The 131,852-nt window shown below is 45.2% G+C and overlaps 1 protein-coding gene across 2 annotated transcripts; it reads left to right on the forward strand.

The window, feature by feature from the left end:
• The first annotated feature begins 43,703 nt into the window (after positions 1–43,703).
• LOC122943334 (dimethylaniline monooxygenase [N-oxide-forming] 2-like) lies at positions 43,704–121,334 on the forward strand. Of its 2 annotated transcripts, XM_044300995.1 has the most exons (10): positions 43,704–43,856; positions 51,979–52,118; positions 72,065–72,253; positions 81,470–81,632; positions 88,783–88,925; positions 93,864–94,066; positions 97,609–97,964; positions 100,876–100,948; positions 102,198–102,286; positions 119,625–119,856. In XM_044300995.1, the coding sequence occupies exons 2-10, from the start codon at positions 51,993–51,995 to the stop codon at positions 119,702–119,704; spliced, it is 1,422 nt and encodes a 473-aa protein (XP_044156930.1). In that variant the 5' UTR covers positions 43,704–43,856; positions 51,979–51,992; the 3' UTR covers positions 119,705–119,856. The 2 variants fall into 2 exon arrangements, with proteins under 2 accessions (XP_044156930.1, XP_044156929.1); XM_044300994.1 differs by lacking the exon at positions 102,198–102,286 and having other exon boundaries at positions 119,625–121,334.
• The last annotated feature ends 10,518 nt before the right edge of the window (positions 121,335–131,852 follow it).

Here is a 131,852-nt window from a genome sequence, read left to right on the forward strand (position 1 = left end):
GAGTTTTGCGTCTGCTCCCATCTTGGTGCATCCCGATGTTTCCTTACCTTTTATTGTTGAGGTGGATGCTTCCGAGGTGGGTGTGGGTGCAGTTTTGTCCCAGGGCCCTTCTCCTGCCAAATGGCGACCCTGTGCCTTTTTCTCTAAAAAACTCTCCCCGGCAGAGAGAAACTATGATGTGGGAGATAGGGAGTTGTTGGCCATCAAGTTGGCTTTCGAGGAATGGCGTCATTGGTTGGAGGGGGCCAGGCACCCTGTCACCGTTTTTACCGACCATAAGAATCTGGCATACTTGGAGTCGGCCAGGCGTATGAATCCGAGACAGGCCAGATGGTCTCTGTTCTTCTCCAGATTCAATTTTGTCGTTACATTCCGCCCTGGGATCAAAAATGTGAAGGCTGATGCTCTCTCTCGCTGTTTTCCGGGAGGAGGAAACTCCGAGGACCCGGGTCCCATTTTGGCGGAGGGGGTAGTTGTTTCTGCTCTTTATTCCGATTTGGAGGCCGAGGTCCAGGCTGCCCAGACTGAGGCACCTGCCCGTTGTCCTTCCGGGAAGTTGTTTGTGCCTCCTGAGCTACGTCACAAACTCTTTAAGGAGCATCATGATACGGTTCTTGCTGGTCACCCCGGGAGTAGAGCCACGGTTGATCTCATTGCTCGGAGATTTTGGTGGCCGGCTCTTCGTAAGTCGGTGGAGGGTTTTGTGGCTGCTTGTGAGACGTGCGCTCGCGCTAAGGTCCCTCGTTCACGACCTTCAGGTTCCCTTCTCCCGTTACCCATACCTTCCCGTCCTTGGACACACCTGTCCATGGACTTTATCACGGATCTTCCTCGTTCCTCGGGGAAGTCGGTGATCCTGGTGGTCGTGGACCGTTTTAGCAAGATGGCTCATTTCGTTCCTTTCCCTGGTTTACCCAATGCTAAAACGTTGGCGCAAGCTTTTATCGACCATATTGTTAAATTGCATGGCATTCCCTCTGATATTGTTTCCGATAGAGGCTCGCAGTTTGTGTCCAGGTTCTGGAAGGCTTTCTGTTCTCGCCTGGGGGTTCGGCTGTCCTTCTCTTCTGCTTTTCACCCGCAGTCGAATGGTCAGACTGAGCGCCTCAATCAGAATCTGGAGACATATTTGCGCTGTTTTGTGGCAGAGAACCAGGAGGATTGGTGTTCTTTTCTCCCTCTTGCTGAGTTTGCTTTGAACAACCGTCGTCAGGAATCTTCTGATAAGTCACCATTCTTTGGTGCATATGGGTTCCATCCGCAGTTTGGGACATTCTCGGGAGGGGCTCTTTCGGGTTTACCTGAGGAGGAGAGATTTTCCTCGTCTTTGTCTACCATTTGGCAAAAGATTCAGAGTAATCTTAGAAAGATGAGTGAGAAGTATAAGCGTGTGGCTGATAAGAGACGTGTGCCTGGTCCGGACCTGAATGTGGGTGATCTGGTGTGGTTGTCTACTAAAAATATTAAACTGAAGGTTCCCTCCTGGAAATTGGGTCCCAAGTTTATTGGGCCTTATAAAATTTTGTCAGTCATCAATCCGGTTGCCTTCCGTCTTGATCTTCCACGGGTTTGGAAGATACATAATGTATTTCACAGATCTCTCTTAAAACCATATGTCCAGCCCCCGGTACCCTCCTCTTTGCCTCCTCCTCCGATTTTGGTTGATGGCAATCTGGAGTTTGAGGTTTCCAGAATTGTGGACTCTCGCATTGTCCGCGGTTCTCTTCAGTACCTCGTTCATTGGAAGGGTTATGGTCCTGAGGAGAGGATGTGGGTTCCGGTGTCGGACATTAAAGCCACTCGCCTCATCAGGGCATTTCATAGGGCTCATCCTGGGAAGGTGAGTCCTGGGTGTCCGGAGTCCACCCGTAGAGGGGGGGGTACTGTCACTACCAGAGCTTTGAGAAGTTCTCACAGCTCTGTGTCTCCACCCCTGCGATGATGTCACTTAGAGCTTGGAGGTGTTCTCACTGTTCTGTTTCTCCGCCCCTGTGATGAGGTCTTTACTCTCAGCTGTTTCTCCTGCAGTTGATTTTCCTGCCTTTAAATCACCCCTCCTCCTGTTGCAGGGCGTGGATTATATTTCTCATTTCAGTTGTAGCTCTGGCTTGAGTAACTTCACTTGTAAGCTATCAGTTCACTGGACCTGGTTTCTGCTGCAGCAAGCACTCCGGATATTGCCAGCTGTCCTTGGATCCGTCTTCTCTGCGGCTGCATCTCCTTCAGCTAAGTGTGCAGATATTGTTGTTTACCTGATTATTTTCTGACTGGATCTGAGGTGGCCACGGTTCCCTCCATATACTGAGTAGGGCACCGGTGGCCGTGCCCCTTCCACTATTGTAGGGGTTACAGTGGCCATCAGTCTGAGGTACGCGGGCATGCCTCCTTCCACCATTTGGATCCAGGCATGTGCTTTAGCAGCATAGGGAGAGCTTTGAGGGTCTGACAGGGGTCACCCCTTATCTTCCCTAGTTTGGGTCCGGTCAGTAGCTCTTTTCACTGTGTTTGCTCTTGTTACCCTCAAACAGCCGTGACACATGTAGGTAAATCCCCTGCAAACAAATGTGGATAGGGAAATGAATTAAAATAAAAATTAAATAAATAAAAATTAACCAAAATCAATTGGAGAGAGGTCCCATAGCAGAGAATCTGGCTTCCCGTCACCCACCACTGGAACAGTCCATTCTCAGATATTTAGGCCCCGGCACCCAGGCAGAGGAGAGAGGTCCCGTAACAGACAATCTGGCTTCATGTCAGCAGATAATCAGTCTTCATGTCATAGCAGAGAATCAGGCTTCACGTCACCCACCACTGCAACAGTCCATTTTCATAAATTTATGCCCAGCACCCAGGCAGAGGAGAGAGGTCCCGTAACAGACAATCTGGCTTCATGTCAGCAGAGAATTAGTCTGAATGTCATAGCAGAGAATCAGGCTTCACGTCAGCCACCAATGCAACAGTCCATTGTCAGATATTTAGGCCCAGCACCCAGGCAGAGGAGAGAGGTCCCGTAACAGAGGATCTGGCTTCATGTCAGCAGAGAATCAGTCTTCATATCATAGCAGAGAATCAGGCTTCACGTCACCCACCACTGCAACAGTCCATTTTCATAAATTTAGGCCCAGCACCCAGGCAGAGGAGAGAGGTCCCGTAACAGACAATCTGGCTTCATGTCAGCAGAGAATTAGTCTGCATGTCATAGCAGAGAATGAGGCTTCATATCAGCCACCACTGCAACAGTCCATTGGCATATATTTAGACCCAGCACACAGGTAGAGGAGAGAGGTCCCGTAACAGAGGATCTGGCTTCATGTCAGCAGAGAATTAGTCTGCATGTCATAGCAGAGAATCAGGCTTCACGTCACCCAGCACTGTAAGAGTCCATTTTCATAAATTTAAGCCCAGCACCCAGGCAGAGGAGAGAGGTCCCGTAACAGACGATCTGGCTTCATGTCAGCAGAGAATTAGTCTGCATGTCATAGCAGAGAATCAGGCTTCACGTCAGCCACCACTGCAACAGTCCATTGGCATATATTTAGGCCCAGCACACAGGCAGAGGAGAGAGGTCCCGTAACAGAGGATCTGGCTTCATGTCAGCAGAGAATTAGTCTGCATGTCATAGCAGAGAATCAGGCTTCACGTCACCCAGCACTGTAAGAGTCCATTTTCATAAATTTAGGCCCAGCACCCAGGCAGAGGAGAGAGGTCCCGTAACAGACAATCTGGCTTCATGTCAGCAGAGAATTAGTCTGCATGTCATAGCAGAGAATGAGGCTTCACGTCAGCCACCACTGCAACAGTCCATTGGCATATATTTAGGCCCAGCACCCAGGCAGAGGAGAGAGGTCCCGTAACAGAGGATCTGGCTTCATGTCAGCAGAGAATCAGTCTGCATGTCATAGCAGAAAATCAGGCTTCACGTCACCCAGCACTGTAAGAGTCCATTTTCATAAATTTAGGCCCAGCACCCAGGCAGAGGAGAGAGGTCCCGTAACAGACAATCTGGCTTCATGTCAGCAGAGAATTAGTCTCCATGTCATAGCAGAGAATGAGGCTTCACGTCAGCCACCACTGCAACAGTCCATTGGCATATATTTAGGCCCAGCACACAGGCAGAGGAGAGAGGTCCCGTAACAGAGGATCTGGCTTCATGTCAGCAGAGAATCAGTCTGCATGTCATAGCAGAGAATCAGGCTTCACGTCACCCAACATTGGAACAGTCCATTGGCATATATTTAGGCCCCGGCACCCAGACAGAGGAGAGGTTCATTCAACTTTGGGTAGCCTCGCAATATAATGGTAAAATGAAAATAAAAATAGGATTGAATGAGGAAGTGCCCTGGAGTACAATAATATATGGTTAAAGGGAGGTAGTTAATGTCTAATCTGGACAAGGGACGGACAGGTCCTGTGGGATCCATGCCTGGTTCATTTTTATGAACGTCAGCTTGTCCACATTGGCTGTAGACAGGCGGCTGCGTTTGTCTGTAATGACGCCCCCTGCCGTGCTGAATACACGTTCAGACAAAACGCTGGCCGCCGGGCAGGCCAGCACCTCCAAGGCATAAAAGGCTAGCTCTGGCCACGTGGACAATTTAGAGACCCAGAAGTTGAATGGGGCCGAACCATCAGTCAGTACGTGGAGGGGTGTGCACACGTACTGTTCCACCATGTTAGTGAAATGTTGCCTCCTGCTAACACGTTGCGTATCAGGTGGTGGTGCAGTTAGCTGTGGCGTGTTGACAAAAGTTTTCCACATCTCTGCCATGCTAACCCTGCCCTCAGAGGAGCTGGCCGTGACACAGCTGCCTTGGCGACCTCTTGCTCCTCCTCTGCCTTGGCCTTGGGCTTCCACTTCTTCCCCTGTGACATTTGGGAATGCTCTCAGTAGCGCGTCTACCAACGTGCGCTTGTACTCGCGCATCTTCCTATCACGCTCCAGTGCAGGAAGTAAGGTGGGCACATTGTCTTTGTAGCGTGGATCCAGCAGGGTGGCAACCCAGTAGTCCGCACAGGTTAAAATGTGGGCAACTCTGCTGTCGTTGCGCAGGCACTGCAGCATGTAGTCGCTCATGTGTGCCAGGCTGCCCAGGGGTAAGGACAAGCTGTCCTCTGTGGGAGGCGTATCGTCATCGTCCTGCCTTTCCCCCCAGCCACGCACCAGTGATGGACCCGAGCTGCGTTGGGTGCCACCCTGCTGTGACCATGCTTCATCCTCATCCTCCTCCACCTCCTCCTCATCCTCGTCCTCCAGTAGTGGGCCCTGTCTGGCCACATTTGTACCTGGCCTCTGCTGTTGCCAAAAACCTCCCTCTGAGTCACTTCGAAGAGACTGGCCTGAAAGTGCTAAAAATGACCCCTCTTCCTCCTCCTCCTCCTCCTGGGCCACCTCCTCTTGCATCATCGCCCTAAGTGTTTTCTCAAGGAGACATAGAAGTGGTATTGTAACGCTGATAACGGCGTCATCGCCACTGGCCATGTTGGTGGAGTACTCGAAACAGCGCAACAGGGCACACAGGTCTCGCATGGAGGCCCAGTCATTGGTGGTGAAGTGGTGCTGTTCTGTAGTGCGACTGACCCGTGCGTGCTGCATCTGAAACTCCACTATGGCCTGCTGCTGCTCGCACAGTCTGTCCAGCATGTGCAAGGTGGAGTTCCACCTGGTGGGCACGTCGCATATGAGGCGGTGAGCGGGAAGGCCGAAGTTACGCTGTAGCGCAGACAGGCGAGCAGCAGCAGGATGTGAACGCCGGAAGCGCGAACAGACGGCCCGCACTTTATGCAGCAGCTCTGACATGTCGGGGTAGTTGTGAATGAACTTCTGCACCACCAAATTCAGCACATGCGCCAAGCAAGGGATGTGCGTCAAATTGGCTAGTCCCAGAGCTGCAACGAGATTTCGCCCATTATCACACACCACCAGGCCGGGCTTGAGGCTCACCGGCAGCAACCACTCGTCGGTCTGTTGTTCTATACCCCGCCACAACTCCTGTGCGGTGTGGGGCCTGTCCCCCAAACATATGAGTTTCAGAATGGCCTGCTGACGTTTACCCCGGGCTGTGCTGAAGTTCGTGGTGAAGGTGTGTGGCTGACTGGATGAGCAGGTGGAAGAAGAGGAGGAGGAAGCCGAGAAGGAGGAGGTGGCAACAGGAGGCAAAGAATGTTGCCCTGCGATCCTTGGCGGCGGAAGGACATGCGCTAAACAGCTCTCCGCCTGGGGCCCAGCTGCCACTACATTTACCCAGTGTGCAGTTAGGGAGATATAGCGTCCCTGGCCGTGCTTACTGGTCCACGTATCTGTGGTTAGGTGGACCTTGCTACAGATGGCGTTGCGCAGTGCACACTTGATTTTATCGGATACTTGGTTGTGCAGGGAAGGCACGGCTCTCTTGGAGAAGTAGTGGCGGCTGGGAACAACATACTGTGGGACAGCAAGCGACATGAGCTGTTTGAAGCTGTCTGTGTCCACCAGCCTAAATGACAGCATTTCATAGGCCAGTAGTTTAGAAATGCTGGCATTCAGGGCCAGGGATCGAGGGTGGCTAGGTGGGAATTTACGCTTTCTCTCAAATGTTTGTGAGATGGAGAGCTGAACGCTGCTGTGTGACATGGTTGAGACGCTTGGTGACGGAGGTGGTGGTGGTGTTGGTGGTACATCCCCTGTTTGCTGGGCGACAGGTGCCAACGTTCCTCCAGAGGCAGAGGAAGAGGCCGAGGCGGCAGCAGCAGAAGAGGTAGCAGGAGGAGCCTGAGTGACTTCCTTGGTTTTAAGGTGTTTACTCCACTGCAGTTCATGCTTTGCATGCAGGTGCCTGGTCATGCAGGTTGTGCTCAGGTTCAGAACGTTAATGCCTCGCTTCAGGCTCTGATGGCACAGCGTGCAAACCACTCGGGTCTTGTCGTCAGCACATTGTTTGAAGAAGTGCCATGCCAGGGAACTCCTTGAAGCTGCCTTTGGGGTGCTCGGTCCCAGATGGCGGCGGTCAGTAGCAGGCGGAGTCTCTTGGCGGCGGGTGTTCTGCTTTTGCCCACTGCTCCCTCTTTTGCTACGCTGTTGGCTCGGTCTCACCACTGCCTCTTCCTCCGAACTGTGAAAGTCAGTGGCACGACCTTCATTTCATGTGGGGTCTAGGACCTCATCGTCCCCTGCATCGTCTTCCACCCAGTCTTGATCCCTGACCTCCTGTTCAGTCTGCACACTGCAGAAAGACGCAGCAGTTGGCACCTGTGTTTCGTCATCATCAGAGACATGCTGAGGTGGTATTCCCATGTCCTCATCATCAGGAAACATAAGTGGTTGTGCGTCAGTGCATTCTGTCTTTCACCGCTGGGGAAGGGCTGGGTGGATGCCCTTGGGAAACCCTGCTAGCGGAGTCTTCAAACAGCATAAGAGACTGCTGCATAACTTGAGGCTGAGACAGTTTCCCTGGTATGCATGGGGGTGATGTGACAGACTGATGGGGTTGGTTTTCAGGCGCCATCTGTGCGCTTTCTGCAGAAGACTGGGTGGGAGATAATGTGAACGTTCTGGATCCACTGTCGGCCACCCAATTGACTAATGCCTGTACCTGCTCAGGCCTTACCATCCTTAGAACGGCATTGGGCCCCACCATATATCGCTGTAAATTCTGGCGGCTACTGGGACCTGAGGTAGTTGGTACACTAGGACGTGTGGATGTGGCAGAACCACTAACACCACCACGACCATGTCCACGTCTGCGTCCCTTACTAGATGTTTTCCTCATTGTTATGGTTCACCACAACAACAAAAATATTATTTGGCCCAATGTATTGTATTCAAATTCAGCGGGATATAAATTTGAGGCCTAGTATTTAGGCGCTGGGTGACCGGTATGGATTTAGTGACAGAATTAGACTTGGAAATGCACAGTAGCGTGTGTGAAGTTATTCTGAATGACCCTATGTGCACCTTGAATATTATATACCCTTTTAGGGATAGATTTCAAATAGCTCTGATATAGCAGAAACCACTAAATTATGAAATTGCTAAATTGGGAATTGTATTTCAACCCAGAACAAAAAATGTGCTTTGACGGACACTAAATAACTTGCCCATCCATAACAGGACAGCGGTAACGACAGATTTAGCGGGATATAAATTTGAGGCCTAGTATTTAGGCGCTGGGTGACCGGTATGGATTTAGTGACAGAATTAGACTGGGATATGGCCAAAAAATAACCACACTATTGCTGGTTAAATGCACTTGGTGTGACAGCTTGACCAACCACACTACTGAGGGTTAAATGCACTTGGTGACGGGCGCAGCTTGCCCCTGATGTAGTATATGGCCAAACAATGAACAGACTATTGCTGGTTAAATGCACTTGGTGTGACAGCTTGACCAACCACACTACTGAGGGTTAAATGCACTTGGTGACGGGCGCAGCTTGCCCCTGATGTAGTATATGGCCAAAAAATGAACAGACTATTGCTGGTTAAATGCACTTGGTGACGGGCGCAGCTTGCCCCTGATTTAGTATATGGCCAAAAAATTAACAGACTATTGCTGGTTAAATGCACTTGGTGTGACAGCTTCACCCTGATGTAGGCTTTAGCCAAAAAACAACCACACCATTGAGGTTTAAATGCACTTGGTCGCAGCTTGTGCTGGCGCACCACAAGACACAAAATGGCCGCCGATCACCCCAGAAAAAAGTGACTGACAAACGGTCTGGGCAGCCTAAAAACAGTGAGCAATTGAATTTCAGCAGCTCAATGATGCACAGCTGCAGATTGATCGATTAATCAAGTCCTTTGGAGAAGTTAATCTGCCTAATCTCGCCCTACTGTCGCAGCCGCAACCTCTCCCTACGCTAATCAGAGCAGAGTGACGGGCGGCGCTATGTGACTCCAGCTTAAATAGAGGCTGGGTCACATGGTGCTCTGGCCAATCACAGCCATGCCAATAGTAGGCCTGGCTGTGACGGCCTCTTGGGGCAAGTAGTATGACGCTTGTTGATTGGCTGCTTTGCAGCCTTTCAAAAAGCGCCAAGAAAGCGTCACAAACGCGCTAAGAAAGCGACGAACACCGAACCCGAACTTTTACGAAAATGTCCGGGTTCGGGTCCGTGTCACGGACACCCCAAAATTCGGTACGAACCCGAACTATACAGTTCGAGTTCGCTCATCCCTACTTACTACTGCTGGATGTATCACAAGTTATATTTTGCACTAAGTAAAGAGGGATTTTTATAGCCTTACTTCTGGCCTGATTCCTTGAAGGATAACTGTCGCAATTTAGTATTGGATTGTGGTGATTAATATCACCTTGATGGCCCTATTTCAACTTTTCACTGTGTATTCAATTACCCCTTAATTCCACATTTCTGTTCCCTGTACTGCCTACTTTTACCTGTGCTTAAAATAGGGTTTCCTAGGCATGGTCCGTCTATCTGTTGAAGGATGGAGCACAGCGTGCAAGGTCAGATTACTCCCCAGCAGCTGATAACAGTGCCTGGGCTGTGTGCACTTCTCCCTGTCCCTGCGCTTGGCAGACGCTCCCTCACTCAGCAGACTTGGGGAATGCAGAGTTGGAGCAGCGCAGACCAGGGAAGGGAGATCTGCCATCTGCTCAATGTATAAATGAAAGCAACATGTGGTAAGAGGACCCCTTTGTGCTGCAGGAGATTAACCCTTTAGGGGGATGGCTCTGGTTACTGACACTTTTGGGGGGCTATTGTTACTGGCTAGTGCATGTGAGGAGCTTAATGCATTGTGGGTAGTGAGGGCAGGCGGGATTAGCCTCAGGATGAGGGCAGTGGCGGCCATCTTAACTGAATAGTAAAATTGCAGTTTTATGCAGACTGGTTGCTAAGGGCTGAATCTAACTACATATATGAAAATTGAAATTAGGGTCTAAATGTGACAATTATCCTTTAAACCACCTTTCCACTGCACCAATCTCCAGGGAACAATGGCCTGAGGAAGTACACCGTTACACAACATCTCATCAGGGCCACTACCATTAAGATCCCTTGAACCGGCTACTCAGGGGCTCACTGCATTAGGAATGTGATATTCCAAAGAAAGAAGAGGAATGTCTTGAAGGGATGGTTTAAAAGGTTTCCTGGGATAAAAACTCATTTCCAAATAGAAACCAAAGCTTGAATAAAGGAAAACGTCAAAACATTGGGGACAGGTTTAAGGAAAGGAGCTGGTAAAACTGCCCTTAAAGAACCTCCGCAACTTGGCCAGGTGCACGTTCAGCTTCTGCACTGTTGGATGAGTGCACACATACTGTTGTCTTTTTACAATCACCTCGCAAAATATATTGCTGTTAAAACAATTAATGAGGAGGTATCTTATGGTCTGCTCGTACCATTGTTGGTATTGCAGCACACCAGACCTGCAGGGTATAGCGACAGTGAGGTCACGGTATGGGCAATCGAGGGTTACTCACTTTTTGGAGGACCCTGGGCAGGCATGCAGCAGTGAATGAGAGGCAGACACTAGTTCCTCTGGGGCACACTCTGGGTGTAGAGACCTGGCTTGATGTTGGGTGAGGTGCCCTGGTTGTTGCAGGTGTTTAGAGTGCCTGAGGCAAGGTCCCTTTAAGGATCGTGACGCCAGTGCCTGTAACGGTGGCACACCGGTTGGTAGAAATAGTAATTGAGGTACACAGATGGTATGGTGAACCAAACGTTGCTTTACTTATAACAGTCCAACTTTGTACATCAAGATGGTAATACAGTCCCTTATGTCATATGCTGCACAAACAGGCTTATTTAAATAATGGCAGGTATAATCTTGCAAGATACTCGGAGGGTAATAATAATGCACACACTCAGACCAGGCTGTACCTTCTCCTCAGAAATAGTGTACACTGTTCCTTTTGAACTCCTGGCTGGCTTTCCATCCCAAGGCCCGGACGCCTAAATGCTGGCTTTTATCCTTGGCAAATAATCTTCCTCCCGTATTGACCCTTGCACTGTCTTTATAGGTCCTCTGCCCATCAGCTTACTTATCTTAGCTGGATACTCTGGCTCTGCTTGGCTGGAGGGTACTGCAGGTTTCTCCCAGGAGGCACATCTCTACTACTGGGGTTGATTCTTCTGAGCTAACATAGGCTCTCTTGATCCACAGGCAGGCTAGGGTTCTTCACTAGCCTCCTGGTTGTAGCTAGCAGCCGGGGCTATCAAGCTGCATGTCAGGAGGAGGCCCTCAGCATATCCTGGGCTGGTGCCTTCTCACTTCTGTCTCCACAGACTCCTGACTATGACCTAACCCCTCCCTGTCTGGGCCTGGACATTTATACTAGGGGCTCCCTATCTCCCTCTAGTGTCGGAAATGTTAAATTACACCCCACTAGGCCTGCAAAGCATATAACAGGGGAAATGCACAAATGCAAAAAACATTGAAAATACATTAAATGCATAGATCAATGCAATATCACTGTCCCTTGTGAGCAGAAGTAACACGCTACCCAATTGACCCTTGTGTAGTGCCCACTCCTTACCTAGTGGGACACTACAGTATCTTCTGGTCTCCTGGACCAGCTGCCATTGACTCAGCTTATGTTATGAGGTCGCCCCTGGCAACTACCATGGCTCAAGTCTATCCACACCACCAGAAGTGCTAGTGAAGACCTGGTGTTGCTTAGTTACGCCCCTCCAGAGTATTGCCAGTCAGTGGAACAGTGGGTACACACCCGCTGGTTCGTTACAAGTGACAGCATCCTTCTGCTGACATTTGCGAGCCCTGACTGCTGGAGAGGGGGTGCAGGCTGCAGGAAGATGCAGTGGTTGCTGAATGAGTCTGTAAGACTAAATAAGTGGCATGGGTTTCCCAAGCCACTTTATGGTGACGCTCCATGTGTTAACGCAGGGCCTTTGTGCCAATATTAGCACCCTGGCCGCACATCACCTTCTGCACACACATCCTGCATACCGCCACACTAATGTCTCCCACCGACTTGATGAAAAATTCCTAAACTGATGAGTATGGCATTTTCTCTCCATTACTGTGTAATGGCTGCTGCTGCTTTAATGAGCCCGTGCACTGCTAGTGTGTTTCTCACAGGTAGTCTCTCAGGTAGCAGACATGTACCCCTCCCTTGTTTGGCTGCAGAACTCCTACTGCTTCCACCCTGCTATCTCACGTGCACGCTTCCACCCTGCTATCTCACAGGCACACTTCCACCCTGTTTTCTCACGGGCACGCTGCCACCCTCATTCCCTGATGATGACGATTCTCCCCTTCACCCAGCTCTCACGTGCATTCAGCTACATCATCATCTACATCTGTTTGGTTGTCAAATGTGTCACCCTTTGCCTGTCAGTTATGCATGTCCTGGACCTGTCGCAACATGTGCTTCCACCAAACTGTTTTTTTCGGTAGTGGCACGCCTAGAGGAGTCCGCAGCGGATCTCTCCTCCAAATCTGTGCTGGCCTGTAACAGAAATATGCCTATATTAGGTGTATTTCTGGGCAGATTGCGGCGCAAAGATTTTTTGTGCCGCAATCTGCGATTTTTCCCTGCTCACACCAGGTCTAAAAGAGTGGGCGTGGCATGGGTGGGAAAGGAGGTATGCTGGTAGGCCCATCTTATTTACCATTTTCTACGCTTGTTTTAGGCGTAGAAAATTGTGAAAGCTGGCTGCTTTTTCAAGGCTGCTAATCTAGTGCTGGTCTAATCAAATGCTGATCTGCAAGTGCATTGGAGATATTCAGGAGATACTCAGGAGGTAATCTGGAGGTGGATACAATCTAAACAAGTAAGATTTGTTTGTTTAAATTTTTATTTATTTCAACCCCCCCCCCCCCCTCTTTGCAATGGCAGACCTGGTTCTGTGCAGGAATTCTTGTGCTTTTAGTTCAGGTTCCACTCTTCAGAGGCTTGGATACTGTCTGATCTGTAGACAGCTCTCCATAATGCAACAGGAAATTACCTTTTTGAAATAAGAGATTTGTAAATTAACCATTAAGCAAACTCCTCAGACTGAGAACATTGCAATGCCACTGCCACAGAGGCCCCCTATAAATGGAAGATGGGTTATTGTAGGTTCTGGTAGACTGAGAGTTGTGGATAGAAGACATGTCCCACAGTCTGTGGCTCTCCATAATTCATTTGCAGCACTTTCAGAGTGCAAGAGCAACATGGCGGATGGCTCAAGCACAGTGGGTGAGAAACAATCATCTCCCATGCCTAAAGTATGCAAGACTGCAGCCAAAGACAAAAAGGAGAAGGTGAGGACTGATAGTAAGCAACTGTTGGTAGGCGATTCCATCATAAGAGGTGTGAAGTTTGAGGAGAATGGTGTTGTAAGATGTCTCCCTGGTGCTACCGCTACACAGGGATAGACAACGGATCCTTAATATTGTTAGGCAAGCAAAACAGGAAAGGGAAGTGGATGTTATTGTCCATCTGGGGACAAACGATCTGGCTTGCAATGAGGTTTCAAAGGTGAAAGAAGCTTTTCATACACTTGGAAAGGATATACGGGAGGTTGCATCAACTGTTTCATTCTCTTCAGTTTTGCCTGTGCATAACCTTCAGCATGACAGGAAGATGCGCATTAAGGGATTCAATGTATGGCTTGGTGAATGGTGTCGGAACCAAGGGTTTGGCTTTGTGTCTCATGTTAGCTCTTGTTGGAATGGAAAAGAACTGTACAAGAAAGATGGTTTGCATCTTTCTCTCAAAGGAACGAATGTCCTCGGTGAACAGTTCCAAGTATTTGCTAAGGAGCATTTAAACTAGGAAAGGGGGGCAAAAGAGTGATAGTCCAGCAGTCCGACTGCCCCCCCCCCCCCCGGAACAATGCCAGAAGATGCCAGTAGCACAAAGTTTAAGAAATGACAAGCTCAGATTCTTATCTACAAATGCTCGCAGTTTAGGGAATAAGACTAATGAACTTGAGGCTATAATGGCATCTGAGAATATAGATGTAGTGGCTGTTACTGAGACGTGGTTCAAGGGGAGTAATGACTGGGATATATCAATAGCAGGGTTCTCTCTATACAGGAAAGACAGAGAAGGCAAGAAGGGGGGAGGGGTGGCCCTGTATGTGAAAGACAGCATAAAATCTAATTTGATACAAGTTAGCGAGAACAATTTAGAGTCAGTTTGGGTTACCTTGCAGCTTGATAATCATAAGGTAACTCGTGTAGGTGTGATATATAGACCACCTAGCCAAGTCAAAGAATTAGATGATCTACTAGTTGAGGAAATAGCTAAAATGACATTGAAGTTATCATTATGGGAGACTTCAATCTTCCTGTTGTGAACTGGAAAACCAAAATAGCTAGTTCTGCCAGGAGTACAGATATTCTAAATTCCCTACTGGGATTATCTCTACAACAAGTAGTTGAGGAGCCAACCCGGAAGGAGGCCATTTTAGATTTAGTATTCACAAATGGGAATTTGGTATATGATATTACTGTAGGGGAAAGCTTGGGATCTAGTGATCACCAGTCAGTGTGGTTTACTATAAGTACAGTGACTGAGTCACACCACACAAAAACAAAAGTTTTAGATTTTAGAAAAATTGACTTTTCTAAAATTAGATTAGCGGTATACGAGTCCCTATCAGATTGGAACAGTTTCATTGGAGTCCAGGAGAAATGGGACTACTTAAAAGAGGCACTATTGAAGGCAACAGAAAATTGCATTAGGCTTGTCAGTAAAATCAAAAAAAGGAAAAGACCACTGTGGTACTCAGCAGAAGTGGCCAAAATCATTAAAAACAAAAAGATAGCATTTAGGAATTATAAAAACAAAACAAAATGAGGATGACAGGCTAATTTACAAGATTAGGCAGAGAGAGGCCAAACAAGTTATAAGAGCTTCTAAAGCACAGGCAGAAGAGAAATTAGCTCAGTCAGGGAAAAAAGGCAATAAGGCATTCTTCAGATACGTAAATGAAAAAAGGAAACTAAAACAAGGAATTACAAAATTAAAAACAAAAGAAGGAAGGTATATGGAAGAAGATAAAGAACTAGCTGACTGCCTCAATGAATACTTCTGTTCAGTCTTTACGAAGGAAAATGAAGGAAAAGGACCTCAGTTAGGAAAGAAGACTAATGAATCTTTTGATGCATGTGTCTTTACAGAGGAAGAGGTTCTAAGTCAGCTGTCTAAAATCAATACAAATAAGTCACAGGGGCCTGATGGGATACACCCAAAGCTATTAAAAGAGCTCAGCGGTGAACTAGCAAAACCATTAACAGATTTATTTAACCAATCACTGGCAACAGGAGTCGTCCCAGAAGATTGGAAATTAGCAAATGTTGTTCCGATTCACAAGAAAGGTAGTAGGGAGGAATCGGGCAACTATAGGCTAGTAAGCCTGACATCAATATTGGGGAAATTAATGGAAACCATATTTAAGGAGAGGATTGTGGAACATCTAAAATCCCATGGATTGAAAGATGAAAAACAGCATGGGTTTACTTCAGGGAGATCATGTCAAACTAATCTTATTGATTTTTTTGATTGGGTGACTAAAACAATAGATGGCGGAGGTGCAGTAGACATCGCTTATCTAGACTTCAGTAAGGCTTTCGATACTGTCCCACACAGAAGGCTTATCAATAAATTGCAGTCTTTGGGCTTGGACTCCCATATTGTTGAATGGATTAGGCAGTGGCTGAGGGACAGGCAACAGAGGGTTGTAGTCAATGGAGTATATTCAGACCAAGGTCTTGTTACCAGTGGGGTACCTCAGGGATCTGTTCTGGGACCCATATTGTTTAATATCTTTATCAGCGAAATTGCAGAAGGCCTCGATGGTAAGGTGTGTCTTTTTGCTGATGACACAAAGATTTGTAACAGGGTTGATGTTCCTGGAGGGATACACCAAATGGAAAAGGATTTAGGAAAACTAGAGGAATGGTCAAAAATCTGGCAACTAAAATTTAATGTGGATAAGTGCAAAATAATGCACCTGGGGCGTAAAAACCCAAGAGCAGAATATAAAATCAGTGATACAGTCCTAACCTCAGTATCTGAGGAAAGGGATTTAGGGGTCATTATTTCAGAAGACTTAAAGGTAGGCAGACAATGTCATCGAGCAGCAGGAAATGCTAGCAGAATGCTTGGGTGTATAGGGAGAGGCATTACTAGTAGAAAGAGGGAGGTGCTCATGCCGCTCTACAGAGCACTAGTGAGACCTCATTTGGAGTATTGTGCTCAGTACTGGAGACCATATCTCCAGAAGGATATTGATACTTTGGAGAGAGTTCAGAGAAGAGCTACTAAACTGGTACATGGATTGCAGGATAAAACTTACCAGGAAAGATTAAAGGACCTTAACATGTATAGCTTGGAAGAAAGACGAGACAGAGGGAATATGATAGAAACTTTTAAATACATAAAGGGAATCAACAAGGTAAAAGAGGAAAGAATATTTAAAAGAAGAAAAACTGCTACAAGAGGACATAGTTTTAAATTAGCGGGCAAAGGTTTAAAAGTAATATCAGGAAGTATTACTTTACTGAGAGAGTAGTGGATGCATGGAATAGCCTTCCTGCAGAAGTGGTAGCTGCAAATACAGTGAAGGAGTTTAAGCATGCATGGGATAGGCATAAGGCCATCCTTCATATAAGATAGGGCCAGGGGCTATACATAGTACTTAGTATATTGGGCAGACTAGATGGGCCAAATGGTTCTTATCTGCCGACACATTCTATGTTTCTATGTTTCTATAAGACGGCTAGGAAGCTATCTTACATTTAGAATAGGAAGTGGATCCGCCAAAGTTATGTAGAAGCCACTGCCTCTACATAACTGCGGCAGATCTACCGCCAGAGCAGGGCTTTATGGAGACCAGCAACTAAAATGTAGCAATTAAAATATAGCTGTGGTGACATACTGGATTCTTTTTGACCACAGCAATGACTAGTTGCAATCAAGAAGCTGAATGGTAAGTACTACAGCAAATTGTTCAGCTCTATGCCCTACCCTAGCCCTAATCTATTATCCTGGCCTCACCTTCAAAAATAAATTCTGGTTAAAACCTCAAGACAAATCTGTGTACTCAGCCGCAGTGCCCCATGTTAGTTACACAATACACACCCCTAGCCCTTGTTCTGCTTAGTTGTTCTCACATACAACTGTATCTGTCTTCACTTTAGGGACACAAGAAATATACAGAATGGTCTTACTACACAGGGGTTTTCACAAATCTTGACCAAATCCCCAACTAATTTACCATGTCTAGCTCTTAAAGGGGTTGTCCGGGTTCAGAGCTGAACCTGGACATAACACTTTCTTCCCCCATTCAGCCACTCTGAGTTGAGCATCGGAGCATTTCATGCTCTGATGCTTCCTCTTACTTTGTGCTGCATTATGCGGGGCTAAGGCTGTTCGTTTAAATTTTTACACTGCTAGCAGTGATCCCGATTACGTCATCGGAACTAGTGGGCAGTCTTTAGCGCTACTCTAATCTGTTTTACAGGCTTGGGCAGCGCTAAAGACCGCCCATTAGCAGGGGTGCACCTAGCCTTTCTGCTGTCTGAAGAGAAAACTGAAACCCTCCCAATGCCAATTTCTTAACCTAACCACTTTGCCATGATGAAAGCACTCATTGCCCATGGCCCTTCGGTTGCCCCCTCTTGCCCCTACCTGGTGCTGTCTGAGGCCTGGTCTCATTGGTGGTGCACCCCTGGCTGGGTATTGCAAATCTCCTGCATTGAGACTGCAGGGCTGCAAGCACCAGAGTCTCTGCATGTCTGATCAGTGTAAGAAACTGTATAGGCAACCCTTTTAACCCATGATGAACATTTAATATACCTAAGGCTACATGAACACAACCGTATCTATTTTATGGTTCGCAAACTGCCGATGAGGTTCATGTGTCATCTACAATGTTTGTGGACCCATTCACTTCAATGCACTTTGCAGACAAGTATAGGACACACATGCTCTATCCTTTGCAGCCCAGACATATGGATGTACAAAATGAATTATTTCCATTCTGCACAAAATACAAGTCCTATACTTGTCTTGAAAATAAGGCCATTTAAAGGACACATCCCCATTTCACCCAGGCAGCCCCTCTGAAATGAGCACTGGAGTAATTCATGCTCCGCTTTTTCTGGAGTTCCGGTGACGTACCGGGCTCTCCATCGGTAAAGCAAGGTGGAGGCTTCCGCCCAGCAGTGTTCCTGGTGACATCACCGGCTCTGATGGGTGGGCTTTGGTGCTGCCCTAAGCATTTTACAGGCTAGGGCAGCGCTAAAGCATGTCTATTAGTGCTGGTGACATCACCGGGTTCACTGCTGGGTGGAAGCCTCCGCCTAGCTTTACCCATGGAGAGCCTGGTACGTCAACTCCAGAAAAAGCCTTTGTCCAGGGCAAAGGCGACCATTGGAGCATGAAATGGAGGTTGCCTGGGTGAAAATGGGATATGTCAACCGAACAACCCCATTGGGACCGCAAAACAATGTGGATCAAACAAAGACCGCATCCGTATAGGGTTGCACCGGATATGGAAGTATCGATACCCAATCAATACTTTTAAACCCGGATTGATACGATACCAGGTCTTACTATTTAACGATACTAGGCTGCGCTAGGGATGATGGACAGGATAAAAAGAAGACATACCAGTCAGAGGCAAACTGTTTGTCTGTAGGTTCGGTTGTAGGAGTCTGAGCTGGGACAGTGGGGAGTCAGGCAGCTTGCAGTATGTAGGCCACTTTTTCTCCTAAATGAAAATCCTCCTCTTCATATTATTTGAGCACTCACTCTGAGGTGATGCACACTGCCAGAGAGAAGCCTGAGAAGGAGACGGGGCGGAGCTAGCAGCAGGCATCACGCGCCAGCAGCACTGTCTTCCACACTGTGCAGAGGCTGTCAGATGAGCGCCTCCTGTTAGAAGTCATGTCCTCGGTGAGTGGGCGGCCCTGTGCAGTCTCAGCACAGCCAAGGGGGCACAGAATAGGCAGCTCACTCAGGACAGGTGCCGTCTCGCTTCTCAGAGCAGCGCACCTAGACTGGGCTAGCAGCGGGGCAGACAGCGCAGCCGCGCATCAGTGAGTGACAGAGCGGCAGCAGTGGCGTGCCGCACACCAGTACTGAATGCCGCCCGCCGCTGCTGTGATAAGTCTGGATGTGTGAATCATATGTAAAGTTCCAGAGGCTGCTTTCAATAGGCTGTTACAGCGCATATAGTACTGCGCTGTCAGCCTATCACTATGAAGTACACTGTACTGCTACACAATACACATTGCCGCCCTTCTTTCCCCTAGATGGTGCCGCCTGAGGCGGCCACCTCACTTCGCCTCATTAAAGGTGTGCCATTGCCCATTAGTACCACGTCGCCGGGTATGTCACTGGACCTTAAGAAAAACCTTTACCCGGCGCTGTATAGAAGCATACATGAAATCAGCGGCATTGCTAGGGTTTCAAAAGATCCAGGGCCCAAGCCCATATGAATATGGCCCAGTACTCTAAGTCGCCATCCAACCTCCCCCACACACTGCATTTTGCTATACTTGCGATACAGCATCACATACCTGTCACATCCAGTGCCTCAAGGTGACAGCTCCTCCAATGGAAATTTTCTCTGTCATCATCTTCTCCATTTGGTCCGTACAACTTCTGACAGCCGCCTCGTCTCTGCAGAGTGTGACACACGGACATCTTAGCTTCCTCACTTTTCTATCATCATCTCCCAACCTGGGGTCCCCACAGTGTTAGGGTCCATTCACACGTCAGTATTTTTGTTTTCCAGATTTTCGTTCCGTTTTCTGCGGATCCATGTTTCCGCAAAAAACTTCAGTTTTCACCAATTGTACATCCGCATCCGTTCTGTTTTTCTGTAAAAAAAAAACGGAAGGAGGAATATATGTTGGTAGGGTACAAAAAAAATTATTTCTATTTCCTCGAAATTGATGGATTCCGCATGTCATCCGCATTTTTGTGGACCCATTGACTACAATGGGACCACGGATCGCATTTTGCGGAAAATAGACGGACAAGCAATGGAACAATGGATGCATTTTTTGCGGGGCGATTGAAATGAATGGGTCCGCATTCTGTTCCGCAAATTTGTGAATGAACCCTTATCCTGCTGCTCGCTGTGCTCCCCAATACCCCCAAATACTATCCTGAAGGAAAATGAGTGCCCCCATAGTAATAGTGCTCCTCATAGTCCCACCAATAGTAATTCCCTTCTAGAGTGACCTCATTAGTAATACTGCCCCCTACAGTGCCCCCAACAGTGATAATGCCCCCATAAGTAGAAGAGCCCTCCAGTATTAATAATGTCCTCACAGAGTCCCCGCTACAAATAAGGTCTCCCTTTTGTTTCCCCGGTGGTAATAAAGCTCTCTTAAGACCCCTCAGTAGTAATAAGGCTCCCATAGTGCTCTTAGTAGAAGTAAGGCAGATTTATACAGTCAGGTCCATAAATATTGGGAAATCGACACAATTCTGACATTTTTGGCTCTATACACCCCCACAATGGATTTGAAATGAAACAAACAAGATGTGCTTTAACTGCAGACTGTCAGCTTTAATTTGAGGGTATTTACATCCAAATCAGGTGAACGGTGTAGGAATTACAACAGTCTGCATATGTGCCTCCCACTTGTTAAGGAACCAAAAGTAATGGGACAATTGGCTTCTCCGCTGTTCCATGGCCAGGTGTGTGTTATTCCCTCATTATCCCAATTACAATGAGCAGATAAAAGGTCCAGAGTTCAATTCAAGTGTGCTATTTGCATTTGGAATCTGTTGCTGTCAACTCTCAAGATGAGATCCAAGGAGCTGTCACTATCAGTGAAGCAAGCCATCATTAGGCTGAAAAAACACAACAAACCCATCAGAGAGATAGCAAAAACATTAGGTGTGGCCAAAACAACAGTTTGGAACATTCTTAAAAATAAAAAACGCATTGGTGAGCTCAGCAACACTGAAAGACCCGGAAGACCACGAAAAGCAACTGTGGTGGATGACCAAAGAATTATTTCCCCGGTGAAGAAAACACCCTTCACAACAGTTGGCCAGATCAATAACATTCTCCAGGAGGAAGGTGTGTGTGTGTGTGTGTGTGTCAAAGTCAACAATCAAGAGAAGACTTCACCAGAGTGAATACAGAGGGTTCACCACAAGATGTAAACCATTGGTGAGCCTCAAAAACAGGAACAACAATTACTGTACTTCCCCTTTAAGAGCAGGGATATGGTGTGTTAACCAACATTGTCTACTACTAATGTCCTTTGGGACTAAATTACACCACTTTTCCTGCACCTACCTACTTAGCTAAGACTTAACTTTTATTTCCTATTATTCAATACTTGTGGTGTAAATAACTAGTTTTGTTAAAATTTTCAGTAGTCACTGGCCATTTGTATATCCCTTTAAATCACCCTGTCAGGACTGTCACCTGACTGGGTTTCGATACACACTTTTGCCAACAGGCTGCGCGCTTGCCTGTATTTTATATTTGCTCAGTGCGATTCATTTTATTATACTATTATGGCACAGTGATTTACTGCCATAAAAATCAGAGCCTCACGCTGCCCCCCGACATGTTTCGCCGTATCACGGCGTCTTCAGGGGTTAGGGCAGAGTGTCAAATGGCCAGTGACTACTGAAAATTTTAACAAAACTAGTTATTTACACCACAAGTATTAAATAATAGGAAATAAAAGTTAAGTCTTAGCTAAGTAGGTAGGTGCAGGAAAAGTGGTGTAATTTAGTCCCAAAGGACATTAGTAGTAGTCAAAAACAGGAAGGCCAGATTACATTCTGGAACAACATCCTATGGACAGATGAGACCAAGATCAACTTGTACCAGAGTGATGGGAAGAGAAGAGTATGGAGAAGGAAAGGAACTGCTCATAATACTAAGCATACCACCTCATCATTGAAGCATGGTGGTGGTAGTGTCATGGCGTGGGCATGTATGGCTTCCAATGGAACTGGTTCTCTTGTATTTATTGATGATGTGACTGCTGACAAAAGCAGCAGGATGAATTTTGAAGTATTTCGGGCAATATTATCTGCTCATATTCAGCCAAATGCTTCAGAACTCATTGGACGGCGCTTCACAGTGCAGATGGACAATGACCCAAAGCATACTGCAAAAGTAACCAAATCGTTTTTCTAAGGGAAAGAAGTGGAATGTTATGCAATGGCCAAGTCAATCACCGGACCTGAATCTGATTGAGCATGCATTTCACTTGCTGAAGACAAACTGAACGGAAAATCCAAGAACAAGCAGGAACTGAAGACAGTCGCAGTAGAGGCCTGGCAGAGCATCACCAGGGATGAAACCCAGCGTCTGGTGATGTCTATGCGTTCCAGACTTCAGGCTGTAATTGACTACAAAGGATTTGCAACCAAGTATTAAAAAGTGAAAGTTTGATTTATGATTATTATTCTGTCCCATTACTTTTGGTCAATTAACAAGTGGGAGGCACATATGCAAACTGTTGTCATTCCTACACCGTTCACCTGATTTGGATGTAAATACCCTCAAATTAAAGCTGACAGTCTGCAGTTTCGTTTCAAATCCATTGTGGTGGTGTATAGAGCCAAAAATGTTAGAATTGTGTCGATGTCCCAATATTTATGGACCTGACATGATTTATGGACCTGACTGTATAGTCCCAAATATTAATTTGATTTTGATTTATCTTTTGTTCATTCATTCAGCATTTTGTTAAATTATAAAAATAAACTATTAACACTTTTATTTTTGAAAATATTCTTACGCTGCAGCATTTTTTTTACTACCCTTGCTTGAAATTTTTGGTGTGAATGTATATATATTTGTGTTTGAACTGTTTGAAGAAAAATTTGATTAATGGCTATAGAACAAACAATGGAGCTTCAAACATCATAAATATATTTTATTACATTAATCTATAATAAAGATGAGTGAACCAGTTTGGACCGAACCATGTTTGGTCCGAACTTTGTTATTTTTCGGACTGCAGATGAATCCGAATACTTTCAGGTTTGATTCAGACAAATCCACTAAAATGGCGCTTGGCACCATTTTAGTGAGCATGTTGGCGGGAAGAAAAACACTAGGAGGAAGAAAAATGGGTTTCACATGACCCTGAGAGGAAGTGAGAGGGAAGGCTTGCTCTGATTGACAGACAGACTGGATGGCAGCAGGCAGGGAAGTGCCTAATAAGAACAAGTAGAACTTCATTCTGTGCTGGGCTGTGAATGAGGGTGGTTGGCTCTTACTATGTCTGCCAGAAAAATGATCTTAGTGGCCGGGGAAAGTGAAAAAACAGTCGGTAATCAATCAAGCTTATTGCCAGGGAGAGTGAAGGTAAAGGCTAGAATTACAAAGAAGAAGAATTGTGCGTGTAGAATAAGCACTAGCGTTAGAAGAATCCGGCAGATCCGGATCTGTTAGAAATTTGCATTGAAATACCGGATCCGTTTTTCCAGAATCACCCGGAATAACGGATCTGGTATTTTTTTATTTTCTCCTAGCTTGAAAGAACTGCGCTTGCGCAGCCGGGAGGCCGGATGTGGCAATTTCCGGAACACTTGGTACATTTCAATGAAAATTAATGCCTGATCTGGCAACTGCGGTAGTGTTCCGGGATTTTGGCCAGAAAAAATACCACAGCATGCTGCTGTATTTTGTCCAGTCAAATGCCATACAAGGGACGGAACAGAAGACCTGTCCTGATGCATACTGAACGGATTGCTTTTCATTCAGAATGCAGTAGGACAAAACTGCTGCGTTTTTTTCAGGTATTGAGACCCTTTACTGGATTTCAATACCAGAAAAGAATAACGCTTGTGTGAAAGTACCCTAAGAACAAGCAGGGAAGCTGTCAGCCAGAAAGAAAGGAGTGAATAGCTGTGGCCACTGTGCCTTCTAGCAGAACTGCAGCTGCTACAAACCTCTTAAGCAGCTACCTGCAAGGAAATCCTTTCATTTTCTTTCCTATTTTCACAGAAATCCTTTTTTGGTGGGGGGCGGAATAAGCAAAAACTGTACAACACATGTTTTACCATCAATCTAGCACAGCATATAGAATACTAGTGTGATCTCTGTTAGGTAATCTCTAGGGATGAACGAACTTCAGTTTTTGAAGTTTGGGTTTAAGCTGAATTGTGTTATGGATTTCGTTACCATGGAACATAATGAAATTTAAAGACTGAATTCATAACGGAATGCGTTTAGAGGCATTCTGTTATGCATTCCGTCATAATAAAAGTCTATGGCCAGCATAACGGCTCCGTCCAGTTTCGCGTTTTTGGAGTCCTCTCCTGCATTTCAGCATAAACCCGAACACGAACTTCAAAAACTGAAGTTTGCTCATCCCTAGTCATCTCACATTTAATTTAATATATTATAATATTTATTAATTTTTTACTTTGAAAAAACTTTTCAGTGACTGGGAATGAAATATTAGGGCTGTATCAGTTTATTATCTCCACACACACACAGTTCAGTTCCAATTTTAATTTATTTATTATTATTTTTTATTTTTTATTTAATCAAAACAGCATATAGATGATCAGTACACCAGTAAACACTAGGGTAACAATTTACCTGTAAGTGTTAACATGAATTTGAGCATCAGGTCTCAATCATTCGTTTCCATGAATTTCATTTACACACGGTTGGGGAATTGTTAAACTTAATAAAACCAGCATATACAGGTAAATTTCATTAATGCAGCTTAAAATTAGAATTTTGTGAAAAGGTTCAATATTCTAGGCGCAAAGTGTCACACTCTAGTCAGCTAATTAATCCATACCCCCTGAGCAAAGGGTACCTCAAAATTGTGACTTTGGGGTTTCAGAAGCTGTAGGCCATAATCATCCAAATTCTAAGAAATAAAGGTTAGAAATATCTCGCTTTGCATGTAATGAGTCTATCTCATACATTAGTTTCACCTTTTAATTTGCATTACTGAAATAAATGAGCTTTGCACGATATTCTAATTTTTCGAGTTTCACCTGTATATGTTATTACTACAGCAAAACACAGGGTAGTGCAGTAATCTACCTTTGAGTGTTAAAGTGAATTTGAGCGTGAGACCATGATCATTTGTTTTCATTTATTCTATATCAATGTTAACTGCCCTGTGCCTGCAATTCTGTCCGCTCACACATGCACGAGCGCTGGGCGTGGTCTGTGCTCCTGCTGCCAGCATTTCCCTCCTGGCTCTGAGCGGAGCTTGCTCTCTGGCTCATAGTTCCTTGTGTGCATATAGGGTGTGTGCGAGTGTGTCTCTCCCCATTATGTGAGGACACACACCTCCTTCCTTCCCAAACCTATGGTTGGTGTGTACGATGTACAGATCCAGTGAATTCCAGCAGGTTGTTCTCTGCTGGAACAGCCTGCCAGAATCACTAACGCAGATGTGAAAGTAGCCTAATACAGGGCCACATACCTCTTCCATCCAGTGACGTCTCCTTTGGTGTAGATGTTCTCCGTCCTCATCTTCTCCTTTCAGACCAGACTGCCATGATGATTTCTTTCAGCCATCTCTTCTCTCTGCAGAGTTTGACAGACATCTTAGTTTCCTACTTTTCCATCATCCTCCCACCTTCTGAACACCTCATCCTGCCACCCCCAATACTGTGCCCGCTGTGCTCCCTATACAAGTTACACACAGATAGTTCCCCTTTCAATATTGGCACACAGTGTCCTAAAAAATAACTGTGCCCAGGAAACAGTGTCCCTGACACTAATAGTGTAAACATAATGTTCCCCAAAAATAATTGTGCTAAGCTGATAGCATGCCATGGTGCCCCCCACAGTAATACTGCTCCCCAAAGTCCCACCAATAGAAATAATTATCAACCAGACAACACATAGTAGTAATAGTGCTCATATAGTGCTCATACTAGTATTCATGTTCCTCATAGTCCCTCAACTGTAATAAAGCCCACCATAATGCCCCCGGTAGTAATAATTCTCTTTATAATGTGTTACAGTAAAAATTAAAATGCGCATCCGGATCCGTCTCACAAATACTTTCAGCCAGTGGCGGATCACACAGCCGCAAGGGTGAAAGTATCCTAAACGAAAGGCATACTGATGCAAACTGAACGGATTTCTATCCATTCAGAATGCATAGGGATTTGCCTGATCAGTTCTTTTCCGGCATAAAGCCCTTTTGACGGAACTCTATGCCGGAAAAGAAAAACCCTAGTGTGAATGTACCCTTAGCCCTTCAGACAGAGGACACTCAGGACAGTGGGTGTGTGTGACAAATAGCGCTGACCATGCCCCCGGCCCGGACAGGAGAAGATGGCACAGGACAGGTTGATAATGTAACCTCCCTAGTTAGTTAGTAATAGCGGCCATTCACACGTCCGTGTGTGTTTTACGTATCCGTGGATCCGCAATACATGGACATCGGCGGTGTGCGTTCCGCATTTTGCGGACCGCACATCGCCGGCACTTAATGTAAAATGCCTATTCTTGTCTGCAATTACGGACAAGAATAGGACATGTTCTATTTTTTCGGGATCGGAATTGCGGACCAGGAAAGGCGGATCCGCAATAGAAATGAATGGGTCCGCAATTCCATTCCGCAAAATGAGGAACGAAATTGCGGACGTGTGAATGGACCCTTAAAGGGGTTCTGCACTTTGTTTAAACTGATGATCTATCCTCTGGATAGATCATCAGCATCTGATCAGCGGGGGTCTGACACCCGGGACCCCCGCCGATCAGCTGTTTGAGAAGGCAGCAGCGCTCCAGCAGCGCCGCGGCCTTCTCACTGTTTACCGCTGGCCCAGTGACATCACGACTAGTATCAACTGGCCTGGGCACGGCTATGCTCCGTTCACTTGAATGTTTAGGAAAAGAGACCTATTATGAGGCTGTTGTATTATATCTTTAATGAATACATCTGTGGCAAGCTTTACAGTTCTATTGTAGATGAAAGGTGGCCACTGATTTCTATTTTAATTTTTAGGATAATGTGATGCTAGTGCTACGAATTGTAACTTACACAGACCCACACCAGCATCGTGCAGTGTACTCAGGAGGTAGGTGATGCTTTCTCTGTGTCACTGCTATAAGTCAGTGAGTAAGTTACCCCCGGGCTGGCTTAATTGGAATGTTCTGCTTTTCAGGCTCCTCAGACACTGTGACCTACTTGGAGTAAAAGGAAAAGACATCCTGTATGCCGGGGACCACATCCTTAGAGACATTTCGAAATCCCAAAAAAGGCAGGGCTGGAGAACGTTTTTAGATGTGCCTGAACTGGCCAAAGAGCTCAACGTCTGGACTGAGAAGAGCGGTGAGTACCTTCCTGCCTAGAGAGGCTTTCACAGAATGCGGTTTTACTTTTCTCTAGTGCAGGCATGCCCAACCTGTGGCCCTCCAGCTGCTGCAAAACTACAACTCCTAGCATTCTCAGACTGCCTACAGCTATCAGCCTACAACAGGGCACGGTGGGAGTTGCAGTTTTACAACAGCTGGAGGGCCACAGGTTTGACATCCCTGCTTTAGTGTATTAAACCTAAAGGGGTTTTTACTCCATAGAGTTAGAGCCACTGACTGGCCATAGTCTAAAGCTTCAATTTGCATGTGGTCACGCCATCCATTAGGCCATAGTGACATTATGGCCTAATGGCCGGCTTGACCATATGCAAATTGACTGTCACACTATAAGAGTTCACTAAAATGGCCCTAGCCCAGCCACTTTTGCACAATTCAAGTTGCCTTGCCAGCCTGAGCCTGCTATCAGTGAGTGACAGACTGTGGGGAAGGGGGGTTACCTTAAATTATCAAACCTGGTGTACCTAGACTGACCGATCTATTAAACACAGATGTTAAATGAGCTTTATTTGATATCTGAAGTAGAGTGCAAGCTTTATTGGCAAAATTAATTACATTATAAGGCTAGCTTTATTGTGCTTTAAACAAGGTACTGTAATGCTATTGCACTTATTTATCATGATATAACATAATGGATGTGGGCATGATGTCCTAGCAAGACAATTACAATTATTTTACAAGGTGTGCTCTTTTTTGATTTAATTGTAGAAAGCGCAAAATGAGCCAGAAAAGGATGAATAGCAGGACTATAGATTCCTTCTTCAGTACTAGCGCAAAAAAGTCAACAGGAGCACAGCCTGTACTAGAAAGCACTTCAACTATAGAAACTGACACTAGCCTCCCTTCGTGTTCTGGTACACAGTCACACGTAGAGCCAATACCTTGTCAAACGGATTCTGTGTTGCCACAGTCTGTTGATACCCCACCTCAAACAGGCAGTATCCTAATGAATGACATTGGCACACATCTTGGGAAAACAATTGATGACTTCACCAAATGCTTGTTACTGGAAAATCCATGGCAACCTCCTCCTGGATATGAGCTTCCTTTCTCTGTTCAGAACACGACTTCCAAAAATGGAGAAACTAGGACAATCAAACGATACTTGTCAAAACAACATATTGACAGTTTTGCTTGGCTAGTATATTCAGCTGTTAAGAAGGGTTTGTTCTGCAAGTACTGTGCGTTGTTTGCACAACATCGTTAAGGTGGTCATAACAAAGGCATGGCACTTGGAAAATTGGTAACTGAGCCCCTTACGAAAAGCTTAAGGGTAAGGAAGGAGATTTGGAAGTCCATGCAAGACTAGTTTATCACCAAGAGAGTGTAACCGAAGGAAAAGCATTTTTTAAAACCTACCATTCCCCTGACAATGAAATTGTCAATCAAATAAATTAATATCGTCTTCGGAAGGTGAAGGAGAACCAAGAGCGAATTCGTCCTATCATTGAGTCCATTATATTCTTGGGTAGACAAAATATACCTCTACGTGGCCACCGAGATGATGGTGCATTAATGGATGACTCCACTCCAGACGTGAATGAAGGGAACTTTTGGGAATTGCTGAGATACCGCGTTGCATCTGGAGACAAAATGTTAGAGAAGCACCTCCTTACTGCATCTTCACGTGCTACGTACATTTCAAAATCCACACAAAATGATTTATTCAAGTGTTGTGGTGATGAAATCTGCAATATAATTGTTGGTAGAATTAAAGAGGCTTGCTATTTTAGTGTAATATTTGATGAAACTACAGATATTTCACATAAAGAACAGCTTTCACTTAACTTTAGATATGTCTACAATGGATCTATTCGTGAAGATTTTATAAAATTCATAGATGCCTATGAATTTGCAACTCGGAGTGAGTCCGGATTGGATAGTTCAGATTCAGAACTAAGGCTTACAGGACAGGTTTTAGGCCAGATGGTAATCCAACTTATCAAAGACCTCTCCCTGGATATCACTCATTGTGTTGGCATTGGAACAGACAGTTGCAGTGTTATGTCTTCAGAGGTGGCTGGCACTGTTTCAGAAATTATTAAAGCAGCACCCAACAGTTGCAGATGTCCTTGCTACAACCATTCTCTGAAAATTCCATTTCAAAGTCCTCACAAGTTTCAGCAGTTCCCAATGCAGTAGCAGTGGTCAAACCAACCATTTCATTTTTCAACCAGTCAGCAAAGCGAAATTTTGTTTTAAAGCAGGAGGAGTTAGGCTCTCAACTGACCAGTCTTTGTGAAACTAGATGGGTAGAGCGCCATGATTCTCTTATAAGATTTCGAGATGGACTAGGTAAAGTGGTGAGTGCACTATCAGCAATATCTCAATGGAAATGCTCAAGCTCTAGTTCATCAGCCTCTACTCTCATCCATTCTTTGTGCCGTGCAGAATTAATCTTTTCCTTGATATCACGTATCAATGTTCTGAAAGTAACACTACCTCTGAGTCGTTTTCTTCAATCTCTAACACTTGATTTGACAAGCGCATCTGAATGTCACAATGACAACCCTGGAGAATATGCGATGTAACGCTGATCAGGCTTTTTCCACTTTGCATATGGAGGCTACAGAATTGGCCTCAGAACTTGGAGTGAAACTAAAATAGCCACGTCTTGTAGAAAGACAAGTGCACAGATCAAATTACAATGCAGGATCAACTGAAGAATTCTACAGGAAATCTTTGTATATTCCTTTGCTGGATAACATTATTAACGATTGCAGTATTTCCAGATTCAAATATTGATGCCACCCGTACTTGTAAAAAACAAAATTGAAACCATGGATCCTGTTGCTGTCCACTCTTTATCAAACCGTTTCCACCCTCTTCTTGCTGATGTTGGCCTTAGGATAGTGGAGACATTACTTTAGGGAGAAATTTGTCTCTGGCTCACAAAGTGAAAAAGGGAGTTATCCCAAAACAATGAAATTCCACAAACAGTCCTTGAAGTTTTAGATGTGTGCGACAAGGACCTCTTTCCAACCATCAGAAGTTTACTTCTGATCTTAGAAACTCTACCTGTTAGCGTGGCCTCTGCAGAGAGATCATTCTCAACCCTCCGTCGTGTAAAAACATGGCTTCGGTCACGAATGTCAGAGGAAAGATTAAATGGATTGAGTTTGCTTTACATTCATAGAGATGTTCCTGTGAATACTGACCGAATAATTGAGCTATTTGCAAAGCAAGGAAAACGCAGAATTGAGCTAATTATGTAAATTATTCATGTTATTTAATGTACAAATGTGATGTGTCTGTTGCTTTTAGTGTTTGGAAAGTGACACTGTTATCAGTATATTTCTACCTTTTTACACATAATTGGGCATTGTGTGTTACTGTTTTGTCTGGGAATATTCTGCTCTATAATCAGAATACAAACTCCTGATGAAAATGTCTCCAAAACTGTTAAATAAAGTTACATGTGGTTAAATATCACCTATTTGTTTGTAATTTTTAAAATCCGTAATTTGGAAATCAGGTTAGAGCTGTACGATAGGTTAAATAAAAAAGTGTTCTGTAAGCAACACATTATTTTCTGTCCGCCCCCACAAAACAATCTGGAAGTGCCCCTCCCGAGACCAGGCTCTGGATCCGCCATTGGGTGGCAGGGTGCTATCCAAGTATGCTACCACCTGCTGGTTCAAGTCCTGTTCCAGGTCTAGCTGCTGCTGCTTGATGTGAGTAGTTGCTTCACTAGGTGTGTGAAGAAAGCTGCTCATCAAGTTGCTGCTGATAGAGCTGGAACTGCTCCTACCCCCGCCACAGCAGCCATGGCAGAGGAACGTGAGCGCGGAGGGCCCCTCCCGATCAGACCTGCGAGAGGATGGACGATGGTGCAGATAGGCAGCGGCCAACTGACTACATAGGATGTCTCTATAGTAGTTCAGTTTGTCCTCCCTCTCAGTGGGTGTAAAAAAGGCCCCCATTTTGGACCAGTATCAAGGGTCCAACAAGGTGCAAAGCCAGAAGTCACCCTCTACCGAATGGTGACAATTTGGCTGGCACTACGCAAGCAAGTGAGCATGCATCGGGCCATTTGTGCAAATAACTCGGAGGGACTCCCTGCCTCCATCTCCACTGCATACTGACACGGTGTGTCTGGGTCCTCTGCCTAGTTTTCTTCATCGCCCTGTGTAGTGTCCCACAATGTGCCACCGTTACAGGCACTGGCGTCACGAATCTTAAAGGGACCTTGCCCCCGGCACATTAAACGCCTGCAACATCCAGGGCACCTCCTCTACCATCAGGCCTGGTCCCTATACACCGAGAGTGCCCCAGAGGTCCCCTCTGCTGTACGCCTGCCCACGGTCTTCCAAGAAACTGTGAGTAACCCAGAGCAACCCTTGTTTGCCTATTAACTGTGACCTCACTATCGCAATACCCTGCAGGGCTGTGTACTGCACCTGTAGCTCCTCTGGCTGCTCCTGCTCCTCCTCTCCTGTCACCTGTGTAGAAAAACCACCCATTTCGCTACACATTGCTTGTGCGCCAATGTCCTCCTCCAGTTCAGCGCCCACAGGGCTGATGAGGCCATGAGATCTAGGTACTAAGTCTCCAGTCCCCTGACCAGCCAGATTTACCATAATCTGTTGCAGGACATTACATTGTTAATCCCGTAGTCCTGGCAATTTACAAATAACGTGGCATCCTCAAAGGACCTGAGCAAACGGTAGGCATCATGCATGAGCTGCCACTAGCTGACATTGAAGTTACACAGGGGAGTACTCCTGTCTGCTTGGATCATCATGAAATCGTTGATGGCCTTTCTCTATTCGTATAGTCGGTCCAACATAAGGAGGGTGGAATTCCAATGGGTAGAATATCAGCCTATGTTGGGGGATGCTGTTCTACCGATGCAGCTCCAGGAGGGTGTGCTTTGCAGTGTACGAGTGGCTGAAGTGCATGCAAAGTTTCCAGGTCATTTTAAGGATGTCTTGCAGATGGGTGGAAGACTTCAGGAACTGCTTGACAACTAGATTAAACACGTGTGCCATGCACAGCGCATGGCTCAGCGCTCCTTGACGCAGCACCGACACAATGTTCGTCCCGTTGTCGGTCACCATGGTTCCGATTTTCAGTTGTCCCGGAGAAAGCCAGGATTCGATTTCTTGATGAAGCATATGGAGCAGTTCCTCCCCTGTGTGACTCCGTTCACCCAGGCAAACGAGGTGACAGGCTAAAGACATGGTGGAGGATGAGGAGGCAGAGGCCGACATTGTTGCAGGACCAATGGCGTGAGAATGTGGAGGCAGACTGCACCGCTGAACGGCAATTTTTTTTTTTTTGCTACTAATACACGACAAAAATGACTTTAGAACATAAAACTAGTCATGGACAAACATCGGCCGGGACGATTTGTTTGCGATCAAATGTTCGCGGCAGGTCCCAATAACTTTAATTGCAGGCGAACCTAGAAAACCTTAAGGTCATATTTGCAGTGAGCAAACACTTACTAGAAGTACACAAATAGTCCCACAACATGGACAGTGATATACCAGAGGGGGATCATTGGCAAAAATTCCCATAAAAAATATGTATTTTAATCGGGGGGCCATTTTTTATGCGTCTTAAAGGGAAACATTAAAAAATGTGCCCTGCTGGAGCCTAGAAATTTTTATTTCCTATCGGTTTGATGTATACAAATGTGCAGCACTCCACGTTTTTGTGGATTTTGTGCATACGTTAACGTAATATTTTTTTCTACAATGGAACTGTATGGTGAACGGACGCCACTGTACGGCATCAGTCTGAGGCAAAAATAGGAATCCACCCCTAGTGTCAGAATAAGCACCAGTACACAGCGAGAGGGGAGGCTGCCATGTACTGACAGAGCGCTACCTGGTCCTGGTGGTCAGGGATGAGGACTGTGTTTCCCAAGGATCATTTTCTACTGGGAAATACAAGGCACAGTATAATACACTATTATCTATATAATATAAAGATATTAGCTCTACCCCCGAATAATAATGCAATTAGGTGGTGGTCATTTATTATATAGAAATACGTCTGTTAGGCCGCATGCACACGTCTATGTTAGGCCGCAATTTGCGGAACGGCATGGACAGCCTTTACATACTATTCTTGTCCGCAAAGTGCGTACAAGAATAGAACATGTTATTTTTTTGGGGGGGGGGGGGCCATGGAACTGAGCAACGGATGCGGACAGCACACGGAGTGCTGTCCACATCTTTTGCGGCCCCATTGAAGTGAATGGGTCCGCATTCGAGCTGCCAAAACAGCAGCTCGGATGCGGACCAGAACAGCGGCCGTGTGCATGAGGCCTTAGGCTTATTTCTAACACAGATTGTGGCGCAAAGGTCCTTAGCACCGCAATCTGAAAATTTTTCCGGCTCATGACACCTCTAAAAAAGAATGGCAGGGAAAGGGATACAGTTATGGTCATCCAGTTATTGGATACCACCGCCATACATTGACCGGATAACACCTCTGTACAGTGACCGGATAACACCTCCATACTCTGACCAGAAAAAAAGGTGTAAGAGGGCACAGTACAAAGAATGACTCGGGGAACTGCACAGGGTGTGGTAAGAGGGCACAATGCAGTGTATTAGGGGGCACAGTACAGGGTTGGGGGCACAGTCACATGACCCTGTGACATTAGAAGGTCCTTATGGTTAATGCGGTTCATACTCCACCATAATGAGAGGCAAAGGAGTGAGACAAGGGTGTTATTATGTGGCTAGAGATAAAAAATTTAACTGTCGGCCAGTACAGGCCCCAAATATTAGCCAATAGGCATTCACCTGACAGCAAAGCAGTTTGGATTCTGTGGCTGGAGGTACATTAGGCGGTCACAGGATAAAAATATATTTAATCAAAATTAGACCGCTCACCACTCTTTAGTAAAAGGGGAAGGGGTCGTTCCCAATCCCAAATTCAGATACATCCCAGCAGGCGTATTTGTTTCTTTTTTCAAAGTATGCTTTATTTCATCATATAATCCACATCAAAGGACGCGTTTTGGCCCGTCCAGCCTTCCATTAATGACTGATAGCATGTAGCATTTATAGGTCTAGTCCAATGACATCATCAATCAATTCAAACAGGAAATTACATAATTGTAGTAACAAAAGATACAGTAAATACTATAATACCCTTTCAAATACTACAACAGTAATAGATCTTCCACTCACGATCGCGTTGTCTTAGTCTGAAAGAAAACATATAAAAAAACGTTTTAAAAACACATCACTTCATAATCCCTATTGAGACCCTTAGGGTGTAAGGTATCAAGGGTGTGTATCCAAAACGCTTCCCTTTTGAGTAGTAATCTCTTCAAATCCCCTTCTCTCCTTGGTAGATGTACCTGATATTTCAGCTGTGCTATAGAATGATTATGATTATCAAAATGGAACGATATAGGAAATACAAGATTTTTCTTTCTTATAGTCGATTTGTGTTTATGAATGCGATCCTTCACTTTCTGCATTGTCTCTCCTACATACAGCATGCCGCACGGGCACTTTATTTAACAAATAACGTTAGTGGTATCACTGGTATAATAACATGTAATCCTTTAGGATTTTCCAGTTCGAGGATGTTGAAAATACTGGCCCTTCTGCATGTTACTACATTGCATGCAGTGGAGACAAGGGAACGTACCTCCCTTCTGGTGGGTGAGTGTGCTCTGTAATGCAACCTTCTCTACCATACCAATATCAGAGTGTACGAGTTGATCCCCCAAGCTGGGATTACGTCTATTGCATATAAGTGGTGGGTTCTTAAACTCCACTATAGTGGGATACTATAAGATCCTCACCTGTCTCGCACTCTGGTGTGACCAAAAAGGGTCCTTGTGGAGCTGTGGGACAGGTTATGCATGTCTACATTGATACACCAGCTCCAACCCCTTTGCGAACCGATGCGGGAATGCGTTCACATGTGCACCGGAGGGGAAGACCACATGGCTTTCGGGGACAGCTTAGCCGGCTAGTGACAGTACGCTGCGACCGAGCTTGTCTCCGGTGCCTATTGCGGATTTCATTCAGGTGTTCATGTCGATGAGCTTGCGCATTCTCGCAGAGCCTGTCGTGCATCTGCATTTACATTAGAAAATGGGTTCGCAAGGTCGCACGTGCGCACTTTTTATGCGCTTCGCCGACCAGCAAAGGGAATAGCACCTGGCCGCAAGTTCAAAGCAGATTAGGGGGCTTTCATTGGTCTAATTGACCAATGACCGACCAAAGCCTTGTACACAGGTGTAGGGTAGGATCATTACCTATGGGGAGTGGACACTTGGTTCCCTGGGATTTGTTAGCAGGCACATAAAAGGTGGCCTCCCAGGTAGGTCAGTGACCACTGTTATCCCCCCTTATCCAGGTGCAGGTCAGTACTGCTAGCTACTGACTGAAGTTTGCTGGGACTCAGTCCGTTCCAGTAGGACCCGGGACTTTCCGTGACGCATTCGTTTACCTGGCAAGTTGCACAGAGACTTATGCACGGATCGGGACTACTCCTGTCTTTCCTTTGTTTTTTGTTTGCCTGATACTTGTCCAGTGAAGTTTACTTGGACTTTGTTTATTTTGTTAATAAACCCCTTCTCCTCACTGGTCTGTTGGTGCCTTGCATTACAGAACAGTAGGCCCAACAAACAATTGGCATGGAAAGAATCCAGCAGCAGCTAACTGAGTTAACTGGAGCAGTTAATCTGTTAACCCAACGACGCCCGAATGTGCCGTCAGTCGCTGCAACTCAAATCCAGGAGCAACTGCCTAATGTGATGGGGAGGTTCAGCAGCTGTTCCAAGGAGCTTCCACGTTACCCATCACGATCGCAAGACACTAAGTGGAGCCAAAGATTCCTCTGCCTGACTCCTTCACAGGAGATAGACAGGAATTCCTAATCTTCAGGGACTCCTGTCTTTTATATTTCCAGTTGCGGACGATAGCTTCCGGCAATATCAGACAGAGGATTGGAATCATAATGTCCTTGCTGCGTGGAGATCCCCAACGTTGGGTGTTTAATTTGCCCCAGGACCACGCCGCCTATTTGTCAGTCGAAGCTTTCTTTGAGGCCATGGCCATTATCTACGATGACCCAGATCGTACCCATACTGCTGAGAACCATCTCAAGCATATTCAGCAAGGTCACCACCCTGCCGAAGAATACGCTGCAGAATTTAGGCAATGGGCGGCTTTGGGCGACGGGCGACACAGCCCTCCGCCATCGTTTCCGGCTGGGACTTTCTGATGCAGTCCGGGCTCTTCTAGCCTTACCCACTCCCGTCTCATTGGAGATGGCCGTCTCCCAGGCAATCGATGCCGACAGACAGATCCGGGAGAGGCGAGTAGAATGGCCGACTCGCTTTACACCTTCACGGCCACATCCAGGGGCCACCAGGCCGGCAGAAGAGCCAATCTTACACAAGCGGAACGAGCTCGTTACCAAAAGAAAGGTCTGTACCTTTGTTTTGTGGAAAAGGTCTGTGTTTTGTGGAAAAGCAGGACATCTTGTTAAAACCTGTCCCCTCCTGTCGGCGGGAAACAAATGTACCTAGGGGGCAATGAGGAGAACCTCCTAGGTGCTATTATCCCTCCTCCGACACGAGTGATGGTACCCATTTCACTACAGTGGCAAGACAAAGTCTATGTGTTTTCTTCCCTGATTGATTTTGGAGCAGCAGGGAATTTTATGGACTCAGTCTTGGTGCATCGACTTGGCATCCCGCTTATCCAACCAAAGACCTCCCTGTCAGTGACCGCTATTGATGGCTCTCCTCTCCAGGATGGTCGTGTGGATGAGGCCCGGGATGCAGGTAACAGTAGGGGGTGATCATCGGGAGACCTTCGGTCCTGGACATGCCATCCACTCCTGTGATTTTGGGTCTCCCTTGGTTGAGACTACATAACCTGATAGTGGACTGGCGCTCAGGTTACATTTGCCGGTGGAGTACTGAATGCCTCACTCAGTGCATATGTCCTGAGCTGCCACTAGCCTCCACGGAAGTATTAAGTACATTACCCCAGCATAACCATCACTTCCAGGATGTGTTCAGTCCACAGGGGGCTGATGTGTTACCTCCCCATAGGTCATATGATTGGCCCATAGATCTGTTGCCAGGTACCATGCCACCCCAGGGACATCTATATAATCTCACTGGGCCTGAGATTCAGGCCCGGCATGATTATATTAAAGAGAATCTCGAGAAGGGTTTCATTCGTCCATCCACTTCCCCCGCTGAAGCCAGGTTCTTCTTCGTGGAGAAGAAGGATGGAGGCTTGAGACCCTGCATCGACTTTCACACCCTCAATAGGATCACGGTGAAGAACCGGTACCCTCTGCCTCTGATTGCCGATTAGTTTGTTTTCTCAGCTGGCAGGGGCCCGGATTGTCACCAAACTCGATTTGAGGGGTGCATATAACTTGGTACGTGTCAGAGAAGGTGATGAATGGAAGACCACATTCAACACCAGGGACGGGCATTACGAGTATCTCGTTATGCCTTTTGGTCTCTGTAATGCTCCTGTGGTCTTCCAGGAGCTCATCAATGATGTCCTCAGGGATTTCTTAGGTAGATTTGTTGTATATTTAGACGGCATATTAATCTACTCATCGGATCTGGTGTCTTATCGGAGACACGTGTGTCAGGTTTTCTAGAAACTGAGGGAGAACCGCCTCTTTGCCAAACTTGAGAAGTGTCTGTTTGAAGTAACAAATTGCCTTTTCTGGGGTACATTATCTCAGAAAGGGGACTGGCTATGGATCCATCCAACTTTCTGCTGTCTTGGATTGGCCTCGGCCTAAAGATCTGAAGGGACTGCAGCATTTCTTAGGCTTTGCCAACTTCTACCATAAGTTTATTAAGAATTTCTCTGCGATAGTGGACGAGAGAGGCAGACAGAGCCTTTGAAACTCTAAAGCAGGCCTTTTGCGCTACGCCAATCCTTACTCATTCCCGACCTTTTGTCCTCGAGGTCAACGCCTCCAAGGTTGGTGTTGGGGCAGTTCTTTCACAGTATTCTGGAGTCCCTGAGAAGTTACATCCCTGTGCCTTCTTCTCTCGGAAGCTCTCTCCAGCCGAGTGTAATTATGACATCGGCAATAGAGAGCTTCTGGGAGTAAATTTGGCTTTTCAAGAGTGGAGACATTGGCTAGAGGGTGCGGAACATCCCATAAAGGATTACACTGACCACAAAAATTTAGAGTACCTAGAGACTGCCAAGATACTCAACTCCCGACAAGCTCGGTGGGCATTGTTTTTCACCCGCTTCCATTTTTGCCTCACGTATAAGCCAGGTTCTAAAAATGTGAAGGCAGATGCTCTGTCCCACTGCTTCCCTGAGGCTGCTTCGATCCTGAACTCTGAGCCAGAGACTATTCTTCCCAGTAAATGTTTTCTGGTCACCCTACGGACCACAGAGTTAATGGAGGACCTGTGCTCTCTTCTGGAGCCTTCACAGGCAGAGAGTCTACCCAACAAGCCAGAGGGGCAATGGTTTGTACCAGTTAACCTTCGGTTAAAGGTTATCCAACAGCTTCACGACTCCAAGTCTGCAGGGCATCTGGGTGTTAAGAAAAACACTTGCCCTTGTTAAACGTCACGTTTGGTGGGCCAGTATGTCCGTGGATGTTAAGGCCTACATCCAGGCATGTAGTGTGTGTGCTCGATATAAACCGTCTCGGTCCGCCCCTTCTGTTTCTTTGCTCCCACTGCCTATTCCTCAGGTTCCATGGACTCGCATCTCTATCGACTTCATCACAGATTTGCCAAGGTCCTCTGGAAGTACGGTAATCTGGGTAGTGGTGGACCATTTTAGTAAAATGGCCCATTTTATCCCACTTCCCGGATTGCCCTTGGCAAGAGAATTGGCAGATCTGTTTTTGAATCATGTCTTTCGATTACATGGAGTGCCGGATGATATTGTTTCAGATAAAAGGTGTTCAATTCATCTCTTGGTTCTTCCTGTTTTCACCCAGAGACCAACAGTCAGACGGAAAGGACTAACCAGACCCTGGAGCAATATCTCCGGTTCTTCGTGTCAGACTGACAGGAGGAATGGGCCGTGCATCTACCCTTCGTGGAGGTGGCTTATAACAACTCTGAGCATGCTTCCATTAAGATGTCACCATTCAGGTGCGTGGGGGGCAGGGATCTAAGGCTCTCTTCTCTGGCCAGGCCCTCCATTGATTCACCGGTGGTGGATTAATGGTTCGCGGATAGATGTCCCATTTGGTCGTCTGTTCTGCGGAATCGTTTCACTATTACAAATGTCGTCGCTAAAATGTAACTTTTTTTTACCGCACTGCAGCAATCAGTAGAGAAATTGACTGGTTATATTAGGGAGAGGAAACATAATCTGTTTTTACACGACACCCGTGATTTTAAGTAGGGTACCGCCTTCATCTTCACAGGTAGAAAAAGTCATATTAACACAGAAGCAAGACGGATATTTCATGTTCAGAAGGTGAAATAGATGCTGAGAACATATCAGCTATATCTGTGAATATTAAAAGCAACAGTGGCAGGGGACGAGGTTGGCGAATAGGAATCATGGCAGAGACAGGACTGACAGGAGTGACAGGGTTTTTTTTTAGGCATGGGCACAGAATACCCCCTAAGAAACAGGAAAAATGTATAACTCTATTCAGGCACACAGAGGACAGGCAAATAATTAATCTATTCAATCGAGTCTTGTCAGTGACCGAGATGGAGCTGTTACGTAAGGGGTTGTGTTTTGTCCCATTGTGTAAATATAACTCATTTACTTGGGTAAAAAACATCAACCTCTTTATCAGAAAACTCAAATGGAGGAAATTCTTCCTCACCCATGACCGGGTCGACAGATCATGTTATGCCAAACTTCGCTGTAATCCTACTGATGTCCTTAAAATCAATTTGGCAGAAGTGCTGGGTGAGGCGAAAAGACAAGGCCTGGTTAGCATGGATCAATATACCTGCCTTCTACCCGACAACCCCATTACCCCTGTGTTTTACGCTCTGCTGAAAATATATAAAGGGGTAAACCCCCTCAAAGGCAGGCCTATAGTGTCGGGGGTTGGGAGCCTCACGTAAAAAGTTAGCAACTACGTTGATGTGATTCTGCGCCCTTTCCTGTTGAGACTGTCTTCATACGTAAGGGACTCAATGGATGGGTTGAGCCGTTTGAATGATGTAACATGCGACAGTGGCACACTCCTTGTCAGTTTGGATGTGGAAGCCCTCTACAGCTTCATCCCACATGAGAGATGATGTGAGGCAGTAAGGGCATTCCTGGCAGAAAGATGAGCCCTTCTAGCTTCACACAATGAGTTTGTCATCACGTTGCTGACTTTATCCTGAAGAATAACATATTCCTAATTGATAGACAGGTCTTTCACCAGCTCAGGGGCGTGGCGTTGGGCAGCCCCTGTGCCCCGACATTTGCTAACCTGTACCTGGGCTGGTGGGAGAGAGAGGTTGTCTTTGGAGAGAGCATCGGTTGATGGGCCTCATCCGTCACGTTGTGGCTGAGGTTCATCAATGACATGTTTATTCTCTGGGATAATACCGCCTAAGCATTCAAAGATTTTGTTTCTGTCCTTAACCAGAATGACCTAGGCTTATACTTCACCAGTGAGATTAATGACACTAAATTGACATTCCTTTGACTTGTTAATCAAGATTGGTCCGGACAGGATGATCATCACCAATATATACAGAAAACCTACAGCCACAAATACTCAAATAGGAGAGTAGTCACCCACTCCTGTTGAAGCATGGCATTCCGAAGGAAAATTATTTGCTGGCAAGGCGGAATTGCTCTGAGTGGGCTGATTTTAAGATTGGGCGAATGACCTGAGGACTAGATTTAGTCGGAGGGGCCTCTTCTGGCCTGTGCCCCGCGCTATACGGCTCAGGTGGCGCGATCAGCCTATCAGAGGAACAGGGAAGGGAGAAGCCTCTCCCTCCCCTGCCCCGCCGCAGCACTTCCATCTGTATTGCTGTCCTGAGGACGGCGATACAGATGACTATGGAGATGAGCGCTTCCACGATGGAAGCGCTCATCTCCCTATGCCCTGCCACCACCAACCACGTCGCCAGTGGCCAGCGGGGCTCAAGAGGCAGCTGCCTTGGGCCCCCCAGGAGCAGCTGCCCCTTTTGCCCCGTGTTAAAGATGGCCATGGATGTAAAGTGACAAAAAAATGGCCCCCTAAATCATGTGTCAATAACAATAGCACCCCCACATCATGTGCCAGTAATAAGACCCCCCCATCATGTGCCAGTAACAAGAACCCCACATCATGTGCCAGTAACAAGAGCCCCCCCATCATGTGCCAGTAACAAGAGCCCCCCATCATGTGAAAGTAACAAGAGCCCCTCCAATCATGTGCCAGTAAAAGTATTGTACATAATAAAAAAAAACTGTTATACTTACCTCCATGTCAGCGATGCGATGCAGGCCTCTTCCGGCCTGTGTCCCGCGCTGTACGGCTCATGCGGCGCGATGACGTGCAACGGCTTCTGAAACGCTGCCGGCCTTGTGCCGGCAGCCTATCAGAGGAACAGGGAAGGGACACGCCTCTCCCTCCTCTGCCCCCCGCAGCACAGCCATCTGTATCGCCTTCCTGAGGACGGCAATACAAATGACTATGGAGATGAGTGCTTCCACAATTAAAGCACTCATCTCCCTGTGCCCTGCTGCCGCTGCCCCCCACTTTTCACTAGGGCCGCACCGCCAGCTCAGGGGGCAATTGCCCTGGATCCGCCAGTGGTGCGGGTGCTATGCGTTCACTTGCTCGTGTGAAAGGGGCCTTAGTGTCTCCATAGTCTGAGAGCCATAGTTTTTTTATTTTTTGGGCATCTTAGGTAGCTGCTCATTTTTTGTGGGATGAGTAGATGGTTAGATTGGTATGATTTTGGGGGCATACGCATTTTTGATCGCTTGGTGTTCCACTTTTAGTGATGTAAGGTGACAAATTTGTAATGTAAGTGATGTAAGTTTTGACACAATTTATATGTTCACCTGAGGGGTTAGGTCATGTGATATTTTTATAGAGCCGGTTGATACGGATTGAGAGATACCTAATATGTCTACTTTTCCTTTTATTCCTATTTTTATTTTATTTTTTATTTACTTCATTTTGGGAAAAGGACGTTTTTTATTTTATTTGAAACTTTGCAATTTTTGTAAAACTTCATTTATTTATTTTTTACTTCTTTTTTCTTTTGTCCCACTCTGGGACATCAACTTTTGGGGTCTGATCCCCTTTACAATGCTTTACAATACTTCTGTATTATAAAGCATTAGCTGTAAGTGTATTACCGAATGTAATACGTTTACAGCTTCCTGCCTGTGAGATCCAGGGGGCTGGATCTCACAGGCTGTCACAGAAGGCAGCCACGATGCCTGCTTTCCCTGCCATCAGGTCCCCGTCACAGCAGCGCGGGGACCTGATGTCTGCTCCAATCCCTGCACGTGCAGTGCTGACCACTGCACATCAAGAGTTAATAGGCCGGCATCAGTGTTTTCACCAATGTCGGTGCATAAAGCAGTGCTCCGGCTATCAGTGACTGCTGGACCCTGACGGTGATCAGGCGGGCGCAGCTCCTGCACCCACCCGATCAGCGCGCCGTAATAGTATGGTGCTGGTCGGCAAGTCACATCCCACAGCGCCGTACTATTATGGCGCTGGTCGGGAAGGGGTTAATTTTTATAAATAGCCTTTAGAAAATATGTTGAAAAGCTGTGCAATGCAAAATACCCCAAAAGACAAGGCAACACTGGCTTCTGGACTTAAAAAAAATGTGTATTGGGATTAGTGCTCTGTAAACTTCTCTTCAGTGCTGCTAGAGTTAATCCTTCCCTCTTGCGCCATGTCCAGCTGCTTACTAAGGTGCTGATCAGACGTTCTATTTAGCTAGGCTGGTTGTTTCACCTTCTTGCCTGAGCTTTGCCTGATTCTAGTGTTTGCTAGCCCTAGTGAAAGTATGCTTGTTCTGTCTGTCAACCCATGCACAATCCCTGCCTGTTTCATGTCTGATTCTTCGCTGGTTGCCCGAACCTCAGATTGCTTTCTCATACATCCTAGTATTCAGCATGCCCCAACCTTGGCTTGTCTCCTGACTGTGTATTTTGCCTGATTTCTTTGTGCCTTTCACCAGTGTCTCTGGTCCCCATAGGTCAGCTGCCAACTACAACTGGACTACTCTAGGAGGTAGCAGCCTGGTTGTTTCCCTGCAGCAATGTTCCCTGTATAGGAGTTAAAGGTTGAATATCTGGGGACCGCTAAGACAACACACTTAGGTTTAGACAAAGACGAACAGGTTAGTTGGTACAGTGGGTCCATACTCGCTGTCTGTTACCGGAATCTTGCTATGTTTTTTTTAGCATAAATAAAGACAGTGGTAGTGCTGAATCTTATACATGAGGCATCTATCATCTGTGTTCAGCATTGTACACAGGAAGCTGTTTTGTAATCTTTACCACAATGCACTCATGGAGTGGGTGGAGTGAGATTTCATGAAATTTGCCAAGAGGAATCATTCAACGCTTTAAGAGGAGTATAATTTTCTAGCATCCTCGGCTGACTGTTTTTACAAGCATTATTCTTGCCAAGTGAAGAACTATTGTCCGTCTTCATCCAAAACTAGGATCAAGCAACAATTAGTAAGTGTTTTTCTATTGTCTTCTTCATTTTATTATGGTAATTTCCATCCATTCTGTACTTCTTAGGTTTTAGAATTAATTGAGTTTAGGGAAATAATCATTATAAAAAAAAAAAACATTACATTCTCCCAAAAATGTCTCAATACCTCACATATCCAGAAACAATGAAAGATACAGTATTTTCATACAAACTGAGCATTTTGGGCATTTAATTTTTCCTACCCTTGGATATACCTGCCCAACAGTATAACTATAATAGAACTGTATATTTATTTATATTCAAGGTATACTATGCACAATGAATCCTTCTAAGGGGTATTTTCCTCCAATTTTTGGATTTTACTGCTTCCCTTATGATTGTAAATCTTGATAACGTGCTATGTTCAATATTCTCTAAAGTCAAAATATAGAGTTGTAGATCCTATCGCTATTTTATATACAGATATTCGGGTTTATTACCATCCAGTATTTTTAAGATAGTATATAAATTACACATTTTATAACTAAATCGTCGAATTCCAAGTCAAGAACATTTTTTTTTTCTTATATGTAATTTTATTAAAATAAAGAGATAGAAGAGCTCATTTGAGCTTCGTGCCATATTAGCTCTGGCTGACTGTGCTCAGCTCTCTCCGAGCAAGTGGTGTACCAGCAATTTTACCTGAGCTGCTGCTAACAGCGTTCCGAGATATAATTTACAACAGCCACATGGGAATCTGTATACTGCAGACACTCATTGGCTTTTATGGGAGCTGCGTAGTTCAGGTTCCAACTCCTAGTGCCGAAGCTGCAAGGAAGCTGATCGGTGGGGGAGTGGTTGAGAGGTTGGAGTATGACATTTATGTTGACATAAAGAAAACTAGTAAATCTTCCCATGTTGATCATACATGTAATTAATTTCATTCTTGCTTCAGCAAATATTAAGTTTGTCCATGTCGCAAGAATGTCACTGCACAAGATTGGATAGCGTACTGAATATCTTTATGGAGATCAACTTGTCTGGCGTGTAATTAGCCTATTTGTTTAGTATGAGCCAATTCTTGTATAAACTAAAGATTAGTGCATTTCTTATAATCTAGGAAGTGAACAAAGATATACCTGGAGGGACACGTAATGTTATATATCGTCAAGCCACGGACTGCCAGACAACCTTGGGCTTTCAGGTCTTACTAACTATTTTAGAGATATTCCAAATGCTTTAGCTGCATTTAGACTATCCCAGGAGCAGCCGATTGTCAAGTAGGAAGCGTTCCTTCCCAACATTTGACTGCTCGTTAAGTGGAGGTGAAATGCTGCATTTATGTTGCATCTCCTCCCCATAAATAATTATTGTTTCTGGACAGCAGATCGCTGTTTACACAGCAAGATCTGCGGCCCAGTAGACATGGCCTTGCGGTTTGCCCAGCGGTCGTTTCGCAGAGAACTTTGCTCGTTCGCTGATCGCCAAATGGACAAACATATTCGGGCCTGCCATATTCTTTTACATTGTGAAGAACTTTGACCCATGACACATTCATCAGGTGGTATAGGAAAGACAATTGAGACGTTTCAGCACATGGACATATCCCCTACCTTATAAATAAACCTGATCTGGCCGACATTTTACATTCAGTGTTTTGCCAGTGTAGGGAGAGGTTGCTGTGTGGAGCAGGGACAAGCTGTTAGGGACACCAAACGCTAGCTAATAGGGCCACAAAAGTCCTTTTAAGGACTGGTATAGGTGTGCTATCGATATGTGTGACATACAGAGGGGTGTAATATACTTATAATATATTTTCTAACATAGAAAGTATATTATAGTGCAGTTGTATTGTGCAGCAGTTGTGTGCGGTTCTGCTACGATACTGCAGCCACACAGAGTGCCAAATGCTATAAGAACAAATAATTTCTACTGGTGTGATTTACTAGTTGCCCCCAAAAAAATCTGATTGAGGCAGGGGTGTTATATACCAATAATATACTTTCTATATAGTGCATTTAGGTAGTGTAGCAGTTGTGTGCGGTTTTGCTGCATTACCACATCTACACACAGTGACAAACGCTATTGGAACAAATAATTTTTATTGGTGTGATTTACCAGTTGCCCCCCCTCCCCCCCCCAAAAAAAAAAAAAAGATTGAAGCAGGGGTTTTATATACCAATAATATACTTTCTATATAGTGCATTTAGGTAGTGCAGCATTTGTCTGCGGTTTTGCTGCGTTACCGCATCTACACAGAGTGACAAACGCTATTGAAACAAATAATTTCTACATAAAGTGATTGAGGCAGGGGTGTGATATACCTTCTTCCACAAATACTGCTCTTCTATAGCAGTGTTTCCCAACCAGTGTGCCTCCAGCTGTTGCAAAACTACAACTCCCAGCATGCCCGGACAGCCTTTGGCTGTCCGGGCATGCTGGGAGTTGTAGTTTTGCAACAGCTGGAGGCACACTGGTTGGGAAACACTGTTCTATAGGGACTTTGTCACAGGGTCATTTTGAAAATGACAGGCAGAGGAAGAGGCAAGCCATTCCGCAGGGGTGGTAGGGGTCGGGCAGGTGCTCCAGGCCGGAGCTAAGTGGGAAGTTGCAGAAGGCGCGTGCAATTACGTCAAAGGACGCACCAGACTTGGTTGAGTGGCTCACTCAGCCTTCCGCTTCTGCACCCTCCTCATCCTCTCTATCTGCACCCTCTTCACTCTCTGCTGTGTGCACCCCCAAAGACACCACCAGTCCATCACCACCACCTTATCCCCTCCGCTCGATTCAGGTGGGAAGAATTATTTTCCCATCCATTGCAAGACCTTACCAATGCCCACCCATTCTTGGCATCGGATCAGGAAGAGGAGGTATCAACGGTCGCCACCCAGCAGTCTGACGACAGTATCCAGATCAGCCCAAGGAGGGTGGTCCCCGCTGTTGCTGCCTACTCCGAGATCTTTAATGTCAGTGGTGGTGAAGGTGATGAATCCGATGATGATGTGTCGATGGACGTCACGTAGGTGCCCACAAGAGAATAAGAGGAGGGGAGTTCAGAGGGAGAGACGGAGCAGCAGATAGGGAGGAGAAGGAGGAGAAGCAGGCAGAACTTACAGTGCACAGGAGGCAAAAAACATCTGGTGCTCCCTGTACGCTGGTACGTGGTTTCTGTACGCCGGTACGTGGTTTCGCAGTGTGGGCTTTTTTTTTTTACGTGTCCGCTGCTGACAATAGTCTTGCCATCTGCAGCCTGTGCTGTCAACGCATAAGTCGTGGTGAGCCCAACACTCACCTAGGGATGACCGAGCCCAGTGGGGGCAACACCGTAAGAACCCACAAAGCCACACGCCCAGCGCTCCACGTCCTGCCTCTTCTCCTTCTCCCCTCTCCTCCCAGTTGTTCTCCACTTCACCTTCCACCGTGCCGTCATTGCGTTCATCTGCAAAAGGCAGGCTTCCTTTCCCCAAATGTTAGAGTGAAAAAAGATGATGACGCCGGATAACCCTCTTTCCCAGAGGCTGACCGCTGGTTTGTCAGAACTGCTAGCCCACCAACTACTAGCATATAAACTAGTGGACTTGGAGGCCTTTAGAAAATTTGTGGCCATTGGCACACCACAATAGAAGGTCCCTGGAAGGAAATACTTCTCCCAGAAGGGCATCCCAGAGCTATATGGCCACGTTTAGCGGCAAGTGAATGTATCTCTGGCACACAGTGTCGGTGCCAAGATACATCTGACCACAGACACGTTGTCTAGCAAACACGGGCAGGGAAGGTACATAACTTTTACTGTGAACCTTCTGACGACCGTCAAGCATGCAACCCGTGGCACCCATGTAGATTTGGTGTTACCGCCACGGATTGCATGCAGGCCTGCCTCTTCTTCTCCTCATCCTACTCCATCCTCCGTCTCCTCCTAGGCTGACTCCTCCTTTTCCGCTGCGCCATCCAAGCTCCCAAGAACCTATTTGACATGCAAGGTGAGACGTTGCCATACTGTGCTGCGTCTGGTTGTGCCTGGAAGCCAAGAGCCACACAGGTCCTGCATTCCTTGCAGCTTTGCGGTCACAGGCTGATCAGTTGCTTACCCCTCTCAATTTGACAGTTGGTAAAGTGGTGTGCGACAACGTAGCCAATCTGCTGAGCGCACTGAAACAGGGCAAAATTACACACGTGCCGTGCATGGCACACGTCCTGAACTTTGTGGTGCAGCAATTCGTTGCCAAATACCCCGGGGTCCAGGACGTCTTACGGCAGGCCAGGAAAATCTGGCAATTTTAGAAGATCTTATACGGCCATGGCTCGCCTTGCTGACATTCAGCGGAGACACAACCTGCCCTTCAGACATCTGATTTGTGACTGCCCGACGCAATGGAACTCCACCTTGTACTGTATATGCGTGATAGGCTGCTCCAGCAGAAACGTTTAGTTAACAACTACCTGTACGAAGTCTGCGGCAGGACAGGTTCTGGGGAGCTTGGTTTCTTTTCACCACGCCAGTGGCTGCTTATGCGTGATGCATGCAGACTTCTGCGGCCATTTGATGAGATCACCAAACTGGTCAGTCGCAGCCAGGGTGCCAACAGTGACATCGTACCTTACACCTTCTTTCTGGAGCGTGCATTGCGTTGTGTCATTGATCAAGCCGTCGAAGAGCAGGAAGATATGGAAGTCGAAATGCTTGATGAATTCCCAGGGGGGCTACTCCATCTGAGACAAGTCAACAGGAGTCTAAAGAGGAGTCAGAAGAAGATGGTGCCGGGGCGGAGGAGGAGCAAGAAGAGCATGCTTTAAACTTTTCTGGAATCCATGGTGTTGTCCATGGCTGGGGGGCGGAGAACGAGGATGACATTATCCTGGATGATGAGCAGGAGCCAGGCCACTCCACAGCTTTCAGTTTAGTGCAAATGGGGGCCTTCATGCTCCAGTGGTTGAGGAGGGACCCCTGTATAATAAGCATATAGGGCAAGGACCAGTACTGGGTGGCAATGTACTTAGACCCCCGGTACAAACACAAAATGGCGGAAATGTTACCACCATCACAGAGGGCTGTCAGAATCCAGACTTCCAGGCCTTTCTTCTAGAAATGCTGCATTCTGCTTTTGTGGGTGCTGGCAGAGGAATTTCCACTCACAGAGATACAGTTGCAGGTACCAATCTAACAGAGCATGCAAGAAGAGGGCGGTTTGAAGATGTGTTGGTCACTTTGGATATGAGATCATTCTTGCAGCCAACCCATCAACAGCCGTCCTCTGGATCCAGCCTCAGGGAATGCCTAGACCGATAGGTGTCCGACTACATTAGGTTAATGGCCGATGTGGATGCTCTGAGAAGCGATGAACCCCTGGACTACTGGGTGTGCAGGCTTCACCTGTGGCCAGATCTGGCACAATTTGCCATGGAACTATTGGCTTGCCCCTAGTCCAGTGTCCTGTCCGAAAGGACATTCAGCGCAGCACCACCTGCGTGACCAAAAAGCGCACTCGCCTAGCTCACGACAGTATGGACTGCCTCACATTTCTAAAAATGAATGAGGCATGGATCTCGGCGGAATTCAACACGTGTGACGAGTTGACCACGTTTGATTGAATTTCCTCATGACAGCCCACAAATATCTACCAGCACCCAGAACAAATCCAGGTCCCTGTCTTAGATACAGCGGCATAAAAGGCCTTTTATGTCCGTTGAATGCCTAATGTTTGGGGCCTGTACTGGCCGACATTTACATTTTTATCCTGTGACCGCCTAATGTACCTCCAGCCACAGAATCCAAAGTTGCGGAACGTGCATGGACGCCATCAGTGTTTTGCGGATCCGCGATTTGCAGACCACAAAACACACCACGGTCGTGTGCATGCGGCCTAACAGACGTATTTCTATATAATAAATGACCACCTAATTGTATTATTATTCGGGGGTAGGGCTAATATCTTTATATTATATAGAGTCTAGTGTATTATACTGTGACCTGTATTTCCCAGTAGAAAATGATCCTTGGGAAACAGTCCTCATCCCTGACCACCAGGACCAGGCAGCACTCTGTCAGTACATGGAGGCCTCCCCCTTCTCCGCCACGCTGCTCCACTGTGTACTGGTGCTTATTCTGACACTAGGGCTGGATTCACATCCTATTTTTGCCATCCATTTAATGCATACCAAAAATATATGCGTTAACAGATGCCTCAGACGGATGCTGTACAGTGGCATCCATTCACCATACAGTTCTATGGAATTACGTTAACGTATGCATTTTTTTATGGACTCTGCAGGATACAAAAACGTGGAGTGCTGCACATTTGTATACATCAAACCGATAGGAAATAATATTTTTCTAGGCTCCAGCAGGGCACATTTTTGAGAGTTTCTCTTTAAGATGTATAAAAATGGTCCCCGATTAAAATACAGCACCTTCAGCACTCCAGCTGCTGTGAAACTACAACTCCTAGCATGCAAACTTACTCAGCTGTTTTTGTAACTCCGATATATAAGAGAAAGGAGGGTTCTGGGAGTTGTAGTTTCCCAATAGCTGAAGTGCCGGAGGTTGCTGATCCCTGATCTAGAGTCATATTTAAAATGCAGTCCAATCTGTAGAAAGAGAGCAGGAGAACTTTGATATATATTTGTATAGGGAAAGACTCATCAAAAGTTATAATTTATTCATTTATATGCCTGCTCTTTCTTAGCCTAAGAGTCCAGTGGATGGTCCTACAGCTATATGTGTATGGACTGTCATGCAGGGAATGCTGTCAGTAAGTAGCATCACCCACTGGACTTCTAAACCCAGAAAAAGCAGGGATTTAAATAAATTAATTACACAATATACTGAAACTTTTATATCAAACCTGTATAACAGTCCACTCATTTCCTCCTGCTGTTTAACATGTCGCCTCCAGTTTCGACTACATTTTCAATGTGGCAGTACCACTTTAAGTATAAGAGTTTTTTTTTTTTGTACATTAGTTTTTATTAGGGAGAACTCAGAAATACAGTCATATCACTACAACAAGGAATAGTTAGATCACTAATCTCTGTCCCTAACAAATATCTTGCTAGTGACTCAATAGCTAAATTAAAGAGGTATAGCAGCTCAGGACCCTTTAATTGGATGAGATTGACCTGTGCCTTGGCCATGTGACTGATGAATGTGGAGTCACTTACCTAGGAAGAGGCCAGCATGAGTGGGACCCCACTGATCTGATATTGATGACTTATCTGAGGATAAGCCATCAATATTTTTCTCCCAGAAACCCTTTTACAGATATTATTATCATAACTAGTCTATACGACAATACTTGATAGTGATATAGGATGATATAAAATGGGTAATGGTAAGTTGTTGTTTTTTGTGAGTAACTTTGATGAACCCTAGATTGCCTGTTTTAAGATAGGTCTAGACACAAATCATATCAACACAACAGTTAGATCTTGTATTAAATCCAGCTTTATGATCCTGTAAATTTCATGCGGATACCTAGGAACACACCAAGGATGATTTTGTTTTTTGCTGATACCACTTCCAATCTATACATTGGAGAACTGAGTATGCCCAAGTGCTCTTGAGTTTGAAGTACTTCACGTTGGTCTAAAAACTCTCTCACTTTGCTTAGACTCTTCATAGGCGTGGACGGTGTATAAAATATTAAAATAATCCATCATCATTAGATTACATTTGGTTGAATTGGTATTCTCATCACAGACAAGTTGCCACCTGTGGATTTGTCATAAACGTCTGCCACATCCAGACTGTGCTAGGAGGCAGAGGTAGCCTTCAGAGCTTGCGGTGCCCAAGACATGAAAGGAAAGTTGTGTCCAAGAATATGAGGGAATGATTACAGTGCTAGAAGAAAGGTTTTCATGGGCAGAGTGGAGGTTATATGTGGTAGATACTGTATGTGGTTTTATGGTTTAGGATAGATTAGAGAAGTGGCGTCTGTCAGTAGACCAAAAAGATGGAGATGGCAGAAGGTAATGAGATCGTGACAAGGTTTAAATGTCAGGGCTGTGTTACCCTTCAGACAGTGACATATTGTTTTCATCTTTTACGAATACTACTGTTTTTATGCATAATATTCTTGCACCATATTACTTCATAAGTATGTATATTATGTCATAAGATTAAATATGTGGCTTTATTCATTTTCTGGTCTATACTTTTAATTTTAGAACTAAGCGTGAACATGAAGGTTGCTGTGATTGGAGCAGGAGTCAGTGGCTTGACATCCATTAAATGTTGCCTGGAGGAAGGGCTGGCACCCACCTGCTTTGAAAGGAGCGATGATATTGGTGGGCTGTGGAGGTTTTCTGTAAGTAGAAGTGGACTTTTAGTTTTTGTAATTTCACATTCATTTTTGTTTAGTATTATACGCTTCCTGTGTATAATCATACTGCCAATATTCAGTTTTTCAAATAATTGTTTTTCTTTTCAATAACTGCATTTATCATCCTTATGATCCTTAGTTTTCATAGAATTCCATTCCTAAGATTTGCAAAATGTGTTTGAGTGAATAAAAAAAAGCAATATATGGACAATATAAGATTAGCATTTATCAGCAATTGATCACACCTATCTTTTTTTTTTTTTGGGGGGGGGGGGGGGTGGCAGGGGTGTTAAAGGCGAGACTGCAAAAAATGTGTATTGTTCCAATGTATCTAAAATCTAGGAAAGGAATCGACTTTACAAAAAGTCTTGATTAACACCTTAAGGACCAAGTCTAATTTTGCTAATCTAACGTCACTTTATGTGGTTATATCTTTAAAAAAAATTAAAAAACAATCAGACTGGCTCACAGTATTTTTGCATTTATTACAATTAATAAAATTACAGTTATTAAAATAACAATTATAAAAATAAATTGCCCACTAAATAATATTAGACATATCCTGATTACATGTCAACTCATTAGCATAATTATATAGGTACTTTAAATGCGGAGCTCACGCATATACCTAAATGACAGCTCCGCATTTAAAGTACCTATATAATTATGCTAATGAGTTGACATGTAATCAGGATATGTCTAATATTATTTAGTGGGCAATTTATTTTTATAATTGTTATTTTAATAACTGTAATTTTATTAATTGTAATAAATGCAAAAATACTGTGAGCCAGTCTGATTGTTTTTTAAATTCTTTTGGTTTTCAGTTGGTACCTGAAAGACTGGGCTCCAGTAGGTTGCTGGTGAGCTTCTCTGAATTGCTTATTGTCACTGGTTATATCTTTGGACTAATTTTACTTATCCAAGCAATTCTGAGACTGTTTTCCCATGACACATAATTCATGAGAGTGTTAAATTTGGATCAATATGTTTTATTTTATTCATTTAAAAAATAAATAAAAAATTACTGAACAAATGTCAATACAGTCATTTGTTATTTTCTAAATTGGAATTCCTCTGCTTTTAAGGCAGATACTGATACCCCATAAAATAATTATTAACCTCTTCAAGACTGGGCAATTTACTGTTTTTCCATTTTCTTTTTTTACTCCCAGCCTTCCTGTTCTACTAAACTCTTAAACAAGTAGAGCCCCCTGACAGAGCGGAGAGGGTGTCAGCAGTAAGTTTGTGTTGACATCACTGATTATTTTACCCTTCCTCTGATCCGTCATAACAATAACCCCCAAAAAACGGATCCTGTCTATTGAGCATTCATCTTTACTCGGTCAGCATTTGGTCATGGTCATGGTAATCCATCAGTATTGCTAATGCAAAAAAAAACAGGAGTAGATCCAATGACACGTGAATGGAATATTTGCATGTTCTTCTGTGTTTTGTACCCACTCCTGGTTTTGGCTACCAAATCACAAGCCAATTCTGTTGGGACCAGGCCTTACAGCTGCTACACAGACAGGATCTATTGTGCATCAAATTTTTTTGACAGATCAGAAGAAGGGTCAAATAAATGATGATATCAGCCAGGCCGAAAGGCAAAATAGTGGCCCAGTCATAAAGTGGGGAGGGTGGAGAAGCATGAGAAGTCCACAGAGTGGCCCTATGACATAGTGGTGAGGTGGAAGCAGCATGAGGATGCCACAGAGTGGCACAATGATGACAGTGTGGAGGTGGCAGCAGCATCAGGAGGAGGCCACAGAGTGGCACGATGTCAGTGTGGAGGTGGAGGCAGCATCAGAAGGCCACAGAGTGGCAAGGTGACATAGGGTACAGGTGGCAGCAGCATGAGGAGACCACAGTGTGGCAAGGGGACATAGTGTGGAGGTGGCATCAGGAGACCACAGAGTAACCTGGTGACAGAATGGGGAGGTGGGTGGCAATAACAGTACCCACTGATGATGGTGGGTGTAAGAAGGAGCACTTGGCATCAGATGTGTGGCATCAGGCGGGTGGCAGCATCAGTATAGTATCTGAGGCAGGTAGCCAGAAGAAACAGTACTTTTGTCAAAGTTATGGTGTGGCACTATGGATGAGCTAGTCTGATGCATCAGGCATTGGTGGGTGGAAATCCTGGCTGATTCATCTTGACAAAGGTCAGTCTCTCCACATTTTGGGTGGACAGGTGAGTTCTTCTTGGGGTAACTATGGCCCCCGCCACATTAAACACCTGCTCTGATGCTAAACTACTGGACTGGTAGGATAGCTTTTCAAGGGCAATCTCTGCCAGTTGTGGCACCAAATCCAGTTTGGCTCCCCAATAGTAAATCTTCAATGTGGAATGGCAGGGTGCTGTCCAAGTATGCCACCACCTACTGGTTCAGGTCCTGCTCTATGTCTAGCTGCTGGTGAGTATTTTCTTCACTATGCAGGGGAAAAAAGCTGCTCATCAGCGACTCTAGACTCAGGCCACTGGTACTGTTCCTTTCACACCACCCCTCCCCAGCAGCCATGGCAGTGGAACATGAGCGCAGAGGGCCCCCCGGTCAGACCTGTGAGAGGATGGATGATGGCGCAGATGGTCAGCGGCCAACTGACTACATAGGATGTCTTTATAGTAGTTCAGTATGTCCTCCCTCTCATCGGGTGTAAAAAAGGCCCCCATTTTGGATTGGTAGCAAGGGTCCAACAAGGTTGAAAGCCAGAAGTCATCCCTCTGCTGAATGGTGACAATTCGGCTGTCACTAAGCAATCAAGTGAGTATGCATCAAGCCATTTGTGTAAGTGACTCAGAGGGACTCCCTGATTTCATCTCTGCTGCATACTGCCATGGTGTGTCTGGGTCCTCTGCCTAGTTTTCTTCACTGCCCTGTAGCTCCTCTGGCTGCTCCTGCTCCTCCTCTCCTGTCACATGTGTAGAAAAACCACCTATTTCGCTACACATTGCTTGTGCTCCAATGTCCACCTTCTCCTCCAGTTCAGCCCCCACAGGGCTCATGTGGCCGTGAGATATAAGCGCCACATCTCTAGTCCCCTGACCATCCAGATTTACCAGCATCTGTTCCAGGACATGAAGCAGTGGAATGACATTGTTCATCCCATAGTCCTGGCGACTGACAAATAACGTGGCCTCCTCAAAGGGCCTAAGCAAATGGCAGGTGTCACACATAAGCTACCACTGGCTGACATCAAAGTTACACAGGGGAGTATTCCTGTCCACTTGGATCATCAAGAAATCGGTTGTGGCCTTTCTCTGTTCGTATAGTCGGTCCAACATATGGAGGGTGGAATTTCAACGGGTGGAAACGTTGCATATCAGTCTATGTTGGGGGATGCCGTTCTGCCGCTGTAGCCCAAGGAGGGTGTGCTTTGCGGTGTACAAGTGGCTGAAGTGCATGCAAAGTTTCCAGGCCATTTTTAGGACGTCTAGCAGATGGGTGGAAGACTTCAGGAATCGCTTGACAACCAGATTAAACCTGTGTGCCATGCAGGGCGCATGGTTCAGCCCTCTTTGATACAGCCCCAACACCTGTTTTTCCCGTTGTCAGTCACCATGGCTCCGATTTTCAGTTGTCGCAGAGAAAGCCAGGATTCGATTTCTTGATGAAGGTCACGGAGCAGTTCCTTTCCTGTGTGACTCAGTTCGCCCAGGCAAACGAGGTGCAGAACAGCGTGACACCACCGTTCCCTGCACATGTGGTATGCTGGAGGGGCACTGTGAATTGTCCCTGAAGTGGAGGCTGAGGGCATGGTGGAGGATGAGGAGGCAGAGGCGGACATTGTTGCAGGACCAACGGCGTGAGAATGCAGAGGCGGAAGTGGCGTCACCTGGCCAAGTTTCTGGTGTGGCTGGCCAGGAACCACATTTATCCAGTGGGCCGTAAAGGACATATATTTTCCTTGACCGTAGTTACAGCTACCGACCAATTTTCCCAAAAAAGGCTGTTTAACAAAAATATTTCACCACTGAATAGCTTATCAACGTAATTCTGTCCATATAGCAAAAGGAAGTCTACAATCACCCATCAATTTTCCAAAAAAAGGCTGTTTCACAAAAAAATTTCACCCCTGAATGGCTAATCAAAGTAATTCAGTCCATACAGCAAAAGGAAGTCTACAATCAGCCATCAATTTTCCCTAAAAAAGGCTGTATCACAAACAAATTTCACCACTGAATGGCTAATCAAAGTAATTCAGTCCATAGAATGGCTAATCAACATAATTCGGTCCATACAGCAAAAGGAAGTCTACAATTGCCCATCAATTTTCCCAAAAAAGGCTGTATCACAAAAATATTTCACCACTGAATAGCTTATTAACGTAATTCTGTCCATATAGCAAAAGGAAGTCTACAATCACCCATCAATTTTCCCAAAAAAGGCTGTATCACAAACAAATTTCACCACTGAATGGCTAATCGACCAAATTTTCCTGCATTCTTTTTCCTATTAATACACCACAAAAAAATTAATACAACAATCACAATTCACCACAGAACTGCTAATATGATGTACATATCTATCCTATTAATACACCCTGTAAATGGCTGTAGTACAATGTAACTTCACAGCTGAACAGCAATTTTTTTTGCCACTATTACACACACCAAAAAGGGCTGTAATTTTCTCACTTCACCACACAACGGCTAATAAGCCCTTTTTCTTTTTCCTCACTAATACATGCCAAAAAGGCTTAAGAACATATAACTGCACTGCTGAACAGCAAATACTTTTTTGGTGCACCTAATACACGCAAAAAGGGCTTTACAACATATAATTGTACCGCTGAACTGCAAATATAGTTTTATTTTGCCACTATCCCACAACAAAAAGGGCTTAAGAACATACAACTGCACCGCTGAACGGCAAATATATATTTTCTTTTTCCACTAGTACATGCCACAGAAGGCTTTAGAACATATAACTGCACCGCTGAACGGTAAATATATTTTTTCTTTTTCCAATAATACACGGCTTTAGAACACATAACTGCACTGCACAAGGGCAATTAAGACGTATAAATATTTATTTGCAATAAACCCTGTTAATGCCTGTATCAGATATGGGAAGAAGAAATGACAATATAAAAAAGGAGGATAACTCACTTGACTAATCTCGGAACGGGGTCCCAAGTAATCAAATGGTCAGACAGGGCGCCAAAGGGTGGAGCTCATTAAACAGTGATATTCAGATAAATGTTAATTAGAATAGGAAACTATAAAAAAAAATATATAAAAAAAAGGAACTATAAAGAAACATACAGAACTAGTTAGGAGAGGCTGCCGTACGTGGTTCTTTGTGTGCCCGATCGCCAGGCACAACCAAACAACTGTAAATGTATTTAGGAGAAAAAAATGAACCACAATAGACCTGAAGGAGCCAGTCCATGTAATGAAAATAATTACAGATAGGACTTAGATTGGAGGAGCGGGATCTCTATGCCCACTAGTTGCCTTGTATGGTAAACCCAATCTCTGAGTGCCAGACAAGGCTGTACAAGAATATATTATGTTAGGAAGAAAATACTGATATACCTTGACAGATATTCAGAATCTCTAGATTATATGAATAAAATTTGGATCACTTGAATAGTGAACTTCACTCACTTCACAGGGAGGACATCCTATTGAGATAAAGCTCAAGACACCCAAAATGAATGCTCCCTATCCTGGATCGCCTGTAGAATCGTAGGAAGAAGCAGCAGTCCGGACCCGGATACTTCTTGCAATTTCCTTTAATGGTGTAAAAGCAAGATAAAAAGCTCAACGCGTTTCGTGGAAAATATATGTCCCCTTCATCAGGAGCAAATCTATCTGAGGGGACATATATTTTCCCCGAAATGAGTTGAGCTTTTTATCCTGCTGACTAGAGTTGAGCGAACACCTGGATGTTCGGGTTCGAGAAGTTCGGCCGAACATCCCGGAAATGTTCGGGTTCGGGATCCGAACCCGATCCGAACTTCGTCCCGAACCCGAACCCCATTGAAGTCCTGTAAAACAGCCCAGGAAAGAGCTAGAGGACTGCAAAAGGCAGCAACATGTAGGTAAATCCCCTGCAAACAAATGTGGATAGGGAAATGAATTAAAATAAAAATTTAATAAATAAAAATTAACCAAAATCAATTGGAGAGAGGTCCCATAGCAGAGAATCTGGCTTCACGTCACCCACCACTGGAACAGTCCATTCTCAGATATTTAGGCCCCGGCACCCAGGCAGAGGAGAGAGGTCCCGTAACAGAGAATCTGTCTTCATGTCAGCAGAGAATCAGTCTGCATGTCATAGTAGAGAATCAGGCTTCACGTCAGCCACCACTGCAACAGTCCATTGGCATATATTTAGGCCCAGCACCCAGGCAGAGGAGGGAGGTCCCGTAACAGAGAATCTGGCTTCATGTCAGCAGAGAATCAGTCTGCATGTCATAGCAGAGAATCAGGCTTCACGTCAGCCACCACTGCAACAGTCCATTGTCAGATATTTAGGCCCAGCACACAGGCAGAGGAGGGAGGTCCCGTAACAGAGAATCTGGCTTCATGTCAGCAGAGAATCAGTCTGCATGTCATAGCAGAGAATCAGGCTTCACGTCAGCCACCACTGCAACAGTCCATTGGCATATATTTAGGCCCAGCACACAGGCAGAGGAGAGAGGTCCCGTAACAGAGAATCTGGCTTCATGTCAGCAGAGAATTAGTCTGCATGTCATAGCAGAGAATGAGGCTTCACGTCAGCCACCACTGCAACAGTCCATTGGCATATATTTAGGCCCAGCACACAGGCAGAGGAGAGAGGTCCCGTAACAGACAATCTGGCTTCATGTCAGCAGAGAATTAGTCTGCATGTCATAGCAGAGAATGAGGCTTCACGTCAGCCACCACTGCAACAGTCCATTGGCATATATTTAGGCCCAACACCCAGGCAGAGGAGGGAGGTCCCGTAACAGAGAATCTGTCTTCATGTCAGCAGAGAATCAGTCTGCATGTCATAGCAGAGAATCAGGCTTCACGTCAGCCACCACTGCAACAGTCCATTGTCAGATATTTAGGCCCAGCACACAGGCAGAGGAGGGAGGTCCCGTAACAGAGAATCTGGCTTCATGTCAGCAGAGAATCAGTCTGCATGTCATAGCAGAGAATCAGGCTTCACGTCAGCCACCACTGCAACAGTCCATTGGCATATATTTAGGCCCAGCACACACACAGGCAGAGGAGAGAGGTCCCGTAACAGAGAATCTGGCTTCATGTCAGCAGAGAATCAGTCTGCATGTCATAGCAGAGAATGAGGCTTCACGTCAGCCACCACTGCAACAGTCCATTGGCATATATTTGGGCCCAGCACCCAGGCAGAGGAGGGAGGTCCCGTAACAGAGAATCTGTCTTCATGTCAGCAGAGAATCAGTCTGCATGTCATAGCAGAGAATCAGGCTTCACGTCAGCCACCACTGCAACAGTCCATTGTCAGATATTTAGGCCCAGCACCCAGGCAGAGGAGGGAGGTCCTGTAACAGAGAATCTGTCTTCATGTCAGCAGAGAATCAGTCTGCATGTCATAGCAGAGAATCAGGCTTCACGTCAGCCACCACTGCAACAGTCCATTGGCATATATTTAGGCCCAGCACACACACAGGCAGAGGAGAGAGGTCCCGTAACAGAGAATCTGTCTTCATGTCAGCAGAGAATTAGTCTGCATGTCATAGCAGAGAATGAGGCTTCACGTCAGCCACCACTGCAACAGTCCATTGGCATATATTTAGGCCCAGCACCCAGGCAGAGGAGGGAGGTCCCGTAACAGAGAATCTGTCTTCATGTCAGCAGAGAATCAGTCTGCATGTCATAGCAGAGAATCAGGCTTCACGTCAGCCACCACTGCAACAGTCCATTGGCATATATTTAGGCCCAGCACACAGGCAGAGGAGAGAGGTCCCGTAACAGAGAATCTGGCTTCATGTCAGCAGAGAATTAGTCTGCATGTCATAGCAGAGAATGAGGCTTCACGTCAGCCACCACTGCAACAGTCCATTGGCATATATTTAGGCCCAGCACACAGGCAGAGGAGAGAGGTCCCGTAACAGACAATCTGGCTTCATGTCAGCAGAGAATTAGTCTGCATGTCATAGCAGAGAATGAGGCTTCACGTCAGCCACCACTGCAACAGTCCATTGGCATATATTTAGGCCCAGCACACAGACAGAGGAGAGAGGTCCCGTAACAGAGAATCTGTCTTCATGTCAGCAGAGAATTAGTCTGCATGTCATAGCAGAGAATGAGGCTTCACGTCAGCCACCACTGCAACAGTCCATTGGCATATATTTAGGCCCAGCACACAGGCAGAGGAGAGAGGTCCCGTAACAGACAATCTGGCTTCATGTCAGCAGAGAATCATTCTGCATGTCATAGCAGAGAATCAGGCTTCACGTCACCCAACATTGGAACAGTCCATTGGCATATATTTAGGCCCCGGCACCCAGACAGAGGAGAGGTTCATTCAACTTTGGGTAGCCTCGCAATATAATGGTAAAATGAAAATAAAAATAGGATTGAATGAGGAAGTGCCCTGGAGTACAATAATATATGGTTAAGGGGAGGTAGTTAATGTCTAATCTGGACAAGGGACGGACAGATCCTGTGGGATCCATGCCTGGTTCATTTTTATGAACGTCAGCTTGTCCACATTGGCTGTAGACAGGCGGCTGCGTTTGTCTGTAATGACGCCCCCTGCCGTGCTGAATACACGTTCAGACAAAACGCTGGCCGCCGGGCAGGCCAGCACCTCCAAGGCATAAAAGGCTAGCTCTGGCCACGTGGACAATTTAGAGACCCAGAAGTTGAATGGGGCCGAACCATCAGTCAGTACGTGGAGGGGTGTGCACATGTACTGTTCCACCATGTTAGTGAAATGTTGCCTCCTGCTAACACGTTGCATATCAGGTGGTGGTGCAGTTAGCTGTGGCGTGTTGACAAAAGTTTTCCACATCTCTGCCATGCTAACCCTGCCCTCAAAGGAGCTGGCATTGACACAGCTGCCTTGGCGACCTCTTGCTCCTCCTCTGCCTTGGCCTTGGGCTTCCACTTGTTCCCCTGTGACATTTGGGAATGCTCTCAGTAGCGCGTCTACCAACGTGCGCTTGTACTCGCGCATCTTCCTATCACGCTCCAGTGCAGGAAGTAAGGTGGGCACATTGTCTTTGTAGCGTGGATCCTAGCAGGGTGGCAACCCAGTAGTCCGCACAGGTTAAAATGTGGGCAACTCTGCTGTCGTTGCGCAGGCACTGCAGCATGTAGTCGCTCATGTGTGCCAGGCTGCCCAGGGGTAAGGACAAGCTGTCCTCTGTGGGAGGCGTATCGTCATCGTCCTGCCTTTCCCCCCAGCCACGCACCAGTGATGGACCCGAGCTGCGTTGGGTGCCACCCCGCTGTGACCATGCTTCATCCTCATCCTCCTCCACCTCCTCCTCATCCTCGTCCTCCTCGTCCTCCAGTAGTGGGCCCTGTCTGGCTACATTTGTACCTGGCCTCTGCTGTTGCCAAAAACCTCCCTCTGAGTCACTTCGAAGAGACTGGCCTGAAAGTGCTAAAAATGACCCCTCTTCCTCCTCCTCCTCCTCCTCCTGGGCCACCTCCTCTTGCATCATCGCCCTAAGTGTTTTCTCAAGGAGACATAGAAGTGGTATTGTAACGCTGATAACGGCGTCATCGCCACTGGCCATGTTGGTGGAGTACTCGAAACAGCGCAACAGGGCACACAGGTCTCGCATGGAGGCCCAGTCATTGGTGGTGAAGTGGTGCTGTTCTGTAGTGCGACTGACCCGTGCGTGCTGCAGCTGAAACTCCACTATGGCCTGCTGCTGCTCGCACAGTCTGTCCAGCATGTGCAAGGTGGAGTTCCACCTGGTGGGCACGTCGCATATGAGGCGGTGAGCGGGAAGGCCGAAGTTACGCTGTAGCGCAGACAGGCGAGCAGCAGCAGGATGTGAACGCCGGAAGCGCGAACAGACGGCCCGCACTTTATGCAGCAGCTCTGACATGTCGGGGTAGTAGTGAATGAACCCTCTGCACCACCAAATTCAGCACATGCGCCAAGCAAGGGATGTGCGTCAAATTGGCTAGTCCCAGAGCTGCAACGAGATTTCGCCCATTATCGCACACCACCAGGCCGGGCTTGAGGCTCACCGGCAGCAACCACTCGTCGGTCTGTTGTTCTATACCCCGCCACAACTCCTGTGCGGTGTGGGGCCTGTCCCCCAAACATATGAGTTTCAGAATGGCCTGCTGACGTTTACCCCGGGCTGTGCTGAAGTTGGTGGTGAAGGTGTGTGGCTGACTGGATGAGCAGGTGGAAGAAGAGGAGGAGGAAGCCGAGAAGGAGGAGGTGGCAACAGGAGGCAAAGAATGTTGCCCTGCGATCCTTGGCGGCGGAAGGACGTGCGCCAAACAGCTCTCCGCCTGGGGCCCAGCTGCCACTACATTTACCCAGTGTGCAGTTAGGGAGATATAGCGTCCCTGGCCGTGCTTACTGGTCCACGTATCTGTGGTTAGGTGGACCTTGCTACAGATGGCGTTGCGCAGTGCACACTTGATTTTATCGGATACTTGGTTGTGCAGGGAAGGCACGGCTCTCTTGGAGAAGTAGTGGCGGCTGGGAACAACATACTGTGGGACAGCAAGCGACATGAGCTGTTTGAAGCTGTCTGTGTCCACCAGCCTAAATGACAGCATTTCATAGGCCAGTAGTTTAGAAATGCTGGCATTCAGGGCCAGGGATCGAGGGTGGCTAGGTGGGAATTTACGCTTTCTCTCAAATGTTTGTGAGATGGAGAGCTGAACGCTGGCGTGTGACATGGTTGAGACGCTTGGTGACGGAGGTGGTGGTGGTGGTGTTGGTGGTACATCCCCTGTTTGCTGGGCGGCAGGTGCCAACGTTCCTCCAGAGGCGGAGGAAGAGGCCGAGGCGGCAGCAGCAGAAGAGGCCGAGGCGGCAGCAGCAGAAGAGGGAGCAGGGGGAGCCTGAGTGACTTCCTTGGTTTTAAGGTGTTTACTCCACTGCAGTTCATGCTTTGCATGCAGGTGCCTGGTCATGCAGGTTGTGCTCAGGTTCAGAACGTTAATGCCTCGCTTCAGGCTCTGATGGCACAGCGTGCAAACCACTCGGGTCTTGTCGTCAGCACATTGTTTGAAGAAGTGCCATGCCAGGGAACTCCTTGAAGCTGCCTTTGGGGTGCTCGGTCCCAGATGGCGGCGGTCAGTAGCAGGCGGAGTCTCTTGGCGGCGGGTGTTCTGCTTTTGCCCACTGCTCCCTCTTTTGCTACGCTGTTGGCTCGGTCTCACCACTGCCTCTTCCTCCGAACTGTGAAAGTCAGTGGCACGACCTTCATTCCATGTGGGGTCTAGGACCTCATCGTCCCCTGCATCGTCTTCCACCCAGTCTTGATCCCTGACCTCCTGTTCGGTCTGCACACTGCAGAAAGACGCAACAGTTGGCACCTGTGTTTCGTCATCATCAGAGACATGCTGAGGTGGTATTCCCATGTCCTCATCATCAGGAAACATAAGTGGTTGTGCGTCAGTGCATTCTATGTCTTTCACCGCTGGGGAAGGGCTAGGTGGATGCCCTTGGGAAACCCTGCCAGCGGAGTCTTCAAACAGCATAAGAGACTGCTGCATAACTTGAGGCTGAGACAGTTTCCCTGGTATGCATGGGGGTGATGTGACAGACTGATGGGGTTGGTTTTCAGGTGCCATCTGTGCGCTTTCTGCAGAAGACTGGGTGGGAGATAATGTGAACGTGCTGGATCCACTGTCGGCCACCCAATTGACTAATGCCTGTACCTGCTCAGGCCTTACCATCCTTAGAACGGCATTGGGCCCCACCATATATCGCTGTAAATTCTGGCGGCTACTGGGACCTGAGGTAGTTGGTACACTAGGACGTGTGGATGTGGCAGAACGGCCACGTCCTCTCCCAGCACCAGAGGGTCCACTAACACCACCACGACCATGTCCGCGTCCCTTACTAGATGTTTTCCTCATTGTTATCGTTCACCACAACAACAAAAATATTATTTGGCCCAATGTATTGTATTCAAATTCAGCTGGATATAAATTTGAGGCCTAGTATTTAGGCGCTGGGTGACAGGTATGGGTTTAGTGACAGAATTAGACTTGGAAATGCACAGTAGCGGGTGTGTGAAGTTATTCTGAATGACCCTATGTGCACCTTCAATATGATCTACCCTTTTAGGGATAGATTTCAAATAGCTCTGATATAGCAGAAACCACTAAATTTTTAAATTGCTAAATTGGGAATTGTATTTCAACCCAGAACAAAAAATGTGCTTTGACGGACACTAAATAACTTTCCCAGCCACAACAGGACAGCGGTAACGAGAGATTTAGCGGGATATAAATTTGAGGCCTAGTATTTAGGCGCTGGGTGACAGGTATGGGTTTAGTGACAGAATTAGACTTGGAAATGCACAGTAGCGGGTGTGTGTGAAGTTATTCTGAATGACCCTATGTGCACCTTCAATATGATCTACCCTTTTAGGGATAGATTTCAAATAGCTCTGATATAGCAGAAACCACTAAATTATGAAATTGCTAAATTGGGAATTGTATTTCAACCCAGAACAAAAAATGTGCTTTGACGGACACTAAATAACTTTCCCAGCCACAACAGGACAGCGGTAACGAGAGATTTAGCGGGATATAAATTTGAGGCCTAGTATTTAGGCGCTGGGTGACAGGTATGGGTTTAGTGACAGAATTAGACTTGGAAATGCACAGTAGCGGGTGTGTGAAGTTATTCTGAATGACCCTATGTGCACCTTCAATATGATCTACCCTTTTAGGGATAGATTTCAAATAGCTCTGATATAGCAGAAACCACTAAATTATGAAATTGCTAAATTGGGAATTGTATTTCAACCCAGAACAAAAAATGTGCTTTGACGGACACTAAATAACTTTCCCAGCCACAACAGGACAGCGGTAACGAGAGATTTAGCGGGATATAAATTTGAGGCCTAGTATTTAGGCGCTGGGTGACAGGTATGGGTTTAGTGACAGAATTAGACTTGGAAATGCACAGTAGCGGGTGTGTGTGAAGTTATTCTGAATGACCCTATGTGCACCTTGAATATGATCTACCCTTTTAGGGATAGATTTCAAATAGCTCTGATATAGCAGAAACCACTAACTTATGAAATTGCTAAATTGGGAATTGTATTTCAACCCAGAACAAAAAATGTGCTTTGACGGACACTAAATAACTTTCCCAGCCACAACAGGACAGCGGTAACGAGAGATTTAGCGGGATATAAATTTGAGGCCTAGTATTTAGGCGTTGGGTGACAGGTATGGGTTTAGTGACAGAATTAGACTTGGAAATGCACAGTAGCGGGTGTGTGTGAAGTTATTCTGAATGACCCTATGTGCACCTTGAATATGATCTACCCTTTTAGGGATAGATTTCAAATAGCTCTGATATAGCAGAAACCACTAAATTATGAAATTGCTAAATTGGGAATTGTATTTCAACCCAGAACAAAAAATGTGCTTTGACGGACACTAAATAACTTTCCCAGCCACAACAGGACAGCGGTAACGAGAGATTTAGCGGGATATAAATTTGAGGCCTAGTATTTAGGCGCTGGGTGACAGGTATGGGTTTAGTGACAGAATTAGACTTGGAAATGCACAGTAGCGGGTGTGTGTGAAGTTATTCTGAATGACCCTATGTGCACCTTGAATATTATATACCCTTTTAGGGATAGATTTCAAATAGCTCTGATATAGCAGAAACCACTAAATTATGAAATTGCTAAATTGGGAATTGTATTTCAACCCAGAACAAAAAATGTGCTTTGACGGACACTAAATAGCTTGCCCAGCAACAACAGTACAGCGGTAACGAGAGATTTAGCGGGATATAAATTTGAGGCCTAGTATTTAGGCGCTGGGTGACCGGTATGGATTTAGTGACAGAATTAGACTGGGATATGCACAGTAGCGTGTGTGTGTGAAGTTATTCTGAATGACCCTATGTGCACCTTGAATATTATATACCCTTTTAGGGATAGATTTCAAATAGCTCTGATATAGCAGAAACCACTAAATTTTTAAATTGCTAAATTGGGAATTGTATTTCAACCCAGAACAAAAAATGTGCTTTGACGGACACTAAATAACTTGCCCAGCAACAACAGTACAGCGGTAACGAGAGATTTAGCGGGATATAAATTTGAGGCCTAGTATTTAGGCGCTGGGTGACAGGTATGGATTTAGTGACAGAATTAGACTGGGATATGCACAGTAGCGTGTGTGTGTGAAGTTATTCTGAATGACCCTATGTGCACCTTGAATATTATATACCCTTTTAGGGATAGATTTCAAATAGCTCTGATATAGCAGAAACCACTACATTTTTAAATTGCTAAATTGGGAATTGTATTTCAACCCAGAACAAAAAATGTGCTTTGACGGACACTAAATAACTTTCCCAGCCACAACAGGACAGCGGTAACGAGAGATTTAGCGGGATATAAATTTGAGGCCTAGTATTTAGGCGCTGGGTGACCGGTATGGATTTAGTGACAGAATTAGACTGGGATATGGCCAAAAAATAACCACACTATTGCTGGTTAAATGCACTTGGTGACGGGAGCAGCTTGCCCCTGATGTAGTATATGGCCAAAAAATGAACAGACTATTGCTGGTTAAATGCACTTGGTGTCACAGCTTGACCAACCACACTACTGAGGGTTAAATGCACTTGGTGACGGGCGCAGCTTGCCCCTGATGTAGTATATGGCCAAAAAATGAACAGACTATTGCTGGTTAAATGCACTTGGTGACGGGCGCAGCTTGCCCCTGATTTAGTATATGGCCAAAAAATGAACAGACTATTGCTGGTTAAATGCACTTGGTGTGATAGCTTGACCAACCACACTACTGAGGATTAAATGCACTTGGTGACGGGCGCAGCTTGCCCCTGATGTAGTATATGGCCAAAAAATAAACAGACTATTGCTGGTTAAATGCACTTGGTGTGACAGCTTCACCCTGATGTAGGCTTTAGCCAAAAAACAAACGCACCATTGAGGGTTAAATGCACTTGGTGACAGGCGCAGCTTGCCCCTGATGTAGTATATGGCCAAAAAATAAACAGACTATTGCTGGTTAAATGCACTTGGTGTGACAGCTTCACCCTGATGTAGGCTTTAGCCAAAAAACAACCACACCATTGAGGGTTAAATGCACTTGGTCGCAGCTTGTGCTGGCGCACCACAAGACACAAAATGGCCGCCGATCACCCCAGAAAAATGTGACTGACAAACGGTCTGGGCAGCCTAAAAACAGTGAGCAATTGAGGATCAGCAGCTCAATGATGCACAGCTGCAGATCGATCAGTTAATCAAGTCCTTTGGAGGAGTTAATCTGCCTAATCTCGCCCTACTGTCGCAGCCGCAACCTCTCCCTACGCTAATCAGAGCAGAGTGACGGGCGGCGCTATGTGACTCCAGCTTAAATAGAGGCTGGGTCACATGGTGCTCTGGCCAATCACAGCCATGCCAATAGTAGGCATGGCTGTGATGGCCTCTTGGGGCAAGTAGTATGACGCTTGTTGATTGGCTGCTTTGCAGCCTTTCAAAAAGCGCCAAGAAAGCGTCACAAAAGCGCCAAGAAAGCGACGAACACCGAACCCGAACCCGGACTTTTACGAAAATGTCCGGGTTCGGGTCCGTGTCACGGACACCCCAAAATTCGGTACGAACCCGAACTATACAGTTCGAGTTCGCTCATCCCTACTGCTGACGTCTCTTCCTGCACTAAGTACACTAGAAAATGGCAGAATCCAGGGCTGGCTGCTGATTGGCTGCATGCATGGAATTATGGGTGATCCCACCTTCCCAGAGTTCCTTGCTCCATGTCCTCATACGTGCAGCAGCCATTTTAGGAAAAAATTTGATTTGTTACCACGAATCGTGAGGAAATTTGTATTCGGTGCGAATCGAATAAAACCTGAAATTCGGATCGAATTCCACTTCGTCAACTTCGATATGCTCATCTCTAGTTGCTATGTTCAACTAAGCTAGTTCTACTTTACACCAGTTTCATAAATGACCCCCTATGTTCCTATGGAGGTAGGAACTAGTGAGCTGCAGCCTCGTACACGACCCTCGGTAGCAGACACCCAGCAGCCATGGTGCCCGCTCTGCTTGCAAGTGGACACTATTTTTAAATAACCAACGACTGGTGTAAGGAAGGGGTTAATTAAAATTCCTCATTCGTCTACTTTATGTTGCCATTATTTTGTAAGCATCATGTTATTTTTTTAGGACCTTAGAAGGATTGGAATTTTAGAAACAATTTTTCAAATTTTCAAGAAAATTTTCAAAACCAACTTTTTTAAGGCCTAGCACAGTAAATTATCAGCAAAACAAACCTTAATATTTATAAGGCTACTCTCACACTTGCGGTAGTCTTTTCCGTCAGGCTGTTCCAGCGGGGGAACAGCCTGCCAGATCCGTGTTACTGCAAGTCCACCATGCTAGCGGTAGTCTGCTCTGGCCCGATTCACTATTACGGTGGCAGGCCGAAGGTTTGGTCACAGCACAGCAAACATGCCAAGAGATGGCCGTACAAAAACCGCAGTGTGCTGTAGTTTTATTGCGGCCACCTCTCAGCATGTTATAGTGAATGGGGCCGGAGCGGACTTCCGCCAGCATGGTGGACTTTCTGTAGCATGGATTCGGCAGGCTACCACAAGTGTGAAAGTAGCCTTACCCTGATTCATCAGTTTACAGAAACACCCCATATGTGTATGGGCACACAGCAGGGCAAGGAGCATTATTTTGCTTTTAGAGGGCACAGTTTGCTGATATCAGGTGCCATTTTGTCTTTGAAGACACCCTAAAGTATCCCTACAGTAGAAACACCCAAAAAGTAACCCCAACGCATCCCATATATTTTTAGTTATTTTTATTATTTTCCAGAGTATAATAATACTCCCTATGTATTCATAACTGCTTTTTGGGCACACTGCATGGTTCAGAAGAGAAAGAGCAACATACAAATTTGAGGCCTAGTTTGGTGATTTATACAGCACTGGTCAAAAATAGCAGACTCCCAAGTTAAAAAAAAAAAAAAAAAAAAAAGAAACCCCTAAGTGGTGACCCCATTTTTGAAATCACACCCCTATCAAGGTGTGCAGTGAGCATTTGTACCCCACAGGTGTTTTGCAAAAATGAATTCACAGCAGATGGTGCATGCTAGTGAAAATAGTGCAATTTTTACACAGATATGCCATTTCAGTGCTCAGTGCTTCTCGTTATGATGTGCTTCCTGGTTTTAAAAGCACCCTACATATAGCCCTCATGTTTTACCTGGACATACACCATGGCTCAGGAGTAAAATCAGACCTGCATATCAGATCTCAGACCAGACCCCCATATCAGATCTCAGATCAGACCCCCATATTAGATCTCGGATCAGACCCCCATATCATATTCTTAGAGCCCCTTATCAGATTTTCAGACCCTCATATCAGACCTCAGATCAGAGTCAGCCCCCATATCAGACCTCAGATCACAGTCAGACCTGCAAATTAGCAAGAAACATATCTCTCCTGCTCCACTGCTGCTCTCCATGTCCAGCGTCCTCTCCTGCAGTCCTCACTCGCTGGTCTTCTCTGGGCCTGTGCTCCAGTCCTAGTATATGCTGTTAGTCCTGACGCTGTACAGGACATACCAGCACAGTCTGGAGAAGAGTACAGCGGGTGAGTCACAGCGTTCACAACGGTTCTCTCCTCGCTCCTCCTGCATACTAGTGAACACTTCCATAATGGAAGTGCTCATTAGTATTTGCATCTTATAAAGCGAAAATACAACAATTGGTGGTTCACTTCTTGCATTGCTTAGGGACCCAATCGCTATTGCGACCAATGCGAACCTCTATAGCTTCACCACTCACCTAATATGTTTATTTATTTATTCTTTTCAATATGAAGGGGAACCTGTCACCATGAAAATGATTTGCAGGCAGCATGTTATAGAGCAGGAGATACAACAGATTGATATAGAATTTTTGGGAAAAGATTCAGTAAAACCTGCAATTTTAACATTTAAATTCCTGCTCTTTCTGGGAATTGAAGTTAAGGAGGTGGCCCTATCAGTGATTGACAGCTATCTCTGTATGCACATAGAGGGAAGGCTGTCAATCACTGAAGGGACTTCCTCTTGGACTTCAAAGCCCAGAAAGAGCATAGATATAAACAAGTAACAGTTTTACTGAATCTTTTCCAATAAAATCATATATCAATCTGCTCAGTTCCTCCTGTTCTATAACATGCTGCCTGCAGCTCATACACCATGTTTAACATGACAGGTTCCCTTTAAATGGCTTGATGAGAGGAAAGTGACTACGTGAGTGATTCTCTCTGTCACAACCAGACAGCTGAGAAGCTCTGACAGAGGCCTTTCAGAACCTCCTCCTTGAGTTCTCTTTGTTGTGCTGTTCAGTTCCTCATCTCGTTAGCCTCTCTCAGCTGTAATGGAGTTGGACTGATTGCATCCCTTTAAATTCCGCCCCATAATGCATTACTGGGTGGCTTATACTACTTCCTGGAGTGTGTGTGCATGCTGATCTTGTTTTCCAGTCTGCTACAAAGTTAAGTGCTGAACATTCATCTGTTATTTTCTGTTTGCTGGATCCCAGGTGACTCTGACTCCCTCCGTGTCTGGTGTAGGGAGCCGGTGGTCGTGTCCCCTCACTATTGTAGGGTGTTCAGGGGTTATATAGTCGAGGTTCGTGTATATGCAACCATCCACCTTTGGGATCTTTGCATAGGCTGAGCAGCCAGGGAAAGTCTCAGGTCTTGTGCAGGGGTCTCCCTTTTGGTTCCTTAGCTTTGGATCCACTCAGTCATATATGCATGTTGCTTTGTCTTGTTTCCTGTACACCGTCCGTGACACTCTCCCTTTGTTCTAAAGATCAGTGGGGTTCACAGCAGTCCCAGAGCACTGAATAGATAGGTGGATGTGCATACGCAGTGTGCTCTCCACTCGCTGCTGTGGAACTTCCGAAAATAATTAGGAGCTTTCGCTCGGCTGTTTTTGGAACTCCCATAGAAATGAATAGAGAACACAGTGGACATGTGCTGTGTACTCCCCTTCTGCTTTTGGAGACCAGTTTTAGAGACAGATGCCTGTCCCAGAGACCCACATCTACCTGCCATTGGTGGCATATCCTCGTGATGTGCCATCAATGTCAGAGATGGGAATACCCCTTTAAGTAGATGTTTTTTTTTTATAAAACATTTATAGCTAAAAGCTCTTGTACTTTGCATAACTGTACTGAATTGATTATACACAGCTTCATTTTATAATCTAAGACAGATGTCTTCATGAAAGAGTCATGCTTATGGCAATGCTGCATGCGCGTAGCCTGAATGGTAGCACAAGGAGACCATACATAACCATATTACGGACCAACAGGCTCTCAAGGTGTCTCCATTTGGTGCTTCTGTGAGGCAACATATTTTAAACTTGACATATGTTGAAGGACGTCTTAAAGGCTTTGTCCAGAATTAGAAAAAACATGGTAGTTTTCTTCCAAAAACACCACCACACCTATCCACAGCCTGATTCACTTCATTGGAGCCAAGCAACATTACTGGACGCAAACTATGGACAGGCGTTGTGCTGTTTTTGGAATAATGCAGTCATGTTTTTCTAATCCAGGACAACCCCTTTACTTTCTTTTCAAGATTGCATTGCTTTGGAATACTTTTGCACAGTGATGTTATGCTTAAAGGGGTTGTCTCACTACAGCAAATAGCATTTATTATGTAGAGAAAGTTAATGGCATGATCGATCATTCATCAGATACGTTAGTGCTTGACTATTTTTTTTATCTTCTTCTTTGCTAGGACAATATAGAGGATGGCAGAGGCAGCATTTATCAATCTGTCGTCAGCAATACTAGCAAAGAACTTATGTGCTACAGTGATTTCCCGTTTCCAGAAAACTACCCAAACTTTATTCACAATTCTAAGATGTTGGAGTACCACAGAAAATATGCAGAACACTTTAATCTACTGAAATATATCCAATTCAAGGTAATAAAATTGCTAATTTTACCCCCTCCATGTAGCGCAATTATCCTTTTAAGGTCATATTCACAACGTGCTGTGTTTGTTGCAATTTTAGTTGTATAAATTTTTTTTTAGCAATTAAGCGATAAGTCACTGTTGGAAAATCAAAATCCTAAAGTAGCAGTAAATTATACTGTGCTAGCTAAAGTCATGCTTAATTGAGGAGTTGCTGGATCCCCATGGATCGGACCTTTGGAATATTCTAGCCACGTAGCACCATTGTCTGTACTGAGAAGCTCTCTAACAATTTTATAAAAAAAATAAAATAAAAAAATGATTCTGCTGCATCTGTTTGAGCCATTTCCAGTCTAAGATCCATTTTTTTTTTACAGAAAAAAATATTTTTTTTACATGAGCAGACTGGGACCTTAAAGTGGTCCTGGAAAAAAAAAGGTGGGGCAACACAAGTAGTCATGGCCAATACAAGTCACAAGTAGGCAGTGAAAACACCCCAGCAGAGCCAAATACCACAGTGCAGCATAAAATACTGCCCAATCACCAAACTGAGGACATTGATACAGTTGAATTCAGGAGGGCACCTGTAGTTGCTGGTCAGGTGCATAAGTACCTGATGCTCCTAGTATTAAGGAAAACTGAGAGCATCAGTTATGTACCTGGCCAGCAGCCATGAGGAGCACTCAGGTGGCCCTTGGGCATCGGCACGTTGGGAAATTTCCTTGTAAGGTATATGGCCGATCTGCCCCTGCTGTGCACAACTGATGCACAGGATGTTTTTTTTCAGGATTCTTTTCGGTTTTTCTGACGGATCAGAAGAACAGATAATGAAACGGAAATGTGAACTCTCCTTTAGATGCACTGAGGCATTATGGGGAAAAGTTTTCATGAAGTATGGAGGAATATTTGAAGTTAATTTTGCTTGAATCTGCATTGCCATTGTATGCACTAAAGGCAGGGAAGGACATACCACCTGTGAATCCAGTTCAGCTGCACAAGGGCCCAAAGTGGGAGGGGGCCCTCCAGCTCAGCTGTCTCTGCAGCCACAGAACGCAGAGACAGCTGACTGTATTGGTGAAGCAGAGAGTCACTGGCTCCCCGCTTAACCACTCCATCCAGCATGTAGAAGGGGCTTATCTGACAGCCTGTTTCTGTCACTGTCTTACTTGAGCCTTAAGACGAGCTGCGCCATCCACAGCGTTGACGAGTAGAGCCTGGGCAGCACGTCCTGAGCTGCGATTGCCGCGCCCTCCTTTCAGCCGAATCCTGCTGTGTGGTGGGTGGCATCATGAAGAGTTTGAAATGAGCTCAGCCAGGCCTATGCTAAGCCATTTCAAAGTGTCCTAACTCCGCCTCCCGTCTAGCGATGCCAGTAGCCCCGCCCCATCTAGTAATTCTGTATCCCCACCCCACCGGTAGCTCCGCCCATGCCCATCCTCTCCGAGCTGTTCTGCACCTCAGAGTTGGTGCTGAATGAGGCCTGCAGCAAGCCAGCAACTTAAAGGGAACCCGTCATCAACTTTATGCTGACCTTACTGAGGACAGCATAAAATAGTGACAGAAATGCAAATTTCAGTGGTGTAGAACCAGCATCATAATCATTGCAGCCCAGGCCTTGAAAGGAATCAAATCTACCTGAGAAGAGTCCTGGTTATCCATAATCTCCTGCTCTCTCCCGCCCATCTGCTGATTGGCAGTTCTCTCCTAGAGAGTAAGGGAGAAAACTAGGTAGAAGGTCAATCATCAGCAGGTGGGCAGGAGAGCAGGAATTTATGAATAACCAGGACTCTTCTCAGGTGGCCATGACTCTTTTCTAGGCCCAGTCTGCAATGATTGTGATGTTGGTTCTCGGCAACCACTTACTTTTAACTTTTAAATGACAGACCGGTGAAATCAGCTCACCTGTCTCTACGTTATGCTGCCATTAGTATGGGCAGCATAAAGTTCATGACAGGTTCCCTTTAAGACAGGGATGTCAAACTCGTGGCCCTCCAGCTGTTGCAAAACTACAACTCCCATCATGCCTGGGCATACTACAGCTATCAGGGAATGATGGGAGTTGTAGTTTTGCAACATCTGGAGGGCCATGAGTTTGACATCCATGCTTTAAGAGGAAGTGCGTGAGGACTGAAGGCGGCCCCTGTTCCCACTGTTCCTGCCAGACACTGAACTTGACTTGGTATGTTATTTTCTTTTCTTTTTTACCCCACCCATCATCCCTGTCCTCCTTGGGCCCCCATGTGACTGTCCCTGGCCCACTCACTGTGAGGCCAAATTTACAAGATCTAATGTATTTTGCGGTCCGCGGATCAGCAACATATGGATGTGGTCCATGTGCGATCGGCATATTTTTGCAGACCCATTAACTTAAATGGGTCTGTAGTCTGCATTTTGTAGCAAAGTATTGGACGTGTCACATTTTCTGTCTTCAGCAGAACGGACATACGGATGCAGATACATAGAAGTCACTTGCTTTCCATATAGAAGTCACTTGCTTTCCATATCCATTTGTATGTTCTGCAAAGGATAGAAAATGTGAGTCTGACATGTCCTATAGTGGTCTGCAAAAAAATGCAGATGGCACATGGGCGTCATCCGTAATTAGAAGATAATAAAATACATATAGTCCGTGTCACGTAAATGGGTTAAAAAAAGTGTTGCCCAGGCACTCAGGGGGTCATTTATTCAGACCAGCATTTTAGAAGCCGGTCTTAATAAACCCTAAACTGGCGGTGGATAGCCGAAGTTATGTAGAGGTGTCGGCCTCTCCATAGCTTTAGCCCATCCAGCTCCAGTCTAAATGTAAACCAGCTTCCTAGCGTCAGCAAATGGCATGTGTGATGTCAGATTAAATCCTCTTTCACACAAGCGAGTTTTCCTACTAGATGTGATGTGTGTAGCAAATGCATATCATCCAGACTGAATCCTGACACCATTCATTTCAATGGGTCTGTGTGAGGGGTCACATGCTGTAACATGGCATAACTACTGTGAGGGGGCACATATCTGGCCATAACTATTGTCAGGGGCCACATATCTGGACATAACTACGGGGAAGTTGGCACATATATGGGCATGACTACGGGGAAGTTGGCACATATCTGGGCATAACTACGGGGAAGTTGGCACATATATGGGCATAACTACAGGGAAGTTGGCACATATCTGGGCATTATCACTGTGAGGGGGCACATAATCTGGCATAACTACTGTGAAGGGGCACATATCTGGCCATAATTACTGTGAAGGGTACAATGGCTAATAAGCCCTTTCTCTCCCACTAAGGGCTTATTCAGACGGCCATATGCTGTCCGCAAAAATGCAGATCCGTTTTTTTGCGGATTAGATGCTGTACCATTCACTTCTATGGGGCCTTTTCTTCCATTCCACCGCTCAGCAAAACAAATGAAACATGTCCTATACTTGTCAGTGAAAATCACGACATGGCCCCATTGAAGTTTATGGGTCAGCAAAAAAAACGGAATGCAATCCGTTTTTTTGCAGACATGCTGAACTGTCCACAGAAAAAAACAGATCCGCATTTTTGCGGACAGCATACGGCCGCCTGAATGAGCCCTAATACACACAAAAAAAGGCTTTAGAAATATAACTGCACAGCTGTTAATTTGCCACTAATACACGCCAGAAAAGGCTTTAGAACATATAACTGCACCGCTGATCGGCAAATATATTTTACTTTTGCCACTAATACCCTTTTTTTCTCATTAATACAAGCCAAAAAATGCTTTAGAACATATAACTGCACCGCACAAGGGCAAATACGACATATAAATAGTTCCTTGTAATAGACCCTGTTAATGGCTGTATCAAACAGCACTTGCACCCCAATAACAAGAACAGTTTGCTGGAATTACAGAGCTGTATAATGGCAATTTGGATCCCCAGTCAGTGCAGCAAGGTGTAATAGGATTGTTCCTATTACCCAGGCTGTAACCTCCCCTACTGAACTCTGTTCTATATAAAATCTGTGGAATGATTCCTCCCTATCCTTTCCCTACACCTTGAATAATCTTTCCCTGCACTTGTAAATCGTTTTTTTTAGCACAATGAAGTTTTTTCTAGCACTGTTCCTAGCGCCTGATGACGTCTCTCCCTGCACTAAGTACACTGGAAAATGACAGAATCCAAGATGGCTGAGGCTATTTATAGGGCTGTGGCATCACAGGGCTGGCTTGCTGATGATTGGCTGCATGCATGGCATGTCCTCACACGTGCAGCAGCCATTTTTGGAAAAAAAATTCTCTACCCTTGATCACCTCTTCCTCTTCCTGCAGGATTGGGGCAAGCTGACAATTTGGTGTGCCTTCTGCTGCCACACATCACTATGTATTAATCTCTGCCTATGGCCTATGTTTATGTCTGTATGTGTATTTGGAGGGGGGCGGCTAGACACATTCTTTGCACAGGGGCCCTCTGCTGTCTGTGTCTGCCCCTGAATAAATGTATTAAATGTCGCAAGTTGTTTAGTAAGTTTGGTGCAGCTTTAAACATATCTAAAACTTGAGTTTTTTGGCCCTGATTTTGGAGCGTTTCTGCCCAAAAATCTGCCTCAATCAGCTCAAAAAACGCCTCAAAAAAGCCTCCCATTCTTTTCAATGGGAGGCAGAACTTGCTTCGTTTTCACATGTGTAAAATAGAAGCGTTTAAAAAAAAAGAAGCAGCAGCATACCCTATCTTGTGGCAGAATCCACGCTAAATCTCCTATTGAAGTGAATAGGAAGCCGAAAAAACTTCTCCATGAAAGTGAATGCTTTTTAGTGCATTTTCCACATGTTTTTGGTGCATATCTGCTTCAAAAATTTCAAGCTGAAAATTCAGCTTTGTATTGAAGTGAACACTTTTTTTACTCTGAAAAAAGACACGTGGATTCTGAACTGATTTGACATGAACGCTTTTTTCATGCTGAAAAATGACATTATTCCCGCTGATTTTTTAAAGCGTGTATTGCAAAATCAGTGGTTTGAACTGGCCCTAACTCCAGTTTTTATGCCACCCTTCCTGTTGGAGTGAAGTTGCAACATTTGTGTGATATTCGTGCAACTTTTTCAAATGTGGTCTATTCCTACACTGAGTCAGTGGTTCATTGCTAAAGAGTTAGGGTTGTTTCACACGAGCGGATGCCGTGTGTGACATCCGCTACGTGAATGACAGCCAAGACCCGATGCGGACAGTAGAGGCATGGAGCATGATTGATAATGCTCTGTGCCTCTCTGTGATCTCTTTACTACGAAATAACGGTGACAACTTTATCTCACTGTGATTTCGTAGTAAAGAGATCACAGAGAGGCACGGAGCATTATCAATCATGTTAATGCTCCGTGCTTCTTCTGTCCGCATCGGGTCTTGGCTGTCATTCACGCAGCGGATGTCACGCACAGCATCCGCTCGTGTGAAACAGCCCTTAATGCAATAGTTGACTGCTAAAGGGTTAATACTACTGATACTATGGTTTACTGTTAAAATTATGAAATGGTTCATTGTTCTAGCTATATATTTTATGTCGGGCATGGCCAACCTGCGGCTCTCCAGCTGTTGTAAAACTACAACTCCCACAATGCCTTGCTGTAGGCTAATAGCTGTAGGCAGTCTGAGCATGCTGGGAGATGTAGTTTTGCAACAGCTGGAGAGCCTCAGGTTGGCCTGCACTTTGTGCTCCAAAAGGCTATACATGGGAGGAAATAGTTAATTGGCAGCCCTTGGTTACAGTTGCTGGGTGGTGGACTGATCCGGCCTTCCCTTTGTTGTGCCGTGCTGTTGTTCTGGGGAGTCTAGCTAAGCCTTTGGGTCTGTGCACAGCCCGTGAACTTGGCTGAAGCCTATGAGTTTAACATTTTCAGCTAATTTAAGCCGTGTACCTGGATGGGCTCCCCAGGATACAGCAAAGTCACAAACAATGAAAGCGACACTGACACCAGCTTTTGTAAAACAGACTGTTTACTATAATGGGATATCAAACACAACCCAAATGCAGTGAACAGAAAATAAAGTTACATACACTCAGCCGGAGGCCGAGACCCCTGCGTTGCACAGCACGGCGCCCTCCAATGGTAGCTGGAAAAACGCTTGGGATAATTTACCTGCTGACGGGTGCAATTAACACTGCCTCGCCGTACCTATTATTACCCTAGGAACAATTGTGTGGGGTGCAAGATACGGTTTCGCCTGCGGTACAACCTCTCCGTGTCTGCCGAGCTCCTTCCTGTTTCTTCTTCAGCTTGTTAACCCCACCTCTTATGCATATTCAAGTATTTGTAGTATGTTAGCTGTGTGGGGAAACAGTGGCCTATGGTGGTTAAAGAGCAGAATGACAGTCCTAATAAATCAATATGCACATGAACAGTGTTCAGACAATGGTGACCATTTCTCAATCTCACACTAAGAATCTAAGAGAGAGTAGAACAGAAATTTACAGAAGGTTGAAAACCTTTAAGGGAGAGTGCTTGGACTGAATCAGCAAAGATAATGCATGATTACAGCTTTGGACTTTGCTGCCCATGGTTAGGGTTAAAGAGGACCTTTCGTTGGTCCAAACATTGTAAGATAATTATCAGGCTACATAGAGCGGCGCCCAGGGATCTCACTGCACTTACTATTATCCCTGGGCGCCGCTCTGTTTGCCCGCTGTGTCCTCTGGTATCTTCACTGAATTAGTTAGACTAGGCGGAGTCTGCCCTGTTTCAACCTGGGCGTTCCTTCTCCCAGGCTGTAGCGCTGTCCAATCGCAACGCAGAGCTCACAGCCTGGGAGAAGGAACGCCCAGGGTGAAACAGGGCAGACCCCGCCTAGTCGAACCAATTCAGTGAAGATACCGGAGGACACAGCGGGCAAACGGAGCGGCGCCCAGGGATAATAGTAAGTGCAGTGAGATCCCTGGGCACCGCTCTATGTAGCCTGATAATTATCTTGCAATTTTTGGACTGATGAAAGGTCCTCTTTAAAGGTGTTTTCCAAGATTTTTATACTGATGACCTCAGGATAGGTCATCAGGATCTGATTGTTGATATTCCTATACCATGGACCCCTGCTGATCAGCTGTTTTGAAAAGGCAACGGTGGCGGTCCTGGTTGGTGTCAGACCCCCACTGATAAAATACTGATGACCTATCCAGAGGATGGGCCATCAGTATAAAAATCAAAGAAAACCCCTTTAATTGCTTCTTGTGCCCACCCATTTCTGAGATACTTTGCTCATTGTACATCTCATTAACATAGCCAATCATGCTCACTTTTCAAAATTGGAGTAAGTGGTGTAAAAGCATGAAAAGTTGAAAATGTTTGCACAAGTAGCCCCTAGCTCTTTGAATTCTGAACTCTGCAGTGCAGTGCTTGATAAATTCCCCCCAACCCCCCATATTCTTAGCCATATGAGCAGGACATGCAAGTTTCTAAACATGATAGCAGATTTACTAATACTGTCTAGTGCAGCAGTCAGCAACCTTCTTTGTATGGAGGGCCAATAAAAAATAAAAATAAAATCTGAACTGAAATGCTTAGCATGCCTTGCCATACAGGAAAGTCAAACATGTGACTTAAACCAGGTATTTATAACTATGTCCAAAGATTCTCAACAATACTGCCTGACTTTCAAAGCTTAATGAGGTTTCCAAAATGTTAGAAAAACTGCATTCCAGCAAATACAGTGTATCCTAAGGCACCGATATATGGGGGAATAGTATATGGCCCCACTACCACCAACCATACACTTACTGACGGTGGGGGAAAGCAGCCCTCACTCGTTTTAACTGACTGAGGGCTGCCCTCCTGCACCACTGTCCAACACACACTGGTCACTGCCACAACAATCAGAGCTGCACTAATAACACCTAGATCTCCCCCCCCTCCCACACACACAGATTAATCATATTCCTACTCACCTTCCCCACCTAACCCGCCCCCCCCCCCCCCAAAGTATTCAGAGAGCTTTTTCCCCATCCACGTTAGCAATCACACAGGCTCACCACTCCTTCCCCAACCTGGTCACAGTGTTCGTTTCCCCATCTCCCCAAGCTCACTATCCTCCCTCCACCCCCAAACTGGTGGTCACGGTGCTCGTTTCCCCCATTTCCCCAAGCTCACCATCATTACTCCATTCCCAATCTGGTCACAGTGCTCATTCCCCCAATCCCCCAATCTAGTCACAGTGCTCATTCCCCCATCTGCCCAAGATCACCCTCCGACCCCCAGGCCCAATCTGGTCACAGATCTCATTCCCCCATCTCCCCAAGCTCACCATCCTTCCTCCACCCCCAAACTGGTCACAGTGCTTGTTCCTCCTTCCTCCCATCCCCAGTCCATTCACATACCTTTCTTATTTTGTGGCAGTCCTGAGGAGGAGAAATGCAGTTGCAGCAGCAGCAAGGTACACATGTAGACAGTAGCATAGCAGAGTCCCACTCTCTGCTATTGCTCCTCTTTGGCATCTGGGGCAGGAAGCATGTAGGGCAGGCCTAGCAGATACGTCGTGCATGATGCCTCTGAAGGTTTTTGCATTTAAAGATTTAGCATGGCAGCAAGGCATCTAACAAATGGAGTCTTGCCGTCATTTGGCCACAGCTAGCGTGCCAGCAGAAAGTGGTCTGTATGCTGCAGGTTGCCGACTCCTGGACTAGTGTCTAAGAATAAGACGGTGTAAACTTGAACTAGATGGTCTTAAAGGGTCACTGAGTTTTCACAAAACTTTCGATATGTCATAGCAATCAGTGGGGGGTCTGAGTGTTGAATGAGGACAGAGAGGTGCTCTTTTTCTCATCCATTCAGGATACAGAAGCAAGACAGGCCCATCATCTTTCTAATGAGTCTGTCTTGTTCTCTTTTGTGCAGAGAGGAATGTGCTACGTGAGCGCTTCTCTTTCCTCATTCTAGAGATCAATAGGGATCTTAGTACTCAGACCCACACTGGCCAAAACCCTTGATGTCGCAATGACATATCAAATGTTTTGTGAAAGCTCAGGGATCCTTTAAATTGTAGCAGACTTAACACAATGGCTGATGCTGGCACACCTTTAGTCTGTCAAGCCTCAATAAGTTTATACCACCTATTAGTCTCCTTAGTATATGGCAGAAGTGTGTGCAAAAATTTGGCACATTTTTGGCATGCATTGACCTCTGAATGCCATGGCCGTTTCCTGATTGGCCGCGCCCCCTCATTGGGAGTGCCACCAACAGCCAATGGTATGTTAATGTTATCTCTTTTGTTCTCCTTAAGACTGTAGTCATCAGTGTGAAGAAGTGCAAAGATTTTGAAAGCAGTGGGCAGTGGTATGTCACCACAGAAAAGAATGGGAAGCAGGAAACAACAATTTTTGATGCTGTCATGGTTTGTTCTGGTCACCACACCGATCCGTACTATCCACTGGAATCTTATCCAGGTCAGATCATTTCATTAATACAATATATTGCATATTCATTATTCATTTCTTTATATACTGTATATATATCACTGAATATAATAAATACAGGTTTTGTGGTCGGCACTATCTTGTAGGTTAGGAACTTGAAACTATTCTCCCTGAAGTGAGGCACATACTGTAGTATGATGAGTAGGGATGAGCGAAACTTGATTTGGCTGCTTCGTCGAATTACTTCATCATGAAGCACATTTTTTTGTTGTTGCAAGTAGCGGGTACAATGACAAGGGACAGTAATTGCACGGACCCCATCTTTAAACCCCTCAGATGCCGCTTTTATTGCTGATTGCGGCATCTTAGATCAATATTAAAGCATTTTAGTGGTTGCTCATAAAAAAAAAATATATATATTGTAACGGACCGTTTCAGCAGACAAGGGGTTAAAATCCGTTTAGGCGATATGCCCCTTTCCGAGAGACAGGCACAGCTACTGCAGAACACCAACCTCCCGAACTGGATACAAAATAGCACTCCAAACTGGAACCTCGCAAATAGCTGCCAGCAGACGAACAGGAAAAGCGTATCAGTCAGCTTACACTCCTGGCAATCAGTCTCCAACAGCATACAGAGAATCCCCCCAATAACGAGACAAGGCTCCGTGTTGAGGGTCAAGCAGTGCTCTGACTGTACCTCAAGTACAGCCTCTTTTATTGATAAAAACCAAACATAGTACTGCCCACAGGGTTTTGAAATCCAACCAATCAGTAATTCACAACACACACAATGTAAATACAGCAACCAATCATTCCCGCCCCCTAGAGGACCAGAAGGGAGACTGCGACACAGAACAGATACAACATATCCCAACAATGCATCATGGTTTCCTCCTCTCCGCCTGGGAGACGACCGAAGACAATCCAATTATCTCTCAGGACAAAGGGGAGATCACCAATACACATGTGGAGACAACAGGACAGACATCACCATTTAAACACACAATGGGACAATGGGACAATAGAACCACACCCAGCATATTCCTCCCAAGCTGACAAGTTACACTTATTATAAGTTGTTATAACTTTGTGAGGTTACATTGTCCATACATATAACTTACATCAATTTAAACAGTATAACTTGGGGGACAAAACTATCCAAAATTCCCTGGAATAGGTTCAGGGGTTTAAAAGTTACTATGGGCCATAATCCTGAGGCAAGAGGCTTTTAAACAGCCCCCTCCAAAACCCAGTGGCGAGGTTGGTTTCGCCACACATCTCCCCCCCCCCCCAGGGAAGACTAACCAGATACCTGACCTCACGCCGGTCGGTACCTGAGTTAATCTGGCAGGCCACCCACAACAAAATACTGGACCTGCTGAATTTCGTAGCCTGTCTCTGTCCAGTGAATCCACCAAGATTATATTTGTAGCTGGTACTCCCAGTCTCTGAGTTGCTCCCTGGCTTGGAGTGTAGGTTGCTTTGTGGGCAGGGATCAGCGGGACTCTGCCCTGGTACCAGCGCTACCATGGAAGAAGAAGCCTGGTTGGAGTCTGGTTGTTGGAGGGGGAAACCGACTGTCTCCCCTTTGGCTAAACAGCCCGGTTGCTGGGGGGCAGGAACGATTGTCCCTACCCCCTGTGCTGTAAGTGCAGAGACCACGGTCCCATCTGCACAGTTGTGGGGCTTACTGTCTCCCCCTGGTGAGTTAAGCCGCCGCTGGGGAGAGGGGGTAACGGTGCTCCTCTCCCATACATACTTCCAGCCGCTGGGGAGGGCGACCGACCGCCTCCGCTCCCAATACAGTGTCCTGCTGCTGGGGAAAGGAGACTGGGCTCTCTATTCCCTGTAGGACACTCTGCCGCTGGGGGACAGGACCGACTGTCTCTGCCCCCTGTAACTCCGTCTGCCGCTGGGGAATGGAGACTCGGCTCCCAATTCCCAAAAAATCATGCTGCTGCTGGGGGGAGGGGGTAATGAGCTCCTCTCCCATACATACTTCCAGCCGCTGGGGAGGGCGACCGACCGCCTCCGCTCCCAATACAGTGTCCTGCTGCTGGGGAAAGGAGGCTGGGCTCTCTATTCCCTGTAGGACACTCTGCCGCTGGGGGACAGGACTGACTGTCTCTGCCCCCTGTAACTCTGCCTGCCGCTGGGGAATGGAGACTAGGCTCCCAATTCCCTGCAGGACCGGTGGAGAGACCTCGGTCCCATCTCCACCGGCCACCTGGGGTTCTTCCCAGTAAACATCAACAATATCCTCCCAGCTGAAGGGCTCTGGACCTGGGTCTGACTTCTTGCTGTCCTGCTGAGCCTTTCCAATGGAGTGGAAGAGATCTCGGTAGTCCTGCTCCAGTTCCCACTCCAGGGTTGCTAGGTGAGCCAGGTCTTGCTCTACCTCATGGGGGTCATCCCACTCATGCCTAGCCTCCCTCTCATAGAAAATGTCCTGAAGTCTGGACTGTGCAGGGCTCCCAAAGTCAGGCTCTGCAAAGGACTCCCATAACAAGCCAGGACCATCAAACTCCTCTCCCTCTGGCTTGTCATGCTCAGCTGTCCAGGGTATAAACTGTGCCACATACCACCAAAGCGCCTGGTAGGCATCCTCCAGCCATAGCTCCTGCCATACCCAGTGCTCTAGTTCCTTCACCCATTCCTCCAGGGGCTGCTCTCCCAGGAAGGACATCCGCAGGGCCACTTGCTTCTGCAACCGCTGCTCTTCACTGGGGAGACTCTCACCTCGCTGGTATTGTACATTATCCAGGGCCTGGTACCAGATGCCTTTCCTTAAAGCATCCCGGCCATCCAGGTCCTCCTCCTCGTATAACACTGCTGGTTCCATCCTGGTGCTTTTAGGGTCGCTGTACTGGGACATGCGTTGCCCTTAAATTGTAGAATCCAAAGAAATGGTGTCTCCTGTAGCTGTCCTTCTGGCTGTAGGAATGATCCCACTGCTGCCACCAATGTAACGGACCGTTTCAGCAGACAAGGGGTTAAAATCCATTTAGGCGATATGCCCCTTTCCGAGAGACAGGCACAGCTACTGCAGAACACCAACCTCCTGAACTGGATACAAAATAGCACTCCAAACTGGAACCTCGCAAATAGCTGCCAGCAGACGAACAGGAAAAGCGTATCAGTCAGCTTACACTCCTGGCAATCAGTCTCCAACAGCATACAGAGAATCCCCCCAATAACGAGACAAGGCTCCGTGTTGAGGGTCAAGCAGTGCTCTGACTGTACTTCAAGTACAGCCTCTTTTATTGATAAAAACCAAACATAGTACTGCCCACAGGGTTTTGAAATCCAACCAATCAGTAATTCACAACACACACAATGTAAATACAGCAACCAATCATTCCCGCCCCCTAGAGGACCAGAAGGGAGACTGCGACACAGAACAGATACAACATATCCCCACAATGCATCATGGTTTCCTCCTCTCCGCCTGGGAGACGACCGAAGACAATCCAATTATTTCTCAGGACAAAGGGGAGATCACCAATACACATGTGGAGACAACAGGACAGACATCACCATTTAAACACACAATGGGACAATGGGACAATAGAACCACACCCAGCATATTCCTCCCAAGCTGACAAGTTACACTTATTATAAGTTGTTATAACTTTGTGAGGTTACATTGTCCATACATATAACTTACATCAATTTAAACAGTATAACTTGGGGGACAAACCTATCCAAAATTCCCTGGAATAGGTTCAGGGGTTTAAAAGTTACTATGGGCCATAATCCTGAGGCAAGAGGCTTTTAAACAGCCCCCTCCAAAACCCAGTGGCGAGGTTGGTTTCGCCACACATCCCCCCCCCCCAGGGAAGACTAACCAGATACCTGACCTCACGCCGGTCGGTACCTGAGTTAGTCTGGCAGGCCACCCACAACAAAATACTGGACCTGCTGAATTTCGTAGCCTGTCTCTGTCCAGTGAATCCACCAAGATTGTATTTGTAGCTGGTACTCCCAGTCTCTGAGTTGCTCCCTGGCTTGGAGTGGAGGTTGCTTTGTGGGCAGGGATCAGCGGGACTCTGCCCTGGTACCAGCGCTACCATGGAAGAAGAAGCCTGGTTGGAGTCTGGTTGTTGGAGGGGGAAACCGACTGTCTCCCCTTTGGCTAAACAGCCCGGTTGCTGGGGGGCAGGAACGATTGTCCCTACCCCCTGTGCTGTAAGTGCAGAGACCACGGTCCCATCTGCACAGTTGTGGGGCTTACTGTCTCCCCCTGGTGAGTTAAGCCGCCGCTGGGGAGAGGGGGTAACGTGCTCCTCTCCCATACATACTTCCAGCCGCTGGGGAGGGCGACCGACCGCCTCCGCTCCCAATACAGTGTCCTGCTGCTGGGGAAAGGAGACTGGGCTCTCTATTCCCTGTAGGACACTCTGCCGCTGGGGGACAGGACCGACTGTCTCTGCCCCCTGTAACTCCGTCTGCCGCTGGGGAATGGAGACTCGGCTCCCAATTCCCAAAAAATCATGCTGCTGCTGGGGGGAGGGGGTAATGAGCTCCTCTCCCATACATACTTCCAGCCGCTGGGGAGGGCGACCGACCGCCTCCGCTCCCAATACAGTGTCCTGCTGCTGGGGAAAGGAGGCTGGGCTCTCTATTCCCTGTAGGACACTCTGCCGCTGGGGGACAGGACTGACTGTCTCTGCCCCCTGTAACTCTGCCTGTCGCTGGGGAATGGAGACTAGGCTCCCAATTCCCTGCAGGACCGGTGGAGAGACCTCGGTCCCATCTCCACCGGCCACCTGGGGTTCTTCCCAGTAAACATCAACAATATCCTCCCAGCTGAAGGGCTCTGGACCTGGGTCTGACTTCTTGCTGTCCTGCTGAGCCTTTCCAATGGAGTGGAAGAGATCTCGGTAGTCCTGCTCCAGTTCCCACTCCAGGGTTGCTAGGTGAGCCAGGTCTTGCTCTACCTCATGGGGGTCATCCCACTCATGCCTAGCCTCCCTCTCATAGAAAATGTCCTGAAGTCTGGACTGTGCAGGGCTCCCAAAGTCAGGCTCTGCAAAGGACTCCCATAACAAGCCAGGACCATCAAACTCCTCTCCCTCTGGCTTGTCATGCTCAGCTGTCCAGGGTATAAACTGTGCCACATACCACCAAAGCGCCTGGTAGGCATCCTCCAGCCATAGCTCCTGCCATACCCAGTGCTCTAGTTCCTTCACCCATTCCTCCAGGGGCTGCTCTCCCAGGAAGGACATCCGCAGGGCCACTTGCTTCTGCAACCGCTGCTCTTCACTGGGGAGACTCTCACCTCGCTGGTATTGTACATTATCCAGGGCCTGGTACCAGATGCCTTTCCTTAATGCATCCCGGCCATCCAGGTCCTCCTCCTCGTATAACACTGCTGGTTCCATCCTGGTGCTTTTAGGGTCGCTGTACTGGGACATGCGTTGCCCTTAAATTGTAGAATCCAAAGAAATGGTGTCTCCTGTAGCTGTCCTTCTGGCTGTAGGAACGATCCCACTGCTGCCACCAATGTAACGGACCGTTTCAGCAGACAAGGGGTTAAAATCCGTTTAGGCGATATGCCCCTTTCCGAGAGACAGGCACAGCTACTGCAGAACACCAACCTCCCGAACTGGATACAAAATAGCACTCCAAACTGGAACCTCGCAAATAGCTGCCAGCAGACGAACAGGAAAAGCGTATCAGTCAGCTTACACTCCTGGCAATCAGTCTCCAACAGCATACAGAGAATCCCCCCAATAACGAGACAAGGCTCCGTGTTGAGGGTCAAGCAGTGCTCTGACTGTACCTCAAGTACAGCCTCTTTTATTGATAAAAACCAAACATAGTACTGCCCACAGGGTTTTGAAATCCAACCAATCAGTAATTCACAACACACACAATGTAAATACAGCAACCAATCGTTCCCGCCCCCTAGAGGACCAGAAGGGAGACTGCGACACAGAACAGATACAACATATCCCCACAATGCATCATGGTTTCCTCCTCTCCGCCTGGGAGACGACCGAAGACAATCCAATTATCTCTCAGGACAAAGGGGAGATCACCAATACACATGTGGAGACAACAGGACAGACATCACCATTTAAACACACAATGGGACAATGGGACAATAGAACCACACCCAGCATATTCCTCCCAAGCTGACAAGTTACACTTATTATAAGTTGTTATAACTTTGTGAGGTTACATTGTCCATACATATAACTTACATCAATTTAAACAGTATAACTTGGGGGACAAACCTATCCAAAATTCCCTGGAATAGGTTCAGGGGTTTAAAAGTTACTATGGGCCATAATCCTGAGGCAAGAGGCTTTTAAACAGCCCCCTCCAAAACCTAGTGGCGAGGTTGGTTTCGCCACAATTATTACATTGAACCTACCTCATCCATTTGAGCGTGAAGAGGCCACCGCAGACATCTTACCTGAAGTTCCAGCACAAAATCTCATGGGGTCGGCATAGTCATACGTCACCACACACAAGATGACCTCTTAATACTCAAATGGATGAGGTAAGTATGATTTTTTTTATTTTTAATGCCATTTCAGGGAAAATCGATTCATCACCATGAAGCAAGAGGAAACTCGGCCTTGCAGCAAGTCCAATTTTTCCAGAAATTTGGAATAAAGTCCACTTCGTTAAAGAGGACCTTTCATGTTTTTTTTTTAATTTAAGATAAATACCTTTACTTGCAGGTTGATGCTGCCACCCTGCCTGGTTTTTTTTTAAATATCGCTCCTACACCCCGCTTTGCCCCCCTGTATTTTTCCAGCTCAGTATGTTAATACTGAGCATTGGTACAGGGAGGAGGAGACGCCAGGGTTTCTCAATGGGCGTCTCATTCTCCCTGGCTGTGCCGCGATCCAATCACAGCGAAAAGCGTCACAGCCAGGGAGAAGGTTTCCCTTTATGAGAGCACGCTGTGGTTTTGTCCGCCCGCCTCTCAGCATGTTTGCCGTGCTGTGGCTGGACATCCGGCCCTTCCCCATTTTAGTGAATGGGGCCGGAGCAGACTTCTGCCAGCACAGATCCGGCAGGAACAGCCTGCCGGAAAAGGCTACCACAAGTGTGAAAGTAGCCTTACACTCCTAGTAGTCAAACAGCACCACCTGTAATATGCTGTCTATTCCTATGGTAATCTTATCCTACTTACCGGTCTTATAATAATTGTTTTATAGGCATTAAACTGTTTAAAGGAAAATACTTCCACAGCCGTGAATATAAGAATTCTGATGACTACAAAGGAAAACGAATTGTTATTGTTGGAATGGGGAATTCGGCAGCTGATATTGCTGTTGAGCTCAGTCGTACTGCTTCCCAGGTAAGGAAAGTTATATAATATATTGATTTTTTTGTATTTTAATAAAATAACAATTTGCAGTCTGTTAAATGTGTAATTACCTGTGCATTCAATCCAGCAGGACTGTAAAGCCTGTTGTTTCAAGTGACTTTTCAGGCTAAGCTGTTGAGAAATTATACTATATCTGTCTGTAATATGAGTTGTATCCTGCATTGTTCACCAGTTTTCCCTCTGCATGCCCCATTTCTGAAGTTTCCAAAATCATTTTTTTATCTGGTTAAAGACCAAAGCCAGGAATGAATTCAAGAGGAGAAACCTCAATTATTCCTTTATATGTGTCGTCCATTTGTGATCCATTCCTTGCTTTGGCTATATATTAAAATAGGTTAGCTGCAGTGATGTCTCCCATGCATTGCACACACAGGAGGCCCTGCTCCCCTGTCTCTCTGTATCACACCCTTCTAGCAGCACAACTGAGCAGTTTATATATAAATCGAGCAGTGAAGTGAGACATTAAATCGCTTACTATCCAGCAACAGTGCCTGTGTGTCTGTGCTTCTGTCTCCCTCCATTAGCTCCTACTTCTACTCTCCACTCCTCTTTCCTTAGACTTTTAGGTAACCTGATCTGTCTGTGAGCTGCTAACCTGTCTTTAGCGAGCACGGATCTAAGCAGGAACTGGGGGACCAGATGAGTAGTCTGATAAATGAAGAAACAGGCATTTTTCTGTAATATGATATACTACAAAGTTTCTTAGTTTCTGTACTATTCATTTATGAAAATTGAAACAGTTACTCTTTAATAAAAAATAAATGAGAATATAAACATAATAATTGTCCATTATCACCTACATTATAGTAGCAATAGGGATATTAACAAAAATTAAAATGACCTTTACTTATCTTGAAATACAGAAGTTATATGGGTAGTGCCAAGAAGGCATATTTGTAAAGCTTGTTGGTGCCCAGAGTCCACAATGAAAATGACATGCTCCATTTTTGTACCTATAATCTAGGATGTACCCTATATATATATGTATGTTCCGCGATCACTCAAAAACGCAACCATCAATTTCAACTAAACTAGTATACACATCCCTTGCTACCTGGAAAGAAATCTTGTCGGGAGGTGGTCACCGCTCTCTAGGACGTACCGTTCCTGAGATATTCCTAAAAAATGACCTGCATTAGCCAATACAAGCCTGCCAGCCTTTCTTTTATATCTCAACTGCCATAGACGGTCACATGTCCCTTATCAACCAATAGAAGCTCGCAGGCCTTTAGTCTCCACATACAAAAAGCTTTACTCCAGGTTCCCATAACAACCCAGCCATTTTTTCTTCACTGCTGTAGGTGTAACGGTCACGTACACACACACACAGGGGGGAGGATAGTGGTCAAATACCAGGAGAGTAATTAAGTACCACAGGAGTCCGCAAAGAATGGTCAGGTGGAAGCCGGGGTCAGAATACCAGGAGAGAAGCGCAGTACAGGAGGAGCAGGCAGAGAATCGTCAGGGAACATAGGAACAGGTAAGTATGCCAGGAAACAAAATCGCCAAGAACCTAATTAACAGGCAACCTGTGGCCACCAGGCTGCCTGTTAAATACTGGCTAGCTGGGGTCATGTGACGTGGCCAGTGCCACATGACCCACACTAGTCAATAGCTTAAGGGTCCATTCACACGTACGCAAAATGGGTCCGGATCCATGCCGCAACGTTTCGGATCGGATCCGTACCCATTTATTTTCAATGGGGCCTCAAAAGATGCGGACAGCATACAGAGTGCTGTCCGCATCCACGCTTTCATGTCCTATTCTTGTCTGCAGACACGGACAAGAAAAGGCATTTCTATTTAAAGTGCCGGCCATGTGCGGACTGCAAAATGCAGAATGCACATGGCCGGTGTCTGTGTTTTGCGGATTCACAATTTGCGGACCGCAAAACACTTGCATACGTGTGAATAGACCCTTAGGCTAGGGCTATATGACGACACATAGGGCACAACTAAACTGCTACATGTGTCGCGTGACATTGATGTCACATCAATGTCGTGCGACAATTTTTATAATGATAGTCTATGGAGTTGCACTGCGACATGTGACATGCTGTGACTTTGACGCGACAGTCGCAGAAAAATCCAAAATGTCGTGCGACACATGTCGTCGTGTAGCCCTACCATTAACGGGCCAGGGCGCTGTGGAGGTCACTGTTAAAGAGGCGTTCACTATGGATGTTACTGTTAAGGGGGCAGGGGCCACTATTAAAGGGGCAACTGCTGTGGAGGTCGCTGTTAAGTCAGCAGGGTACTGTGAGGTCACTGTTAAGGCAGCGGGGTACTGTGGAGGTCACTGTTAAGAGGGCAGGCCCCTGTGGAGGTCACTTTTAAGGGAGTGGGGTGCTGTGAAACTCACTGTTAAAGGGGCGGGCTGCTGTGAAGGTCAAAGTTAAGGGTGTGGGCTGCTGTGGAGGTCCCATTTTAAAGTGGCGGGGCACTGTGGGGGGCCAGTGTTAAGGGGTGGGGGACTGTGGAGGTCACTGTTAAAGGGGCGGGGTGCTGTAGAGGTCACTGTTATGGGGGATACTGTCGATATCTTTTAACGACACACACAAACGTTAAAGAGGACCTTTCACCAGGATACATGTATTGAAATAATTATATTACCTTACAGTGCAGCCCCCAGTAATGTCTTTCAGGTTTTTTTTTTTCAAAGGATTTCCCCTTTCGTCCGCTGTGCTCCCCGTTTGTTTTGGCGACTCATATGCTAATTAGGTAATTTGGTTCAATTAGGCAGTGACTTGAATTTGTCCTGGGTGCGGTTATCTTCTCCCTGTGAGTGCATCCAATCAGAGCACCCTGCGGAGTGCAGGAGTGCAGGAGTGCGGAGTGCAGGGAGAAGGAGCTTAAGTTCTCACGAGATTCGCGAGAACTTGAGGTTTTACACATCCCAAGCTGTGCACCATCTTGGAGTCTCCATGCTCTCCCCCGGGAACTCCAAGATGGAGCACGGCTCAGGATGTGTAAGGCCCCTTTCACACGGGCGAGTATTCTGCGCAGATGCCATGCGTGAGTTGAACGCATTGCATCCGCACTGAATACCGACCCATTCATTTCTATGGGGCTGTTCACATGAGCGGTGATTTTCACGCATCGCTTGTGCGTTGCATGAAAATCGCAGCATGCTCTATATTCTGCGTTTTTCACGTAACGCAGGCCGCATAGAAATGAATGGTGTTGCGTGAAAATCGCAAGCATCCGCAAGCAAGTGCGGATGCAGTGCGATTTTCACATATGGTGGCTAGGAGACGATCGGGATGGAGACCCGATCATTATTATTTTCCCTTATTATATGGGTATAAGGGAAAATAATAGCATTCTGAATACAGAATGCATAGTACAATAGGGCTGGAGGGGTTAAAAATAAATAAATTATAATTTAACTAACCTTAGTCCACTTGTTCGCGTAGCCCGGCATCTCCTTCTGTCTTCATCTTAGCTTTGTGTAGCAACAAGGACCTTTGGTGTCATCACATGATCCATCACATGATCTTTTACCATGGTGATGGATCATGTGATGACTGTGACGTCACCAAAGGTCCTTGTTGCTACACAAAGCTAAGATGAAGACAGAAGGAGATGCCGGCTACGCGAACAAGTGGACTAAGGTGAGTTAAATTATTTTTATTTTTTTTTAACCCCTCCAGCGCTATTTTACTATACATTCTGTATTCAGAATGCTATTATTTTCCCTTATAACCATGTTATAAGGGAAAATAATACAATCTACAGAATAACGATCCCAAGCCTGAACTTCTGTGAAGAAGTTCAGGTTTGGGTACCAAACATGCACGATTTTTCTCACGCGAGTGCAAAACGCATGACAATGTTTTGCACTCGCAATGAAAAATCGCGGGTGTTCCCGCAATGCACCCGCACATGTTTCCGCAACGGCCGTGTGAAAGAGGCCTAAAAGCTCAAGTTCACGCAAATCTTGCGAGAATTTGAGCTCCTTCTTCCTGGCTAAGGCCCCTTTCACATGGGCGTTGCGGATTGGGGCCGGATGCGTTCAGGGTGCGTTCAGTGAAACACGCACCACTTTGCAAGTAAGTTCAGTCAGTTTTGTCTGCGATTACATTCAGTTGTTCAGTTTTTTCCGCGTGGGTGCAATGCGTTTCGATGCGTTTTTCACGCGCGAGATAAAAAAATGAAGGTTTACAAGCAACATCTCTTAGCAACCATTAGTGAAAAACGCATCGCACCCACACTGCGGATGCAATGCGTTTTTCACTGAAGCCCCATTCACTTCTATGGGGCCAGGGCTGCGTGAAAAATGCTGAATATAGAACACCCGCGTGGAAATCTCGCCCGTGTGAAAGGGGCCTAAGAGCGGGGCGCTCTGATTGGATGAGCTCGCAGCCAGGGAGAAGATAACCGTGCCCAGGACAAATTCAAGTCCCCGCATAGTTGAACCGAATCGCCTCATTAGCATATGAGTCGCCAAAACAAACAGGGACCACAGCGAACGAAAGGGGGGGTCTTTTGAAAAAAAGAAAAACGGAAGGACATCACTGGGGGCCGCACTGTAAGGTAATATAACTATTTCAATACATGTATCCTGGTGAAAGGTCCTCTTTAAATGAAATAGATGAAATATACCCGTGCGAAGACGGGTCCTTCTGCTAGTTTAATATAAATGTTTCAGAGTTGTTTTTCTGATACAAAACTATAGATACCCGGTTTCCTTCACTCATCTAAGGTGATACAGTAGAACCTAACATTCTGTTTGCCCATAGCTGACACTAGAGGAGCTCACAGCATATGAGTATTCACTGAGTGTCCCCTACTGTATGAAAAACAGAAAGAAATGTATTCTACTTCTCACAAACAGCTCAGTAGCAGTGCTCCCCTGCAGTTCTTATGCCAACATCTTGAAACTTGTTGACTTTTTCTTGTTTGCAGGTGTTTCTCAGTACCAGGAGAGGAGCATGGGTCATAAGTCGTGTGTTTGATCATGGATATCCATGGGACATCTGTTTTGATACGCGATTTGAAACTTTCAAAAGGAACAGTCTTCTTCCTATGTCGATTGTGTCAAGTCTTACTGAGAAAAAGATGAACGAGTGGTTTTGCCACGCTAATTATGGGCTTCAACCTGTTGATCGGTAATCTATAGACTTTATAAGTATTCTGTTTTAGTCCTGGGCAACCAGTAAATCTCTTGCTGTCCTTAAATTTGCTCTTTCTTGATATTCCTCAAGTCTGGTGCAGATATTATAAATAGAGATGAGTTCATTTCCGCTTATCAAAATACCTATATGCCTTTTTTTTTTTTTTTTTTTTAGTTTTACACAATAAAGCATATTTTTTTAAATCATGTTTTTGTGTCTCCATTTTTCGGCAGAATTTTTATTTTTAATTATGGCTTCAGAAAATGGAGACAAAAAAACAAGATTTAAAAAAAAATGCTTTATAATGCAATAATAAAAATAGACATATTAATTATCATTGCATCCGTAATGACCTGCTCTATAAAAATAACACATGATGTTCCCTGTCAGGTGAACACTGTAAAAACACACAAAATAAAAACAATGCCAGAACAGCCATTTTTGCTTTAAATGCAACATGGCAACTTAAAATTATCCCAGTGAAATCTGTCCTCCAAAATCCATCTGTTGCTCCTTCCCTTTTGTGACCTGAGGTGTGCTCATACACCACATATGGGGTGTTTCTGTAAAGTGCAGAATCAAGGTAATAAATAATGAGGTTTCTTTGGCTGTTAACCCTTGCTGACTAAGGCTTCTTTCACACTTGCGTTTGGGGTTCCGCTTGTGAGATCCGCTTGTGAGATCGGATTTTTCTCCAATACGATGGTATATTTTAACTTAAAGCGTCCCCAAAACCATGGGAACTCCTCTATGTTAGAATATACCATCGGATTTGAGTTAGATCGTAAAAACTCAGATCCGACAGTATATTCTAACACAGAGGCGTTCCCACAGTGATGGGGACGCTTCAAGTTAGAATATACTAAGAACTGTGTACATGACTGCACCCTGCTGCCTGGCACCACCGATCTCTTACAGGGGGCTGTGATCCGCACAATTAACCCCTCAGGTGCCGCACCTGAGGGGTTAATTGTGCGGATCTTATCTCCCTGATAGGGTGCTGCCAGGCAGCAGGGGCCAGACCCCCCTCCCTCCCCAGTATTAAAAGCATTGGTGGCCAGTGCGGCCCTCCCTCCCCAGTATTAAAAGCATTGGTGGCAGTGGCCACAGGCTAACAACCCCCCTCCCACCCATCATTGGTGGCAGCGGAGCAGCATTTCCGATCGGAATCCCAGTTTAATCGCTGGGGCTCCGATCGGTTACCATGGCAGCCAGACATTGCCGGCCACAGACAGCGCAGGTAAGCATAAGCTAAGTAACCATGGCAGCCAGGACTGCAGTAGCGTCCTGGCTGCCATGGTAACTGATCGGAGCCCCAGCGATTAAACCGGGACTCCGATCGGAAATGCCGCTCTGCTGCCACCAATGATGGGGGGAGGGGGGGTTGTTAGCCTGTGGCCACTGCCGCCAATGCTTTTAATACTGGGGAAGAAGGGGGGTCTGGCCCCTGCTGCCTGGCAGCACCAGATCAGGGGGCTGAGATCCGCACAATTAACCCCTCAGGTGCGGCACCTGAGGGCTTAATTGTGCGGATCACAGCCCCCTGTAAGAGATCGGTGGTGCCAGGCAGCAGGGGGCAGTTATGTACACAGTTCTTAGTATATTCTAACTTGAAGCGTCCCCATAACTATTAGTTAGAATCTATTGTCGGATCTGAGTTTTCACGATCGTGAAAACTCAGATCTGTAAAAGCTGTTATGCAGACGGATCTGCACTGAACGGATACCATTGTTTGCATTTATAGGTGCGGATCCGTCTGTGCAGAGACCAGACGGATCCGCACCTAGCTCAAGTGTGAAAGTAGCCTTACAGGAAAAATTGATTAAAATGGAAAATCAAAAATTTTCTCCAATTTCCCTTTAACTCTTGTGGAACACCTAAAGGGATAACAAAGTTTGTAAACTCATATTTGAATAACTTGGGGGTTGTAGTTTCTAAAATGGGGTTATTTATGGGTGATTTCAACTATGTAAGCCCTACAAAGTTACTTCATAACTGAAATGGTCCTTTAAAAAGTCCTTTTCAGAAATTTTCAAAAAAAATGTAAAAAATCTAAAATTCTAATCTATCTAACACCTAAAAAAAAAAAAAAAAAAAAAAATATATAAAGTGATGTCGGGAAGAGGTTAACTAATATGCAGATTAGGAGTTTGGTGCAATGAGGGGTGCACCTAAGCTCCACTTCTTTCTGTGGCTGGCTCCTCCCACACTGCTTTGACAGGACTTGGCAGTGGCAAAGCAGCAAAAGAGGGTCTGGCCACAAAAAGGAGTGCAGTTTGGTTTCAACAAGAGCAATAGTGATACTATCATTGCACCAAATTCCCAATTTGCATATTAGTAAAATGTGTCATGACTCAGGAATGGAGCCTCGGATAAACAAAAGAAAAACAGGATTGCAATGAGGTCAGCTATCTTTTAAATGAAAAGTCGTGCATGTAGGACTTTTTTCTCTAGGTAAATTCCAGAGTCCCAAACAGAACAGTCTCCTGTTCCTAGAGAGGGCCGACTATCCACCTGATCAGCTGTTACCTTGTAGCTCTGGCACTGGAACTACACAGCTCTATTCATTGTATAGTGGATTGTGGGCCGGTAACCGCAGCGTTGCTTCCATTGAAGTGACTGGGAGCAGCACTGCAGTTACCACATTTATCCACTATACTAGGGATGCTCAACCTGTGGCCCTCCAGCTGTTGTAAAACTACAACTCCCACCATGCCCTTCTTTAGGTTGATAGCTGTTGGCTGTCTGGGAATGATTGGAGTTGTAGTTTTGCAATAGCTGGAGGGCCGCAGGTTGAGTATGGCTGCTATACAATGGACTGCACTGTGTAGCTCTGGTGCCAACTTCACGCGCCAGAGCTACAAGGTAACTTGTTGGAGGTGCCAGGTGCTGGATCCCTGGTGATCTGTTCTGAGGATGAGCCATCAGAATCAAAATCCTGGAGGGATTAGAGGGAGCACTCGGCTCATGAGTACAGCCAGATTCATACTATGATACTACTGCTGGTGCTGCTTTAGCTTCTAGTCCATGGACTTGTAGTTAGTATACCCTGATGTTATCTAGGGCAGCATATTAATCTTACAGATCTGCTTTAAAGGAGTTTTTCCAGAATCCAAATGCAGCCCCCTATCCACAGGATAGGAAATAAGTGCTAAATGTCCCACCATTGAGAACCCCATCGATCATGAGGATGAAGGTCCTGTCCTGCCCCAGCATTTGCATGGAGTGGTAAACGGCATGTATGGGACTGGTAAAGATAGCCGTGTGGAAGGCTACGTTATCGTCATCACTCCGATCAACTTTGAATGGAGGAATAGCACACACACCATTCCATCCAAAATGGGGGATATAGGAACCCCTCTCACCTGATCAGTGGGGGTTACAGAAGTGGGATTCCCAGTGACAGACCTCAATCTCCTATCCTGTGGACAGGGAATATATTTTGATTATGAGAAAACCCATTTATGGTGTTAACAAAATTCGATATCTACATTTAAGTAGGCCGCCAAACCAATGTTTTTCTCGTTTTTTTGCAGGACACAATTCAAAGAGCCCTTGCTCAACGATGAGCTGCCAAGCCGTATAACCTGTGGGTTTGTACTGATAAAACCGTCTGTGTCCGACTTCACTGAAACCGGCATAAAATTTAATGATGGATCCATTGAGGAGAACATTGATGTTGTCATATTTGCAACTGGATATTCTTTTTATTTCCCATTCTTGGATGAATCAGTCATCAAAATGGAAAAAAACACTGTCGCTTTATATAAACACATTGTGCCCCCGACCTTAGAAAAGCCAACACTGGGCATTATTGGTCTTATTCAACCTCTTGGACCTATAATGCCAACATCAGAACTACAGGCACGCTGGCTCACAAGAGTTTTCAAAGGTAAAGAATTGCACAAATACATTGGTATAGTTCATAATGGATAGAGTAAAGCATTTCCATTTGTTATGCTGATGTGATTTTTAACCCATAAAGGGGTTGTCTGGGAATATTGTCATTCTAGCACTGCTTCTGGTGCGCCCACTAGTGATGAGTGAAGTATTGTAAAATTTGATTCGGCTGCTTCGCTGAATTTAAAAAAATAAATAAAAATGCTTTGTGACAAATTACCTCGTCATGAAGCGCATTTCTTTGTCATTAGTGAGTGCAATGACAGGGAGCGGAGATTGCACAGTTCCCCATCATTGTAATCCTCAGATGCCGCGTTCATAGCTGATCGCAGCATCTCACAGTAATAATACAGTGTAAAATTGAAAAAAAAAAAAAATTAAATCATACTTACCTCATTTGATTGTGACGATCTGGCCGCTGCCATCTTGATTGAAGATCTAGTGCGAAATCTCCCACTGCCCGTGATGATGTCATCACGTCGGCCAGCGTGGTGATGTCATACGTCACCGTGCACGGGATTTCACGCTAGATCTTCAATCAAGATGGCGGCAGCCGGCTCATCGCGATTAAATGAATGAGGTAAGTATGATTTTTTTAAAATCGCCATTCAGGGGAAATTGATTTGCTAACACGAAGCACGAGAAAATTCGGCTTTGCGGCGAATCGAACGCTTTGTGGACTTTGATTCGCTCAACACTAGTGTGCACATTCTAGACCCCCAATGCTTACATCTGGTGCAGATTGGGCCCGATGTAAACAGTACGAGGAACGGAATGTGCATTTACATGCAGCAATCATCTCGTCTGTATGGGGATGAGCGATTGCGACTGTGATCGCTTGTCTCTATATGTGTTTATAATGATCCTCTGCTCAGAAACATTGATTTTGGGAGCCGCATTAACAGCATTTTCATTCAAATTATCAGTGGCCCTTTTACTAAGGGCAATTATCAGGAACCAGTGTTCATTTGAATGTTCATTCCTGATAATCGCCTGTATAAAGGGGCCTTACCGCCAACACTGAGAGGAGGGGTAGAGCAGTGGAAGATAACCTCAAATCTGAGCCGGCAGGAGCTAGAAACAGTGTGATGTGGACTCTACTGCATGTCAGAGGCAGCAGCACAGTGAAGGAGTTGCACAGACTGTGGACTCTACTGCATGTCAGAGGCAGCAGCACAGTTAAGGAGTTGCACAGAGTGTGGACTCTACTGCATGTCAGAGGCAGCAGCACAGTGAAGGAGTCGCACAGACTGTGGACTCTACTGCATGTCAGAGGCAGAAGCACAGTGAAGGAGTCGCACAGACTGTGGACTCTACTGCATGTCAGAGGCAGCAGCACAGTGAAGGAGTTGCACAGACTGTGGACTCTACTGCATGTCAGAGGCAGCAGCACAGTGAAGGAGTCGCACAGACTGTGGACTCTACTGCATGTCAGAGGCAGCAGCACAGTGAAGGAGTTGCACAGACTGTGGACTCTACTGCATGTCAGAGGCAGCAGCACAGTGAAGGAGTTGCACAGACTGTGGACTCTACTGCATGTCAGAGGCAGCAGCACAGTGAAGGAGTCGCACAGACTGTGGACTCTACTGCATGTCAGAGGCAGCAGCACAGTGAAGGAGTTGCACAGACTGTGGACTCTACTGCATGTCAGAGGCAGCAGCACAGTGAAGGAGTTGTACAGACTGTGGACTCTACTGCATGTCAGAGGCAGCAGCACAGTGAAGGAGTTGCACAAACTGTGGACTCTACTGCATGTCAGAGGCAGCAGCACAGTGAAGGAGTCGCACAGACTGTGGACTCTACTGCATGTCAGAGGCAGCAGCACAGTGAAGGAGTTGCACAGACTGTGGACTCTACTGCATGTCAGAGGCAGCAGCACAGTGAAGGAGTTGTACAGACTGTGGACTCTACTGCATGTCAGAGGCAGCAGCACAGTGAAGGAGTTGCACAAACTGTGGACTCTACTGCATGTCAGAGGCAGCAGCACAGTGAAGGAGTCACACAGACTGGACAGCAGCAAGATGAGAGGGTATTTTTAATGAAGACCATATATAAAGTTGCTTAATTTAGCATTTAGGAAGGAACAATAAAAATCGGTGCAAAAGGATTTTTTTTTTGTAGAACAGTTTGTATTTTTCAGAGGCACAATTTTGGAAAACCTATGACTCCCACTACAGCAATTCTACCATAGTTTTTTGTGTCATAAAAGATAATTCGCCATGGGGTGTAACTCTGTAACGGTAACAGTTAAAAGCTCTACAGAAAAAAGTGTCATGTCTTGGGAGACTTTTTATTTTTGTTTAATGATAACTAATATATTTTACTAGTCCTAGTAGGGGGGCTTATTACTGCAGGGTATCGAACCCCCACTGATCTGAAATGAACTTCTTATCTTAGGGACTGGTCACTAATTGTTTTATCCTGAAGAACCCCTTTAAAAGTACCAATAGATGAATAAAAGGTGCCTAGGATATCTCATACACCAAGACTGTGCAGGGCCATTGAGACCTTTGGGCTTTGACACTCCATTGTCTTTTTGTACAACACAATATTCTACGCTCTAATATGGCATTCCTTGGAACATGCACAACTACAGTATGGGCCATCCTATGCATTTATGCTGGTTTCATATTATGAATCTATGCAACATGTATTACAATACTAATGCAACTCCAAATACTGTCCACTCATTACCAATGACCAATGAAACAAAATGCACCAGAACCTGGTAATGGTGCAATGGCTGGTAGTGGTTTTGGGCATGTAATTTCAGGAAGTCATAGCCCAACTTATATATATCAAAATATCATATGTTTTTTTAATTTGTAATTTATGCTTCTGTCAGGTCTCCTGCAACCTTTTAATGTACATTGTCACGTTTAAATGTTATATTTTCACCTTAGGACTGTGCCCATATCCTCCATTAACGGTTGTGATGGATGACATTAGAAAGAAACATAACAGCTTCATTAAAAGGTATGTGATTATTATTCCAGGTGGTAGGGTCAAAGCCAACATAAAAATGTTAGAATCTAATTAATTCCCATTTCAGCAAATACATGTTATTCTTTGTATAAGGAAAAGTGAAAAAAATCTGTACTGGTCACTTGGCCATGTGAGGAACATAAGAGGAACTTTAGACACTGTTGTCATAGCTGTTATTTGTAGATTAAAATCAGTACACCCTTAATTTGCTTGGAACAAGTCCTATGATGAGTGCCTCACTCTCAATAAGGTAGCTGTTTCATAAAAGGGGTCCATATACTTTCCCCCTCACCCATGACGGCACACATGCGACTAGGACCTCTCACCAAGGACAGGAAACCTGAAGAGATAAAATAATTCACAGCCCCACCACACCTCAGTTCAGGTTTCCTGTCCTCCAGATAGGAGGTACCTGAGGAGTTCCCTCTTTTTTTTTGGTTTTTACCTCGGGGGGCTGGGGAAGGTCCGAGTCTACAACACCGTAATGGGACATATTACTGGCGGCATAGGTCTCCTGGGGGAGCCATCGCCTAAGTCTGTCCTGCTTCCTGCCTCCTCCCAAGCCTCATTGGGGAGCCTCTGTGGCCGTGTTCAGGCGGCTGGGGGTCCATAGTAGTGTGGTGGCTGGTGTTCCACTTCCAAAATGGCTGAGAGTGCTCCCGATGCTCTCTGCGCATGCGCACCGTGGCATCTTCTACCGGCGCATTGAGGCTGTTTCCGGCAGTGCTGACAGGAAGGTGAGGGCTCACCTGCCTCATGGATTAGGCGTTTTTTGGGTCTGGTGTTAAAAGGACCCGAGGCGCGCAATAAGCCGGCAGCAGGAGGGGACAGCCAGCATTGGTGCGCACACAGTGCTGTACAGGATCTGGAGCCTCCACAAAACATGTCGGAACCAGGTGATGCTGGACGCGCTGATCCCTTGAAACCCTTGAGGCCCACAAGCACGGTATTGGACCTGAGGAGTGGGGAAGCTTGACTCTACAAATTGGTGAGATTGATCCTCTACTCATAAATTTGGGTGTTGTTTGCTTTTTTATAGGTAGAAAAAGAACCTAAGAAATCTTCCGGCAAAACTAAACATAAAGAATTTGTAGGATGTAGAGTAGCGTTGTCAGCTTCATATTCTAAACCACTATGTCAAGCTTGTATAGATAAGTTAGTCATGGAAGAATCCTGAAGCTGATCTAAAACCATTAAGGCCTTGGTACGATCTGAAGTTTTCTTCCTTTAAATCCTTCAGTCAGGGCCGTCCAAAATCACAAGAAAGGCGTACCTCTAACATGGACTCTGATTCTGATCTTTCTGGGGAAGACGAAGACATAGAATCAGGTCAGGATTTTTCTTATGATTTTATGTCTTCAGATGAGGATTCAGTGAGGAAAGCGATATTTTGACCTTAAGATACTGAGCCTTTGTTAAAAAAACACAATGCAATTGAAGGACGTAAAACTAAGACTATCGTTGGCCAGGTTTTTGAGGGCCTTGGCTTTAAATGCCATAGAGTTTACTCCGTTCATAAGAACATAGAAGCACTGATCTAAAAAAGAATGGAAAAACCCTGACAGATTTTTTTTTTATACCGAATTCTGTTAAAGGGTAACTGTCACACTTAGACCCTAATTTCAATTTTCATATATGTAGCTACAAATAACATGATATTTCAGAATCAGTTACTAATAGACTGACTTACCCCATATTTAATAAGATTTAGCCCTTAGCAACCAGTCTGCATAAAACTGCAAATTCACTATTCAGTTAAGATGGCCGCCACTGCCCTCCCCCTGAGGCTAATCCCGCCTGCCCTCACTAGCCAGTAACAATAGCCCCCCAAAAGTGTCAGTAACCAGAGCCCTCCCCCTAAAGGGTTAATCTCCTGCAGCACAAAGGGGTCATCTTACCACATGTTGCTTTCATTTATACACTGAGCAGATGGCAGATCTCCCTTCTCTGTTGTGCGCTGCTTCGACTCTGCATTGTCCCAGCTCTGCTGAGTGAGGGAGCGTCTGCCAAGTGCAGGGACAGGGAGAAGAGCACACAGCCCAGGCACTGTTATCAACTGCTGGGGAGGACCTGGCTTTAATCATTTACTTACAGTCCCTGGCTGTCTGTAATCTGACTTTGCAGGCTGCGTGCTTCTGCGTCCTCCGTCCTTCAACACATAGACGACCATGCCTAGCAACCTGATTTTAAGCACAGGTAAAAATAGGCAGTACAGGGAACAAAACTGTGGAATTAAGGGGTAATTGAGTACACAGTGAAAAGTTGAAATAGGGCCACCAAGGAGATATTAATCACCACAATCCAATACTCAAAAAATAAAAAATATGACAGTTATACTTTAAGATAAAATATCCATTTGAAGAGTCAGTGGCGGGCGTATGGGACATAGCTTCTTCTGTAGATGCCCCTGTAGCTAAAATAGCCTCAAAAACTGGCTCTTCCGTTTGAGGATTTAGGCTGTTTCGGAGATCCTTTAGATGAAAGAGCAGACGTTTATCTTAAACGTACTTGGGAATGTGCCTCTACAAGTCTCAGGCCAGCCATTGCCGCCTTTTGGGTCTCCAGGTCATTAAGGCTATGGTTCGGTCAACTAGAATCTCATATTAGAGGACTTACTATCCTCTCTCCCAAGCTTCCACAAGGCAGCAGATTTCCTTGCAGAGGCTTCTACTGATGTGGACCGTTTTTCTGCCAGAGCAGCTGCCATGTCAAATGCAGCAAGGCGTGATATTTTGCTTAAATCATGGAAAGGGGATCAAGGTCTAGACTTTGTTCTCTCCCATGTGAAGGTTCTAGATTGGTTCCTCTCTGGATGACATCTTAGAGAGAGTCTCTGACAAAAAGAAGGGGTTTCCGTTTCCCCAGAAAACTTCTTTTTTTTTGTAAGTCCCAGGCCAGTTTTAAAAGACAAAGGGGTAGGCAAAGTAATTCAAAGTAATAGAAATGAAAGAGAAAAATGTGCTAAAAGATCTGTTTTGTTTTTGTTTAAAACCCAGGAAAACAGACCAAAAGACAAACCGCAATGACGCCAGAATTCAGGTGGGAGGAAGACTGTCTCAGTTCTTCCCAGCCTGGAGGTCCATTTTCTCAGAACAAGTGGATCCTAAGTGTAATAGAAAACAGATTCTAGCTGGAGTTGATTTCTCGTCCCAAACATTTTTTCACTCAGACAGTTCATCACAAATATCCAGAAAAAAGGAAAGCTTTAGAATCTGAGATTTTTTCTCTCTTAGACAAGGGGGTAGTTTGTCCAGTCCCCAAGACAGAGAGTCTCCCTTTATTTTTGGTGAAGATACCAAATAGAACATTCAGGGTTATTTTAAATCTGAAGAAACTGAACAAATTCCTGGTCTACAAGAAATCTTGAATGGATACGATAAAAACAACTGTGAACCTCCTCTTCCAGAATTGCTGGATGGCAAGCCTGGATCTGGAGGATGCGTATTACCATGTTCCAATCCATTCCTCCTCCAAAAGTTTTTAAGAACAGCAGTCTGGTTTCAGGGAAAGTTGCTGCATCTCTAATACAGAGCGCTTCCCTCCGGTGTAGCGCAAGCTTCAAGCTTCAAAGTGACAGTCAGGAATTACTTTGGTGCCCTATCTGGACGATTCTTTGATAGTCTCTCAGTCAAAAGAATGGCTATAAAAAGATATGAAATTCCACTGCTCCACTTTAGAAAATCTAGGATCGACAATCAATTGGAAAAAATCTAATCTGATTCCTTCTCAAGTTAGCTTTTTTTCTGGGGATTTAGTTGGACTCCACCTCAAAGGAGAGAGTCAATTATGGAATAAATATGGTCAGTCTTCCTGTCCTACCAGTGTACTTTCAGGGAAGCAATGGCGTTACTAGGGCAGATGACATCAGCAATCCCAGCAGTACCTTATGCACAGAGCCACTCCAGAGATCTTCAAGCAGACATCCTATGATTGTGGGACGGCTCCCCTTATTCCTTGGATGAAAAATTCCACCTTTCCTCAAAGGCAAAATGCTCCCTGTTGTGGTGGACGGTAACAGAACAGCTATCAGCAGGAGTTCCATGGACATTTCCAGCTCAGACTATAATTACCACAGACGCCAGAACAGATACTGGCAAGGGAGGATGGATCTGATTACGAGAAAAGCATCCTCCAATTTCAAGGAGTTAAAAGCAGTAGAGATGGAACTGGCGGTGGCTCTTCTGGAAATACAAAATAGAAAGATTGTGTTTTATTTGGACAATTTAACAGTGGTGGCCTACATAAACCATCAAGGAGGAACAAGAGTCTCTTCCCTCCTATATCTATGCCAGAAGATCTTTTGCATAGCAGAAAGAAGAATGCTTTTCCTTTCAGCGGTACATCTGAAGGGGAAGGAAAATGTTATAGCAGACTTCCTCAGTCGAGTTTCCATAAAACAGGGAGAATGGTGTCTGAACAAAGAAATATTTTTGCAGATAGTCCAGAAGTACTGTCTTCCTACAGTGGACCTTTTCGCCTCAAGAGCTAACAGGAAGGTATAATTTTTTTTCTCCCTCAATCATTTGGACAGCTCATCAGCAGTGGATGGGTTGGCACAGGACTGGAGCCAAGAATCAGGGTACGCCTTCCCTCCATTTTTCTATATCCACAAGTATTAGGGGAGGCCTTTTACCTCCCCTAAGTAGTGACCAAGAGCTGGGATGGACTACTGTGCAGCAATACTGAGAGAATCTGTATTCAGTGCCCTAGTCTGGAAGGTGACAGACCCAAGAAAATCTCGCCTGGAGTCTACAAGTCCAACTATTAACATTAAAGGAGTCATCCAACCTGCTAAGTGTTGGCATAGTCATAGTCAGAGATTAACAAGGCTCTTGGGTATGTCACACTGGAGCAACTGGGAAAGAGCTGCAGCCTGGAAAAACTGCTGGAGAAATGCATACAGTCATTTGATATGGACAAAAAGATCTGGAGGAACGAAGACACCATTCATATGATCCTCGTCATGCATAGCTGGGTGGTGCCATCTGCCGAATTTGCACGGAAGCTTCTTCAACTAGGGAAGCTGCTCAAAATCACTGAAGAATGTAGATCTGCCATTTTCTCAGGTTCTGGGTGAATCAATTTCCAGAGGTGTTTCGTCTGGACACTGAACTAGAAGAGCTGATGGGTGATTTTTGGGAAGTGGTAAAGAACAAAAAGTCAAGTGATCAGCAACAAAGTATCGACAGCTCATGCTTGCAAGAGCCTATCTTAACATTCATGAAAAGCATAGGCGTATTTTGATGTTCCTGGGCCCCAGTGTAGCAGGGCCACACACCTGCTATGTGCCATTTATCATATCGGTGCAAATGCAACCTTTGCACAGCCTAGAACTGTACCCGGATGACAAATAATCTTGACATTCATGAGCTGCTTTCACTTCAGTGATATGTATGTTTACTTGGATATTTTATCATTTCAGATATCTCCTCTTATTGGAGTCGGGAAGGAATTTTTTCCCCCCTTAAGGCCTCGTTCACATCAACGTTTCTCCTTTTCGTTCTCCGGCTCCGTTGAGGAGCAGGAGAACAGAAAGGACGGATTCTGCAGATAACTGAGACCTAACTGAGCATAACAGAGCCTAAAGACCCCGTAGACTATAATGGGGTCCGTTCGGTGTCTGCTCAGAACATGATTTTTGAGCGGAGACGAAAGTCCTGCATGCAGGAAGGGGATTGTTGGACAATGTGGTTTCCACCTTGCTAAAAAGTAGGACGGCGGTTACCTCTAAAAAATATATTAAAATTTGGAATATTTTTGCTACCTTCCTAGGTCAGAACCCAGAGCCCCCATTTAAATCTCCAGAAATACCAAGGATACTAGATTTTTTACAAGCAGGGCTAGATAGGAATCTTAAGGCTTACACACTAAAGGTGCAGATAGCTGCTCTAAGTTATTTATTTGATTATAGGTTAGCTGATCATCCCTGGATTAAAAGATTCTTGTCATCAGCCTCGGGTTACATCCTTCCTTAAGACCATTGTCTCCTCCCTTGGATTTGAATACTGTTCTTTCGGCCCTATCTCAGAAGCCGTTTGAACCATTAAGCAAAATCTCTATCAATATGCTTTCTTTTAAAATGGCCTTCCTTCTAGCAATAACCTCGGCTAGACGGATATCTGAGATTCAAGCTTTTTCTGCCTTCACTCCCTATACCACGATTTTGGAAGATAAAGTGATCATTAGACCAATTCCATCTTTCCAGCCCAAGGTGGTCTCAGATTTTCACAGAAGTCAGGATGTGATACTACCCTCTTTTTGCCCAGATCCAGTCAAAACGTTAGAAGACAAATTTCATTGCCTAGATGTCAGGAGGTGTCTAGTGTTTTACCTAGATTCCACGTCACCTTGGAGGATAGATGAAAATCTCCTTATTCAGTTTCCGGGAAAGTGTAGAGGCCGCAAAGTTTCCCCTAGTATTATTGCTAGATGGGTAAAGAATGCTTTTTCTCTTGCCTATTCTTCCCTTAGCCTGCCTCCTGCAACGGGTTTGGGGCTCATTCTACCAGGGCCATTGCAACCTCTTGGGCAGAGAAGCCAGATGCTTCTTTGGCCTAGATTTGTAGTACTTGGAGCTCTCCCCATACTTTTTTTTTTAGACATTAGAGACTGCATCTTGATTCAGATGCGGCCTTTGGGAGGAAAGTGATATAAGTTGTAGTCCCCACCTAAACTTTCTTTGTCTTATAGTTTAGTTTCACATGGGTGCCGTCATGGGTGAGGGGAAAACAATAATTGCTCTTACCGGAAATTGTTTTTCTTGAAACCCATTATGGCACCCCAAAAATTCCCTCCCTAATATATTTAAAAAAAAGTATGTATATATATATATATATATATATATACTGTATATACATATATACATATAGAATTATAGTTGATAAAGCTTCTTTCCCATGGGAATTTAGAGGAGTTACCGGATAGGTTCTCTTCTTTACCATTATGTGTGTTGTTTTCATTTTTTTTTTCAACTCTTCTTTCTTGGTGGTTGACATGCCTCTGGAGGTTGGTTTATTATAATCACTGAGGTGTGGCGGGGGTGTAATTTTTTCTGACAAAAAACATCAACTCGTGTGTGAAGAAACAATTTATTTGCACTGCGCACAGGGTGTTAAATGAGACCTCTCTGTAACACTAAATCACAATAACTGGCTAACAGAACCGGTTAAATATTAATGTGGACATGCCACAAACAGTATGAGACAGATCTATCGCTCCAATTTGTTAATCAGGGCCTAATAGAATTGCTTATCTATTAATCAATGTGTCTATTATTACTATGAATGACGCAGCACATGAACTACATAAACGTGCCTATATATTAGACTGCCTGATGACAATGAGTCTGATAGACAGTAAGTCTATGTATAACAGAACAGATTAAGAATGAATGGCCCAGCAGGTGAACAAGATGCACAGGGCAATCACACTGAGCCAGCACTGTCCCTGAAGTCTCCCTATGCTCTCCTTATGCTCTTCCTACAGTATCTAAAAACTCTTCCTACGATCTCCCTGCACACTGTCCCTATCCAATATTCTACAATTAAAAACTTTCTAACACACTGCCCCTAGCACTTGCCACGTCTCATCTTATGCTCAGTTCACAGTGAAATGGCAACGACTGTGCAAGATGAGGCTTTTATAGGGCTGTGACATCACAGGGAATGGCTGGCTGCACGGCATTGTGGATAATATAGTATTGCTGGGTTTCTTACTTTTACTGTAGCCTGTAGCCTCCATTTTAGGAAAAAGAAACTATTCGTTACCGTGAAGCACGAGGAAATTTGGATTCATGGCAAATCAAACTTTTCCTGAAATTCAGATTGAAATCAATTTGTTTCACGTCAATTCATTCAACACTAGTTACTATGGCAGAATGGACGCTTTTAAAGCTTCCCATAGCTGCCATGGTAACCTCCCTGTTGCGCAATGCTCGAGTCGCAGCTCAGGAAGGAGAGTGTCAAAACCCTATTCACCCTAATAGATCTCTATTAGAATAGGTAAATAGGACAAGGGATCAAAATATCCCAGTTTCTAGTTCCCTAAAGGGGGTTAAAAGTTATCACTGTAAAAAAAATAAGAATAAAAAAAATCTAAATATTAAAAGTTTAAATCACCCACCCTTTCCCAATTTTATATATTAAAATATATAAACAAAAAAAAACATATTAGGTATCACCATATCCAAAAATGTCTGAACTATTAACCCCTTAAGGACCGGGCTCATTTTCACCTTAAGGACCGGGCCATTTTTTGCAAATCTGACCAGTGTCCCTTTAAGTGCTCATAACTTTCAAACGCTTTGACTTACCCAGGCCGTTCTGAGATTGTTTTTTCGTCACATATTGTACTTCATGACACTGCTAAAATTGGGTCAAAAAAGTTATTTTTTTTTGCATAAAAAAATACATTTTTTACCAAAAATTTTGAAAAATTAGCAAATTTCAAAGTTTCAGTTTCTCTACTTCTGTAATACATAGTAATACCCCCAAAAATTGTGATGACTTTACATTCCCCATATGTCTACTTCATGTTTGTAGCATTTTGGGAATGATATTTTATTTTTTGGGGATGTTACAAGGCTTAGAAGTTTAGAAGCAAATTTTGAAATTTTTGAGAAATCTTCAAAATCCCACTTTTTATGGACCAGTTCAGGTTTGAAGTCATATTGTGAGGCTTAGATAATAGAAACCTCCCAAAAATGACCCCATTCTAGAAACTACACCCCTCAAGGTATTCAAAACTGTTTTTTCAAACTTTATTAACCCTTTAGGTGTTCCACAAGAGTTAATGGCAGATGGAGAAACAATTTTGAAATTTCTATTTTTTGGAAAATTTTCCAATATAATAAATTTTTTCCAGGAGTAAAATAAGGGTTAACTGCCAAACAACACTCAAAATGGGTTGCCCTGATTCTGTAGTTTGCAAAAACACCCCATATGTGGTCGTAAACTACTGTTTGGCCGAACGGTAGCACATAGAAGGAGGGGAACACCATATGGGTTTTGGAAGGCAGATTTTGCAGGACTGGTTTTGTTTATACCATGTCCCATTTGAAGCCCCCTGTTGCACCCCTAGAATAGAAATTTCAAAAAAGTGACTCCATCTAAGAAAGTACACCCCTCAAGGTATTCAAAACTGGGTTTACAAACTTTGTTAACCCTTTAGGTGTTCCACAAGAGTTAATGGCAGATGGAGAAACAATTATGAAATTTCAATTTTTTGGAAAATTTTCCAATATAATCAATTTTTTCTAGGAGTAAAACAAGGGTTAACTGCCAAACAACACTCAAAATGGGTTGCCCTGATTCTGTAGTTTGCAAAAACACCCCATATGTGGTCGTAAACTACTGTTTGGCCGAACGGTAGCACATAGAAGGAGGGGAACACCATATGGGTTTTGGAAGGCAGATTTTGCAGGACTGGTTTTGTTTATACCATGTCCCATTTGAAGCCCCCTGTTGCACCCCTAGAATAGAAATTTCAAAAAAGTGACTCCATCTAAGAAAGTACACCCCTCAAGGTATTCAAAACTGGGTTTACAAACTTTGTTAACCCTTTAGGTGTTCCACAAGAGTTAATGGCAGATGGAGAAACAATTATGAAATTTCAATTTTTTGGAAAATTTTCCAATATAATCAATTTTTTCTAGGAGTAAAACAAGGGTTAACTGCCAAACAACACTCAAAATGGGTTGCCCTGATTCTGTAGTTTGCAAAAACACCCCATATGTGGTCGTAAACTACTGTTTGGCCGAACGGTAGCACATAGAAGGAGGGGAACACCATATGGGTTTTGGAAGGCAGATTTTGCAGGACTGGTTTTGTTTATACCATGTCCCATTTGAAGCCCCCTGTTGCACCCCTAGAATAGAAATTTCAAAAAAGTGACTCCATCTAAGAAAGTACACCCCTCAAGGTATTCAAAACTGGGTTTACAAACTTTGTTAACCCTTTAGGTGTTCCACAAGAGTTAATGGCAGATGGAGAAACAATTATGAAATTTCAATTTTTTGGAAAATTTTCCAATATAATCAATTTTTTCTAGGAGTAAAACAAGGGTTAACTGCCAAACAACACTCAAAATGGGTTGCCCTGATTCTGTAGTTTGCAGAAACACCCCATATGTGGTGGTAAACTACTATTTGGCTAAACGGCAGGACATAGAAGAAGGGGAACGCCATATGGTTTTTGGAAGGCAGATTTTGCTGGACTGGTTTATTTACACCATGTACCCTTTCAAGCCCCCTGATGCACCCCTAGAGTAGAAACTCCATAAAAGTGACCCCATCTAGGAAACTACGGGATAAGGTGGTTGTTGTTTTGGGACTATTTTTGGGGTAAATTTGATATTTGGTTGCTCTATATTACTCTTTTTTGAGGCAATGTAACAAAAAAAAAAAAATCTAAAATTGTTTCTACATTCGCTATTTAGTTTTGTGGAACACCTAAAGGGTTAACATAGTTTGTAAAGTAACTTTTGAATACCTTGAGGGGTGTAGTTTCTTAGATGGGGTCACTTTTTTGGAGTTTCTAGTCTGGGCTACATCAGGGGGGGCTTCTAATGGGACATGGTGTCAAAAAAAAAACTGTCCATCAAAATCTGCCTTCCAGAAACCGTATGGCGTTCCCTTCGTTCTATGCCCTGCCGTGCGGCTATATAGCCATTTACGACCACATATGGGGTGTTTCTGCAAACGACAGAATCGGGGCAATAAATATTTAGTTTTGTTTGGCTGTTAACCCTTGCTTTATTACCGGCAAAATGGATTTAAATTGAAATTTTGCCCAAAAATAGGCGTTTTGGCACCGTTTTTATTTTATATTTTTAACACCGTTCATCCGAGGCGTTTGGTCAAAAGTTATTTTTATAGCGACGACTTTTACGCACGCGACGATGCCCAATATGTATGGCTCTCAGACTTTGGAGACACTAAGCAGGCATCCTAAAACTGCGGCCCTCCAGATGTTGTAAAACTACAATTCCCACCATGCCCTGCTGATGGCTGTAGGTTGTCTGGGCATGCTGGGAGTTATAGTTTTACAACATCTGGAGGGCCGCAGTTTGAGGATGCCTGCACTAAAACTAATATTTTTGGGGGAAAGAAAAATAGTTTTCGTGTCTCCAAAGTCTGAGAGCCATAGTGTTTTATGTTCTCTAGTGAACTGTTGGGGATTATAAAAATTTAGTACTCCATGGAAGTGTGATACTCCCTGAAGCAATCGATAACGCAGAGGCCCGGATGATCGGGGCACGTGTCGCACTGAGTGGTGGTGTCCTTCCGTATCCCCCTCCTGCGACACACTCTGCACTTTTTTTGGGTTCGTCCCTTCTTTCCAGTATGGGGGACCACACCTGGAAAGTGTTGGCCAGGGACGATCCGGGCGCCTCCAGTTCCCGAGGTACTCCGGCCTGCTCTTTCCCGGTCCGAAAAGATCAGGTCCTTGAGGACTGCCTCATAGAATTGGAGGAATGTCCCTGTGCTGCCAGCGCTTCGGGATAGTACAAAAGAGTTGTACATGGCAACCTGCACCAAGTAGACCGCAACTTTTTTGTACCATGCCCGGGTTTTGCGCATGGCGTTATATGGCGTGAGGACTTGATCCGAGAGATCAACTCCTCCCATATACCGATTGTAGTCGACGATACAATCGGGCTTGAGGACCGTTGCCGCGGTACCTCGCACAGGGACTGGGGTGGTGCCGTTACCGTGGATTGTGGACAGCATAAGGACATCCCTCTTGTCCTTATACCTGACCAGCAACAGGTTTCCACTGGTAAGTGCACGGGTCTCACCCCTGGGGATAGGTACCTGGAGGGGGTAGGCAGGGAGGCCGCGCTGATTTTTCCGCACGGTCCCACAAGCGAACGTAGATCTGGCGGCAAGGGACCTGAACAAGGGAATGCTGGTATAAAAGTTATCCACGTACAAGTGGTAACCATTATCCAGCAGTGGGTACATAAGGTCCCACACGAGTTTCCCGCTAACACCCAGAGTGGGGGGACATTCTGGGGGTTGAATACGGGAATCTCGCCCCTCGTACACACGAAATTTGTAAGTGTACCCTGAGGTACTCTCACAAATTTTGTATAGCTTCACGCCATACCTCGCTCGCTTTGTGGGAATATATTGGCGGAAACTGAGTCTCCCCTTGAACGCAATGAGCGACTCATCAACCGCGACCTCCCTTCCAGGTACGTAGGCCTGCTGAAATGTGGCCCCAAAGTGATCGATGACAGGCCGTATCTTATACAGCCGGTCATAGGCAGGATCACCTCGGGGTGGACATGCTGCATTATCGGAATAATGCAGACATTTCCGGATGGCCTCAAACCGGGAGCGTGTCATGACCATACTGTACAGTGGGGTCTGGTACAGGACGTCCCCACTCCAGTATTGCCTGACACTGGGTTTTTGGACTAGACCCATATGCAGCACGAGGCCCCAAAATGTCCTCATTTCGGCTGCACTGACCGGCGTCCAGCCACCGGGTCTAGCCAAAACTGAGCCTGGGTTTTGAGCGACGAACTGTTGGGCGTACAGATTCGTCTGCTCCACCATCAAATTCACCAGTGGGTTACTGAAAAAAAAACTAAAATAGTCAATTTCAGTAAACCCCACTGTGGGAATCTGGATTCCAGGATTGCCAGCGAAATCCGGAATCTCAGGCTCAAAGTCCACTGGGGGACACCAGCTAAGTTCATCGGCAGGGGTCTCCGGTGAACTTATTTGGTGGGCCGGGAAACCAGTACGAACCCCAGGGCGGCTCGTACTAGGGTGGGCCACAGGATCCCTAGCATGTGCGGCCCCTGGCTCCGCCTGGCGGCGTCTCCGCCGCCTTGGTGGCTCATCGTCATCCGATGATGATGAGGAGGATGCTGATGATAAGAGGAATGTGGGGTCATCCTCATCCTCACTGGGGCTCTCGGAGTCGGAGGCAATCTGGGCATATGCCTCCTCGGCCGAGAACACCCGGCGGGCCATGGGTGTGTGTGCGTGTAGGTGTGCGTGTGTGTAAAACTTTATTATATGTGCGTGTGTGTGGGGGCAACGGGTGTTCGCGTACTAAAAAAAGGAAAAAAGGGCAAGTGTTAGGAAAAAAAAAAAGTTGCTGATTAGCGGTACAACGCTGATCAGCGGTGGGGCAGGCGATGCGCTAACAGTGGACGGACGCTAAAAAGTGCCGACCAGTCAGCGAACGCAGAAAAAAAAGTGGTGGTGAGGGGGCTAGTGGTGGTGGTGGGGGGATGGGGGGGGTTGGGGGGAGTGGTGGGGGGGTGGGTGGGGGGGCTGGTGGTGGTGGGGGGCTGGTAGGGGGGGGCAAGTGGCAGGGGGGGGTCTGGGGTCTGATGGATCAAAAAAAGATTTGTGTAAAAGTTAAAAGTTTTTTTTTTTTTTTTTTCCTAACTAACTTTTCCCTTCTTTCCCTGCCTAACGATGCCTCTCCCTCACTGACCCTAACCTACCTGGGTGGCGATGGGTGCAGGAGGGTGATGGATGGCGATTAGGGGGACACAGGAGCTGGTGCTGGACGATGCTGCCGGGTGCTCGTGCAGAACAGGAAGAGGAGGGGAGAGAGGAGCGCAGGAAGTTTGAATCTCGCGCCTCTCTCCCCTGCACCAATCAGCACCCTGGACAGCAGTGTTCAGCACCAGGGCCAGCACCGCCTCCTCAAATCCTCGGACTGCGATTGGTGGTGTATAATTACGCCACCGATCGCAGTCTTTTTCCGGTTCATCGGGTCACCGGACACCCGAATGGACCGGAAACGCAGAAAACCGCAGGTCTGAATTGACCTGCGGTTTTCTGCGATCGCCGATACGGGGGGGTCAAATGACCCCCCCCTGCGTTGTTACGGGATGCCGGCTGAATGATTTCAGCCGAAATCCCGTTCCGATTAACCCCCGCGGCGCCGGAATGCCGATTTTAAGTCAGGACGTACCGGTACGCCCTTGGTCCTTAAGGACTCGGGAAATAGGGCGTACCGGTACGCCCTGTGTCCTTAAGGGGTTAAAGGGGTTTCCAGGCTTTTAATATTGATGACCTATCCTCGCGCCTTCCCTTCAGGCCTCTTGCACGCAAAAGTTTTTCCTTTTCCGTTTTGTATTTGCGGGTTCCGTTTGCGGTTCGTATGCGGAACCATTCATTTCAATGGCTCCGCAAAAAAAACTGAATGTACTTTGTATGCATTCCGTTTCCGTATTTCTGTGTATCTGTTCTGCTAAGGCCTCATGCACACGACCATTGTTCTGGTCCGGATCCAAGCCACAGTTTTTGCGGCTCGGGTGCAGACCCATTCACTTCAATGGGGCCGCAAAAGATGCGGACAGCACTCCGTGTGTTTTCCGCATCCGTTGCTCTGTTCCGTGGCCCCGCAAAAAAAAATACAACCTGTCCTATTCTTCTCCATTTTGCAGACAAGACCAGGCAGTTATATCAATGGCTGTCCGTGCCGTTCTGCAAATTACGGAATGCACACGGACGATATCCGTGTTTTGCGGATCCGCAATTTGCGGACCGCAAAACACACAACGGTCCTGTGTATGTAGCCTAAAAGATAGAACATTTCCTATTATTGTCCGCAAATAACGTTCCGTGGCTCCATTCAAGTCAATGGGTCCGCAAAAAATATGGAATGCATATGGAACACATCTGTATGTCATCTGTTTTTTGCGGATCCATGCCAACTTTGCCCATGTGTTTACTGTTTACAAACATTACTGTACATCACAGTAATGAATACAAATTTTATGTTTCCATTTGCGATCTGCAAAAAATGGATCGCATACAGAAACCATATGGAGATTTTTTGCGGAAAAACAGAACGGAAACAAAAACACAATGGAACCAAAAACAAGAACAACAGATCCATAAAAAACGGACCGCAAAATACAGAAAAAGACATACGGTCGTGTGCAAGAGGCCTCATACATCTGTTGGGCGGTGGTGCCGGGTGTCGGACCCACGCCAATCTTATATTGATGACCTATCCTAAGGATAGATCATCAATATTAAAAGCCTGGAAAACCCCTTTAAAATATTAATAAATAAATAAAAAATTTCCAAGTGCTGAAAAAAAAATACACAGTTTTTTGGCACCTTTCCCCCCAAAACATTTTTACTAACGGATCAAAAACTAGTATGTACCACAAAAATGATACCAATAAAATTTCGTCCTGCAAAAACAAGCTCTTATATAGTTATGTAGACTAAAATAAAAAAAAGGTATGGCTGTTAGAAAATGGTGATGCAGACATTATTTTTGAAGGGTTTTTATTTTTTAAAAGTACCAAAAAAAATGTTGGTATTGTCGTATTTGTATTGAGCAGCAGAATAAGGACGTTATGTAATTTTTAGAGCACAGTGAATGCCATGATGTCAAAACCACAAAAAACCATAAAGAATTTTTTCACCATTTTCCAATAAGAGACATAGTAAATTGAATGGTGCCCTTATCCCACCAAAATTAAGCCCTCATATGGCTATATGAATGGAAAATTAAAAAAGCCACAGGTGCACATCCATAAAGCTAGCGTGCCGACAGCAAACAAAAAATGTATGGCGGCACACCATTACACATGCAAACAATAGAACTAGAGATTAGGGATTTTCCTGGATTAAAGTGGTATTATACAAACTATACATGAAAAATGGAAGCTCTTTGCGCACATTTTTGATCAAACGTGTGTCAGGCCCGTCTACCAGCGTCAAGGTGGCTTCTGCAGATGAGAACCGTAACAGAAGTGCCTCTCCTGGGCCTAGCCTAAAATGTTCAGGGCGGTGTAGAAACTAGCTATATTTATACTCTGTTCAGAAGCACTGAGCACTCCCTGCCCATCTGCCCCAGGGCTTCTGAACAGAGTATAAATATAGCTGAAAACATTAATTAACAGGAAAAGCAGCAAATGCAAGAGGCACTTTACACATATACAGTGAAAAGTAGTAAACAGTGTCCTAATACTAATGCTATGCTAACAGAAGGCATTCGCTATAATAAGATAATCCTTTAAGAGTCCTACCATGGGGAAGTTCACAGTGTTACAGCAGCACAGAGAATACAAAAAAACCAAAATAAAGGCATTACAGTGAGAGTAGATTACAGATAAAATAATGTGTAAAATAGAACTGGCTTAGATCGTGATGCACACTGCAATTACACTCAACCTTCAGTCTCCCTGCTGTCTCCCTACACCCTCCAGGACAGATTAGGCATAAATGGCACAGCAGATAAACTAGATAAACTGCCTGTTGACAATGAGTCTTATGCACAGTAGGTCTTTGTATAACAGAACAAATAAGGAATGAATAGCGCAGCAGGTGAACAAGATACACATGGCAATTGCACTGAGCCAGCAATGTCCCTGCAGTCTCCCTATGCTCTCCCTAAAGTCTAAAAAAAACCTCTCCCTATGATCTCCCTGCACTCTCCCTCTCCAATATTCCTTTTGAAAACTGTTTTCAGCAATGTTTATAATGGAAAATAACAGAATTGCTATAACAAAAACCAAAAGAAACACTGTCTCTTTTAATCCATCCTAGTATAATTGAATGGAGTATAATGGACAGGAAAAAAAAATCCTGACTTTCTTTTACATCCAAAATAACGTAAACCAGACAGAATGCTTGTTTCTGTTATTTATTCCCCTTTCAACTATATTAGGACAGATTAAAGCAGACAGTGTTCCTTTTGTTTTCCACTGTAGCAATTCAGTTATTCTCTGTTATAAGCATGTTACGGATGGAGCAGAGTTAACACTCCTTTTTTCTGAGATTTCTGAGTTGTGTTATCTAATCTAAGCAAACACCTTTTCAATAGCTTTTGTCTCAAGATAACGCAATGAGTTAAGAAATTTGAGTTAAGAGCTGGAGTGCTAACCATGTTCCATCTGTACAATGGAATTCTATAACAGAAATCAAAACGCTTATGTAAACCTGTCCCTCCCAAATTGCACTTACTGTGTTGTGAAGTAGTTTTTTTTTTTTTCCCTTGATCAATACATAGGAAAGTCGTATCAAAATAAAAGAAACCACACAGGGAAGACAGTTTAATAAATTATTTTATTGTGGATTTGCAAAAAGCAATATTGGGGCCTTCCGTGTTCGCCACAGGATTCTATTTGTGTATTCAGATGCCTGTGTTTTTCCATGGACCATGGCTCCGTTCTGTGTACAGAATACGCCCATTCTTTTTTCAATTTTGGCAGCTAATTTTGGCTTCTAAAACTGGATCAAGTAACCTGACCATCTGGTTTTATCCTAAGGATAGGAAGCTAATTAATATTAACCCTTAAAGGACCTTGCAATTTTCAGTTTTTGCTTTTTTCACTCCTTGCTTTCCCAGAGCAATAACTTTTTTTTATTTTTCAGTTATTCCAAATGGGGTGGAATTGGGGAAAAAATTCAATTCTGCCCACGTTTTTTTTTACAGTGTTCCCTATGTGATAAAATAGTCACGTTACCTTTATTCTTCTGGTCAGATTACAATGAGATACACTAAATGGCTGGCTCACGGTAAATAACTACATTTATTACTAAAAATACATGATTGTCGCATTCTATTAATACATGATTATCACATTTAGAGATGAGCGAATTTCATATTTTGAAATTCATTCACACTTCATTTGGTGGTAAAAGAAGAATTGCGTTATGGATTCTGTTACGATACTGTACTGACTACAACTTGGATATATCATAAACTGCATCTCCTGTGATCAGCGCAAGTATATTATCAATATATTTTACCTCTGGAGGTCCGACGTCAGCAAGTGCCCAATGTGCATGCGCAAGAACATTCCCGCCAGCAAGAGACATAGAAGCGATCACTGCAGGGGAATCAAAATATCCCTGATAAGAGACATCTAATACGCTATCTATAAGTATTAAGGAACACTTACAACAGGCAAGCACACAACTAAAGGGCAAGCTGCCATATTGACTACTGCGACGCTGATTGTTTGGAGCGCAATAACATCGCGGTACCGCTGCAATAACGCAGTGGTCAGAATTTGCTGTCAGCTTCAACAAAGAGCATATAATGTGTGTGAGTGTAAAACTTAATATGATGGAGTGTTACTAAATGGGAATTCATAACTTTGATACTATTTATGAACTTTTAAACAAGAAGACAAATTACTAACTGAAGAGATTATAAACTGTAGTTATCTAAACCGTCATTTATAACAGTACATGCGTGAGCTCCGCATGTTAGGACACTAAGAGGGACCAAGACCGATCAATTGTTTTATGTTTGGATAATATCGTGTTTTATTTTATTTATATTGAAGTCATACATGTCAATGAGATCTTTTTATTATTTAAGCTTTTAATATAATAGAATGTGATAATCATGTGTTTTTAGTAATAAATGTAGTTTATTTTGTATAACTTTGCGGTTGATCTGGCGCTTTTTTGGCAGAGAGCAGACTAGGCTCCGGATGAAGGATATCTGGCGAGCCTAACTATTTTTGAGTTTCAGAGTGAGACAATGAGACCACACTTGTATAGTTTTTCTTCCGTTTTAATACTGAATAACATAAAAACCTTGAAAATAATTTTTTTAAAGATATAAAAAAATATAATAAACATATTATATGAGTAAGTAATGACTATTAAGTGGCTTTATTATGTATTTACTTGTTTTTTTTTATACTTTTTTAATAACAGATTTGGAACAACAAGGGAGAACCGTTTGCAAGTGGATTATGTTGAATATGTGGATGAACTGGCATCTGACATTGGTGTAAAGCCCAACATTTTTTCATTGTTTCTATCTGATCCCCTGCTTGCCATGGCGCTCTTCTTCGGTCCTTGTACACCAACGCATTTCCGATTGGTTGGCCCAGGGAATTGGAGCCTTGCCAGAGAAATGATCTTGACCACATGGGATCGAATTATAAAGCCTACTAAGACTCGCGTTGTAAATAAAGGAAAATCAACTTTGTCATTCGTTACCAAAGTCCTTGGAGCTCTTTGTGTCTTGGCGGTTATTGTAGCTATGGTCATGTACAAATATTGATTTCTTTATGGTACTTTGACCAACCAGCTATTACTAATATACTAATATGCTTCTTATAAAGTGATTTGAGATGTCAAAAGCGGTTGTCTGGTTTAGAAATAAAATATTTCCTTTTCTAGACCCACATCTTTAAAACCGAGAAAATGGCACCAAAAGAGGGCCTCACTCTGGAGGACCCAACATGTCAACTTATTACGAGAATTGACCATTGATTTCAATGGGAACTGTGTAAAACTCAATTTTCTTGTGGTGGTGGTGGTGCTGCAAAGGGTTCCCACCCAGATTACAGCTGATCACAGTGGGAAGCCCTGTGATCAGTTTATCACTGGGATACTTCACTAACAATCAGACGTTTTCAAAGATGAACTGACAACCCCTTTTGGTAATAAAATCATATTGGCCAATTGCTGTGCCATATCATTTGAATGCATTGCGTTGATTACTGCTATAAGTGGTGGAAAGTCACTGCCTGGTTCTATGATTGATATGTGATATGACAATGTTTGCTATTACTATATTTATAATTTTTTCTGCCACTTATTACTTTATCCATAAGAAGACGAACTTGCTTATCAGCATAAGCATCTTAATGTCAAATTAAAAAATTGAATATATGGACTTGCTAACAGTTATAATAGTTAAAGTATTAGCCAATTTTATTATTAAATATAATGTACCTGATTACTATTTTAATATGGTGCCATTTAACACCTTACCATACTTTGACATAATTATGTTTTTAGGTCAAGGCTTACACTGTGAACTTTCATGTACAGTTATGTTGCAGGGAAGGCAGTATTGCCTGCAGTAGTTATGCCCGCACCATCGGCAGTAGTAGGTGACTGTAATATACAGCTCGGCCCAGATGCCATCGTCAAGGGCAACCACAGCATCTAAGCGGTTAAACAGAGGGAGGCCCTCTCCGTCACACCATTGCCCCTGGCAATGCAATCACAGGATGCTGATGGTTTCTATGGCAGCTGGGTACATATGCCCATTAGATCCTCCGGAAGGCAGGATATAACAGGCTGCCTGTCAGTGGTATACTGACTAGCAGACAGAATGTATTTTACTGCATAAGTAGAATAGTATATTATGTATGTAAGGAAAGGATTGCTTCTTCAGGTTCGCTTGTGAGACTAATAACTTTTTTTTAAACTACGTTAAGATGTAAAAATGGGGAAAAAAAAAAATCAAATTTTATCAGTAAAAGATTCTTTATTATAAGAAAACAAAAACAAGAAAAATCTATAGAAATGTGGTATTGCTGTCTTCATAACCACCCATCCTATAAAGTTATAATCTCATTTAACTACATGGTGAACGATGTAAACAAAATTAAAAAATAGTTGGCAAAATTGCTGTTTTTCATCATTGCACATCACAAAAAAATCTAATAAAAAACAATTGTACAAAAAAAACAAAAAACACATGTCAAAAAACAAGCCTGCACATAGCTCCATCAGTTGAAAAGTAAAAACTTTACCTTTTTTAGAATATGGAGACAAAAAAGATTTTTTTAAGTCATTTTTTTAGACAAAAGTAATAAAACAGAGAACAACTATATACATTTGGTATTGCTGTCTTTATCTTGACATGCATAGTGAATTCTGTGTGGGGAAGAAAAGCTATTCCAGAATTGGAATCATTTTGTTTATTCTGCTTCAAAGTGGATAAAAAGTGATAACAAAGACAATGGCACCAATGAAAACAACTTGTTCTACAATAAACAAGCCTTCACACACATAAAAAATGAAATGCTATGGCTATCAGAATATGGTTTAAAGTGTATTTGGTGTGCAAAAGTAAAAAAAAATATTTAAAAAAAATAGATAAATTTGATGTCATTGTAATTATACTGACACACAGAAAAAAGGTAACACCTTATTTATGTCTCACCACAAAATTATAACGCAAACGAATAAGGTGGGATTGGTGTTTTTCTCATTACCTCCAGTAAGAGTTAATATAAGTTAATCAATAAGTTATACGTACCCCAAAATGGTGTAATTAAAAATCACAACTCAGCACACAAAAAACAAACCCTTAGGCCTCTTTCACACTACCGTTTTTTTTTTCCGTTTTGCGGTCCGTTTTTTGCGTTCCGTATACGGTCCGTATACGGAACCATTCATTTCAATGATTCCGCAAAAAAAACGGAATGTGTTCCGTATGCATTCCGTTTCCGTATTTCCGTTTTTCCGTTCCGTTGAAAAGATAGAACATGTCCTATATTTGGCCGCAAATCACAGTCCGTGGCTCCATTCAAGTCAATGGGTCCGCAAAAAAAACGGAACACATACGGAAATGCATCCGTGTGTCTTCCGTATCCGTTCCGTTTTTTGCGGAACCATCTATTGAAAATGTTATGCCCAGCCCAATTTTTTCTATGTAATTACTGTATACTGTATATGCCATACGGAAAAACGGAACGGAAACGGAACCACAACGGAAGCAAAAAACGGAACAACGGATCCGTGAAAAACGGAACGCAAAACACTGAATTCAACATACTGTAGTGTGAAAGAGGCCTTATGTAGCTGAATTGATGGAAAAAAGTGTTATAGCCCTTAGGCCCCCTGCACACGATCAGGATTGCGTGCGGATTTTCCGCACGGATTTGCGTGCGGAAAATCCGCACCGTAGGTCATGTACATTGTATTCTATGAGAATTTGAAATTCTCAATGCACACGATGCGGATTTTTTCCGCGCGGATTTTGACCTGCGGTGCGGATTTTAAAATCCGCGACATGTCAATAATTTTTTTTTTCCTGACCGGATTTTCTTAATTCACTTAGTGAAATCCGCATGCAGAAAATCCGCACCGAATCCGCACCAAATCCGCACGCAAATCCGCATGCAAATCCGCACCAATTAATGCGGATTGACCGCACGGATTTGCCTGTGAACACCTGCGGATTTCAGTGCGGATTCTCCGCACATGAATCCTGAACGTGTGCATGTAGCCTTAGTAAGGGATGATGAAAAAATGTAAACAAATTCTTCAATTAGAGATGAGCAAACCAGTTGAGATTCGTTACGGATCCGAGATTCAAAACGGAACCGAAGTTGCTCCAATTGCCCTCAAAGTTGGCATATAACCCCTTTAGCCTCTTAAGGCCTCATGCACACGACCGTTGTTGTATTCCGTACCGCAAAACGGGGTTCCGTTGTTCCGTGATCCGTTTCCGTTTTTTTTTCCGTGTGTCTTCCTTTATTTTTAAAGGATCACCAGATATGAAGGAAAGTAAAAAAAAAAATCTAAGACAGGTTTGCCATACAAATGATAGGAAAAAAACAGACGCGGACGCACGGACAATCTTGTGTGCCTCCGCTTTTTTTGCGGTCCTATTGACTTGAATGGGGCCGCAAACCGTGTTCCGCGAAAGTAATAGGACAGGTTATATTTTTTTGACGGACTGGAACCACAGATCACGGACGCGGATGACAAACGGTGCATTAGCCGAGTTTTCAACAGACCCATTGAAAGTCAATGGGTCAGCAGAAAATCACAAAAAACGGAACAACAGACACGGAATAAAACAACGGTCGTGTGCATGAGGCCTTATACTCATAATTTTTAGGAAAACTTGTTATCTCTTTTCATTTATTTATTTTTATGATTTTTGTTTCCCCCCCCCCCCCCTCCTCCCCAAGCTCCGGCATGCAATGACAGTAATAGTAAATTGTCCCTAATAGGGGACAGATGATGTTTAAAAATTTTAAAAAAGTGTCTTTGGGGAACATGATGGTTGGCAAGTGTCATTAGTGGCATGATGCAGCAGCAGCCGTACAGAACGTGATGGTAGTTAGGCAGACAGACAGACAACAACAGTGGCAAGATGGGGCACTAGCATTAAGGCGATGTGTATTTATCAGCCTGAGCTGTGAGAAAATGTCAGGATTTATTCAGTAATGATATATGTATGCTGCTTAGGCCTCGTTCACACTTCAGTGTTTAGTCAGTAATTTCCATCAGTGACTTGTGAGCCAAAACCAGAAGTGGAGCCTCCACAGACATGAGGTAGAAGGGAAAGATCTGCTCCTGTTCTGTGTTTAGAGTTGTACCTGGTTTTGGCTCACAAATCACTGATGGAAATTACTGACTAAACACTGAAGTGTGAACGAGGCCTTAAAGTGTTTCTGTCATGAGAAATAACGTTATGTGGGCGATGTGCTAATGTCAGCAGTACATAACAGTATGCTTTATAACTTCCTGCCTGCCGCCGTTCTCTTAAAATAAAGACTTTTAAAATATGCTAATGAGCCTCTAGGTGCTATGAGGGTGTTGCTTCAGCACCTAGAGGCTCGGTCTACGCACCCTTTGGCACGCCCAGGTCCAGTTGATTGACTTCGAGTTCTCCTCAGTGTCCCGTAAATCCCACGCATCCTTCCCTCACTGCGCCTGCACTGAATAGTAAAAGGGACAGCGCAGGCGCAGTGAGTGAAGGATGCGCTCCTGCTGCAGACTTCCTTCCTTTAGCCCAAGCGCAGCGAGGAAGCCGGCAGCAGGAGCACATTCTTCACTCACTGCTCCTGCACGGAATACTAAACGGAACGACGCAGGCGCAGGATTTACGGGACACTGACGAGAACTCGAAAGTCAATCAACTGGACCTGGGCGTGCCAAAGGGTGTGTAGACCGAGCCTCTAGGTGCTAAGCAACACCCTAATAGCACCTAGAGGCTCATTAGCATATTTTAAAAGTCTTTATTTTAAGAGAAGGTCGGCAGGCAGGGAGTTATAAAGCATACTGTTATGTACTGCTGACATTAGCACATCGCTCATGTCAGTCAGCTGCATAACGTTATTTCTCATGACAGAAACCCTTTAATTAAATTTAAGTCTCCACCAAAAAGAAAAAAATATTAATTTCAACCATGTGGAAACTGTGTTCATGTAAATGGACGGCATGAGGCATTAGTGGCATGATGCAGGCTGCAGCAGCAGACATACAAAACGTGATGGTAGGCAGGCAGACAGCAACCGTGGCAAGATGTGGCTATTCATCCAGAATCGGCCTGAGCTGTGAGAAAATTTTGGCACTAATGCAGTAATCACATATGTATGCTGCTTAAAGAAATGTAACCCCCCCATAAAAATATTTTAATTTCAACCATGTAGAAGCAATACACTTAAAAAGATGATTGAGAGGCATTAGTAGCATGATGCAGGTCCACCATGCAGCACATACATTGCTGCTTGCATACATATGCTGCTTAAAGAAATCCCCCCCCCCCCCCAATTTTTTTGTTTTTTTTTTAAATGTTTACATTTCAATTGAGTGGAAACTGAATACATGTATACTGATGCAAAACGTGATGGTAGGAAGACAGACAGACAGCGACAGTGGCAAGATGGGGCATCGGCAGTAAGTAGAGGTCTATTCATCTTGAATCAGCCTGAGCTGGGAGAAAATGTCGGTATTGATTCAGTAATCACGTATGTATGCTGCTTAGGTCTCATGCACACATTTTTTTTCCATGTCTGTTCAGTTTTTTGGGGGTCTATGGGTCTATAAAGAAACGGAAGTCACTCCGTGTGCATTCTGTTTCCATATGTCTATATTTCTGTTCCGCCCAAAAATAGAACATGTCCTATTATTGTCCGCATTACGGACACGGATAGTACTGTTATATTTGGGGCCAGCTGTTCCCCAAAATACGTAATTTTTGAAGATCCATTTTTTGAGGACCGCAAAATATATACAATCGTGTGTATGAGGCCTTAATTTACCACCCCCCCAAAAAAATGTTTCTTTAATTTAGTTGAAACGCTGTATAGAAATATATGAACATTAATGGATGATTATATATATGCTGCTTAACCCCTTAAGGACACAGGGCGTACAGGTACGCCCTTGTGCCCTGGTACTTAAGGACACAGGGCGTACATGTACGCCCTGTGCATTTTCAATCACCGCCGCGCGGCCGGCGGCGATCGGAACCCCGTGCCTGCTCAAATCATTGAGCAGGCACTTGGGGCAAATGCGTCGGGGGGTCCGGTGACCCCCCCATGTATGCGATCGCAAAAAACCGCAGGTCAATTCAGACCTGCGGTTTTCTGCGTTTCCGGGTTATTCGGGTCTCTGAAGACCCGATAACCCGGAACAGGATGGTGATGGTGGTGTGATTTCACTCCACCAATCACCATCCAGCGATCCTGAGTGGTGATGGTGACATCACCACTCAGGATCGCTTTCTGATTGGTCAGGGGGCGGTGCGGCGGCAGATTCAAAAGAGGCAGGCGCCCCTCTCCTCCTCCTTTTGTGTTCCAGCGCCGGAGGAGAGAGGAGCTGCCTGCTTGTGTCCACCATCGCTGCCAGCACCCCTGATCTGTGCCCCCAGGACCCGATCTGTGCCCCAGCACCCCATCAGGTACATAGGGACAGCTAGGGAAAGTTTGGGATAGGCAGGGAAAAAAAAGGGAAAGTTAGTTTTTTTTTACTTTTTATTGCATCACCCTAGTTAGGGTGTCTGGGGTCCACAGCACAGCTGTGTGACCCTAGACCCCCCAGGGGTGCTGCCACTTGCCCCCCCCCCCCTGCCACTTGCCCCCCCCCCCCCCCACCTTTTTTGGGGTGCTTTTTTTTTTTTTTTTTTTTTTTTTTTGAGTTCGCTGACTGTGACCGGCACTTAGCGTCCGGCCACTGTAAGCGCATCGCACACCCCACCGCTGATCAACTTCGGACGGTTGATCAGCAGTTTTGAATTTTTTTTCCTTACTTTTTTGCCCTTTTTTTTAGTTAGTTTTATTTATTTTTTTCTGTTAGTTTTAGGGTGAGTTCGTGAACACCCGTGCCCCCTCACACACGCACACCAAATAAAGAGTTACACACACGCACATATACACGCAGACACACACTCCCCTATGGCCCGCCGGACGTTCTCGGCCGAGGAGGCATACGCCCAGCTTGCCTCCGAGTCCGAGAGTCCCAGTGAGGATGAGGATGACCCCACATTCCTGTTGTCATCCGCATCCTCCTCATCATCTAGCGATGATGATGAGCCCCCAAGGCGGCGGAGACGCCGCCAGGCGGAGCAAGGGGACCGCCATGTTAGGGACCCTGTGGCCCACACTAGTACGAGCAGCTCTGGGGCTCGTACTGGTTTCCCGGCCCACCAGTTAAATCCACCGGAGCACCCTGCCGGTGAACTTGTCTGGTGTAGCCCAGAGCGATACGAGCCCGTGATTCCTGATTTTGTAGGCCAATCAGGAATCCAGATTTCCACAGTGGGCTACACTGAATATGACTTTTTTTGTCATTTTTTCAGTGACTCACTGGTAAATCTGATGGTGGAGCAGACGAATCTGTACGCCCAACAGTTCGTCGCTCAACACCCGGGCTCCTTTTTGGCCAGGCCCGGTGGCTGGACGCCGGTCAGTGCAGCCGAAATGAGGACATTTTGGGGCCTCGTGCTGCATATGGGCCTGGTCAAGAAACCCAGTGCCAGGCTGTACTGGAGTGGGGACGTCCTATATCAGACCCCACTTTACAGTACGGTTATGACACGCTCCCGGTTTGAGGCCATCAGGAAATGTCTGCATTATTCCGATAATGCAGCATGTCCACCCCGAGGTGATCCTGCCCATGACCGTCTGTACAAGATACGGCCGGTCATCGATCACTTTGGGGCCAAATTCATGGAGGCCTATGTACCTGGAAGGGAGGTCGTGGTTGATGAGTCTCTCATTGCGTTCAAGGGGAGACTCATTTTCCGCCAGTATGTGCCTTCCAAGCGGGCGAGGTATGGCGTGAAGCTATACAAAATTTGTGAGAGTACCTCAGGGTACACTTACAAATTTCGTGTGTACGAGGGGCGAGATTCCCGGATTCAACCACCAGAATGTCCCCCCACTCTGGGTGTTACCGGGAAACTCGTGTGGGACCTTATGTACCCACTGCTGGATAAGGGTTACCACTTGTACGTGGATAACTTTTATACCAGTATCCCCTTGTTCCAGTCCCTTGCCGCCAGATCCACGTCCGCTTGTGGGACCGTGCGGAAAAATCAACGCGGCCTCCCTGCCCACCCCCTCCAGGTACCCATCCCCAGGGGTGAGACCCGTGCCCTTACCACTGGAAACCTGTTGCTGGTCAGGTATAAGGACAAGAGGGATGTCCTTATGCTGTCCACAATTCATGGTAACGGCATCACCCCTGTCCCTGTGCGAGGTACCGCGGCAACGGTCCTCAAGCCCGATTGTATCGTCGCCTACAATCGGTATATGGGAGGAGTTGATCTCTCGGATCAAGTCCTCAAGCCATATAACGCCATGCGCAAAACCCGGGCATGGTACAAAAAAGTTGCGGTCTACTTGGTGCAGGTTGCCATGTACAACTCTTTTGTACTATCCCGAAGCGCTGGCAGCACAGGGACATTCCTCCAGTTCTATGAGGCAGTCCTCAAGGCCCTGATCTTTTAGGACCGGGAAAGAGCAGGCCGGAGTACCTCGGGAACTGTAGGCGCCCGGATCGTCCCTGGCCAACACTTTCCAGGTGTGGTCCCCCATACTGGAAAGAAGGGACGAACCCAAAAAAAGTGCAGAGTGTGTCGCAGGAGGGGGATACGGAAGGACACGACTACTCAGTGCGACACATGCCCCGATCATCCGGGCCTCTGCATTGACGGTTGCTTCAGGGAGTATCACACTTCCATGGAGTACTAAATTTATATCCCAATTTAGGACTGACATGGGATAAAAAAAAAAAATGGTTCTCAGACTTGAGACACCCAAAAAAACTAAAATAATTTATTAAAAGTAGACATAGGTATTGCCGCGTCTGTAATAATCTCCTCTATAAAAATGCCCCATGACCTAACCCCCCAGATTAAGGCTGCTTTCACACTAGCGTTCGGTATTCCGTTCGTGAGCTCCGTTTGAAGGAGCTCACGAGCGGACCCGAACGCAGCCGTCCAGCCCTGATGCAGTCTGAATGGAGGCGGATCCGCTCAGACTGCATCAGTCTGGCGGCGTTCAGCCTCCGCTCCGCTCGCCTCCGCACGGACAGGCGGACAGCTGAACGCTGCTTGCAGCGTTCGGGTGTCCGCCTGGCCGTGCGGAGGCGTGCGGATCCGTACGGATCCGTCCAGACTTTCAATGTAAGTCAATGGGGACGGATCCGTTTGAAGATGCCACAATGTGGCTCAATCTTCAAGCGGATCCGTCCCCCATTGACTTTACATTGAAAGTCTGGACGGATCCGTACTAGGCTATTTTCACACTTAGCTTTTTTTTGCTAAAATAATGCAGACGGATCCGTACTGAACGGAGCCTCCGTCTGCATTATTATGGGCGGATCCGTTCTGAACGGATCCGCCCGAACGCTAGTGTGAAAGTAGCCTAACACGGTCCAGAAAAAAAAAAAAGGTGCAAAAAAAGTTTTTTTTTGTCACCTTACATAATAAAAAGCAAGCGATCAAAAAGTCATATAGCCCCCAAATTAGTGCCAATACAACCGTCATCTCATCCCGCAAAAAATGAGCCCCCACATAAGATAATCAGATAAAAAAAAAAATTGAAAATGACTCTTAGACTTTAGAGATACAAATTTTTTTTTAGGGTATCAAAAAGGATAATATAGTCTAAAACCTAAATTATTGTAAAAAAAAAGTTGACTTATTAGGTATCGCCACGTCCGTAAGAATCTCCTCTATAAAAATACCCCATGACCCAACCCCCCAGATTAACACAGTAAAAAAAAAAAAAAAAAATAGGTGCAAAAATTTTTTTTTGTCACCTTACATAACAAAAAGTTTCATAGCAAGCGATCAAAAAGTCATATAGCCCCCAAAATAGTGCCAATAAAACCGTCCGCTCATCCCGCAAAAAATGAGCCCCCACATAAGATAATTGGCTAAAAGAAAATTAAAAAAATTACACTTAGACTTTAGAGATACCCAAAAAAAAAAGTTGTATCAAAAAAGATAATATAGTCAAAAACCTAAATAATTGTAAAAAAAAGTAGACTTATTAGATATTGCCGCGTCCGTAAGAATCTCCTCTATAACAATATCCCATGACCTAACTACCCAGATTAACACGGTTAAAAAAAAAACAAAAAAACGGTGCCAAAACCGCTATTTTTGGCACTTTTCCATTTCAGTCCGTTTTTTCCGGTAAGAAAACAAGGGTTAACAACCAAACAAAAGTTAAAATTTATTACCCTGATACTGCAGTTTACAGAAACGCCACATTTGTGGTCGTAAACTGCTGTATCCGTAAAAGGGAGGCTGCAAAAGGAAAGGACCGACATGGTTTCTGGAAGGCCGATTTTGATGGCCTTTTTTATTGACACCATATCCCTTTTGAAGCCCCCCTGATGCCCCCCTAGAGTAAAAACTCCCTAAAATTGACCCCATCTAAGAAACTACACCCCTCAAGGTATTCAAAAATGATTATACAAACTTTATTAACCCTTTAGGTGTTCCTCAACAGTTAATGGCAAATGGAGATGAAATATCAGAATTTCAATTTTTGGTAACCTTACCTCACAAAAATGTAATATAGAGCAACCAAAAATTATATTTACCCTAAAAATACTCCCCCAAAAAATGCCACCTTATCCCGTAGTTTCCAAAATGGGGTCACTTTTAGGGAGTTTCGACTCCAGGGGTGCATCAGGGGGGTTGAAACAGGACACGGTGTAAATAAACCGGTCCATAAAAATCAGCCCTCCAAAAACCAAACGGCGCACCTTTCACTCTACGCCCCGCTGTGTGGCCGTACAGTAGTGTACGGCCACATATTGGGTATTTCTGTAAACGGCAGAGTCAGGGTAATAAAGATACAGTCTTGTTTGGCTGTTAACCCTTGCTTTGTTAGTAGAAAACATGGGTTAAAATGGAAAATAAGGCAAAAAAATGAAATTTTCCAATTTCATCCCCATTTGCCAATAACTCTTGCGCAACACCTAAAGGGTTAACGACGAATGTAAAATCAGTTTTGAATACCTTGAGGGGTGTAGTTTCTTAGATGGGGTCACTTTTAGGGAGTTTCTACTCTAGGGGTGCATCAGGGGTCTTCAAATGGGACATGGTGTAAATAAACCAGTCCATAAAAATCAGCCCTCCAAAAACCAAACGGCGCACCTTTCACTCTATGCCCCGCTGTGTGGCCGTACAGTAGTTTACGGCCACATATTGGGTGTTTCTGTAAACGGCAGAGTCAGGGTAATAAAGATACAGTCTTGTTTGGCTGTTAACCCTTGATTTGTTAGTGGAAAAAATGGGTTAAAATGGAAAATTAGACAAAAAAATGAAATTTGCAAATTTCATCCCCATTTGCCAATAACTCTTGCGCAACACCTAAAGGGTTAACGACGAATGTAAAATCAGTTTTGAATACCTTGAGGGGTGTAGTTTCTTAGATGGGGTCACTTTTAGGGAGTTTCTACTCTAGGGGTGCATCAGGGGTCTTCAAATGGGACATGGTGTAAATAAACCAGTCCATAAAAATCAGCCCTCCAAAAACCAAACGGCGCACCTTTCACTCTACGCCCCGCTGTGTGGCCGTACAGTAGTGTACGGCCACATATTGGGTATTTCTGTAAACGGCAGAGTCAGGGTAATAAAGATACAGTCTTGTTTGGCTGTTAACCCTTGCTTTGTTAGTAGAAAACATGGGTTAAAATGGAAAATAAGGCAAAAAAATGAAATTTTCCAATTTCATCCCCATTTGCCAATAACTCTTGCGCAACACCTAAAGGGTTAACGACGAATGTAAAATCAGTTTTGAATACCTTGAGGGGTGTAGTTTCTTAGATGGGGTCACTTTTAGGGAGTTTCTACTCTAGGGGTGCATCAGGGGTCTTCAAATGGGACATGGTGTAAATAAACCAGTCCATAAAAATCAGCCCTCCAAAAACCAAACG

This window comes from Bufo gargarizans, chromosome 7 (assembly GCF_014858855.1).
Source record: "Bufo gargarizans isolate SCDJY-AF-19 chromosome 7, ASM1485885v1, whole genome shotgun sequence".
NCBI classification, from domain to species: Eukaryota; Metazoa; Chordata; class Amphibia; order Anura; family Bufonidae; genus Bufo; species Bufo gargarizans.

Coding starts and splice junctions, on each gene's coding strand:
- LOC122943334 (XM_044300994.1), top strand. CDS start 51,993: ATGAAGGTTGCTGTGATTGGAGCAGGAGTCAGTGGCTTGACATCCATT. Junction 72,254..81,469: donor TGAAATATATCCAATTCAAG/GTAATAAAATTG, acceptor GTTCTCCTTAAG/ACTGTAGTCATCAGTGTGAA. Junction 97,965..100,875: donor GCTCACAAGAGTTTTCAAAG/GTAAAGAATTGC, acceptor TTTTCACCTTAG/GACTGTGCCCATATCCTCCA.